The sequence below is a fragment of the Buteo buteo genome, chromosome 2 (genome assembly GCF_964188355.1).
Source record: "Buteo buteo chromosome 2, bButBut1.hap1.1, whole genome shotgun sequence".
In the NCBI taxonomy this organism is placed as follows: domain Eukaryota; kingdom Metazoa; phylum Chordata; class Aves; order Accipitriformes; family Accipitridae; genus Buteo; species Buteo buteo.
Window position 1 is genome coordinate 12,330,892 of NC_134172.1, and position 101,860 is coordinate 12,432,751.

Genomic DNA, 101,860 nt, shown 5'->3' on the forward strand with positions numbered 1-101,860 from the left:
AAACCACTAATGAAGATGATAACCTCTACTAAACAGAATATCACATCAGCTTTTTCTGTTTGCTTTTAAAAGAATTAACCAGTCACAGTTACCTAATAGAGATAGATATTGCTGCCTTCAGAATTATATTATAGGTGTTCTTGCTGCTGCTACATAGCCTTAGGTGATGGTTACAACAGCTGTGCTGAACAGTAAAGCAAACAAAGATTTTTTTTTTTTCCCAAAATTAGAAATATATAATTTCCAAAAATGGGAGCAAAAGACAAAAGGTAATGAAAAATACTGCTGAAGAAAGGTTTAATTAAAAAAATCAGGAATTCAACAGTGCCTAAATCTTTATTTTTCATAACCTACATATTTTTTTCAAATTAGACAGTTTTACATTTTATGACACAAAAGGAAACTTAAATTACTGATAGTTTACATGTAAGCTTGATTCCAGTCTTAATGGAAGAAGAACAAAAACAAAAACCCTCAGGAAGGCTCCCATATTACACTTCTATTTCGTGAATTGGCAGCTGTTAGGTCTCCTTAGAAATCTTCCGATTGTCTGCTGCTATTAGTGTAATAGGTTACAAAGCACATAAAAATCCCTAACTGTAGCTAGCAGAAGGAGATACAGAGATAGGTATGCACCATTACAGTCAGCTGTTGCTCGTGATACACTGCACCACACTCAAACAAGGGCCTTTCTATGCCAACTGCTGAAGTCTTTGAAGGATAATGCAGCAACATAAAAAAACTGCCACTGTTCACAGATTTCTAAGTGGCAAAGGACAGTGTCATGGTGGGGGACTGATCTGAAACAACATTAAGTTTTAAAAGCAATCTTTGTTTTTTTAAATTCCTGGAAGAAGAGTCTCAGATCCCATTTTGACTTGTTTTCAAAATGAAAAGTGTCACCACACAGTCCTACAAGGTAAAATGCCAATTTTAGTTACTGTACCCCTGAACCTTTAACTCAGCTACTGCTTTTGGGAGGTTTTTCATTTTAATCTCTCTATGTATCGTAGCAACAGTCTGCATGCAACTTCACAACTCTACTCCAAAAACTCCATTTTGTCACCGAGTGGAAGAAAATAAATCTCAAAGTGAAATGCAGTAAGGATAGGTCGTATATTACACAGCTATTTGGCGTGTCACTTTTTTTGTTTTTTAAAAAAAGCTATAAAAACCACATCAGAGGAAGGTTTAAACTTTTGATGCAACAGACTGTTGCTGGGTAAGCAGTAATTACAGTGTATTGACCTAGCACAAATGGCAGCAGAATACATTAGAACAGCACAACACATCCCGCTGGTCTCTATATTACCTTAGGTACCAGTTGAGTATTATGACTAGCTGTACACAGTTGCTGTAAGGAACCACTTGTGATTGTTTGCAGCTGGTAAGCCTTTCACTTGCAGCAGACAAACAAAATGAATCATACAGCCGGCCTAAACCATACACAAATCTAGCTACCATTTTCACTGCCACTGGGGAAAGGAGAAGCATATTAAAAATCCAATGACAGAACTAGTTGAGCGGTTTTGGTGATGTTGTCAGAGTCCTATCTCCTCCCACAGCATTCACGAAGTGTGCTTTTTAAACAAGAAAAATCAACAGATTCCAGCATGCCCTATTTTGACCAATTCTGCAGCATACAACAGGCTGGATTTAAAAGGTCAACTAGTTACCAATTGATGCTTGTAACAGGAAATTTATCAGGAGTCAACTTCTATAGTTACTTTACAGTTCTAGGAATCATACACTAAGGAAAGCACTGATATTCTTGAAAGCAGACAAGTAAGCTTTGTGTATATTTTTGTAGCAGTCTAAAATTTTTTCCAATTAAATTTGATTTTATTAATGACTTAAAATTACAATTTGACTGCTGAAATTCACTATTTACATTGCAGAACACTTTTGAATTGGTTAAATCACTTGTTTTTAGAGGGACTTAGGAAATCATTTGAGGGCTTTCAAATAAGACTTTCGTTCCGTTTCCCTTTTGCAGTGAAGAGGCAGAGTCAGTTCAGCACACCAGAATAAAATAAGAAAAAGAAAAAACAACAAATTAAAGTAATATTCAAACCACAACATTTAGTTTATCTACATCCAGCTCAACAGCAACATTTATAATATCAATAATTTTTATCAGATTTTTTCTTTAGGGTACCTTTTTATATGTTCTGATTATTTACAACTGTACAAGCAAAGCACACACTTCCAAGTGCACATATTTAATACAGTATTGACTATTTGCATTTACAGGTTTTTCAACAATCTGAAAAAGATCAACTGTTTAAGATCTTTAAGGTATATTACAAAAACTGCTGCTAGTTCCTGTACTACAGTATGTTTACCCAGTAAGACCAGTGACAATAGATACATACTGTAACTGAGTAATTCTGTATTCCACTCACGCTAACCCTCCACGGGGTCAGACCTCATTAACTCTAAGCTGTCTTGTACAAAAGTTAAGGCAAAGTCATTTTCAAGTTTAAATAAAATTCAAGTCTTTAAATATTGGATGGAAATAATTCTTTAAAAAAATCAGTTGTTTAAATAAACATTTTTGTGGAATAAACTGCACTGTCATAGTCAGCAGGAATGAGTTTTGTCTGAACTTCCTGCAGTTTAAACACTTAAAGAAAAACTTTAGGCATTTTAAAACAAAAATAATTTATATTCAACTTTATTAGAAACTTGCTAATTTAGTGCATCCTTGTCCTTCAGAAAGCGCATCACTTCTAAAGTAAATAAGTGTGAGAAACCTCATCCCAGAGGTAAATATCAGGGATCTCTTCCTCCACCACACAAAACAAACACCATTATCTCACGTCTTGAAAAAATTTAAATCCGTATGCCAATGCTTGTAGTTACAGGAAGATGTCAACACAAGGCTGACTAAGATATGAACTCTTTCAAAGAGCACTTGGGGCAGAGTTTAAAAAAAAGTCTACACAGAGCACAGGGGTAACCAGAACATACAGCGCTGACTCAGTTAACTCCCTTACAAGCACAGGGAAGCTAAGGTTATCACAAGAAGGCTACAGTGCTTTCTCCTGATAACATCCACTAACAGGCTTCACCACCATAGAAGCTCACAGACTTAATTCTTTCTATTCACAATGTGCTTTGTATTTGCAAATTATAACATCAGTTTTATTCTGGAGTGAGAAGATGGTTACTTGCTTGCAGTAAGTCAAAAAAGGAAATATTTTAGAAAGACTGCTATGGTGCTCCGTAGGATTCATTTTGTGTGTGCAAAACATCAAAAAAAGATTAAATTTTTAAAAACGCTAGAAACAACTACTCCTTTAACCTAAAAGTGCAAGTTCATTTGCTGACACTTAGTACAGCAGCCCAATAAAAAAAATCTTCAAGGTCACATACTAATTCGTAAAATACATCTACTTCCTTGCACTCTACACACTAGCTGCCGTTATCAGTCTTTTGGACACTTTAGATATGTACTTGCAGACCAGTTTATTAAAAATATTGCAGCAGCACATTTCTGCTTAACAGTTTAGAAAAAACTCACTATACAGAGCTTGCACTCACACAGCCACAGAGAGGCTTAATAAAAAGTTGATTTTTTTAAAGACAAATATTTTACATCTTGAAAAAAAATAATCACACTAAGCTTCACCTCCAATTAAGCACCAACCTAAATGTAAGGTTTAGAACAACTATCCAGAAATATCCAGAAAAATAGAATGTTTGTTCAAGAGGGGAAAAAGTATTTCACAGAAAAATAACTTGCAGGCATTGTTATATGCCTAGTATCACTGCAAGCTCCTAACCAGCAACTCATTCTCAGGTATCTTAGTGGGAACATGGGTTTAATTTGTGGGAAGCAGACCTCTTCTCAAATCCCTCCCAGGTGTTAGTTTCACTGAGGAGATTTCGGAGGGGTATTCTGTTCTTTATTTAAGCGTTTGCCAACGGCTGGAGGGGACGATCTGCGTCCTGACTGTCTCCTCTGGTCTTTGGGTTGTCCAGGATGTGACTTTGCAGGAGGAGGTTCTCTGTTTTTCTCTATTGTTTCTGTGGGCTTTCTTTCTTCCTTCCCACATGCTACAGTGTTTGGCTTCTGTTCTTTCTGGGGTTGCAATGTAGGAGGATCCTTAGTTGTTCTCTGGCAAATTTCTGCATAACTAGGTTTTCGCAGTTCCTGTGAAATCAAAAGCAAACAGAACAGCAGCGTTAAACAAAGCATCCTGAGGAAAAAAAATTATTTACTTTTATGAACAAAAAGGGTAAAAGTGTCCCAAAAGACTGCTGCACTAAAATATGCAGATGAGGGCTAGAGTATGAAGTTTACAGAAGCTGTAGAGACAATAAGGTTTAAGACAAGGCAAAACGCAAAAAGGTATGCTAGAAAAATTGAGTACTGTGATAGGGCAAAATACTTCCAATTCAAGAAAACTCTGAAACAGCTGAAAGACAATGAATAGCCTGGTTTAAATATCATCATATGTATTAATGCTTCTACCTCAAGGATACTATCAAGAAGAGAATTGAGATAAAGAGCTATCATTTGCCAAGTTACCTTGAACAGTTTTGCACTGTTAATTGCATAATTGTATCATACGAGTAATCAGGAGGCCAACAACACACAAATTTAAGGATGCTGGGATCATATGATTAAGCAACACTGGGTAGCAATGGAAGCAATATTCTGTTAAATGCATCAAACTGGATCATTAAGAGAAAGTGAAATAATAAGGTCACTTACTATGGCAGCTCCATTGACTTGTACCGATTTACATGCAGTACTGAGTGTGGAAGAAGAAAGCCTTTCTGTACTCTGTGTCTCTCTCTGCTGTTTATCCACAACCTTGGAGTCCCTGTAAGCATCCAGCAGGAAGCAAGGCTCATGAAAAGTGAAACTTCAGGATAGATGAATGATCTAATAACTGGTCTAAAACTTTGAGTATGACTATAAAAAGTTATAGCTATAATTTGCCTAGCAGATTATGACTAGCATTGCATTTAAAAACGCTATCAAATATTAAAAAAAGAATATTCCTGTGGAACTTGACGCTACTTGTAATTTGTGACATTCTGATAATATTTGGTTATTCAGTTATCTTACTCCTGTTACTCAAACACCTCCATTTGATTTGCAGGTTCCAAATAAAGTCTTACTGAACACTTCTTTATTGTATGGACAACAGTACTGCCCACAGTACTGTTTTACTTGGATTTACTTGCTATGCTTCAAAGCTAAATGCAATACAGGTATTCACTGAACTTTTAAATACTTGCAGAGACTAAAACACAACACTAAACTTTTGTCTGCTGAACAACTGTTATGACTGAATCACTGTTATGATATTGTTCAGAAATTAAGCTTTATTGCCTTTACAAGTACAACATACAGCAAAAAATTTCTGTCATTGATTAAGACTTTAATAGCTATTTACAGTGTTCCACCTAGCCTTCTGATGACAGAGAATGAGAATGTGATTTAGAGCAGATAGCCATGTAATTAAATGCTTACTCAGAAGACTGGGATGGCGAAGGAGACCTTTCAAACGTCCTGGGCAATGTAGAAGAAACTGGCAACAACGGCTCTCGAGGAATTCCCGATGGGATAGTGTTTGTACTTGCATCCACATTAATGTTCTGGAGGAGAAATAAAAGGCACAGAAGGTCAATCATAGTATCACATTAATATGGTTTGCCTGAAAATTAACACAATTGGAAAACAGTTTATAAGTTGATTTATAAAAGCGTTTATAAAGCAGTTTATAAAAATTAACTATAGCAAGATACAGAAGGATCCAATATATGTACTGTAACAAATAAGGTTTTTCTTTTATAATTATTTAGAAACGCTGACAAATAAAGCACACACTATGGCTCCTTCCCCAAAAGTTGGAAGCTTAGTTCCCTTTGAGACATACCTGGATGGCAAAATCACTTCTTTCAACCTGGGAACTTTGCACCTGCTGGTGACAAAGTAGGCTTTGTGCCTGTTCACATAACCATAGCTAGCCTATTAAGACAAACGTCTCCTATAACTGTCACCTTCAAAGCTCTAACTCAGCATCATCCCAATAGCTGGTGCTAAAAACCCCAACCTTAAAAAAAGTTTTTGCAAACTAGGATATGACCATCATTTAAAAGTCCCTTTCTTATGCTACAGTGTGATTTGCTACCAAGCAAAAGAGGCTTTTTCTATAGCCCTCAAAAGATTCTGCTACTGCCAATGGATACTGTGCTTCCAGATAAAGGCCAAATAGGTTCAAGATGCATGCATGAATTTAAATTGTCACAAAATAAGAATAGAGAAAGAAAGAAGGCTTTGTATCTTGAAAAATGTATTTCTGACATCTATAACCATTTTGTTTGCTTTAAGAAATGCTACGTTCTTCGTATTTTTTCTGACCTGTCTGACTCTAGAACCAGAACAGATTCTGGTGCAGAAGGGAGAGCAACAGGAGAACACAAGCACAGGAGGAACAAGATAGCCACCCCTTTCCCCCAGCCCAGCCACCATTCAAAGGTAATAAAACATGAGGCTCCTATGGTCACTGTTAGAAAGGAATACTGTACTTGATAACACTGTTTTAAATCAGGTAGCAGAGATTATTGCAGTAGACCTAAGCCTAGTTTTACTCAAAGTAAAAGTAAAACCATAAAAGGTGGATGTTTAGAAATAAAAGAACAGCTTCTATAGTTTTACTCACTATAATAGTATGTGAAAAGGTTTGCAATTGCAAGTTGCTGAGCATTCTGGCCCAAGGTCATCAAAACTTGTAGGTACATGGGTAAGCGTGAATAGTTTCAACTCAAGCAGACATGCAAGTGCTGTTCCTAGGCCAAAACACTCAGCCCCTGATCTGACAGCACTGCAGTTTCCTGGTTAGAAAATGTGGGATGATTAACACCTGCCATTCCCCAGAGCTACATCTAAAAGAGCGCCACAAAGCTAAGAGCATAAGATATGATGCTTGGATAACAACTGTTCGAAATTATACAACCTAAGTTCACTCAGCTTCTGTACACTGAACTTGCCCATCTATAAAACAAGAGTAGCACTGTGTAACTCTACTCGGTACTTCGTCACTCTACATCAGTGGACATGAAAAAATCTTGAGATCAAGGTGAAAAGCAGCCTGTATACATTGGCAAGATTCTAACATTAACTCAAACACCTTTATAATAGGACACAATTGCTCTTTGGAGGCAATTGCTGTTATCTTATTTCTTAATAACGTCAACAAGGAAAGATAGTACAATCCTTTTCCTCCACACAATGGCACAGACTAACTCATGCAAGCCGGAAAAAGTGGGAAATCAAAGGAAGCTTTTCAATGTAACAGTGCATTGCACTATCATAAAACCTCAGTGCCTGACTGATATTAAGACTGCCTCTACAGGGGAGAAGTGTAAGTTCTTATACAATAAGTAGAGCGCAAAGCAAGTACTAGATTTGTAATGGGAGAAGCAACGGGTTTTCAGCTGCAGTATTGTTGTGGTTTTAACCCCAGCCAGCAACTAAGCACCACTCAGCTGCTCACTCACTCCCCGCCCCACCCCCCCAGTGGGATGGGGGAGAAAATCGGGAAAAGAAGCAAAACCCATGGGTTGAGATAAGAACGGTTTAATAGAACAGAAAAGAAGAAACTAATAATGATAATGATAACACTAATAAAATGACAACAGTAGTAATAAAAGCATTGGAATGTACAAATGATGCGCAGTGCAATTGCTCACCACCCACCGACCTACACCCAGCTAGTCCACAAGCGGCGATTCCCCGCCCCCACTTCCCAGTTCCTAAACTAGATGGGACATCCCATGGTATGGAATACACCGTTGGCCGCTTTAGGTCAGCTGCCCTGGCTGTGTCCTGTGCCAACTTCTTGTGCTCCTCCAGCTTTCTTGCTGGCTGGGGATGAGAAGCTGAAAAATCCTTGATTTTAGTCTAAACACTACTTAGCAACAACTGAAAACATCAGTGTTATCAACATTCTTTGCTTACTGAACTCAAAACATAGCACCGTACCAGCTACTAGGAAGACAGTTAACTCTATCCCAGCTGAAAACAGGAGAAGTATCAAATAGCAAGTGCTGGAATTTTATTTAAATCTGAAATATGACAGTCAAAAACCACTTCAGAAATAACAGAGGTAAAATACTTTAAAAATAGTTAGATCTTGGCCAAGAACAGATTACAATCTGGAGTACCGTCTGACAGTAAATTAAACACTACTTTTACCATGGCACTGTCATGCATATTCCCCCTAAAAGCAACCCTGGAATGTACTTGTCCCTATTACCACTTGCAGGAGACAAAATAGATAGCTTGTCTGCACAATTACTGCTTTAGGTGCAGGCTGCCTTGCTGCTTCCTCTCTCCTTTACCAACAAATGGCCTCCCTACCTACCCCTGGTACGTGGGCACTGAAGAAAACACTTCTGCAATAGACTGGTTTTAGAGATGAGACACAAGAGAGATTTTGGTGTTTCATCAGGTTGCTTTTGCACTGCTATATCCAGGGGTTAACTTCCTTCAGCTGTGGTACAGCTACAAAAACACAGATTAGAGCTAGCAAAAAACCCCAATATAGGCTTCCATAGCCTAGACTGTTCCATAGTGCACAGGATTATATGAGTCTTGATGGAGGAAAACATACTGTCACTCACAGATGGCATGGCAGAGACAGTTCTAAGAATGAAATCTATGAACAGCTACGGAACATTAATTTTCAACTGTATCTCTACTACATCTAGAAAGCAGTGGTTGCCAAGTCATTCTGATATATTTCTATCTTTCCAAGCAATATGACAAGACAACACTGGGATCCAGCTGGTTTTGGTAACAGTTCTTGTTCCAGCTATGATGCCTAGTGTACTGAGTTTATGTAGGGAACTTCTTTATATTTCAGTGCTTAAAAGTTTGTCACTTTAAAGTCTTTTATATACAACTCAGAAGTCTGACTTTCAAACAGGAGGAAAATTTATCACATATTTTTCACCTGAGTCTATCAAAAAGCCTGAGGCAATTATGAACAGCAAAGAGTATATTTTCAAATCTCTGCTATTAACACCTACTTATACTGGTGCTCATATTCCACACCATTTCAAAGAGAATACCCAACAAATTGTAAGACATAAGTGAGGAAAGCAGTGGCACATCAATCGACAGCTGTTTTTTAAAAACATTTCTTATGACCCATGAAAAACCCTAAGTTTTTTCTATGCATAAGCCACCAAATCTGAAAACAAGAGGTATGCAATTCTTTGTTTTCCCAACAAAAATGAACACCGGCTACTCACTCTTTCTTTTGACGTTCCTATTACCACACTGGACAGTCTGTTTTCAAAAAGGTCTTCGGTCTTTAAATTGCCAGCAGCCCCAGGTAATGGAGGAAAGCTAGATAAACCCAATTCAAAGCTAGGAGATGGAGGTTTTGGGGGTGGTGGAGACTGTGTTTGGCCTCTCTGGAATAGAAATAACATGTTGAGGTTACTGCACTGAATGACAGAAAAGACAGACATGGGACTCTAAACTATATTTTGCATTTGATTTATATCTGTGAAGCCCTAGCGAGGCCTCCCCCATCCCACCTCCCAAGAAAACCACACAGTACCGAGGAATAGATGCTTTCGTTGTCCACTGTTGCCCTTAAAATATTTAACTATTATTTAAGTGGGATGGCATAAGCATTCTTAAAAATTTCATATGGATAAGCTTTAGTGATACTGGTATAGTAAGAAAAGTCTTCTTGCTGACCCTTCCTTCATGACGGACACTTACACTGACAGAGAAAGGAAAACAGACTGGTTTAGATATCACGATATAGTGAAAATGCAAAGCCCATTGATGTGCAGTTGGTAACATTCTAAATGAAAGTCAGGAGTCAACAAGAATCTTACATCATGTTCAGATATATTAAGAAATAGCGAGACAGCATGCCTTGTGTCATGTAGGCAACAGCAATTTTCATCTAATTAATATGAATTTATATGGTCACTTCGTAAAAATGCAAAGATAAATGCCAGAACTATTTCTGAAAGAGGGAGAGTTCTTCTCACTAAATCTAAGAAGAAAAACGATGTCCCAGGAGAGAAAAAAAAAAAAAAAAAAAAATCACTGGGCTAAATGCAACTATTTTGCACTACAGACAGCAGTTCAGGAGTTAAGAGTACCACAGTTAAAGATCACTTGTGAGGACTTGTAAAGCTAAATTCTATTTACACTGAAAAAATAAAATTCCTTTTGTAATATGCTGCAACTGAAGTTACCAATTAACTTCACCTACATCATGTAAAAGAAGAAGTAACTGTGCTCAGGCCTGTGCTAAGATGATCTCTGCTGCAGAATACCAAATGCAAAGCAGTCTTTGAGATGATTGCTATTTTGAAAAGGAAAATATTTACGAGTATATAGCCAAGGTGGTCTGAATCTGAGAACAATGCTTCCAGACAGAAAGGTGTTGCATTACTTACTGTTTTTTTCCCTTCCTTCTCATGAAGAGCAACAGATACAAAACTACCTTTGAGGTCTTTTCACAAACTACAGTTTATGTCAAAAGAAGTGTGTGTCGAGAGGGAAGTAGGGAAAGAATAAATAGAGAGGCAAGGACAACTGCAACTCCTGGGACTGCTGCTGACCCAGCATTACCCCCCTAACACAGTTTGAGAGCGCTACAGCAATGGAGGCTGCAGAGCCAGAAATCAGGTGACCTGTCAAAGAGTCATGGAGACAGACGACACTCATCCAGCTCAAACTGCAAGAGGAACAACCTTTATTTATTTATTTATTTTTCACAACAGTTGTTCAAATCACAGCACTTAGTTTTCTTAAAGGGGACTGAAGTCCTGCAATAGATAATGCTTTTATATTTGTTACAAACATTTTCAGTTATGCAGGGGAGTCCTAAAAACCCCAACATATTAAGAGACAAGCAGCATTAACATCTTAAATTAGTGAGATCAGGGAGGGCTTAAATGGATTTTAAGCTGCCAACTGTGTACAATTTCTCAAGTCAACTTGTTATGACAAGTTGAGTAATTTGCTTATGTCTATAGCCTCAGATACAATCAGGTCAAAAAGTTTCATGCTCTCTCTCATGCAAGCATGTATACTCTCTATTATTTTTCCTTTTAAAAAAAAGAAAATCTAAAGAAGCCATCACTCCATTCAAATACAACTGGTTGTAATGATGTCCTACATACACTATCTAATCACTACAGCATCACACAAGAAAGAGGATCCTGGATTCAATTATTTCCAGTTTAAAGCAGTCAAATTTTAATCCTTCACTTCAGAGTACGCTCCTTCCCAGTGTACACAGCTGTGGGTGCGCAGCAGCTCTCACCTCTGTTCAAACCGCATCACTGGACAGTACAGACTAAAGATTCATGGGCCAGAAGAGACTAGAAGGAACCTGGCTGCACAGGCTGCAGTTAAAGCCTGGTGCTGAGAGAAGGGAACTGTGCATCTCCAAAGAAGTCATGTCTACCAGTTTTACATTCAAAGTTAAAATAACCTGAAATTCAGCTGAGTCAGAAGAGCCTCTCTGCTCAGTAAGTGTGTTCAAGGTAATCCTTTCAGTCCAGCCACTCGCATGCCTAACCTGTACCACTTCTTTGTTCTTTTTAAAGACAGAAAAAAAAGTTGACAGGAAAACATCAATGTAAAAATTCAAGCAGCTTTGAAAGGGCAAAAGAAAGAAGTATTGAGAATCCTACATGTAATCTGATCTCACTGAGTTCTGAAAAGTTTGACAAGAACTAAACGCAACTAAAGGCAAGGAACCGCTTGTTGTTTTATACTTTCCAAACCTTGATGTTCCTTCATCCAAATCCCCTAAGGCTACTCAACAGCAGGAGCCACAAATACACAAATGCAACGATTCTAGACCTTTAAGAAAGTGTTATGGTTCATGCAGTGGGGTTACTTTGCAATTGTGACATGAATAAGGAAATAATCCAGTTCAACTTCATGAACAAGCCATGTGTGGCAAAAATGAATTGCAGAGAAGTGTCTGGTTTTATCAAATCAAACCTAAAGTCCTACCAAAAAAAATTACATTTTTTTTCTTCTACACAATGTCTAGTCCAGCCTTTTCAAGCATTAAGGCTATTTAGGTATTCACCTTGAATTTAAGTTTACCAAACCTGTTATATTTCAATAGTGTTAGTATACACTTACCAAGCGGTACTTGAGAGGCATTAAGAAACAGAATTGATGATTTAGTAACTAATATTCTAGCTACACATTATGACACATGGATCTATAAAATGTTCTTCAATGTCTACATGAACAATAATCAAGTATCAAGTGTTTTGAACTTTAGCTTAGCTGTTTAGCTCTCCCTTAACATGAACACTGGTATGCTGAAAAAGTAACACTAAGATGGAAATTTTTTGCTACTATAAAGCAGTAATTTTAACTTTTTCCTGACTTCTGCACTGATGGACAATCTTCTGTGATACCCAAATGCAGTAAACTCGTGACTTATGAGCTGCTGTCTTCAGTCAACTGTGACATACAACTGCTTGTGCGATAACTGATCTCACCTGCTACTCCACATAATATCCATACTATTGCCTTATTACCCTACTTTTATTACAGTTGAATATGATCATGAACACTCACTGTAAATTTGTCCTCCCTTTTCTTTCGGTAGCCATATGAGTTTTTCCTAAGGGAAAGAAAGCAGTTATCAGAACCTTGCCTATACATGAATGGAAGGCAGTTGGTGAAAACAGGAGAAATTAATTCAAATTGCTATTTCATCCATCTTCATTCTAGACAGGTTATTAGAAAAAAATGTTTTAGGTAAAAATTTCTAGCAAGCTCTCATTAAAATAAAGGTACAGATCTTATACAAGTCAGCATAAGAATACACTGGTTACAAATAATTCCTGTATTAAAAGCGTCCCAGTGCCAAATACATATGAGGTTTAGACAAAACCTTTCAATATCCAAAGTAAAGGCTTTAATTTTGTCTTTTTTTCTTTTTTGATACCTATGTAACTTTTGAAATATGGCTAACTATTTTCAATTCAGGTAAAGCCCCTCCAAAACATTTTCAGTGCTGCTCCCCCACCCCTACTTCAGGTAAAGCCCCTCCAAGCATCAGTTTAAAATTTGCAATGCATTCTAACTCAGTTTCAATATATTTTCTAAGTTTTCTGTTTGACTTTTAATACTCTAAATAGATTTATATTCTGATGTTCGGTGTTGAATACAAGTACTGACTATTCCTATACATTTTTGTAGTCTATAGTTTGAGCAATCTTGTTTCCTATGTCCTTAATCATACTTTCATCCACTAGTTATAACACAGTTTGGCAAATTAGATTTAGAAAAGTATTACAGTCTTTGCACAAAATCCCCACTTAATTTTGCAGTGATACAATACAAGTCTAATATAGCATCATCTGCAAAACACTTGAGTTATCTTCCAATTCAGTAAGTCACTCAAAATGTGATTTACTTGGAGACAAACACAGCCATCATTAAACAAAGCTACACAGTACTTTTTATAAAGCACTTATTAAAACTGTACTGTATTTAAAAAGTTCCAAGATAACCCTGCCAAATTCTTATATTAATATTGGTGACACCAATTTTCAGCTCCCCAAGTGAGGTTTTTTTGGTTTGGTTCTTTCTGGCTTTTTTTTTTCTTTTCTTTTCTTTTTTTTTTTTTTAAACTGCATAACAACAGTTTTCTTAGTTGCATGTAATCCTTTTCACCCCCTCCATACCAATCCATCATTTCTGTTGCTGTAAATGTCTGATTAGGGCAAAATTCTGATCTTTCAACTGAAAAAATTAACAATGAGCACTACTAGTACAGGTTCAGCTGCACAATCTACACTGCTGAACAATGGAATGGGCACAACAGCTTCATTGAAGTCATCAGATAATATGCAAAAACTTTCTTACAACAGATGAAAAAAGGATGGAGGATTAGATCTTATGGCTGTAAATCGTTCATCAGTTGCCATTAATGATTTTCATTTGGTAGGAAAGCATGCAAGTCCACTTGGCATTTGTTCTATATTTAGCACTTTCTCTGAAATACTTTCCAAGATTTCAGCTTTGAGGAGACACAGTCTCAGTGTAAAATAGTAATGAGAACAGTACTAGTACCATACCACTTTACTAAAAGAAATAGTTTAGAAGCAGCAATACCAGGTTGTTCAGAGGACAACTACAGAATACACTCACCTTCCTCTACCTAATCCAGGAGATGAGTCAACGCTGGTCTGTTCCATCCGTCCAGTTCCTACTTCCCTCTTGGTATAGCTTGTAGTAGCATTCTGCATCCGTGTCCTGTTTTGTCCCGGCTGCCGCGTCTGTGGACTCCTGACGCCATTGATTAAACGATCAGCAGAAAAGTTGAATATTGTAGGACTGTCTAGAAGCCCAGGTCCCCTTTCTGCACTGGGTATTGTATGTCGTATATGAGACTTGCTAGGATTCCTACAAATTCAAAAGTCATTTCAACATACGTACTATGAGATATCTTCTGAGGCCTAAGTCTATACACAGAATTCAGAAGCAGCAAAACATTTAGTCCTTTATTGCATATTTCATTTATAAGAATGATAAATATTCACCTTAACAGGTCATGTGATTCATCAAAATTAACCTTTTCACTGTCTATTTTCAGCTATGCCTTTACTGAAAACTACTGGAAACTGAAAATAATCCTGCTGATCACATGCCATCCTTCAGAATATTTCATCTGAATACCCTAAATCATGGAACAGACAAGTTCTCAGCTTTCAGACAGTCCATTTACATTTAGAAACAGTACATCCACTAACAATAGCAGCGCCATCTGCCCTTTGGCCTCACTTAACCTTGCACCAGGTTCAATTTCACGAGTATTTTCAAGTTAGCTGGTGTTACTAAAATAAGAAGATTAAAACCCCACATGCCAGATAATAAAATAGTATTGTTAAAAGATGGCTCAACTTGCCTGTTCCTGGGGGGATATTGTCTGAGTGTAGTCAATGGAGAAGCAGCAGGCTTGAAGGTTGGAGATGTGAACCCATTGATAAATCCAGTATTTGGAAACGGTGTTACCTAAAGGATATATTGCATGGTCATAATTATAAACAAACTGAGTACCGCTTTTTCTTAACCCCATATTTTATGTCATTCTATGCAGGGTAGTATGTATAAGACTAGCTCGAACAGCAATAGAGCATTTGTTAAGAGGACTGAAAAACATAGAGCCAAAACTCTTGGCTGTAAGTTAAGTAACTCCTTCTATTTCGCACCATACCATGCATGACTTCAGACTACAGAGATACTTCTTCCTCAAAGACCCTCTAACCTAAACAATCTGTAATTGTTTTTCTTATAATTTATATGTGAATCCCTCCCCAAAAAGAAAAAAATGTCTTCTAGTTCCTTATTCTACTTATCTTCCACGTAATACCTAAATAAAGCCTAGAGAATAAGTGGATGTTATGTAGACCTCTGATTCTTTTCACATCTTACCACCTTATTCTAGGTGTGAATTACTGTCTTGTCACCTGAAGAAGCAACATTAGCAACAGATTTTTTGGGGTGGGTGCAGATCAATGTCTTGTATTAACATGATATCTCAATCTGAAGCATGTTCATAGTAATTTCTGCAACCTCACTACCACACTTTTTTCTTTTTTTTATAAATGTATGAAGGAGTTTCATTTAGAAAATGTTATTATTACCAACAGCAAATGCTTGCTCATCTTCGCCCCTGAAAATAACTAAAATGCAGAACAGTAAGACTTCTATGTAGCACTCTTTCTACACTTAATTAAACAATGAGAACCAGCTGGGATTAAGACTGTTTCCTATACAGGTATCTTTAAGTCTGTCTAACCTTTCCTGCAAAAGTTAAAGCAAAGCACTAATCAATGAAAAATGAAATTTAACACTGAAGCTGTCATGCCAAACTACTGTTAGCCTTACCTAGCACACATGACAGCAAATGCTACTGCAGACTCCAAAAATAGGCCATTAGGAGTTTAATAAAGCTATTTTAGGAACAAAGTTTCATCAAAATACTGTTTTGAAGTGCTTTCTGATTTAATAGTTACAACTTGAATGCTGTAAAATTCAATGAAAGCTAGTAAGCAACTACTGAACCCAAATAATGAGAAGACATTGAATATACTAAAGGAAAACAAGTTTAACTCATTGTTTAAAAGGACACTATCAATATTTACCTCTTCTTTCTTTATAAGGATTGGTGATCTTTTTGAAGGGAAAATACAATTTTCATTTTCCAATAATACCAAAAGCATCAATTTGCTTTCTCCACAGAAGTCATCTGGCTCATCAAAAGTACACCTATTGTTTTTACAAGCAGGACAAACTAGATCTTTCCTCAAAGTTTTAGAATTTTGAAGACAGGCGTTGCCATATTCTAGTTTCAGAACTAACTATACCACTGCTGGGTGTATTTAACCTCAAATTAGAGATGAGACAAAGCACTGTTAGTGTTTCTACCAAAGCAAAAGAGAAGAGAAACTTCTGCTGTATTTGCACACATGTATCTACATGCAAACTGCAACTCTGTCTCTTGAAAATTATTCCTGTGTCATTATTCCTGGTGGTCCCTGTTCTCCTCACAAGAAGTTTCTATTCAAATATAGCTCTTCCTATAAAAAGTTCAAGAAACATCGTATTACATTAACATATATGAAATGCAGCTAACCAATGACAATATGCTGCAAAACGGTGGGAGGCAAAGCTCTGCTAGTTAATTTTCTGTTTTTACTAGGAAAAGTATGAGATCTCTAATGCTGGCAAACTTGCAATACCTTCCCCCAAAGCCCAGGACTAGTAAGCTTTCTGGAATACAAGAAGTTCCAGGATGATGTAAGGCAGACACACACAATGCTGGGCTTGAACCTGTGGCCAATTAATCTATGTCTTCTACATCAGTGCCATCCAACTACTTCACTATCCCACAGCAAGACTGCAATAGTCAGTCTTAGTTTATCTAGAGGAAGAAGCACACTCATTGCTGCTTAATAATGTGGCTTTCTCCTGGAATAACATCATTCACTATGCTACATTGTCTCCTCTGCATTCTTCATCCCCCTTAAAAAGCCTTCCCCTGCAAGGGCTCTGGCTACCTTCCCTGTGTGTGAAGTGTTCAACACACCAACTTTTTAATTAGCTTGCTGTTCAGCACACCGGAAGTTTGCTCAAGTTTGTTCAAGGACACTTTAATCCTCTGCCAAAAAACCTCCAAAATGCTTCTAATTTTGAGCATTGCTACCCTAGTTTCTTTTAGCCGCAAGTAAAGAGGCATTTAGAAGGGAGAAAGAGGTTCCACATAGGACAACCTTAGTCTCCCAGTCATTACAGAAAACTATATTCATATTAGTTTTTGTAGGATAACAAAGGCAGACTTAAAGGGGCCAAGGTAATTCTGATGTGACTGTCACAATGGAGAAGACGAAAAGCAGCACTGCAGGATGCAGAAGATGTCCTATTACAGTGTATTAAAGACTTACTGCTACCACCCTAAGCTCTAAGGCTTACCAATAGTCCCTTTAAGAAAACTTTTTAAAATTAAGCAATTTAAAAGTGAATTATTTTTATTAGCAAAAGTAATTTTATTTTTTATTGCCAAAAAAGATGTTACTTTTGCACAGAAAATATTTTGCTTTAAGAACATGCTGAATAGGTTAGTTCAGCATGTTAACCTAGAACTTATTTTCCTGCTGGAAGATCAAGATACTAAGTTATCCTTATTTATCTGATTCCATTAAGGTTATTCAGTACATACCAGAATTGCTTTTTCTGGTATTCACATATATATTCTGAATATCTAATTTCTAAAGAGGCTTTTAACCATTACTAAAAGTCGTCTTTACTGAAGATTTCTCTTGATAATGGTTAATTAATAACCTTTAGTAAAGAACTACCTCAAAAACTAAAAGGTTAAGAGAAACACACTGCAGTCTGAGACCAGATGCAATTTTCAAGTAATTAATCTTGTACACCACAGAAAGAATTCTGAAGAACTGTTTTTTAAGAAGAATCAGTACCTTCAACTCCCCTCTTCAGGATATATATGCTTTTTACACCTCAAGACTTCATAAGAAAATAATACCGACTTTAAAAAGAATGCAACTGTTTTATAATCAAGAGACTTACCAATGAAGGGTCAAGGTAGCTGTGTGTGGCTGACCAGGTCTGTGGGCCAATTAAGCTGTACAATGGAAACTGCTGATGGGGACTGTATACTGGAGGTAAGTAAAAGGATGTTGTGTAACGCTGCTGCGTGTAGAGGTTCATATCCAGAGGTCTATATCCATTCTTTGGCAAAAATGTGTTTATAGCTATCGCCTTTGCTTTTATCCTTGCCTGCAAAGGAGAGTAGATTATTTATTACAGCAACCTTTCCAATTAAATCAGGATGGTTCAAACTAGCAGCTCTTGAACTTTTACTGGACACTTGACAGTCACTGCTTTCTCCTTCAAGGAAGGCAGGAACAGATGAATGCTTCCCTGCTGGCCTGATGCTAGGACAGATATACCACTGACAGAAAGGAGGAAAAGGAGAAGTAAAATGGCTTGAGCTACGTTTCAAAACCCATCTCCAGGTCAAATAGCTGCTGAGATTGGACCACTTAAAATTTATATTAGAAAACAGTGAGGCCCACAAAAACCAGAACATATACACACATACCCCCAAAAAACCCATAAAGCTCTATTTACCTTAATTGGTTTTCCTTGGAAAGTTTTCACTTCTTCTCTAAGGTATCTGTAAGCCTTTAAAGAAAATAATTATAAAATTTGTCAAATATAATTTAAACAAAGGAAACTTAAGTTTTGACAGGCTAATCCTAACAATAATTCTTGAAGTGTCTGCTAGACTATAGAAAACCCTCATACGTAAACTGCATTTGGCAAGATTTAATTTATCATTGCAGAAGTGCTTCAGTAGCATTAAAACAGGATTTTAACTCCTATGATTGAAGCATTTAAATGTGTCATCCAAAAGATCAATGTTCTTAGTACAAAAAAATTAAAGATTTGTCTAGGAAGCCAGCATAGGCAAACAAGATAAAATTCTTACAAGGTTATGTTTAATAGTACTGATAACTAGACATTAGCTAAGGGGAAGATGGTTTTCAGAGGTTTGGGTATTTTGCTTTTTAAATTGCTACACATTTGTAATGCAGTTTATGACCCGTCAATCCACCCTCATCCCACCCTTATTTACTGTTATATTCTAAAATGCTTCAAAAATGTTACCTGCTGTGCATCAGCTTCTGATTCAAACGTGATGAACCAGTTGTCATTATAGGCAAACTCACAGTTGATAAACTTAGGCAAATTATCTCCTTTGAAAAGTGCTTCAACCTCCTAAGAAAAGTGGTTTTGATAACAAGGGAGAGAAAAGAGTGGAAGAAAAAAAATGGATGGACAGAAGAAAACATCAATTTAATGTGCAGAATTCTGGAACTCTAGGTAAGAAAGATAAAAAACACTTTTGGGCTTACAAAACAAAACTGAACTTCAGAACACCTGCAGCAGTGTTAGCTCTGTCCAATCACTCCACTAGGTAGATTGAATTCGAACAAGCATTGTCTAAGGCCATACTGCAAGTAGAAGTTGCCTGATCCCTTTAAATCAGGGAAGATAAGCTATTTAGGCCATACAGAGGCACTTAAATTTGGCATCAAGTACAGAAGAATGTCTATTTCTCCCCTCTCCCCAAAACAATGAAGCCACATGAAAACCTGTGCATGCTGCATGGGATAGGAGAACCCCACCCTTTGAGCAGACACCTGAAGATACACTTTAACTCAAAGTGTGTACAGATTAATATATTTGAAACAGGGTTTATGTTACCTCAAAAACAATCAGCTAATTTCTACAGAAAAAACACACGTTGGACTTCATATTTGTTTTAATCCATTTCCATATATTTATTTTTTTTTGCCACACAGCTGAGGCGAGCAGCAGCAAAAAGCAATCCAACTTGGGAGGCCTTACAGTATTTTGGAACTTTGCTGCTTAAATAAAGCCTGACCATGCTACACCAGAAAACATATCCTATTAAATCTGGCCAGGTAAGTCTAGATTTTCCAGTCTGTCAAATATAAACACATAACATATAAAACACTTCACTTCAGACCACCTTTGTTGAAAATTAAGACTCCTCAGAACTTTGTTGTTATTAAGCATTTAAGAGCAACCACCCTGTGCTAATATATCCAACCTAACAAACTGATGACAGAAAAAACAAACAAACAAACCAACCAAATCTATAATATTAAAAGCTAGGCAGTCTTTGAAACGTTATATTTCATTTAGAAAGCTAAAAGCCGCTGATATTTTTAAGGTATGTATATAGCATATCTAACTTCCTCCAATTCCTTTTAGCATTTTGTTTCATGCTCCTGTTTATTAAGGCCACTTAGTTCTTTATTATGAGTTTTTAAACTGCCATACTTTTTATTTTTGTATGAAGACCATCAAGAAGAGCAGCTCTTTCAGAATCTTTATTCCTCCTTGTAAAATTAAATAAAGGGGAAATTAAAATATCTACCCATGATCAAGCATCTGTGCGTCCTCCTCCTTTTTGAAAATTCAAGATAGTTTTCCTAGTCTTTCCATTAGTCATAGTCCCAGCTACATCAGAGTTGCATTGAGTGTATTTCACACAATCACGTTCTCCACTCTCTCACACTCATTCCACAAGCCAGCATAGATCCTTCACGACTTGTTGACACCTCTACCCTCACCATTATGGAAATATTTGCAAAGTTTCAAGTACTTCACCCTAACAAGCTTCAAGGTGCAGCAGTGGCATTTTCCATTCTAAGACTTATCTTCCCTCATCTTCACTTGCTATTTATCCAAGGAGCTGAGCACTAAGTAATATGGTTAAGCCACAGTCCAAGAAAATTATGGTATCTCTACCAAACACAGCATTGTCAGTTTTTCAGCCCTCTGCAGAGCTACAGATTTTACCACAGTCTTCCTATAAGCAACATGCTTCTATCAAATATATTTATTATCCAAACACACACAATAAACTAAGGTTTAGAAACATTGTTAGAAACTAACAATGTAGTAGGAAATGCGATATGCTTATTAAAATCTGGAAGAAATCTAACTTCCAAATCCTAAGGGAAAAGCATTCTTTACTGAACAATTAAACACTTACTTCAATGGGGGTAGATTCAGGTACTTCACGTAAAATCACAATACAGCGATTCTGATTTGGCCTAACTTTTTCTCCCTTCTCATCCACTTGGACTAAAGGCAATGCTAAGGGAGAAAAGACAAAAACGTGTATTAGATGTCAGCAATCGTAATAGCTTTGCACACTGAAAGATGTGGTGGACACAGTTTTACAATGCAAAGCTTTTCGTGCTAAACTTCAAATATTTTTGAACATTAAGAAACAAGCAGAAGATGACTGAGGATACTTTCAGACATATGAAACTGAGTAGACATGTTCCTTGAAATCTCCACACTCTTCCTACTCTTCCAGCCTAGAAAATCCCAATTCATTAGCTTTTTCTTCTAAGGCACACATTGAGTCATGTTCTTTTTTGATTCTTACCTTAGTGGTAATGTCCAGTAGGCTTTTCTGAGAATTTAATCACAGAATACCAGGTTGGAAGGGACCTCAAGGATCATCTGGTATTACCTGTCTTGGGAAAAGCACAGTCCAGGCAAGATGGCCCAGCACCTTGTGCAGCTGAATCTTAAAAGTGTCCAATGTTGAGGAATCCACCACTTTGCTGAGGAGATTATTTCAATGGCTGATTGTTCTCATTGTGAAAAGTTTTTCTCTTGTGTCCAACTGGAATGTCCCCAGGAGTAACTTGTACCCATTACCCCTCGTCTTTTCCATGTGACTCCTTTTAAAAAGGGGGTCTCCATCTTCTTTGTAGCTACCCTTTAATACTGGAACACGGTGATAAGGTCTCCCCTAAGCTGCCTTTTCTGAAGGCTGAACAAACCCAGTTCTCTCAGCCCTTCCTCATGCAGCAGGCTTCCCAGTCCTTTGATCGTCTTTGTGGCCCTTCTCTGGACCCTCTCCAGCCTGTCCACATCTCTTTTGTACAGTGAGGACCAAAACTGAACACAGTATTGCAGGTGTGGCCTGACAAATGCTGAGTAAAGTGGGATAATTACTTTATCTCTGCTGGTGATGCAACCCAGCATCCTGTTGGCTTTCTTTGCCGCAGGAGCACACTGTTCACTCGTACTGAGCTTGCTGTCCACCAGGACCCCCAAGTCCCTTTCCACTGAGCTGCTCCCCAGCCAGGTAGATCCCAACCTGTGCTGCACTCCTGGATTATATTTTCCCAGGTGTAAGACTTTACACTTGTCCTCATTGGACTTGATCAGGTTCTTGTTAGCCCACTCTTCCAGCCTATCCAGGTCTTCCTGCAGGGTGGCTCTCCCTTGCATATGCTTCCCCACTCAGTTTGGTATCATCAAGGTACACTTGATCCCATCATTCAGATCACTTATGAAGATACTGAACAGCATTGGGCCCAGTATTGATCCCTGGCGGACCCCACTTGTGACAGGTTGCCCGTTTGAAAAGGAGCTATTTACCACCACCCTCTGGGCGCAGCCTGTCAGCCAGTTCCCCACTCACCACACAGACCACTCGTCTAGACCGTAACACATCAGTTTCTCTAGGAGGAGGCTGTGGGAAACCATATCAAAAGCCTTGGAGAAATCCAGGTAGACAATGTCCACATCAATGCCCCACGCCAAATGAGCAGGTTACTTTGTTGTACAAGGCGATCAGGTTTGTCAAGCACAATTTGCCCTTGGTGAATCCATGCTGGCTTTTCCCAATCACGTGCTTCATTTGACTTGTGATAGCCCCCAGGAGGATTAGTTCCATAACCTTCCCAGGGACTGAAGTAAGACTGATGGGCCTATAATTTCCTGGATCCTCCTTTAAGCCCTTTTTGTAGATGAGGGTGACCTTAGCCTTCTTCCAGTCTTCTGGGACATCCCCCAATCTCCATGACTTCTCGAAGATTACGGAGAGCGGCCTCACAAAATCAGCCAACTCTTTTAACACCCTTGAGTGGATAACGTGAGGGCCCATTGATTTGCAGGGGTCAAGCTCCTGTAATAGTTCACATACCAACTCTTCCTTCATGGACGGTGGGTCCATTTTTGCATCAACCTGGATTTTTGTTCCCAAGGCCTGGAGCCCAAGAGTGCTGGTAGAGATAGAGGTGAAGGAAGTGTTGAGAACCTCTGCCTTTTCAGCACTGTTGGTGACTAATTCACCTCTGCTGTTTAACAGTGGCCAATATTTTCCTTCTATTTCTGCTTGTTGTTTACATACCTGAAGAACCCTTCATTGTAGTTTGATACCTTTGGCCAATTTCAATTCCAGCTGAGCTTTTGCTTTTCTAACTGCATCTCTGCATGCCTTGGCAATGCCCTTGTAGTTCTCAACAGGTATTCATCTGCTTCACCATCTCCGGTACACTTCTCTTTTGGCTTGGAGCAGACTAACAAGCCTGCAGTTAAGCCAAGGGGGTCTCTTGCTCTGCCTACGTCCCTTACTTTTAAAGGGGATGAAATGTTTTTGCGCTTCCAGGAGAGCATTCTTGAAAAACTTCCAGTGCTTGCTAACTCCTTTATCCTCCCATGGAATCCTTCCCAACTGAGCTCTGAGCAAGCTGAAGTTTGGTCTTCTAAAATCTCAAACCTTTGTCTTAGTACTAACCTTCAGCATGCTCAGTAGGATCCCAAACTCCACAATACTATGATCACTGCAGCCAAGGCTATCACAGAGATATTACAAGCCAAGGCTACCACAGAGATATTACAAAGCAGGTTTTCTTGGTTTGTGAGTAGCAAGGCCAGCAGTACCTCATTCCTGGTTGGCACATCTAACACATATATGAGGAAGCAGTCCTCTGTGCATTGCAGGAACTCGATGGATGACATGTGAGCTGCTCTACTGTTCTTCCAACAAATGTCTGGGTAGTTGAAGTCACCCATAAGAACCAGGTTCTGTTGACCTGAAGCTTGCTTAAGTGACCCAAATACTGCTTTGTTGGCCTTATTGTCTTGGTTGGGAGGTTGGTAGCAGATGCCTACTGTAAGATCCCCCTTGGAGATGACCCCTCTGATCTTGACCTAGAGGCATGTGATAGGGCTTCCACTATTGCCACAGCCGACTTCTATTTTTTCAAGGTTCTCCTTAACATAGAGTGTGATTCCTCCTCTTCTTCTTCCCTGCCTGCCTTTATGAAACAGCCAATAACCATCCATCACAACCTTCCAGTTGTGTGTTGTCCCACCAAGTCCCACAATTTAAACTTACATTATTCTCTTTTACGCAGATTACTCAATACCTCAAACATGATGTAGCTTTGATAAAACTGCAGTCCTTAATTGTGATGGTCTAAACTGGAAGCTGCGTGCTCTATTTAATGCTTTACAGAAAAAGGATGGCATTTTATTGCAATACATAACAAGAAAAAGGACGAGAGATTGAAAATCCAGATTAAGAGTCCTACAGCAACAGCCAGAATGCTTTCTAGCATTGAGGGATTTTTACTTACATCTCAGCACTTCAACAATCAGATCCATATCAGTACTGAGTTTCTTGACATGATCAAGGTTTGCTACTGTCATTATTGGCACATACTGATCGCTGTCCATCTGTGATATAAGGTACATGTCACTGGCAAGATTTTCTCTGTTGGGAGAGAAAAAAAAAATTGGGAAATGTCACAGATGTAACTTTTGCCAACAAACTTGAGACAAAAAAATTCATCACATAGTACAAGCCAGATTCCTAAACTAAATTTTGTTTTCAGCATTTTCACCAGTTCCTCAGTCCATTCACCTACTATATTTCACTTCCTAGAAAACATGAAAATGTCTTTTTTTCCCTTTCATGCAACAGTACTGGCATCTTCCTGTTCAAGCAGCCCATTACCCCCCCCCCAAACATGTAATATTGTTAGGAGTTTATTACTTCAAATGACCACTGACTGTAACTGGTTATGCAGGAGTATACAGATTAGGAATTATTCTAGGTTATTAAGACATGTGGTTTAGGATGTTTTTATTTGGACACAAGCACTGAGAATAATTAAGTACAAGTAAGCTGCTTTCAAGATCTTGCATCAGTCTGTACCGGAATGTGTATGCTTCAGAGCCCTTACCTTTTTTTTTTTTTCTTCCTTTTTTAAATTGATCCTTAACTTAAAATATAAAGGGATCTACAGATGCACATACAAAAATTCTACTTTGTATCAATGCAAATTTTAAAATTATTAGCTTAAACAAAGCCTACCAAATGGCTTAAGTTACTCAGTTTTAATTTGCAAAAAAACAGTAGCAGTCATAAAAATTCACCTGATCTGTAATTGCTTGTAACTACTCTCACTTCAAAACAATGTATTTGCTAGCTTATGTTTTAGGCCCAGAAGTTTCATGTAAGCTTTAAGAGGTACATCAATACAATACTCTGGAATTTTGTGTTACTTCCCCCAAATTCTCATCCTTTCCACTCAGTTTTAAGTGACAGCTGAGAAATATATTAACATACATCCCAAGTTAGGTACTGGATCTCGTTAGTTATCCTCCAGTTTGCTACATTTAGGTGTATACATACCTTGATAAACAGAATTCCAGTGTTTTTTTCAGTAATTCTCGTAAATCTTCCTGACCTTCTGGCTGCAACTGTTCGTTTCCACCTAATAATTAAAATACTTAAGTTTAAAATTTAGTTCTGCTATATTATGTAACAGATACTTTAATCAAGCCATCATGTCTATTACTGGCTGTATAATTAGTAACAAATTTTCCAATTCAATAAATGTTCATTGTGTATTAGTTCACCACTCACCAAAATTGCACAGGAGCACTTTAAGACAGAAAAGAAAAACCATGACTAACCTCACTTGTTAACCTCTGTTCTCCAAATATATAAAAACTTGAAGCAGTTTCAGAAGAGCAGCTACAAAGGCATCTCAAAGTAAATACTGGACTGTCTTCCAGTCTTCGGAAACTAACCAATTCCTAGCTGACTAAACCCTGACTAATGCAGCAGACTAACTAAGCAAGTGAGCGATGTAATGGAGACACTTTGCACTTCTGGTCTCACTCTAAATGCCCAAGACACTTCAGAAAAGAGTTTAAAAATATAGTTATGAAATATCAGCAGATATCCAATCAATTAACAACAGATGTGTGATCAATTAACTATCTCTTGGTTAAGAAGGAGACATTCATTTTTTTCTTATACCTAGAAGTTTCAAAATTACCACATGGAAAACACTGATTTCATGTTTATTTTAGTTTAGACCCAATACACTACAGTCAGTTGAGGGTAAACTAATTGTGTCAGTGGGAGAACTGCTTAAAGATCAGAAGTTTAGTGTGGCTTTCAGAGATTTATAAAACATTTAGTAAACATGTTACATAAATGTAAATTAGTTTTTTTAAAAAAGTGTTTCACACCAACTATTACCCTCTACACCCTTCCCTTCTTCAGTAACTTTCATCCTTTTCTTCAGCTCTCCTAAACCTTTCTTGTTCCTAAAGCAACTTTTAATTTTGTCCCACCATTTTGTCCTTCATGTGTTCTATTCTGACGCAGATAGTGCCAACACATGAGAAATATACATATCATGTACTAACCACTACTTCCCTTCCCCACCTCCTCTTTCCTCCTTGCTCAAAACCTAGCAAAGACCAAAATTCTATGCATTTTTTAAAATAATAATTAAAAAAATAACAATCAGCTTTCAGAATTGGGACCACGTGTGTAACTATTCAACAAGGAGTACAGATCCAACCTGCTGTTCAGCTGCTTTACAACACTATTCGACTCTTGTTAAAAGTTAACTATTTTGGGCACATAAAGGACAGGCTGACAAGTTCTAACACTAAGCTGAGGAACACTGTTCCCTTCTAGAGTGCTAGGCACCATTAGTATCATTTTCTATTTGCCAGTTAGCTATTATTTAATATTCCCCAATAGTACCCTTACGTAGAAGAGTCAAAGAGAACTTTCAGTTTTCAACACAAGCAAGGATGATGCCACAACTGTGTCTGATTTCAGTTGTCTTGGTTTCCGACTATTATGGATGCTATACTGGTCATTTTAAATACATGTTATAAAATCAGCTAAGCACAATGAACAAGGAGCAGACCTCATGAATCCCAAGAAACACCCAGCACATTTTCCTCTCTTTCCCATCCCTCATCTCAGTTCAAGTAGAAATCCTACATGCATCTTGCAGACCTTCTGTCCCTTTCAGTGAAATATAAGCATGGCTGAATCTCTATGCTAGTTTCCAGAAGTTTCTTAAAACATGCCTTCTGGTATAGACTACACCTACTAACAGTTGCACTGAAAACAACCATGAAAGTTCATTAAAAAAAGTATGCAAAGAAGTTAAGACTAAATTGTTGTTTATTTTAGCATTTTAAGTACAAGACTTATCTTTTGACACATTAACATTACTACTCGAGACACAAACGGTATGCGAATTTCACCTCAGTACCTGAACCAACTAGAAACATGCAGCTTAGGTAGATATCTAAATGTAAACAGCTACACTAGGGACTTGCATTCAGAATAACATTTCAGAAAACAATACTCAGTTATATCCAGAAGTTAGGATCCATTCTGTGCAGTATCTCATAAGGCTTATACTCAACAGGAGGAGACTGGTTTCCAAAGGTCTAAGCCTGAGAGCAAAAGAGACAGGATTTTCTGGCGTCTGTTTACAGAACAGATATATTGAACAACCGAAGTGGTGTCACCTTTCTTTTGGTTTGGGTTTGTTGTTTTGGTTTTGTTTTTTTTTTAATTAATGCTCACTCTTCAACTCAAAATATATTTTCTTTTTTAAAACCAAATCCAAGCAAATAGCTTTCTCTTACCTGTCTGGGTGGTTTCATGTATAGACTCATACTCGGAATGATCGAGAGCCAAAGGGTTCATATCCGTCTGGTCTGACACTGAAACAGCTGGTGATGGCTCCTGCAGCTCTGTCAGCACTGCATTCTGATGCTTTTTGTCACCATCACCATTAGCATCCAGTCCTGCAGCAGAGATGACAAACACACTGAAAAAGCATTCCTTCTAATCACAGTAATATCATAGTTAACACTAAATCTGAAGTAAAGTTGCTTACTTAGTTGCATTTTATTTTTATAACAGGAAATTAAAATTGAGAAAGTTCTGCACTTTTGCTGAAGCAACAGCTAGAAACTCTTATTCATACCTTCTTTACAAGAATCTGGAGGTTGGTCAGGTATTTCTTCCCACGTTTTGCTCACGCTACCATCAGTGGCACCACTTGCTTCCAAGTGTAACATATGATTTCCCCACACCTTTGCATTAGGATTTAACTCAGAAACCTTGGTTGACTCCTACAAAAAGAAATTTCTTTGATTATGCACTTTGTGGATGCACAGCATGCATCTGTGCATATATACATACAGTCTCAAATAACAGTATCAGATGTACAACTCTTGATTGTATTGTCAAGGTTTTTTTCACATCAATATATATAAACTGAGTTGCCATCCCATAACCATTTACAAAAACAATTGAATTGTGCAGCACAGAATTCATTTCCCTGATTAAGAATCACCAGAAAAGGCTAGACAAGCAGTGCAAACTACAACAAACATTTCATTCTTTGCCTTTGACAGCCTAACTCAACCTGTACTTGCCCTAGACTTCAGGCAGTTCTCTAATACAAATATTAACTCAATGTTGACTATATTGTTATTGTATCTGTTTCTGTGAAATAACATAAAAACCCCTAAGAAAATACAAAAGCACAGGATTTTTTTTTTCCTGGACTTATATAAACATGTTTTAAGGAAGCATTATGGAAAATTGAAAGCAATGAGATGTGCATGACACCTTCTGTCATTACTTCGAGAGAAAATACAGAGCATTAACAAAAATTTTGGTTAGTTTTCCCCTAGGCAGGACAAAAAGAATGAATAACCAGATCCAGTTAAATCATCTTTAATGAGCAGACTTTAGTCTCCTTTAACCTGGATTGGAAATGGATACATTTAACGGTCATATATAACCATTATATAAATGGTCATATTTGTGCTTCAGAGAGATTGCTCTCTGCAGTGTCAACACCTACAATACTTTTTTGATAGTAACATGAGACAGTTTTCACTTGTTTTGCTAATGTTTGAGCAAAACGCATTAAGTTATTGCATACCCAGAATATCTTTGGTATGTTTTAATATGATGATTATACTGGGAGAGAGTATTGCTCATAGTAACACATACTAAAAAAGCTTATTAAAATCTGTTTTGCGAATTTAGCTATGCTAGGAACATTACAGAGTTTAAGCACAGGCACTTCAAAATTCCATGAAGCTTCAATTATTCTGAAACACATGCACTCAGTCATTATCATAGTGCATAGAAAACACATCCAGCAGGTAAAAAGATCTAAAGAATCTCAACTTAAACACACCTACTGAACGATAGAGAAAAGACTTATAAAAAGTGGAAGTGCTCAACATAACTACTTGAATAGTAAGGATTCAAAGATGACAGCAAGTTCCATCAGTTTCCATTTTTAATACAAAAAGTTCCCCCAGGAGATAGCAAACTTGGCCTCTAGTACAACCCACTGCTGGCACTGCAACCACTGGACAAGGTCAGAGCAGCTGCTGGAACGCAGTCAGTGCAGAGAACAATACTAAGCACTGGTTCTGCTCAGCAGGGAAGAAAGAGGAGCAGCAGCCGCCGCAGGTTGGCTTTGCTTCTTTCTTACTCCAGCTAGCCAAAATCCACTCTAGCTCATTTCCCACGCTTCTCCTGCAGCCACTCCTTTCTACAGCACTTCAGAAGATCATCTCCAGATGTGAGCAAAAAGTTTCCTAATTGCTACCAAGCAAGAACTTTAAGATTTCAGGAAATCCACAAACATTTCTTCCTACATGAAGGTCAAGAGCACTACTAACAGTCTGGAGAAGGTTTCCCTTCGACATATGGAAGCGTCCATCTCAAGTTCATCTAGAATTGAGAATCTGCAATCAAGATACTTTGCCCAACATTTAAACTTTCACACAAGGTAAACAGACCAAAAAAAGAAAGAAAAAAAATTATCAATATTCAGCAACATTTTGAACTACTACATTCTGTATAGCACTCGGCTTTGCAAAGGAGAGAGAGAATGGTCAGCTTCAGGACAAAATAACACATGATATATTTAACTATCTAATGAAACCAGTTTGACTTGGCTTATTCCAATCCCTAGCTTCTGCTTTAAGCTTTAACATCAAATCACTTCTGCAGAATACTTACAAATTCATCTTTATCTTGCCATCCCCAAATACCAACATTTGCTGGTGCTAGCAGCTGATACGGGTAACTTCCCACGGCATACGAAGTACCTGTTAGATCTTCAGGTTCGTTCTGGAAGTTTTCACTAACTATGCATAGTCTATCATTCTTCACGGTATTGTTAGAAATTGTATTATTCCATAAAAAGCCCATCAGATATTCACCATTACCAGCAGTAACAGTGTCAGAAAATAGCTCATTTGTCCAATCGGCACTGCCAGTCTGAAGACTGATGAAATGTGACCATATTTCAACTTGGGGATTTTGTCTGTCCAGTTCATAGGAGTGCTCTTGGTCACTCGATATATCTTCCATCAGATCCAATACACACTGCTCACTGCCTTGCTGAAATCCTGCAGCACCAGGAAAGGCACCGTGTATTTCATAGGAAGGAGTAGCAGCGTATTTGTCTACCTGCTTTGGGTCAACAAAAACTCCAAGCTCTTTGTTTGAGAAAATCTTGTGATCTGACTGCATCTGTTCCCAACTTGTGGTCAAGTCATTCATTTCATTATTTAATATGTAACTGCTGTTTTTCAGTTCAGTAGCCTTGGCTTCCAATTGCTTTAAATTCCCTGTGGTAAAAGCTTCTAGATTCCCAGTTGACATGCTAAAACTAGTGAGGCTCTCCTCCTTTGAGCAGATGCTGACACACAGTTTTACTTCACCATCCTGAAGATTACATTCACTTACATCACACACACTTTTCTCATGAGCTTCTGATCCTACTTCAGTAAGAGGCCCAACAGAAACTTGGGTGTTCCTGACCTCTGGCTCTGGACTGGCACAGTGACATACCTCAGGCTCTTCCACTGGTTTATCATGCACATGGGAATATGAATTTTGACACAAAGAAGGTAAACAGTTATGGGCTTTATGTAAGAGATTACTGGCATCTTCCATATTTTTAGTGTCATCTATCAATTTTACAGTCTTGTACATACAATTGTCCAAAGCTACAGGTACAGTGGAGTTAGAGTGAGTATTCTGATCGTGAGTCAAGCCTTTATTGCAATTTAAGAAGTTTTCATCACGATCAATAATGTTAGTACCCAAATTCTGTTTTACATTTTCTGCCTTGTTATTAATTGTCTCGTTTAGGTGAGCTTCAAGTTTTGCTTGTTTTACAGATTCTACTACATCCCTAGCTATTTTGGCCGAGTCAGTCCCCACATTCCATTCATTTTCCACTGCATGGAAGGAACATACATCCTGTTGCTCACCTTGTCTACAGTTTATGTCCATTTTGTTCATATCCTCATGTTCCATGGACACAGATGAAACACTGGTTTTGTCATCTGACTTTGAATATTTGCATACTTTACCTTTATTCCCTGGTGACTCTTTTGAAATATGAGATTCTAGGCTGTTTTCCTTTAGGAACGTTTCATCTGCGCTTGTGTTATATAGTTCATGAGATGTCAAAGTACCATCACTTACCCACGATGGAGTTCTGCTCAAGCTACCAGCTTCCTCAAGCATGTCGCCTTTTAGCTCAATGATACTCACACAGACATCTTCCTCCATGCCACTGTGGTTTGCAACTTCAGTTGATGTCTTGTTTTCAGTGCAACCCTTAATTTGAGTTTGAAAATCAGAACTTTCTTCCAAGTTTTCATGCATTTCAGTCATATTCAAAGCTTCACAGCTATGCAAAACTGTACCTGTGCATTCCTCTTTATCTTTCAAGAACTCTTCCAAAATGCTGTGATGTTCACTAGAGTCAGGTGCAAACATCTGGCTACCATCACAAGTTCTTTGAAATGTTCTCTCTTCCACATTTGAGTTTATTTCACTTTCTGGCTTTGGGAAGCAGCCCTCTTCAGCAAGTTTTTCTACACATTGACTCATCGAAAAAGAATCATTGTCCATTTCACATAACTCTAATGGTAATTTAAAGTTACCCCTCATGTTCTCTGCCACCTGTTTAGTATTTATTTCCCTTACAACACTTGAGGGATGCCTACTTAAACCAAATGGTACAATCTCAGAATCATGACTTCCCTCAATTTTTCCTGAATTACATGCTCTACTGTTTAACAATGCACTGGAAATACAATCATTGTGTTTCATGTTTTCTGAATTAGGGCTGTATCGGTCCTCTTCAGCATCATCTGCAAATTTTACTGAATCACAAACTCTATGGGGTGATTCATTCCAACTGACAGCATTACCTGTGGTATATACCTCCTCTTGTCGATTCTCAGGGACGACTTCATCATATACTTTTGCTCTTAAGCCATCTGTTACTGTATTGTCAGTGTCAAACCTACACACCAGACACCTGTTAGCCAGTAAGTTATCATAAGATTGGATGTCTATGCTACAATATTCTTTTGTTTCCTTTTTCTGCGCTTTTGACCTATCCTCTTTTTTATACTCAAACAGTTCTTTCTGTGAATTAAACTTAACTTCCACTTGTGCCGACTGCTGCATTGGATATTCCTCCCCAGTGTCTAGAGGTCGTGCCATGCTGCACATTCCTTCATCAGTAACAGCTGAGTTATCTATGTCTGCTGCAGTCTCTTCATGCACGGTAGCTGGCAGCTCTTCATCCCCTTTCAGATCTTCAGCATCTACAACACAAATACTGTAAAATTCCCTATCTTTTGTATTTTGTCTGTTGTCTACATCAAGATAGGAAAATGGGGATATTTCTCTATATGAACTTGAAACTTTTTGTAGGCTGTCACTCTTGCTGTCTTCAACATTTACTGTTCTTTCATTCTGCCTTGAATGGTCACATGTAACTGCATAATCCTCCAGAAAGTTTCTATTTAAGGAAATTTCACCCTGTAAGCCTTTGTCTAGGATGCCTGGTGCATGTGAAGCAGAAATATGATCAAACAAGCAATGCTCTTCTGCAGCTACATTTTCATTATTAGTATTACTAGTTTCTATATTGTTCATGTGCTGACCATTACTACTAAATTTTTTAGGTGCTCTTTTTTTAGTTACCCTATCTTTCTTGTCTTCACTTTTCTGCAGATTTCCGTATGTACCAGAGACCTTCAGGAGGTGACTAAAGGAATTAAAGAAGGTAAAAGGTCTGTCATACGTTCTCCTAGAGCTCTCACGGGGAGTATTCTCCATGCTTTTGTATGATGGATATTTTGCTTTTCTATCCCAGAACCCAGATTTAGAATTTGACACTGCGCAATCATCACTACAAATGCGTTCAATGCCGATTATAGCAGCTGCCCCATTAACTGTCCTTCCCACTGTATGCAGATCCTGGCTTTCCACAGTTCCTAAAATTGAAGATAAAGTTTTACTTATCCTTGACTCTGGTGCTTCCTCTTCCACAGATTTTTGCAACAAGCTGGTTTTCTCCTCATTCGTGCTGTTACTCAATTCTTTACTGAAGCAGCAGCCCATGTTCAATAAGTAGCGTCAGAGGAGTCTTCTCATTGCAAATCACCTTCCTCTATATACTAAACTAACTTTCTACTGCTATTGAGGAGACAAGCCAACACCCAGCTGCCAAAAATAGCACACTTTAAAACCATGCAGGGGTTCATATGTCATTGCCACTCAAAGTCCAAATCCCAGTTGCTGAGCAATGTTTTAGTATTTCATCATATGCACTGCAATATTCAAGCCAAATAACTCTCCTAAAGAGATTAGTCTGTTTACAAGTATTACCAAGTCTTATGAACTTCCATTGTTTAATTTCCTGAAGAGTTTCCTTCATCCAAATCATTAAAATATTTAAATTACATCTTTCACAATGTCCTTGTGTGACAAAAAAACTGCTTGCCTTCATATTTAATACAACTCCTACTTTCTATACAAGGATAAATGCATTCTGGCTTCACACATTTAAATCTGATTTGAAGACTAAACTAGTGGAAGCTATTAGATCAAACACATTTTGGACCATTTTCTCCTTCTCCTCCCTTCCCCCAGAGCTGAACCTACACCAAGATTACTTCTTTAGGAAAAGCAGGCTAAAGATAGATAAGACCTCATGTATTCCATTGAACAGTCATTGTACGTTATCAGAAGCTAATTCTGTTCCAAGCCTTTTTTTATTTGTTATCTACATGAAAAAAAAAATACATAATCCCTCAGTGACTTACAGCACTGGAAGGGGCCTCAAGATCATCTAACCATCTCATGGCACCGTGGCAGGATTAATTATACTTAACCTCCAAAATATTTGTGCATTCTTTTACAAAACACTCAGACAGATTTAAAAGGTAGTTCAACTAAATGCTACTTCTTCCAAGAGTCTGTCCCCAGTGTAAGTTTCCTTTGTTGTATGTAAACAGTTCTTTCTGACCTTAGGACAGCTAGAACATCTTTATACACATGTATTTATACATTAGAAGACTTATACTACTGTAAGCCCCTTTACTTGCTAAAAAAGTGGTTGTTTCTTCAAAAATAAAAACCTAATAAAAAAGCTGAAAATACCCAGCAATCTTTTCTGCTCTAAACAGAGTTGTTCTTATTTGCCTTTACATAACCTTACATCACTCAGACCTACTCTCAAATCTGTTGCTATTATTTCAAATTTACACCCCATCCTCCAGAGAGCTTGCAGACTGTACCACTATGGCACCACTCTACTCCGTTACTTAAAAGATACTGAAAACACAGAAGAAAGTAAGACAAGACAGACCCTTAAACTATTTCAAATGTTCTTTCAGCTATACATTGAATTGAGTGCTATTTTTCAACTGGTTGTGCACCTTATGGCAAATTTAATCAAGATGTACTTGAACTAGAGTTTTAAGTTAGCCTTGCAATTTACCTTCACTGTATTCATATAGCAGTATATAGGGGTACTAAGGCTAATTAAAGCAGTTGCCTTTCAACTAACTAGTAAGAGATCTGTTTTAATTTCTACTGTAAACTGTACTTGCAGGGTAAAGGCTGCTTAACATACAGAGATCCATGCTCTAATATTCCACTATCATTACTTTTTTTTTTTCATGATTGTCATTGTGACCTTCTACAGCTGCTTTCATGCATGCCAAGTCACATAGCCTATGTAAGGTTTAAGAAATAAGTCAGTCTTATCTATGTTGTCTATATGGTCCCTGTCACTGCCACACTGCAAGATTTCTGCTCTGTTTCCAAAATTTGGGGGGGGGGGGGGGGGGGGGGGGGGGGGGGAGGAATCCATCTCTACCAGAGAAGCCCACAGTCACTTCTTACTTTAAATCTCCTTTGCTTACTTTACTTCTGACAGAAAATCTACTACTATCAACATAGAAATAAATTAAGCATCAGTTCCTCTTTTACTCATTCATATATATTTGGTAAACTCAGTTCACATCCATTTAAAGTAACAAACAAAAAAAGAGAAGCAAGCATTTTTTGTTTACTGTTGTCACCTGAAGATTGAGAAAAAAAACAATGCTGCACTGAACCACAGTAAGCAGAACCAGGCTGGATTAAAATCAGGTAGAAGATAAAAAAAGAAAAAAAAAAACCACCACCACCAACAAAAAAACCCCAACCTCTTGCTATCCCAAACTGTTCACAATCTTATGATAATAACTTGCAAGTACAAGGTAGTACTAAGCAAGTGCAGAAGCACTCTAGAAATTCAAATGTTTCACTTTAGTCTGCACCACAGTCACTATGAAGCACTCCTGCTGTAATAGTAGTAGAGTTCACATTTAGCAGCATAAAACAGACTAGAGGTGAATCTCTCTTCCTTATACAGCGTGAAATGCTTCTATTCTCTGCAGCTTTTGCAAGGTATTTGAATACTTATTTTCAGTCATTTCTTATCCTACTTCTCTTTATAAATACTCTGTGTAACATAAAAAATTGGAAAGCTGTAATATCGCCACCAACGCAGCTTTTTCTCCCCAGACAAGTATTCTGCTCATAGGACAAATGAAATCACAAAAAAATAATGTGCTTTAGATTCTTAAACACAGGTTACCGTATATTTAAGTGCCATATAAACTTAAATGCCATAGGCAGACTCAGATTTGTATACGTGCAAGAACCATATTGGCTAACTTTCAGGGGAAACCTCCTATTCACCACTAATCCTCTGACCATAGAAAAGATTGCTGAATTGGCTAGGGAATACATGCCCTCCTCAGCAAGTCTGCTTTGAAATTGCAAAGTAAGAAAAGAGGAATACTACCCTGCCCTCCCTCAGCTTATCCAATCCGTGAAGCCTCAAAGTGCCTCCAGATTCTTAAGGACAGGAAGTCTGATGCATCATTGCTGCCATCTGCTGCATTTTTTTTAATTCTCCCGTGGGACAAAGTTATTCAACATGCTTGGATCCAGACTTAAAACTATGCCAAGTCACTCCTCTCTTTAGCTTTCCCTGGAACCAAGTACAGGGAAAGGGGGAGGGAGTTACTTATAATAGTTTTTTTGAAGAAATGCCACGAGCAAACAATTCAACTGTTTTTAACGTCAGCATAAAGTCTCAGTAATACTTGCGAAGTTTACAACTACTCAGAAAACTCCCGTCAGTTAAACAAATAGCAAGATTTCTCCCTCTGTGATTTAACCATTACTAACTACGTGCTTTCTAGAGAGGAACTAAGTGCCTTTGAGAGACGAACCAGGGCAAAGTCCACCTTTCCAGTGCCTTAACAAGCACTTCTGCTATCAACTAATGGGGAGAAAATGGGTGAAGCAGTTTAGGCAAGCAGAAACTTCTTCCAGTTTTCCCATACCCTTCACCTTATGTGCAAAGGCACATTTTGTACCTGTTCCTTTGGTTTTATCTAGGAGTTCCAGTTATAATTTCTATTTTTAAGCACCCACAGTGCACATTCATTAAGTCACATTTCTCAATACTGTTTATTGTGGGATCACCATAAAAAAACCCCAGCAACATAAATTTAAGCTGAAAATGCCACGCTGTTGTTATGCTATATCACCTGAGGTTGGTTGTTTAACCTCTAAGACTCAGTAAGTCTTAAAAACCTTCTGGCTGAGCTAAACACCACCACTGACTCGATAAGCACCATAACAGAATTTGTGCTTTGCCACTTCAGAGCCCAGCTCAGGCAGGGGGTGGGGTGAGGTGGATTTTGTTTATTTTGGGTTTTTTTCCCTGTATACATATATGTTTTGGCTGTGGTGTATTTCTCATCTACTCAAAGCCTGAATAGGTATTCCCTCTCCATGAAACGAAACTGCTCTGAAGCAGCACTTTCATAATCTGAATATTTTTTTCAGTAAGTATTTTAGTCCTATGTCCTGGACACACCTACACAGAAGGCACGAAGTCAACATGCTTATTAACAGGGGTATATCTACTTGTCTACTTTCATTTCTACATGTACCTATTCCTTGCCAAGGAATAAGGGTTTATCCCATATATACTCTCACAGAACTAAGTTTTAAAATATAGTCTACCTTTAAAGTTACAGTAGCACAAGTTAAAACAGTCCTTACAACCTTCTGATACCTAACTTCATTTCTGCTTTTTCTATAATAAAGTCATGCAACCATAACGAGCCCTGAAAAAACAGTGATTATTCTGCATTCCCAGGCCATACCTGATATCATGCCCACCACCAGTTAAGGGAAAACTGAAGAGCAGAATCACAACAGACATTGCAACATCACTACTGCAGGTTTTTGGAAATAGCTGGTCAGATAGCTTAACTTTCCCTCCAACATATCAAGGTTAAATGGACTGTTAAAGAGTTTAAATACACATTTTACAGATTAAAGCAATTAAACATTAGCATTAGAAGTCATCTACAGGTGCAGAACTATTCAGCACTTTTCTTATGGTCTAAATCTACAATAATGTGACAGAAAGAGTGAACACTGAACAGTATGGATCCTTCATAACGCTGATACCATACATGTTCAGTTTAAGGTCTAATCCTCCCATCTCTTGTTTAAAGCTATTTATGACCTCTTGAATTATTAAATAACACAGGATCCTATATTAAGCTAGTAAATATGATTTCCTCAGTCCCTTTTTATTCTATGAGGCTTATTCTTGAACTGGTTGCAAAAGGATTTTTGAACAACATAACCTAGCAGCTCTAAGCCCAAGACATCCTTCCATATAATCTCCTATGAAAAACATTTTAGGAAGTCCAATTAAGTCCCATCTTAAGTGTTCTGACTTGGTAGCTATTTTTCTTGTGCAATCAACAACAATATGATTGAACTTTTATTTACAGTACCTATAAGCATTGACAAAAAACAGCACACCACATTGACTTGAATTCCCATTAAGAGAAGCCCATGGCAGCACCTGATAATTATTCAACTAGGAAGGGAATAGGTGATGCTTGTAACACAACCAGACAGCAAGTTTAAATGGCCCCATGGTAATATCCTCCACTGGAACATACCAACATTCACAGAACCTGTTGCTGCTTGACGGTAAGAATCCCTTCTAAATTTTATTTCAAATTTCCAGATCAAGTCTTCAATTCAGACAAACAAGGAAAGAAAATTGTTTGCTCCTTGGAAAGTGCTCTGAAAGGCCACATATTCCAATGTGGGTATGGCAGGGGAAGAGTTTAGGATCAATGAGCAAGGAAAAAGACTGTGCCTTTAGCACTGAAGGTTAGTTAGGTCCTGTCTGGCAGAGACAAGTCATATAAACTACCTCCACCATGGGATTTGGGTCTTGGCCTCTTCCCTCAGAGAGTAACCTCAAATTTCTAGCAGCAAAATATTACTGATTGAAAAGGAAACAGAGAAGTGAGTCAAAAGGGGTGAAACATTTCTTCAACACTGAGTTTCCTGAGTCCAGTCTGACAAGGGCTTTCTCAGAAGGGTAATTGTGAATCAGGATACAAAAAAAAAAATATCCAATGACAGATGTCACCTGAAGTGACAACGCCTGCCTCCAGTTAAAAAAAAGCCAGAAGTACCAGCATACTTAACTCCCACATTTATCAAAGCTAAGAATTTGCTAGTATCCTCTAAATTATCTACCTCCTATTTGTAAGTGTAAGCTACTATTAACAAGAAATTTACATGGATCCTCAAGTTGCCAGTTTCCTTCAATCGATTTGCGTGCAAAACTACTGGAATTCTGCCATTTAATACTACTAAAATCAGCCAAATTCAAGAGGAGCTGTTGTTGGAAACGAACCAGATAGACTTGAGTTCAATCTACATTAGGCATTAAATAGCATATAGTTTTATAGCTACTTCAAGGAAGAAGAAATGACTTTGCCTCCCTCACCATGAGGTTAAGCTTTTGAAAACTGTTAGTAAACAAGTGACCTCCATATCATTAACATAAGCAACCCTGGAAAGCGATTTCTGAAGGGTTCCATCACAACATCAAAACTTTTATTTTAATTCAGTCACTACTGACTATCTGTTCAACATTATAATAGTAGAATGCGTGTTAAGTTTTGTTCCTGCCAAAGAAAACACACTGATTAAATCATAATTAGGAAAATTTATTTATTGTTAATATTAAGATATAACAAAAAAAAAAACAAACAACTTTTTGCTAACTCGTTCCTGCACTCCATGAAGTTTTTCCTCAAACTATAGCCTTGTTCCCAAAACTTGCAAACGAAGTCCTGAAGCATGGGCAAAATATACTAATGCAAGCATGCCATTATGGAAGGGACCATCTTGAAAACAACACTTTTAACAGCATATATTGGCAATGATTCTCATACAACAAAATGACCTTCTGATGCTGTGCATGTAAGAGCATGATATTGATATAACTTTAAAAAGCCTAATAACCTACAGGTCTCATCTTTTTGGAATAAAATATTCAGCAAAGGAAAAGCTTTAATCTCGAAAGAATTAGTTATTTGAAATGCACCATTAGAGTACTATGGATACATTCCAAGATATCCAAATTGACATTAGTCCCCACTACTAAGGAAAAGAACAGACAGATTTTCTGAAATTGAAATAAATGGTTACTCTCTTCCTCCAAATAAGTATGAAAGAACTGAAATTAAGATTTAGATCCAAGTTTATATGTAGCTTTACAAAAACTCTAGCATGCCAAATTAAAAGAACTAGCATCAATGTGAAAACTGATCAAACCACCTTTAATACTAATGCACCTGCTGTAAGTGCACTGACAGTTCAAAGCTTTTGAAGCAAACCTGCAAGAGCCTCTTACTCAAGCTTACACAGTGGTTTCTTGGAATTAATGCCTTAAGTACAAGAAAAAAATTAAAAAAAAAAATAATCACAAAAGCTCAACTTTCAAAAGTATGGCACAAAAGTGGGTTCAATTTTTTCCTCTACTGTCAAAGAGACAAAATTCACATCTGAGAAAGGTAAAACAGAGCAGAAGAGAACCCAGAATAAAAAAAGGGGGGGAATAACAAACAAAAAACCCACCAGCTTGCTTAGCAAAGAACAGCACAAGTTTAGAGGGTCTTTCGAAATGCTCCTTAGTGCTTGCTGCAAGGTTAAGTGGAAGCAGCAAGCATCTGCTGCTGCTGCAAGGTTAACTTGAAGCAGCAAGCATCTGCTGCTTAGTATAGCACAGGCTAAGCAGTTAGCAAAATGTACCCTGAAACCAAACCCTTCAAGATGTCCCAAGAAGAAACATTCCTCCCAATATAGTGAACAATCAAAGATGAAAATATGGTATGAGTAGAGCTCACACACAGATCAAGCATTCAATCTTCCTGAAGACATATGCAACATTTACTGCAACATATATACACACAGTACTATCTGCTGTATGATCTGCCAAAAGCATCCCATAAAGCAACTTACTGGATCCTGCACAGTAGCACAGAAGCAACACGTGCCATTTGGCAGAACTGACTGAGCAAAATTCCTGTTACAGGATGCAACTTCCTATTTGTATGGGTTTGTATTTTTTTCAATTACAGATACATGCCAAGTGCATTTCCTGCATTTTCTTCACAAGTTAATGTGTGAGCTAGAACCTAACTCAAGATTGGTAATGCAATTCCTGCATAGCCTAAAAAGTCCTGTACCTTAAATGAGCACAAACTGTTGTAACTTGCAGTTTATTTAAATCCCATGTAGGGCTGAAGAAAAGTTAAGTTGAGGCTCCTACTTGGTATGGAGAATTAGCCACCTTCAACAGCTCTGCTCTAGCATTTTATGTTGCAATGCTATCAGCCAACTGTCTTCTAAAATGTTCTGAGAAAGTTTTTTACTATGTCTTAATCAAAATTGTGTTTCATGCAACACTTACACCAGGCGAGTATGTAATTATAATACTTACTAGATGAGAACCGTCTTTAACTTCTTGTACTTGCTGCACCTGCGGTTCAGCCACAACTTTAGTGTCCTGATCAGAAGTCATGAGCTGTCTGCTTTTTGGCTGCTCAGAGAGAACTTTACTGGTCACCTTTGTAAGCTGCGGAAACAGGAAGACAAAAGATTCTGTAAGTGGTTGCTGAAATTCCTGAGAGCCCACAGCCATTCCAGACGTGCCATGTCGATTCAGGCCAAGGTGCAAAGAACTTCCACACAACACAGTCAAGATTACCTATTCAGAGAAAACGTTATGGCAGAAGGTGAGGATAAAGTGATCTTGCAGATACACTCAGCTCTCAGTCGCTGGCTGCCTCAGGAGTGCAGATGAACACTTGCCACAGCACTGGGCAGGGAAATTCCACCGGGAAACTTTCACTCGATTCTCACCTTAATAACTCAGATTAGTTTTCAAACCATGACTTCTTCATACCACCTGGTAGACTTACTTAACTCATTAAGAAGCATTTAGTCACAAACCAACCTTTGTCTTCTACAACTACTGACAGTCACTTAATCTTTGCAAATTTTAAGCAGCATGTTACAACAGTTCTGCTAGATTAGTAACGCTCAACAAGTTGTTCTGCTCCATCATCCTAAAATGTTATTTGATTAGACAAGTAGAAAACTGAGTAGAGTTGAAAGTCTGACACCAACTTCGCTTTGAAATTTGATGCTATTATTTAACACCGTTATTAAAAAAAAAAAAAAGGTCTTTAAAAAAACCAAGAAGAGCTCATTTAAAGCATAAAGTCTCAGAAAATAAATATTGGGATGTAAAGGCAAGGTAATTTTTTAATTTTCTTTTCTAAAAGGACTATGAGCAAGTTGTAATATGCGTTTTGAGTTACTTATTCATGCGGAAATCCCAGTACTGCATCTGTAACAATGTGTGAGAGACATTTATTGTCTTCAAGTTGGTGACACCACACTTCAGGGTAAGATTCTCTACCATCTCCTTAAAAAAAAAAAAAAAAAAAAAAAGTAAAGATTTGCAGCACATGGAAGGTAACGCTATGATTCCTTTCTTTAGCAGCATAAGCTCCTTTCAGGGCATCTTGACTCCAAAAGACTGGAGTTACAAAGTATATCTTTCAGTTTGGCATTATGACCTTCCATGGAATCTCCTCTATGCTATGGACAAAAGCCTTTCTTACAACTGATTGAATACATTCTGAAGTTTTCAAATAAAATTATGACATTCACCTATGAACTGATTCAAGCATCTGTATTATGGGATTATGCAGAAGGTAAGATATTTTGCACACACAGCTGAAGAAACATACTGACATCCCCAACAGGACAAAATATTCAGCTTAGATGAACAGTTGCTTATCACTTCATGCTACTGATGTAAAGTCAGGATGAAAAACATGTTTTTGAAAGAAACACATGCACTGTGTCACTGTTATATTCCTGGAAGTTTTTTTTCCTAACACCCTGTCTCTCACCTTGGAATAGAAACTATTACAGTAAAGGAGAAATGACACAGACAAAAAAAACCACACAAAAAATGACATTAAAAAAATTATACTGCCCCTTACATACAGTGTTACACACACATGAACACACACGGAGTCTGCAAGGCAGAAAGTGTGGAATTCATTCAGGATGTTTGTATTTTATCAAATAACCAAAAATCATCCTCAGGATGAAAGCAATTTTTCAAAAGCTAGTATTAAATAGGTAGACTCTGTGCTGCTCAAACCCACGCATTGGAAGCTGTATGCACATTAACACTGTGGAAGGTGTCTAAGCTTCTTGGAGAATGCTTCTTAATATTCTTTAAAGAAAGTGGTTTTAGCCTTTTAAAATTTTGGATTAATGTTTTTCTAAAAAGACTTCTTATACATTTTGTGTTTGCTGTATATAATCTCCACTGCTGTTCACACTAACCTTGAGCATGCACATTAGTATAGATTCCCAAGCTAAAGTCTACTTTACAGAAAGACAAATGTGTTTCAGTCAGCGATGATGTTACCTACTCAGCATTTTGATCCCCAAATCAATGCCAAGGTACTTCTTTGCATCCCTCTATGTCGCCTGCTTATCTCACACATTCCCATTCCCTCCTAAGATCAGCTTGTCCCCAGTCATGCTCCAATCTCTTCCATCCTCTGGTATGTAGCGTTAGCACCGGTACTTTGTAAATCTATGGATTGTGGAAGGAAAACTGCTAAGAACATGTGAATCTATCAAACAAGAGTAAAATTCCACTACACATGTCCTTTAAAGCATTTGCTGACTGGCCATCAAGCACAAAATATTCAGCTAAATCATTAATTTCAGCTAAGGTTAGACAAGTTGTTAGCCAACTTGATAGATAAGACGACTGCAATGTGCACATTGCAACTTCAAATTTCTTGGGCAAGCCACCAGCAATCAGAGCAGCATATCATTCTACAGCTTTTCAGAAGTCCTTTAGATGAGATTACACAAGATGCTTATCACATGCTAGGTCTAGATTGAAGCTCTGGGTAACTTTGTTTGGATTACTCAGACTAATAATCATATTCTCATCAGTTACACAGATTTGTTGTGATACACCCTACACTAAATCCACTCACCTTGCGAGCAAATTATTTTTAATAACTAAAATGCCAAACCCGTATCATTAAGGATCAAAATGGCTCTCAAAACAAGTGAGATACTATTATACTCTGTTTAAAGAGGATATTCAACCTGCCTTCTAAGTCCTGTGCTTTTAACAGCAATCACCTATTGCCGTTCTGCAAATGGGTAAGCCATACAGAAAGACCCCAAATGCAGGAGTTTCCTTTGCAATTTTCGTCACTTACTATGTCACACTGCTACAAGTCCCCAGGACATCAAGTGCTCTGCTGCAAAATCCCATCTGTTGTGATATACTTCAAAAGGACTTAGGTGCAGGGCTGTTCTGGAAAGTTAGTGCCATCAACTTTTCCACTGCAGAGTTGCCACTTACTGGTCTCGTAAAGCATAAAACTTATATGACTGCAGGCTTCCATGACCATCATATCACAGAAGACAGTGTTTGTGGAAAAGACAGTGTTACTTCAGGGAGAGAAACAATAAAACAAAACAAAACAAAAAAACCATCACAAAATGTTAAAGGCTCTTCACAGGATGTGTTTTAGCATGTTTTTCATTAGCATTGATACATATCTTCATACAGAAGCTTATTTACAGAACCACAGTCAATATCTAGTAGTACTAGAAACTACAGATCAGGATTGATAGTTTCGAAGACAGTTTATCCTCTTTTGATGCTAGTTTAATAGTCAAATTAGTGAACAAGTTAAATGTGGCATTTTAATGCAGCAATAAAAATTATCATCCCCCTGAAGAGTTAACTTGCCTACCACTTTAAAAGATAAACTGAATTGCTGATTGGTAAACCATATCTTTGCATAAATACAGGCTGCTGCAATAAGTAGGAGACATTCAAGAGAAAAACCCAAGTCAGCAGACCGATTTGGGATACAGATAGCAATACCTATGGCAGAACATTGAGCTGTCAGAAGTAGACTGCGCTTTTTTTTCATTCAAGTTATTATAACAAAAAAACCCCAAACAAAACAAACCCACAGGAAAAACCTTCAAAGGCACAGTCTCTTAAATAAGCTTTTAAATAATACTTCTAGTCTATAGCAAGCAGATTCACAGAACAATCTGTGTCTTCCACAAATTATGTCTACTCACATAGTCTACAGAATGGCCTGCATTTATTAATTGATTTAGAAGTACACTATTATAATTTTGTAATACTATATATAATTTCAATTCTGTAAATGCATACAGTAAATCTTTATTTTGCCTTCTGGCTTGCCATTTGGTCATCACAGAGTAATTAGTCAAGTTCAACAACTTCTGATATATTATGCGAAGAGCAAAGTTACCCTTGAGACATACAAATACTTATTTCCAGAACTACCTAATACAAGAAAAACTGCATGGATTTTACTGAAGCTCATCATAAGCAGTTTGAACTTGGTTTGTAAGTAGGCAAGACACTTATCCCCCCAGAAGTTTTGAAACACAGGTAAGAACACGTTTCTTTAGAAACCGCACAACATTCAACCATGAAGTCTGCTAAATTAGTAATTGGGGAAGTAAAGGGGGAAGAGCGCCTTACTACAGTTGTTTTCCCATTAGAACAAGGGCAATGGACTCTTTACTTGTACAGATCTGTCCCTGTGGGCACCTGGTCAGCAGTGGTTAATCTGAGGAGTTACAGGAATATTCTCAGAAAGGACTGAGACCACCTGGCTGAGCGACACAGGTAGCACTATTTCAGCCCATTGGCTTCCTTCTGCAACATTGACAACCACCTTCACCAATAAAAAGTTGTGGGTCTTGTTTTGTTTTAAAGTTGACAATACGGTTCTTTATTGGCAAATATTTTCGAATGTATCTTGTTATAAGAATTCCATCGTTTCAGAAGATACCAGATACAAACCAGCAATGGTCCACAGGATGATTATGCAGCTAAGTACACACAACCACATGACCACTCTTGTTCAGGTGCCAAGCCAAGCAGAGCAGGGACCGCTCTCATCCAAAAGCCACATGTGTGTTATTGTGGTGCCAACATCAGGCTAACCTTTACACTGCAGTTCAGTTCAGGTTTAGGTATCTTATAGTACTGGCAGAGTTAATGTTCAACCGTCTGAAGATATTTATATACACACTGCATCCACATACACCACAACCTTGCAAACAGCTCGGAAGAGACATCTCCTTGATTGTTATATAGCCAACAAAACCACTACTGCCCCCACCAACCGCCCCAAAACCTCCCTGAGTGTAGCCCCCAATCCTCCTGCTTTCATTAGTAGTCGTCTCTAATTTTTCTAATTCATATTCAAAGCGTGCTTTTACGCAGTCTGTTTTGCTGTCTAGAGTTACAAGAGTATGAGCAGCAGCATGCGTTCTCTCAATCAAACCAGTCAGATAGATCTGTTATTTAAAAACATGCAAACCCCAAACAATGCTCTAGGGCTGAGATCTTGCCTGCCAACTTTCAGCCCAGAGTAATCAGCCCTTAAAAAGAGATTTACAAATGCAAGTGCTGACAACTAACTTTCACACTGCGAACACCACCACCATAAAACAAAAAAGCTCACTAGAATAAAAGATCTTTTCATTGCTCTTCCAGCAAGCACAAACAAAAATAGATTTGAGTTTGGCTTTGTGCAGAACTCTTCCTAGCAAACATTTTAGGAACTTTAAACACAGATTAAGATAAACTTTTCACAAGGCTAATACAGAAATACACTTCCAGTTACATGAGAAAGCCTAAAATGTTTTCAAAACAGAGGTGCACTGCTTAACTTAAGCCTCATAACAAACTTCCAGTTGCAGGCCAGAAACCCTCTTTCTACTGTCAGAGATAACATACTTTCTCACCATCTTTCACGACCTTATGTATTCACGAGGATCACAACACCACAGCAGAAGTAATCAGAGCTACCACTGACCTCAGCTTTGAAAAGAATTTTAGCACCTGCTGAACACATCACATAGTTGATACAAGAAATAACAGATGCCTCTTCCAAAAGTATGCTATTAATTTAACACATGAGCTCCCGTTTAAACAACATTTACTTTTCTTTATTAGTTTCACAAGTGTTTTGAATACCCAAGGGGTATGTAATATGTCAAGAGTTAATCATGCTCTCAGCCCAGGTAAAGCTGCTAACTCAGATACAGGATAGTTAAACTTATAGAGCATCATCAAGAAAAACTGACAAATCCTAATCCTGAAAGGCTGCAAGTTTCCCTCCGTCTTAGCATTATGAGTGGTGATACAAACTACAGCTTCCAATTTTAATCAGATGGCTGTTTTAGAAGACTTTCAAATAAAGATTTCAGCTGTTAATGTAAGCGCTGAACCATCATCCTGCTGCATGGGGCACGTGTTACCATTCTGTAGACGAATAACCCTACAAAGCTGTATCCTTCTGCTACAGAAAGCCTGTGACAGAATTCAGGGGTTTCCATCTCTCCTTTCAAAGCAGGAAATCAGTTTCTTCACAGAGCAGATGCAACAAGCAATCTATCATTCAAAGGATGGCATTATTTACAAGAAAATATACTGTGAAGCGATACATTACCACAGTGGACAAAGTAGCTGGGAACAAAAAATCTAACCACCCCAAAAAGCACATCTGCTGGTGGCGATCTCAGCAATCACCATTGTGCCTACGTCAGTTGTAAACTCTGTATTACGCAACAGAATTAAAAAGCTGACATGACATAAATATTTAGTCATAGCCATGTGTCTACAGAAGTTAAATACTGAATACACTACTATTTCAAAAATCATCATAAGGCTCTGAATTTGTTTAACTGCTAATTAGCTAAGCAGTTGGGGGAAAAATTGAAAATTTCACCTCTGGATGTTAGTGTGACCCAGACATTTATCGAAGTCTGGCAGATGAAAATTTCAAAATGTACATGCATCCAGTGTACGTGCCAGGATGGTGGCTTGAAAATTAGATTTCAAAAAACCCGAGAGAAGTACTGTCTGATTTGTTTCAGTTTTCCTTCCTGCCAAGAAAATTACTCATGCCCTGGCACCCCGCAGGCAGCACCCAGAACAACACAACTTTTTGGTTCTTGAAGAGGAGGAACATGGACATAAGCACCGGGGGTGAACCTGCAACAGGACACTTGGCAGGTGCAAGGCATTTTAAAACCCACATGGCAACTGGGTGTTTGCAAGAAATGCACTGTGTCAGAAGACCACCTAAACCTTAATGCTATACTTTTTTAACATTCTGCAATAGAAAACTCCAGCTCAAATAGTTTAGAGCTGCTGCTGCATCTACTTCACAAGTTTTTTTAAAAAACCTTCTGTTTTATAAAGTTGATAGCCTCCAAAACTGTTCTGCAATTCTATTAATTATCTCTTCAAATGTAGTCTCTCCTCTAAGAATGGCTGAGATTTCAAGAGAAACAGCAAACCTTGCTATTTAGAGGGAACACTGCATTTGCTTAGTTAAAGATTTATGAAACGTTTCCGTGCTAGGCTTCACAAGTGATTTGCAACTCCATCATTTACTGATCTAACTCACACACAAACCCGTGCTATGGAACCACACACCAGAACTGATTACTCCTCAAATCTAGAAATTCAGATTGTTAGAGTAATTAGTTGTCCAAGAGATATCAAGCACTAAGTTACTAAACAAAGGTCATAAAATACCAAAGAAACCTGATAGGGGTAAATAAGGACTCTATATAGAGCTGTATAAAAAACTGTCAGTCAAGAGCAAGAAAAGTGGGAAGGAGGTAAAGTTACAGCCTTATTCACTCACCTAATCTCAAACAACAGGAAGAAAGATCTTGATAGTACACAGAGGATAACAGGATGATCCCCAACAACAAATAATCCTGATTATCTTTATGTCTAGCCTTTTATGCATTGTATTTTAAATATATATGCTTAAAATAAAAGGAAATCTTTTCACTATATTGAAAGGTCTCACACAGAATTTCCAGTTCTCTTGCACACCATGATAGTTTTACACACATGTGCCATCTGATGTGCACTCAAACATCACTGAAGAAACAGACTAATAAGCCTGTGGATCATATCCTCCTCAGTAATGTAATGCACTAGATGTTTAATAGTATAGAATCTAAAAAAAAATCTTACCATTTAGAATACTAGGAGTGCCTACCAAGACAGGAATAACCCACTGTGAAAAAATTTTTCTGCCTGGTAAGAGTATCATGTGCCTTGAAGACAAGTGTGATTGTGTCATGAGCAGTTTTCAGTTTGCTTATAGCTTGTTCTCCGTTTTCAAGTCTGAAGCAGCACTCTCCTGACTGCAGGCTGAAGCATATAACATTAAGAAACCCAACTCATTAATTAACAGGGGTTGCTTCATGTAGCACATCCATCACAAAGCCACAAGCTTGTTTTCCTCACTGTAAGTGGACTAACAGCACACACCCTGCAGGTTATCCATAAAGATGCATATTTAATTTCTATTATAACTATCATGTCAGATAAGATATTCTTTTTCAGATGATGATTTCAAAAAGTACCAAACTGTTAATTAAAATAAACCCTTCACTCTCCCGTTTGTGCATTATCTGAGCAACCCCTCAAATGGCAGAGTTAAAGTTGTTAGCAGCTCTGCCAAACCATGACAACTCTGAAATGAAAGGTGGGGTGCTACTTTAATATAAAGCATCTATGATCATAATTCTCCACAAGCCCATCCTCTCTTGAAAAGTTGTTTTTTATTTAGTTGAATGTAGAATCACAAATTCTACATTCATGACCAAGGCCTAAAAAAAGCAGAAAACATTTAGCACTGGCGGAAGAAGGTCTTTTATCTTTCTCCGGAAAGAGGAATTTGCCACTCAAGCACATTAGGCAAGTACCTCAAAGTATGATGATTTTCCACTAAAATACTCCATCACTCACCCACTATTAGGTGCATGAGCATTTGACTTCCTCCCTACCTCCCAGCCCTGGTCTCTCTTTTACTTTTCCAGGACAGAAAACATCACCAGCAAGAACAGAATTTGAATAATTTGAACAATGCCCCTTTCCTACAAACAGTTAAACAGAGAACTACACAGTAGTTGCTTGCATACACACTTTACTTCTGGGACCACGAGAAGAGTAGTAGAAGAGAGAGAGGACCCAAGTTGAAGAACTGATGCTATTAATCCTTCTTTCCTGTTCTCCAGGAAACCAGCAGCAGCAGAGTACTGCAAACCACGTACGGCAGTTCTGAGTGAAACTTAAAAGGTCAAGTCCACATCACTCTGCTGCTATTACTCTTGCCTACAAAACATCACAGGTAGTTCCTACTACAAGACAAAGAAAGAAAAAAAAGAAAGAAAAAAAAAGGAAAGAAAAGAAGACAGTAACATACCTGCAGGACTTTCACAAGAGAAATCCCAGCAGAATGTCTGTACTGAATTAAAGAGAGAAAGAACAGGTCAATGCAAACCACTGCTCTTTTGCATTGGAAAAAAAAATTGGAAAACCAATTAAGCCTGAACACAGGGCAACAATGCTTCAAAGTACCTGCAGAAGGACAAGCTTGGGGTTCCAGACCCTAAACTCTACACAGCATTTCACATCTACCTCTGCTTCCAAGCTGTGTAATTGAGAATACATTTGTTAAATGAGCCTAACCGTAGGGAGAGACTAACTTTTCATATAATTTTCTAAAACCAGCCAGCCTAAATAATGGCCAAGTACAGAAAAAATCCAAGTTTACACCTAGCATGGGTTAACAGAAACTGCAGAACGCAATGGAAGCTCCCTCCTTCTGCAAGATTTTTTAAAATTAATAGTTTAAAAACTGATGAGGTTTTCATCAGAGCACAGGCATCATATACTATACTAATCCACTGCTCATATTAATTTCTTGTAACACTCCCATCCACCTGCATTTACCTGTTACGCTTGACTAAGCTGCAAGGCAACAGGCTGTTCTTCCACAGTGTCCAGTGCAGTGGGATTCTGATCCGCAAATAAGTCACAGCTGAGGTAACACAAATAAAAGTGTTGGTATTTTTACTAATATACATAATTTTAACTGCTAAAATTGTTTACCTACTACACAAATATTAACTCTAGACGCTTTGTTGTGCTCTTTGATGGGCTAATTGCATTTTTTTTCTGAAAGTCAAAGCTTCTCAATAACTTCACATATCCTTATGCCTACAAATTAGCTGGGAGACTATTCCAGGCTTTTAATGTAATACCAATATTTAATGTCAAATACTGTTCACTGATGTGGAAATTAATTTTTTCACTTAATGCAAAAATTAGGAAAGCATCGCAAAAATCTGTTTCTGAAGTTTAGCACCATCAAATGAAAAACTTCATCTAATTCATCAACTGTCATCATCCATGTTGCTTGTCTGCACTGAGGTCACATGAGTTAACAATTGCACAATACGTCTGTACACACAGAAAGCAGAAGACCAAGACACAACTGACTAGAAGCAGTAGACTGAATTGGAAAGAAAATTAAAGCTTGCCCTGGAGTGGATAGGGCAGGAGCTGATACCTATTAGTACTAATGACTATGGATTTCACAAAATATTGTTCATTTCTGTACTATTTTTAAAAAGGCATTTTCAGAACACTAGACAGTAACTTAAAACTCTTAAACTCTGATTTATTTAAAGGGAAACTTTCCAAAAACTTCCACATATCTTCAGCCTATATTACTCCTTCCCATAGCCAACCAAGACACCACATGAAGAGATTAACATAGCTATCAGAAAAAGCCACATGAAAGACTTCTCAGGTATTTTTTCCCCCCCTAAACTATAGTTCCTCATTTTGACACACATCTTATTTCCAGCAGGTGAGTTTACTTTGGCACTCTGGATACTAAGCCTGTCTCATTCTATCATATCTACTCTGAACTCATGCACACATGAGGAATTATTATGCAGTGATAATATCTTGCATAATAATGTATTTTCCTTGTTTCCCTTCCCTCCCCACATAGCTGGCTTGCTCTCACTTAACCAAGGGGTTTTGGGGGGTTCACTTTTCTTTTAAGTATCTACTGAAGTGAAGTCAGAGATTAATCTTCCTATTCCACTTGCTGAAGGAAGCAACAATTAAGTATGCCAAGAGCTCACACAGAGCAGTGAAGTTTACAGAAACTGCTGCACCTTCACCCACGAGAGGCAGATTCCTGACTTGAAGTGAAAACTAAAGAAGATACTGAACTTTGCTGGTTAACAGCCTCACCAGCATCTCAGCATGCCAGTCTTGCAGTAAGTGGACCTATCATTTTATAAATTGTTTATTTCACAAAGTTCTACAGCATTTTACTAGCTGCTTCGAATTTTTAAAGCTAAGGTGCAGGAACTGATTATCTATTTGGCCTTTCCTAATTCTTCAGAGAAACACTAAGTCTTCAAAAGATACAACACATGACAAAGTACCAGCAGCTTTAGCACTTGCTTAGAGGGAACAAGTTAAATGTTGTGCATGAAGAGTGCCAGTTTAGCAATGCTGGGAACAACGAACTTCCTTGTTTCAATTACTGAATGTTTCTCCTCCGATTTACCAGTACGATATTTAAGTTTTCCGCATACTTCACTACACTGCTAGCCAGAAGGTGGCCAGTGCACACTCACAATGCTGCCTGTGACTCTAGGCAGTGCAGTTCACGAAGGTAAAGGAAATAACTAACCCAGCTCTGCTGGGCAGGATTTTATGGGCAGCACCTTCTTCAGAAAAATTCAGAAGGTGGCAGAGGAGGATGCAGTATTTTATGATGAAAGACAAGACTAAAAACATCACTTGAAGCTATAAGGTTAACATTTAGGGCAGTTCCAAGGGTGAGGTCAGAAGTCTGACATTCTTTAACAGGTCTTAATAGGCTTATCTTAGAATATTGCTATTATTTGGATTCCTTGTTTCAAGTCTGCAATCAGTGCTGTGCTTAAGCAAGAGGAGGTCAAAAACTGTATTAGGAACTTCTAGGACACTTAATATTTTTAATGCTTTGAATTATTCTTTAAGACACACACATAGTTTCAAAGCAGATTTCTAAGTTCTTTATCATCACATTCTCAGATCACACAAACACCTGTTTATATTAAGAGAAGCAGAGATCTTACACCAAGGATCTCCAATTCAAATTCAAATGCACACAGAACTAGGATTCTGGACAAGATTTGATGCAGACTGATGGGACAGCTATTACAGTGCTCGTAGAATACATCTTCAGTCAGAACAGCTCTGAGAAAACTGAGATAGAAAAGGGTCTATGCCTACATAAAGTCCAGGTGAGAGGCATATACAGAACCAAATAAGATGTTGATAATTAAAGTGATAAATGAAAAGGTACAATGACAAGTTTTCTTCCAACACGAATGTATACAATAATCCTTGACTATGCAAAGACTATTTTAGTAAACAGTCCTTCTGCAAAACAAACAGCCTAGGATGAACCCCCCTCAGGCTTTGGGGTTTGGTTTTGGTTTTGGGTTTTTTTTTAATAACTTGAAAGGCATTCTTTTACCTAAAATATGTTAGTTTAAGTTTTGAAACATGTTCAGGAGCAAATCTAAAGTGAAATTAAACTATTACAGAAGAAGCGTCATTTAACTTTAAGGTTTCATAATAAGAAAAAGGAAGCTAGTGTTTTTGCCAATGATTATTTCATTAACCTCTTTGCCAAAAATAGATTTTAACCCAAATAATCCAGTCATTTTAGTATTACTTCCTCTTTTGAAAAAAGCCACCATCCTCCATTACAAGCTTTGCTGAAATCAGAAGCAACTCTTGCTTACTTTAAAACACTGTATGAAAGCCTATCACCTACCGGGTGCACACTTGTTCACAGTTAGAGCACCCCACCTTTTTAGAGTATCACTGTAATCAAAACTACTGGTAATTCAGGTTTTGACTCACTGTTAAAAGGATGGACTGTTCTAGTATTGGAGCTTGGATTTAAGGACAATAATTCTTCCTTGCAAGTCAAAATAACTGGGCACAGACCCTTCTAAAAATTCCATTGATTCCTTGAATCCAAGCAGTTAAAGTACGCAACATTAATTAAGAAACAGAAAATTATAATCATAACAAAATAGATTATAAGCCAAGCTGCAACATGTTCATAAAATAAGGATCCCCCTCCCTTATCATACAAATCTCTTAGACATCTATTATGAAGAATTGGACAACAAGCTTTAAACATGAACAGGGACACAAACCCAAGATCTTGGAGACAGGCCAATGCAGGCAACGATATTTTGCCCAATTTGTTTGCCTTGTTGCTTTGAACAGCAACATGTTGACCACTTTCTGCCCCTGTCTGTTGGGCAGCAACAACACTGAATGGGAATGAAACTCCCAAGATAAGATTGCAAATTCTGCACATATAGGTAGTTCAGCCCTTAAAGTAACCATGCCCCAATGCATTCTTCACTTTTGCTCTATTTTTCTAATTCCTAGAGCAAGAATCAGAAACAAGTAGGATCCATCAAAACATTTGAGCATAAACCTTCAGCGCCACAGTATGAAAAAGCAAGCTACTTTGGACATTGGCCTGTTGATTCATCAGTTCCTTGTTTGAACAGTCAGAGTCAGACTCTGTTGTGGGGCAACCTACAACAGCATCACAACCTGTAAAAATATGCTTATGGATACCAACACTGACCAAAAACAAAACCATAAAGCTGCCAAGAGACATCACCATAAAGCTTCTTAAGCATTCATTAAGTTTTTGACAAGTGAGACTTATCAAATAGTTAAATATTCTTTCCTCAACATAATTACTATTTAACTTATATTTTCTTTCTCAAGATCCCCTGTCAGATCACTGCCATCCTGTGATTATAAAATACTTGAAAATAGACTGCAGAACATTAGGTCTGCTGAGAAATATGGAGAAACACTTGAACAGAATAACAGAAATCTACTATTTTGTGAAGTAAGCTTGTAACTCCATTACCAAGACAGATGGAAGTCTACCTTATGAACACCATCAAAGTAGTACTAATATTGATCATTGTTACTTATTTCCAGAAGCTAGCAGGGAAGGGCCAGTATGAAGGTGAGGGAGAATTAATCTAAGCAAAGGGAAAACACCGTTCTGATACTTGTGCAAGAAAACACAGGAAAACTAAAAGCAAAATTAAGCGATACAATATTTAGACACGCAAAAAGCCCAGCTCAAGCTTTAGATAAAATAACTGCATGTTCTACAGCTACACTCAAAACTCAGTATATTCCTGAACAAGTCCCATGCGAACTACTGAAAGCATCTGACGGTGTAATTTCCAAAGTCTGTATGTATCGCCGGTGTTCGCTATTTTCAACAGTGAAAGTGATACAAGCATTTTAGGAAGGAGTCACTAACAGATAAAGCAATTGTGGGTCTAATTCATCATAAGCTACCATGCCAGATAGATGTCTATAGATATCTATAGGCACCTACGTTTCTATCATATATGTGCAACAGTCCAGAACTAAAAGCTGTGTATAGCTACTACTACCTCAAATACATGCACACTGAACTCGAGATATCCTTGAACTCTAGATGGTTACAAAGGCAATCCAGAATAAACCTTTACTGTAGGATATACTCTCGGGGACACCAGCTCCTTACACGCCAACAGCCTTATGCGAATAACAACAGAGCTGCTGGAAGTGCAGAGGCGGCAATCCATTCAGCTTATGAACGAATGATTCCTTTTGTATTACATCATTCAACTACCCATTAAGGAGCTGGACTGACAGGATCCAGAATATGCATAGCCCAGCCCTCCACGGTAAATGAGCGTTAGAAAGATTAAGGCTCAAAGAAATTGGTGATTCATCAGGGCGTCAAAACAGCGTTTCCCCAATTCCCTGCAATGTTCTAGGCCAAGTAGCTAGCCACATATTAGTAACCCCTGCCAGACTTCCAATTTTGGAGTTAATTGCTGTTCCTGAAACACATACCCAGACACAAAATACCTGCAGCAGCACACATCACAGAACGAACACTGTCATGGCCATCCTAATCACGCAATTATGCTGTATTACAGTCACACCTAATTTAAGTACTCCAAAGTACCTCTGTTGTCTGCAGGTATTAACTCTGTAGCACCTGCTTCCTAATAGAGGGGGACACACCCCCCCCCTTTAGAAAGGGTACCTGACAGCAACACACACACAACACACAGACGCGTGAGACCAATGGAAAAAAATGTCCTTGGCCCCATCACATCACCAAAACTTGAGAAATATCAGCTATGAACCGATTAATAGAATTTGTTTCTCTCTTGCACTACTTTGTGGAACTCGGCTAGATTAATTTAAATGAATGGATGGTACAGAAATCAACTTCTAGTCTCCTGTTTCTAAGTTCCTCAATCTTACTGGTTTTAGATAAATTTTTTATCATGAGCCAGTCAAAGCTGGCACATCCTTAAAGAGAAAGAAACTGACTGTTGAATAGCAATGGGTCTTCTTCAATTACCTAGTATTTACAGCACCAAATTATTACTATTGACCAGGTGAAATATCACCGAGTTTTCTATTCAGAGAAAGTGCTTCAGAGGTATTCTGCTTTTGTGTTTGACTGTGATGACACGCTAGCTTGCCTTGAGTTTAGCACAGAGGGGTTAATACATAGGGAAAGAAAACAGAACTTCCCCAAAGCATTAGCTTACAACTGTATTTACAACATTTTCAACTGGTACTTTTGATAAAGCATAATACCAGTTTGGGGTGGAAGAGTGTGTGTGCATGCGTGTTTTCTCTTTTTTGGGGGTATCACATAGAACTAGCATTGTTTCAAAGTTTAAGTTTTACATCACTTTCCCCTAATTTAATGACTGGCTTATGTAGTGAAATCCACCTGTCTAGATCTTGTTTTATGTGGACTAAAATAATAGTATTAGTTTCAGCACGCATATGCCTTGCTTTGGGAACAACATTGCTCAAATACTTTTCCAGGGTCCTTAGTACAAGAGTAGCTTTTACTCTCATCTTCTACACAGTTCTTGACATACTATTGCCTCTTACAAAACTGCATGGGGAGGGGTTAATTTTCTTCCTTACAACGTCCTGTTTTGTAACATCCTTCCTTTCCTACTAGTACCTGTGTGCCTATTCTGATGCAAATACAAGAGACTTGCAATGCTCACCTTAGTTTAACATCACTGATTACATACAGGAATAAATGCAGCCAAAGATTATCTTCTACAGTTATTTCTATGTTACACAAACTTGTTGTCTAAAAACGTCATTTTGCTACTAAATGCTTAAAGGAACAGAACACTATGTAAACCACATTTTTGACTCCTTACATCATATAACAGTTCCTCACATGTGCATGTACACACACACACACACACACCACCACACTCCCAAAGCTTGATATTCTCCAAACTTGAAACTGCATTTCCTTGCTTTCTTTATCTGGTCTCTTTTGCCTCTTTCTCTGTGCCAGCGATAGCCTTCTTGACACTGCATTTGTTAGCTAGCTCTGCAGTCACCTTTGCACCTTCCTTCACAGAGCATCTCCAAGACAAGAATGATCTTCTTCAAGAGGATCGATAAGGCCGCTGCCCTTGACAAAACCTGCTCCTTCCAACATAGGCACAAGAAAAGATAAGTCAAGTGCTCTACATGCTTATTTGTGTACCTTACCTGTTAATTTACGAGAACATGAATGTCTGATGAATATATACAGGCATCATGGAATTAAACATTAATAGTGCTGAAGGGCCAAAAAGCCACCTAGATTAAAAAAATTAAACTGATGAAACACATCTACACCTAATTACTTTGTTCTTTATAACTCCTTTCTTGCTACCTTTCAGCTGTCACTTCAGGTTTGTCACGCACCATGGCCAGAAACATGCCTCTTCCGTGTCTAGCATGTGCATTTTGTGAGGTAATGTAATAAATATTTAACAAAGAGTTTATATTACCATGCCAATTAAGCTCACAACTGATTTAAAGCCAGAGCCACTGCCAGATATGAGACTTAATAAGAGACGCCGCAACAGATCTCCACAGAACATGTAGATTAGACAAACCTGACTGTATTTATTTTGCATTTCAGTAAAATAAACCAAGTAGTTAATTTCACTCTAATCAAGTAAAACATCAGAGCCAGAAATTGCCTACATGGTTACCACATGTCTCAAAGAGAAACATATAAAACCCCAACATCCGAAAGCCCCCACAACTGCCTCCAGTTCCAAGTCTTCCATCTTGCTCTAGCTGAAACAGATTTAAGGTCCAGACATATCTAAACAATATATATATATGTACATATCAGTTATCCATATCTTTATGTATATATTTATTTGCATTAGAGCAAGCTATAGAAAAGCAACCAAGGCAGAACACACTTGTGCCAACACCTTTATTCCCTTAAGGGGTTTGTGTGTAAACACTTGAAAACCCAGAAAGAATTACAAGGGAAACATTTCAACCTAACCCAGAACATTGTGTGTACTTAAGGACCTGATTACCATGATATACCATGAAGATATACAATCACTTATTCAGGAACATCCAAGAGGTCAAATGTTTTCTATTAATTCATCTATGCAAAGCTTTTATTTCAATTTTGCTAAGGATTTCCCCCCCCCCCAAATCTAACACCAATTAAACATAAGAGTAATTTTGGCTTCCATATAAACAATATACACATATAAATGGCAACACACCTAGAATAAAATTTCCTATAGATATTATATATAAAATACATCCTGTTTTCTGCACGTACCTTATCAGGCCTCACCCTAGTTTTCTCCTCTCTTTCACTTCCAGCAAAAAATAATAGTAATAAAAAAAATCAGAAAATATCAATGTTCCTCTAATAGCTAGAGTGATTAAGCTGATTAGCTTCATATCTCAAGAATTAACTTGAAGAAATGCTTACATGTCAGCAGGAAACAAGTGAAGGTTCAACTGATAAAAACAGTTACCAGATCAGAATCAAAACCCTAGAGTTGTAAAATCCCAGCAAGTTTAAAAAAAGAACACAACACGCTTTGACCTTTGAAAATTTATCCAATCCATAAAAAACAGGTAAGTTTGACGCAAAACTTAAACCACATGAAAGCTGAAGGCCTTTCAATAGCGATCCTGAGGCAGCACTTAAGAAAGGTTCCTACTCCAATTTTACTAAGGATTCAGAGGGAGGCCAACAAAACTAGGCCAGAGACAAGACACAGGATCGGAAGCCAGAATTCCCATGGTTTTACCCCAACCGTGACTCAAGTTTAAACAGTGGTTTTGAAACCATCTCTCCCTCTCTGTGGCCACAGGCAAGTCTTAACCACTTTGCCTCAATTCCCTTACCTGCAGAATAAAAATAATTATACTTATCTGCCACACAGGAATCTTGTACAACATTGTTTGGCAAGCGCACATCTGTTTAGACTGTGGACAAAGCTACGTAGTAATTTTGAGCATCTGCACAAACTGAAACCGAGAGTGAAAACAGCTTCGCTGAAGCAGCTAGCGAAGGCCGCACGACAACAAGATCCTAGGGGCAAAAACGCCGTCTGTGCGGCGTCTGCTTTTGCCAAGTCTTGCTTCGTAACCTGCAAGCACAGCCGGCCCGCCAGCTCCCGCACGACCAATTCACCTATTCAGGACACGGCTCTCACGAAAAGCCAGCACTGCCCTGCGTCTGCCCGGAGCCACGGGCCAGGGGCTGCTACCGCCGCTTACTCCCGCCGTGCTCTTCCAGTGAGGGTCACGGCTTCCCAGCCGCCACGGGCGGGCAGCCGGGAAGCGCTGCGAAGCCGGTGCCTCAGGCGTGCCCCCACACCGCTCGCCCCCTCCCCGCTGCCTCCAAAGGCGCTCGCCCCCGCTGCCCGCGGAGATCTCCTGCAACGCTGAACCGGCGCGGGGTTGAGGCGGGGGGAGGCAAAGCTCGCTCGGCCGCTGCCCGGCCACCGTTCGGGGCCCGGGCCGGGGCCGGGGCAGCCGGCGCTGCTCGGCGAGGCCGCAGTGCGGGAGCGGCCCCGGCGGCCCAGCCCGACGACCCGCCCTACCCCCCGCCACCATCGAGGCCCCCGACCGGGATCCCTCCTCCGCCTCCCTCCGGCCTCTCCCCCGGGAACCGCCTCGGGTGGGAAGATGGCGGCTCCGGCCGCCTCCCCGGTGCGAGGGGGGTGGCGGAACGGGGGAGGGGGGTGCCTCTCCCCCTCCAGCTGCGCCATTGCCCCCTCGCACCGGGAGCCCGGGGCGGGGGGAGCGGCCCGAGCGGGCGCCGCCGCCGCCGGCGGGGCGCGGGCCCCGGGAGGCCCCTCGCACTCACCTGTCACCAGCAGCAGCCGCCGCCGCCCTCGGGCCGGGCCTCGGCGGGGAGAAGGCGGGCGGGCGCGGGGTCGGGGGGCGAGGGGGGGTTGTTTCCGTTGGCGCCGGGGCCTCTCGTTCCTGCCGGGCTTTCCGCTAGCGCCGGGGCCTCTCGCTGCGCCGCCGCCGCCGCCGCCGGGGCCTCGCCGCCGCCGGATGCCAGGAGGAGGAGAGCGGAGAGCGGGGCGGGGGCCGGGAGGAGGAGCGGGCGGCGGCAGCACAGCGGGGAGGGGGGAGGGGGGTGCGGAGGGAGGAGGAGGAGGAGGAAGGAGGAGGAGGAAGGAGGAAGGAGGAAGGAGGAGGAGAGGCGGCGGCGGCGGCGGCTCCGGGGCCCGAAACGTCTCCGAGCCGAGACTCAACCACCCGCTCGCATGAGAGACCCGCTTCCGGCTCCCGGCGGAAGTCCCTCCTCCGCCGGCGGAAGGGATTGGCCGGCGACGCCGCGCGGAGCGGCGCGCCCGGCCGGCACCAGTGCCCAGGGATTGGCGGAGGGGGCCCCGCGCGCGGCGTGACGCGCGCGGCGGCACGTGACGCCCCTGACGTCACCCGCTCTGAATGAGCGCGCGGGGGCGGGACGGCGCCGCCCGCCCACCCGAGGTGTTTTGTCTGCTCGCACTCGCCGTAGCCCCGCCGCCGCCGGGGCGGGCGCCTCGGCCGCGGCCTTCCCCGGCACGGCCCCGATCGCGGCGGTGCCGCCGCTTCCTCCTGCTCCTCTTCCTCCCGGCCCAGTGGGCGCCTTGTGGCTGGTGGGGGGGACGACGACACACCGTCCGGCCTCCCCCAGGAGCCCCCGAGAGCCCCGCAGGGCAGCCCGCGCTCGGGCGGCGTTTCCCTTTCGAGGCGGGAAGGGAGGACACTGGTCCCAACAGCCCGTCCTTCGGGCAGCGGCCCGGTCAGGCAGGGCGCCTCACCGCCCTCACCGAGGGCTGTAAGTCTAGGAACGCCTTGCGGGCTTCGCGGTGGGACGGGGCACGTCGTCGCCTTCGGAAACGCTGTCAGGGCAGCAGCGGGAGGGCCCAGGTGCCTGCCCAGAGCTGCAGTCCCTACCGCGGAATATTCTCGGTCTTACTACAGCAGCTTCTGTGGAGTCAGGCTCAGTAGCTGTGGCTTCAAAAGGAAGCGATAAACATAAATAGGAGGATTTTAGAAGAGAAGAATATTTCGTGGAAGAGCCTCCTGTTCTGTGTGGGTTATGAAAGCCAGGAGACCATTGTTTCGGTAGGACTCTTCTGATTTCTCGGCCTCAGTTTACCAAGTTGGGGAATAAAGTATATCCTCAGTCATATAAAACTGGTGAATTCCAAGAGATTCAAGAGCTCTTCTGTTTGACCAAAGGACAGACAAGTCTTGTCAAACGGCTCTAGTTATTTCATACAGATCATAATTTGTTTTTAACTGTGGTTAATTAGGCAAATGGAAAACATGTGGTTTCTTCTCAGGACTTGGAAAAAGAAAACCACTAGAAAGAATAATCTTCCAGGACTGCTCCCAGTCCTCAGCTTGCCTTTTACCTCAAATGTGGCAAAACTACATCACCTCACAACCAGCTGGCAATAATTATCTGTACCATGCATTGCTGCCTATCTTTGCATCTCGGAAATGAATCCAGAGAGGGCCTTCTGGATCCTGTTTTTAATCCTTACTGATCAGAGTCATATTACTGCCTTCAGGGTACCTGCTAGAAATTCCCATAGAGACAATGCTGCAATTAACTTAGGAGACCTATTCTAAGGACGCTCAAGTACCCTTTGGAACTGTTTTCCAGGTTGCTGTATTGTTCCAAATCCCTAGCTAGTAGAGGCAATAAAGCACATCATAGTGCCTGAAATTAGGTCAGGTCTTATCAGACATGAAGCTTTACTGTTCATCCGAGGGGAGTGTGTCTCAGTGTTCATTCTTGGGCAAACAAGTGCTTCTGTGAGCACAGGTGGTGTTTTCCTTAGTAAGTTCTTTCAGTTCTACAGAATTGTTATGAGGAAGAAACCCTGTGCGAAGGAACATGGCTAGGCTAGAGCCTGATAGGAAAAGGAATAAAACTTAACTTAGCTTTGAGTGTAGGTATTTAGGAGAACAGAAGATACCTCAAGCAGTGCAGGAAGTATGACTGATCCATTAGGTGGTCACCATGCAGCTGCTGTATAAAGAATTGATTACTTAAAAGTCTAAAACAGTGAAACAATTGCTATTCCTAATCCTTTTTTTATCAGGGAGCTCAATATAATTTTTTTCTTTAATGCCAAGCTGTTTTTCAGCAGACTGCAGTTCTTGTCAAGAAAAGGAAATAAAGAAAGGTCTAATTTTAAGCTCTCAAGTATCATGAGCCCCATTATATCCTTGTTCTACAGGGGCCTCAAAATTCCTGATACTTACCCCTTTAGACATACAGTCTTCATGTCTCCCCCAAGCCGCACCCCCATGCAACACTTCAGCAGAAAACCAAACACATCAGACCAATAAGAAGACTGCACTGTATCATTTGTTCTGCTAACTCAGAGTTTATGATTGCAGAGCTCATCTCACTTTCTGTAACTGAAGGAGTGTGAGGGAGAGAGAAAATGACTGATTCCCTTCAAACACCAGCACATGGAGACAGCCTCATTGTAGGTAGAAGTTTTCTTTAATGGATAGTTTGTTCTGTTTGCTTTGGGTTTTTTTTCCCAAAGCAGCTTAACTGTGTTATTAAAGGAGAAAAATACTCTGAGACTAAATTTTTTAAAAGCCCAATGTTACAAAAGTGTTATATATTGATAGACATGTCAATATAGATGTGTTTGGTTTGATTTTTATTTCCTTATTTTTAAGTTTTATTGTGGTTGAGTAACAGTCAAACTAGTGCACTTTGTCCATAAAGTAATATGAGTTTTCTACTTGCCTGGGCCACTTCTAATTCCCTTCTCAGTGTGGGGGATGTAGAACTTAATCACTAAATGCTTCCATTTTTTAATGGCACACTGCTGAGATCAAAGAGATTTGATGTTTTTCCTTGGTACGCTGGTAGCTGAGGAATGTGTGCACGGATATGAATAAAATATTACAAATTGACAATGGATGCTGTGTGGTAATAGAAACTACTCCTGTTTCTTCTACAGCTCAAACTCAGCAGTCTGGAGAGAGAATGCATCTCTGAAGGAACAATGTGTGTGAACAATAGGATTGTTAGTCCACAAAAGTAAAGAAAGATTAGACTAACTAGTTGGTTCTTTATGGATCTGTGGTCAAAGAGATGAGGAAGGGACTATGTAAGTCAGTTCTCAATATATTACTGATACATTGTTAAAATTATATTTTATAAGTTTTTTAAATCAGGATTCCTAGTTCAGCAAAAAAGAATGCGGTATTCAGTATACTTAAGAAGAGAACTCCTTATAGAGGAACTGAAAAAAATACAGTATTCCTGGAAGCTAAACCTAGAATTGAGCAGTCAGAAACTCAAACCCTTAAAAATCACTAAATGTACTGGAATGCTTGGGCTTTACAGTCTTTACAATATCCTCTTAAGTATATAGAAAGGGTAATATTTCCTTCCTCACAAGAGTGTAGAGGATATTAATTCATTAAAGTTTGTGAAGCACTCGGGTGATGTGATAAAAACTTTCACTGAAACAGGACTAGATTTCTGCTTTGTAAGGAAGTTCCTGGTTTGGGCTACCCCCCCCCCCCCTTTTGCTCCTTTAAAACACACTCTAGTAGTTACATTCTCAAAATATTTTATCCTGCAGATCTGTGGGTTACGGCTTCATGAATCACCAGTATTTAAGAACTGCTGACCTGGAACACTTGCCAAAACCCACAAACCACTCAGTACTTTGCAGCTTGTGAGATCTTATGAGCCAAGTAATATTTTACAATTCCTGATGCTGTTACCCAGCTTTGGAGGAAGAGAGAGATCTTTTCAAATGTAAGATACTAAATGATTGCATGCAATGGGCTATTCCTGTCATAAACCTGCAACTTAAATAGAATCCAGTAATCATTCTGCATTGCATTGATTTGATGAGTGGCATTTTAAGTATAAATTATTTCTCCATCAGTGTCTTTCATAAGTCACAGGTAAATAGTTGACTGGCTGTGTAAAAGACAGTCCCTATTCCAAGTAGACTACCTGTAGCATTCGCTACATATCAAGGTGCTACGCTTAGATCACTGGTCGGCCCGGACCAGGGAAAGAGACAGATAACACACGCAGTGTGAGCGCCAACTTCCCCCTTTTATTGCGCAGTTAATTCCTTTTATACTAACAAGGGGAGGTGGGGTTACAGATACATCACAAGGCTGCGACTAACACTCTAACTTTCCGTGACATCGCGAGATCTTCCGAACGCTGACCCCTACAACTACCATCTCAACAGTGAAAGCAGACAAAGATTAAGAGAAACTAAATACTGCTTCCAAAGGGAGGGGAAGGTAAGAGAGATTAAGCGACCTGCCAAAAGATTATACAAGATCTCTACATTTGAGTCTCTGCTCAGTGTGTGGAGCAGATAGTGTGATTTTTGTAGTAGAGCTGTAAGGGTTGGACTTCAGTATTTCTAAGAGGTCATACTTACAACAGGGTGACAGTGTCGTCTTGTTCATTAGCAGACAGGCAAGGCTGTACTGACAGAAGTAGTGAAGAGGTACATTGTCCTTCGCTCTTCAGAGTCAGGATTTCTTGTGTAACCTGCATGGTCCAAGTGATGTTGCTTCAACTGTGCAGCTTCAGGGTTCTCCTTCCACTCCTTCCCCATCAAATACCTACAACAGCAGGATGCTGAGGGTGTAAATTTACCCTAACACCACAGAAGAAAACTGCTGCAGACAGCTGTTTCATATGTGTATTGGGTACAAGACAGGTTTTCTATAGTCAGGTGGCTAAAAGTTTCGGGTTTATGATAAAGAGCACTTGTTGGAGACTGTGGTAAATATACAAGAAATTCAGACACAGTTTACTGTTTCAAATGCCATAAACCAGTGACTATTATTAGTTTAAAAAATACTTCGAAATACTGTGGGCTACTTGTAGGGTCTGAGAGATGCTTTAATGTCAGCATGCTGGATAGTTCTGTTCATCAGGAGTTCCTAAGGGCATAGTGGGTTGCAGTAATCTCTTTGACACTACTGCTTTTTAGGGTCATTGTGACTCAGGATAGAAAGGAGTGTATCCAAAACACCCTTTCAGTGCTAGTGATTCCCAGCTGCTATTATAGTCCTTTGAGACCACTAGCAGCTGGTGTAGTTGGGAAGGGTCTGCCCAGACCAGGCCAAGAACAGTGGAATTGCAAAATTGGCTCCAGGCAACTGTGCTACGCTCTACTTCAGATGCACCAAAATTGCTCAGTCCGAACAAGGAGACCATGTATCCTTTTTCAAAGTACTGGATGTACAGTGCCTGACACTTCATTTCAGCATCCCCTAAGGTGATTGTTCGTGGCCTTGATGGCTTTTTCACAGCTTCAAGAACTGATCCAAGCTACTGCTTGTAACTAAACCTATCCAACAAAAGGGATTCTTTTGAGAGTTTTACACCTTATGGCTGGATTGTGAGGTTCCATCTTTCTTAGTGGTACAAAAAGTACTTTTGCTAGAAGAGGTGATTAGGGAAGATAGCAGCAAAAGTGGCAGGAAAACCCCAGCTGTGGTATTCATCAGTCAGGACTGGAGGCCTTTTTGGTTTGTTTCTTTTCACATATCCTTTTGAATTATAGGCTTACTGCTCCTGAAGCTGCAGAGCTCAAGGTGATTATTAGATAAGTAAAAAAAATGTATCATTCTTCACATGCTGAAATGTCTAAAAGCTAATTCTGTTGTAGGTCACTTGTACTCTGCTATATAAATAAAAACAGATAGTGGCAGCTTATGCATCACAAATATGAATCACATGAAAGCAGGGTCTGTAGTCAATGGGAATCGATAACATCCAGTCCTGAAAATCTACAGATAATTCTTAAATACTTTAAATTAATTAATTAATTTAATTTTACCGTGAATTCTACCTGCACTTGCACATATATTTCAATAGAGATTTTTTTTGTTTGGTCCAGAGATGCCCACTAACCTCTGTCTGCTCTCTGATAAACCAACTCCAAGTTCCCTGTAATTCTAAGGAAAGAGGGAAAAAAAGGGATAGAGCAGAGCTGGTTGTCTCTGAGCTCCTTTGTAAGAGGATCCCTACCCTTGTCACCTGGGGTAGAGGGGGAGAGTGGCTTTATGTCTTGCACTTGGCTAGCTCTGCTTGTAAATACTTCTGAATTGCCATACATCACAGTTACTTAGGGTTTATCAATGTTAAAGAAGACTCTGCTGCCCTGTCTTCAGATATTTTATGCCCATAATTTACAGATACAGTATAATATATACACACTCTAATCGGGTTCTTTGATGTGTCTCTTGTGCTCTGCAAAAACAGGCAGGCCCTCAGAGAAAGAAACGATTCCCCAAGAAAAGACCATTAGCTGTTGATATTCTGTGAAGTCATGTCTGGTTGTTCTTTACACCTCTTCCCCCTCAGTCGGAGGAGACGGTTAGTCTCTGGAGGCCTGTAAAAAATCACTTCATCCTGCTGAATCCTAGAAATTGTTGAGATGATCTATTCAACATAGCCTTATGACTCCTTTTCCCTGTTGCAGAGCTCTTTTCCCTGACATGGGGATTCATTTCTGGTTTTCAGCCAGCAGAAAGGTTCCGGTAGGAGGGAGGGTTTCCACACCTGTTATTTTCCAATGCTCCGAAAGATACGCAGTTAAATCTTATTTGAGAAGTCACAATGCTTTCTTCTCAGTTTAAGCTTCAGGTAATGGTCTTGGCATCTCAAACATGTTCCTAACCAGAGGGCCTTGATCCTCAGGATATTTTTCAGAGGAAGTGTTTTCCTATATAAATTGCTGTTGCTTTCATAAAAATTTCTGACCTTTTTCCTCATCTACAACAGAGCCTTCTGCTAAGGCTGCTGGCTGCTTCGAGACTCTCAAAGAGAGCTCCTGCTAAAGCAACTATCTCTAAGGAGGCAGGGGGTTAGAGCTTATTCCTCCTGTCTTCCTAGTGCTTCCTTGACTCAGCTGTGATGCCGGCATCAACGCCAACTCTCTCCTCTTCCAAATTATGATGGTAACACTTAATGGCAGCTGGTTTACTTGAAAACTTGCTATCTTTTTTCCAGTCTAGAAGTTTCCCCCTTCCTAGGATCTTGTGTGGTTTTTTCCCAACCCTATTGATGGGTCCTTTGTTTAATCCATGCCTTACTTCTCCCTGCTAAGTCTCTGTCATGCTTTATCAGAGTACCTGACTCCAAGCAGCCAGAAAGTAGTGTTTGCTGTTTGATTAGTATTTGTAGCTCCTGCCTGGTTAATTGACTCACCCAGGCTCAGAAATGCAGGGTTTTTTTAAAATCATCCACAGGCTGAGCAGGGCCAAGCACTTGGTGGAAACGCTGGAGCTGAAGCTATGCTCATGCCCAGGCTGCCCTAGCAGTCGTTGCTGCCCATGAAACGAGGATGTCGGATCTGCATATAAGAGAATGAGTTTCTCTATCTCTACAGGTTTCAGCCCAGTGCATGAAGATAAACCAAAATTGAACTACAATAAATCAGAAAAGATACATTGAATGAAAGTACATCTGTCTGGGTGTACCACACTGACTGAGAGCTGTGGCCACCCCCGAGTCGATCACGTGTGCCAGACTTTGCGAGTGGAATGGCCTGGAAAAGGAGTGGAGGAAACCCCCACGAATTGTGACTGCTAGAGATGTCTCATTGTAACCTACTGACACATGTGTTTGTTAGACATCTGAACTGAGTATATTTAGATCAGTGTGGAAGTCACTGTGCACCTCAAGGTACACATAAAGACAGTATCTTTTATGCAGAGTTTTTGTGCAATCTCAATTTTAACTTCCCCTCCAGTCTAAGAGAGGAAATAGAAATCTGGTTTAAAAGCAAAAGCAAAACTGGTATATACTATAGGAAGCATGAACAGCAAGCTCCAGCTGGCTGTTTACTGAGCTAAATGCAACATGGAAAATTCAATGTGTCAGGGAAATAACATAGCTTTTCTTTTGTCGTGGCACACAGCCATGATTGCTGTTACTGACATGGTCAGTGTTTTACTGGCATGGTCAGCTAACACTGACTTTGGACACAAACTTAATATCATTCATCCTTTTGGTATTACTATAGATGGGTAAAATCACCGTGAGAACTACCCAGTAGTGAAAAATACACGTTTATACTGTATTTTTCTCTCCTCAATACAGCTAGGTCAGTTCTGAGCTAGGTCTGTGGGGGTGGAAGCATATCTGGTAGCTTCTGTGAAATGTGCAGGTGGTTCAGTGTTTACTGGACAAATACGTGCATCAGAAAATATTCTGCCTTTCTGCCAGGATACCTGGCAAAGGCCAATGCCTGGTAGCGAAAAGATGAGCCAGGTGAGACAAATGCTATATGACCTATGCATCTAAGAGATGTTTTCTTCATAACCAGCTTTCTGGCACAGAAGCAGAGTGTTTCCCACCAGGCTTCTGTGCCTCTTGTGTGTCTGGAGAGAGGAGAGCTCTGCGAGTACACCTGTGAAATTTGAATAGGACATGAACTGTGCAAATGCATGTAGTGTACATCAAAACCCCAATTTTCAATACACAGTGATTTTTAAAAAGCTTAATCCCTTTTGCACTTCTAGCACCTCTTCTCCTGTATGTTGCACAGTAGTAGCATGTTTTGGTGTCTGCTCTAATATGGATGTTTGTAGTCATATGTTTCTAATTTTCATCAACTTGGGTAATAAGTGGGGGGTATCCTGCGGAGATAACACAAATTATCTTTTTAAATTAATGGTAAAAGTGATTTTGTGTCTGAGGAAGTGTGTCCTTGGATCTTATGCAGTTAGTTGGCTGGCAGATAAGAGGTGAGCTGGAAGTCACTGGGGCGGAGTGTGTGGGATAATGGTGGGTGATGTCCCAAGGTGGCACAGCAGGACTGATGGTCCCAGGAAATCCAGAGGAGGTCTTGCTGAGGGGCCAGTAGGAAACCTACATGTTGATACACGGTCCAGCCTGGAGGCTGGATCACAGGCAGGCAAATATACCAAGAGGAACTGAGGCAAAATGGATTCATGTGACCTGCCTCACATTCATAGACCACCAGGGAAAGAAACACCTTGTATATCCCTGCTGGTAATCCAGCCCTGAGCTTGTGAGAGACAGACCTGAACCAATGGTATGTAAGTAGATGGAAATTATAAACATGAAAAAGAGTCTTAAATAGGATTAAATAGAAACTTAAAATTATTTGAAGTGCAATCTTTCTACTGAGAAATATAAATTGCATTGAAACCAGGCAGGGGAAAAAGAGAAATGAAGCATGCAGGTTTGTGTTTGTTTTTTTTTAAACTGGAAAGCATTACTTTTAAAAAATAAACAGAGTAGGATAAAAATTATTTTGCTTCTCCTGACTTTGTGACGAGTACAGTTAACTCTTTTGCTCATCAACTTTCTCTTTTCTTTTAAACTCCTGGCATCTTGTTTTATAATTAAATTGTAAGCTCTTCAGGGCAGAAGCTATATTCAGATATGGAGCAGTAAACACCCTGCAGCAATAAATACTTACCCTGATTGGCACCACTGAGCAATAGAAACACTATGTAAATAATGACAAAGCCTGAGAGGTGCTGAGTCCTGGATAAACATTGTTCCTTTCCAGCGGCTTACGTTATAGCTAAATTAATTCTAACAGTATACAAAACCATGTCAGTGCATCAGCTAAAGGCAGGCTGGATACTGCTTGGAGGTACAGAAAGTCACGAAGAGCTGGATGAGGCCCATGGTGTCCTCTGGGGAGAAGCTGATTTGGAACTTGGAGCCAAACATCCCACCCTTTGGGAAGGAGAAAAATTGACAGACACTCCTCTTCTTATGTGATATTCAGGGTGGCATTTATCTCGTGGATTAAATGTCTATGTGTGAGATAGATCCAAACTCCCATCATAGGCAGTTGAAACCTGGAGAACTATCCAGCTGACTGCTTGAGTTGCCCACATATATTCATCTAGTGGCATTTGAGATGCCCCGTAATAGGCCCCGACTTCTAACTGCCACTTTGGAAGGAGAAAAGTCATGTTTAATATTTGGCAATTCTGTGTAAATGTCTTGGATACCACAGGCGAAGCTGGCACTAGACATCTAAGCTTACCCAACCGGTTTGTGGGCTGAGAGGTCTACTTGAGGGGGAGGTGGGCAGATCTCTGGACTCCACTGACAGTAACAAAAGCTTGGACATCCAATTCACATGTGGATACCTACCAGGTGTCTTAATCTGCAAGGTGAATCTTGGTGTCCTTTAAGATGTGCCCCAAAACAAGATTTATCTTAGTGTCCTTTAAGATAATCTATAAAAAATTGATTGATGCTAACATTGTGAAAGTGCTTTAATCGCCTTTTAAAAATCAGAGTCTCAAAATGAGCCAAAGTTGCATGTGAGAATGGAGGCTTCAGATCTGCTCTGAGTAAGCGTGCCCCCTCCGAACAGATGACTAAAGCCAGCGCACACTGTGTAGAGACACCTGAGCTGGCTCTGTCCCAGAAGCAGCCTGGTGATGCTAGTGTAATACCAGGCAGGCTAACCATTCATGCTGAGAGCCAGGGCAGAGTTAGCTCACGTGGAGAACCACTGGCCTTGCGTTCTGTGCCGACATTTGCAGAAGGCTGTACAGGCAACACATCTCAGATGTTACTGAAAATGCATTATACATCTCCAGATTTTTTTTTGCTTTCCTTCTCCTTAATTTTTTTTTTTCTCAGAAAGTGTTTCTTTTTGATTATGTTGATGTATTGCAGCGAGAACTATCTTTAGTTTATATGTCTATACAACACAAACGCAAGGAGCATCTAGTCTCTGACAAGGACACCGTGGCAAAACAAATTAAAAGTACAGATAGAAGGCCAAAGTGCAGAGAGAGGTTATGCACCAAAGACGACACAGGCCCTCTAAGACAAGGCTGAGGTCTTCTGAGTTTTGATTCGATACTTCAGCTATAAAAATACCCATATTCATTTTCATGCATTATATTATATACCGAAAATTGATATTTGGGTAGTGCCCAAAGGTTGCTGTTTTTTCTAGATGAAGGCAAATGTAGAAAAGAAACAGTCCGTGATCACAAGGGACTAAAGCATGAGGTGTAATGAGACAAAGGAAATGCGAAGGGTATTTAACATCACAGGTATGTTGCCTAAGTGTAGGAGCAGGACAGATGGACTGAATGTCTGCGTATTCCCAGATATTCTCAAAGTGAGCAGGAACTGACTACCACTAAGAGTTTTTATTTGAAAGTCAGTACCAGTATGTTTTTTCACCTCATATAAACAAAGAAAAAGAAGGGTTTGTTCTGCTTCACTGGAGCAAAAAAAATAACACAATAGACTTCCATTCAGGCACACAAATAGCAACTGTCCTGTGACTTCTCTAGTTAAATGGGTATCCATGGTGAGATCTGCATAGCTTTCGTTAGATGGCTGTGGAACGGTGCTGTGGTTCACACTGCAGACAGGAAGGAGAAGATGGCTGAAAAATTCCCCTTACAGTGAATGAATGAATGAATGAATGAATGAATAAATAAATGCAGTAAGATACCAAGTCGCTGTTGCATCACACTGCAAAAAATGATGCCTGTGTTCTTCACCACTGCTTTACTATCCCACCGCTCTGCTTTTCCAGACCCATTCAAATTAAATGCTAGTCTGTTCTTGTAGGCACAACCCTGATCAACAGATGGTCCATAAATAGGTGTAAAAACTGCAGCATTACAAGGGGCTTCCTTCCCAGGCTGCATTTCTTGTTTGCTTTCTTCTTTCTTTGTTGGTCGTTGGGATTAGTAATCTGCACTATGATACACGTGCCTGGGTCAGACCCCTCCAGGGTCTTGCCTGGCTCAGAGCACACAAGGATGACCTCAAGCGCAGATGTCTGCAGTGCAAGTGGCCTCTAGCGACAAAAGGAGAAGAGAGCTGGGGGCAAGGTGGTTGGACTTCTTGAACTGTCTGGTTTTGGGTGACAATGACAGACCTGCCTAAAATTCAGGATAGTACCAATATGTCATCAAGGCTGCTTATATCATGGATCTGTGAAATAAAAATCAGCTAAAGAAGTCTGAGCTAATGAACGATGACTTCCTGGTGTTGGAATAATGACTCCAATTGTTCGCAACAAAGATCAGCTCTTCTGCAAAATACGGGCTTTAAAAAACTGTGCATGGGACCCCAAAGTGGGCCAAGACTGGGTTAAGGAGTGAAATGTGAAAATATTGCCTTTGGGTTGTTATTTATATTCTGCATTAAAATATGGAGGGTTCACACTTTTGAGATCTTATCTGTACATGTATCAGCTAGAAACATTTCCAAATGTCATATTCCGGTACTAAGTTGAATGTAAATATCCTTTTATAGATCATAACATTCACCATAAAATTATTAGCAATGCCAGTGCTGGATACAAGTTGGAATATACTGATACACCAGTGATAATGCATCAAACTTTAATTTCATCAAAACTAGTAGAAAAGCTGCTCCTGACTTTAAATGAGACCCAGATCTGACCTACATTTTTTTAAAATGTTATGCCTAAGTGCTAAGAATTGAAAATATTAATAAAAAAGGAGTCTTTCATTGCTGGCATCAAGGCAAAGCCCCAGAAGCTTTTGTGTATACCTTTTACCGTTCATTTTTGTATTTTGCTTCCACATAAAGATGGAAAGTGGACTGATCAGTAAGTATTCTGTTTATTCAAACGAAGTCAGGAGTTAGGTGCTAAACGCAGCTGCTACTGATACAGCAGCTATTGAAATGTGAAAGCGCGGTTAAAAAGATCTAATTTTAAGTGTTTCCCTGTGGAATCCAGCCAGCTTTTGAAATCAGATTTTCACTGTCTTCACTAAGCCATCCAAATGTTACAAAATCTGGAAATACAGCTAAGGAATCCTACCACCTCCCCAGCACAGAACGATCATCTCGCATAGTTTCTTCACTTGGCTGTCAGGGCATGCCACGGTAGATGCTTGTGGCGTGCCGTGGTCCTCACTTTTCTTAGGGAGCAGCAGAAGAGATTCCCATGCTTGTGCCTCTAGGTCTGTGATCTGGAGATGGGCTCAGTGCAGTCTCCATGGACAGGCTGCCCCTGTATTTGTGGTGCAGCTGTGGGAAAGGGCAGAACTCGGCAGTGCTGGCAAGAAGGACCAGACGGGAGGAACGAAATCAGATATCTGGGATTCTGCGAGGAAAGGGAGAGGCGGGCAAGATTTATCAGGGGGTGGAGGCGAAACAAACCAGGCGGAGGTAGATGCCTGTGCAGTCCTGAGGGAGGGTGTGGGCATCCGCATGCATGAAGGCACAACCAAGCGTGAAGAAAGTGCAGGATGGGTTTGCGCTGGGGAGGCACAATCAATGGCCTGGGTGGTTTCGATCTGTGCTTGGGAAGCAGATGCATGTGGAGCTAGAAGCAAACTGTTGTGGTTTCCAAATGTTCATATTTAGCATTCTAGCAAGTTGGAGCAGATGGCAGGTCTGACTACCCTGGGCCCCATTTCTGGGCAGCGGCTGGAAACCCTTTCAGGCCTCTTTGAAGAGTGGTGTGGATATGCCCGCTTAAGGAATGGCATCCTGGGATTTCCTGCTCCCTTCCCCTGTCTCTGTCTAAGTTTTATATCATACTCAGCACTCTGGAACGCATACCCAGAGCTGGTGCCACAGGCTGGGCACACCCCACTGGGTCGCAGTGGGCGAGCTCCCGTGCCCCAAGTTGTTCCACAGGGGTAGTGTGGGTCTGGCTCCACGCCAGCAGAGTTACTTTGCTTCTTAGGTGGAGACGTGTGAGAGCAGACATATCTGGACTGTTTGAATGCCTTCCAGAAGCTAAATCTTCTGTAAGCACTGCTGAAGTGAATTCAGCACGCTCAAAAGTAGCGCACAGCTGATTTCCCATCACCATTCACCCCTAGGAGCAGAGCAGAAAAAGTTTCAGGACAGCCTTGGTCACCAGCTGGGAGGATCTCCCAGCCAAGGGTCACCACCAAAAGCACCCACCTTCTCAGTGTGGCTGAGGGGCTGAGAAAAGCACCAGCGGTTTTATGCCACGTGACTATTCCCCTAGAGAAGCCAAAATAAGTGCTCTTTTCCCTTTGCAGTTTAAGAGGACCTGCACAAAAGTGGTGGAACGGGGGGCAAGCTTGACCTTGTGCATGTAGCTTACACAGAAACCTACAGTCTTTTAAAGGGATTTCTAAACTTTGCTCATTAGCTTGTACCAAATCTCAGTGTGCACCAAAGCAGCTATCCTCATGCAAGTATTGTCTCCCCATATGAGGCTTCTTAGGTTCTCCAGCTATTGCTAGACAATCCATATGATGGACTTAGCATGTCTTTCACAGTCTGTTATATATACACCTATGCCTTTGGAGACAGCTGAAGCAGAAATTGTCAGTCATACTAGCTGTGTGGCAAGTAAGCCATGCACTTGGCTTTTGTACAGGTGTTCATCACGGACAAAGAGAGAAAGGAGGGAAAAGGCAAGAAGAGCCTGTCAGAAGAATTGAAGGAGAGGCTGGAACCAGTCCTCCTCAATTCCCCTCTTTACCAAGTTCTACGTTGGGTAACCTGCACTAGTAAGTGAGGGCACTCAGTCACTGTGAGGCCTCCACACAGTATAAGGCTTTGGCAGTTTTCTGAATGTTCACCAGTAAAACTGATACTGAAAGAAGGAGATGAAAAGCAACTCAGGAGGAGAAGGCTGTCATCATTACTAGAGGAGACGCAGCAAATCAAGTAACAGGAAAAGAAAATGACGAGAAGTGGAAAGGACCTATTGAAAACTGATAAATAGAAAATTAATTTCAGCCTGAAACTACCACTTTACCAAGATGAAATCAGAGAAGTTCTCTCAGCAAAGAATCAAAATGCTCAGAAATCCAGGTTTCAACAGTGAAGTTCAACGTGAGCTGCAAATGCCTCAGGGAAGTGGCAGGCAGATCAGCAAATAACGAATTACAGAAGTGAAGTCAGGATGTAATAAAAGCCTTAGTACCCCTTTGAGATAACATTTGCTTTTACCTGGAGAGGTTCCTGAGAGGGTTGTGGGAGCTTGAAAGAAAGCACTAGCTCCAAAATTGCAAACCTCAGAAGCAGGAAGAAAATAATTGCCTCCCACAGAAACACGTAGGTAAGAAGATGCCTCCGCTGGGAGAGGTCAGGTCAGTAACAACCATGTCTTTAGTCATCACTGAAGTCCTGAAATCAGAAAGGCAGTCATGCAAGACAAAAAAGAATTGCTTTAAGGGCTGACATATTCTTTTCTCTCTGTGTGTTAAAGATGGAACCAAGCCAGGACAGCTCTGACTTGATCTCCAGACCCAAAATTCACAAAAGATTGGATTTGGGATTTCTGGGCTGGGCAAATTCTTCTGGACCTTTCAGAGTTTGGGGATGTTCAGTTCTGCATTTTTTTGGCTCAGGTTTTGCTCCAGTTCACCTAGACAGGTGTGTAAAATCCTCTGCAGAACTGAACCAGGAGCAGACTTGGGGCACTTTTATTTCGTGCAGTCATGCACTAGGTCTGCTCATGCTCTGAAGAGCTGGGACATTGTTGCATTGTCACTGTGCTTGCGCTCATTCTGCTTTTCAGTTGAACTCAGTAGCACCACGTGGTCGCTGCTGCTGTTGCAGCTCTATGTTCATGCATCTTCAATTATAGATACTAACAGCGGTAAATGCTAGTAAGTCTTCGGGGCTGGGGGCGTAGATGGAAAGCTCTCTTTCCTCACCAAACCCTCCACTCATCAGCTGCTCTCATCTTGCTGGGACACACACTCTATTCCATGGAGACCTCATCATGGGAAGCCATAGTACAGGATGTCATGGGGGACAGGGGCAACTGCTCGCCTTCTGGCCCTCTCCACTTCCTTGTGTGGGGACTCGAGTCCATCGGTCATCCGGACCCAGGACTATTTTGGGCTCCTCTGATTCCTCTGTGTATTAAAGAAAGGGAGGAATGCTGCTGGTAAGGAAGTAGGAAGGGTTGGAGGGACAGTTTGCGTGTTCCCACAGAGGAGGGCAAGAGGGAGGAACCATGCCATCAAGGTGGCTCAGAGCGGGGCCACACTCGGCACTGCCGAGTAGGACATACGACTGGTATTACAGGTAGTACTACTAGCGCTACAGGTAGTATTAGTGCCTAATAGCTGTGGTGGCGCTTGGTACCGTGTCCTTTCACATCCTGCGGGATGTCACCTGTCACTTCTGCCAAGCTTCTGACGTGCGGCCGGGTCGTGGTCCTGCCGCACGGCGCGTGGGCGAGCCCGCGCGCGGCTGCCTGCTCCGGGCGCAGCGGCAGCTCTGTCGCTCGCGGCTCGCCGACGTTATGGCAGCACACCAAAACATGCTTTTATGAATCATACCGGGGTATGACTCTCCTGAAGAGGTGGAATGCTGGAAGCTCTTGAGTTGTGCTGGTTGCGAGAGGATCCCGAGGAGTCCTCGCGGAGATTTCCGCAAGTGGGTGGGCAAAAGCTGCCATGGCCAATATACACCTGGAAGTATATATAAGCAGTGCTGGAGGAGGGAAGGGGTGGGAGGGAGAGTAGGAGAGGCAGTTGCTAGAAGGGTCAAGATACGTGGATAGGAAGCACCAAAACTGAAGAGGATTTGTCTGGAATATCCTCCTCAATTTCTTCACTTTGGAGAAGGGCAATAAGCCTCTCTTCTAGGTGAATTTTAACTTTATTGGGTAAAGATTTCCTGTCTTTTTGATAAATTCAGCTAAAAAAGTCAATGAACAGCTGCAGCGCAAGTCCTGCGTGTTCATAGATCCTTTATGGTTTGTTCTTACCATGGGTGGTTTCAGACACATAGGAAGGAGCTCTTTTCTACGTTCTCTCTTACCAGAAGGCTTTATCCAGGTGTATGTAGGCTGTTCGTGTTCTTAGACAATAAGCCACAGTGTCCAGAGATTTCAGTCAAAGGTCAAGGTCCTGTTGTGCAAGACAGGATATTTTTCCCAGACTTTAGTTCCTGCCCCAGAGAACTTCCAGAGACAAAAGAAGAGCATGGCCCAGCTGATGGCAGGGAAGTAGAAGACACTGGTGAGACACTTACATTAGTGCAATGAGGATCAATCAGATGACACCAGCTGCCTAACCATTGTCAGGCAGTTTTATGGGCATTACAGCAACAGCATGATTGTAAAGAGAAATGATAGGGGTATTAAGTAGTGACTACTTTCAGCACAAGCTTTTTCCACTCATAAATGCAGGTTTATAGGAGATGGTATGAAATGAAATGTAGACTAACACGGATTAACTGGGATATACCCAAACTGTGTGCTGCCTGTTTATTGAGTGCTGCAATCTCCCATCTAATGCCCACCTAATGCCTTAATAAGGCCCTGACTCCTGTGCACAGATTCAGGATGCTCATCCCCATTTATACCTTTTTACATGCAATACAAGACTGAACCAAAATTAAACATGGTCTTCTTCAGTCTAGAAAATACAGGCACTGGATCAATTATATTGTGAGAAGAGAGTCTTAGCCAATAGAATTACCTGCCATTCACAAACAAACTTTTTTTTTTCTTTTTTTTTTTTTTAATCCAAATGTTTATTGAGATGTTCTAGGAAGGTCCATCCAAATTTCTCACAGTGGTTTCTAGAACATCTCAACTACCCACCTCTGCTTTATGTTCACTGCCACTAAGTAGAGGTAGATTTTGGGGGTAGTTTTTCACCTTGCAGTCTGTATGTTTTCATTCATAATTTTTCATGGGTGAATTCCTTTTCCAACAAGGAATGAACATTCATGCACAAATTGCAGTGGGTTGAAATATGCATTGAGCCAACTTGGAACTTGTGGTTTAACAATCCCCTAAGACATTGACCTGGTTGAGTCATTTGCCTTTTGTATGTTGTATAAAACCTAAAAGAGACCAGGGGAGGGATATGAATTCATTATTCATGCGTGATTCAGCGTTCATTATTCTTTCTCCTTTACTAAAGACCCCACATGTGTCCTAAGTCACTCTAGTCAATGGAATTTTAATCAATACAGGCAGGAGACCACAAAGCATGAGTTGGCTGACCAACGTTGGTGTCTCGTTTGGGGACAGATGAATCCCGCCCTACCTAGTAAGCTGGTGGACATATGTGTTCATTGATACATCTGCATATGAGTTGAACTGAAACTGTGCATTAGATGTTGAGTGCTGTCAGCAGGTCAGAGAAACAATGTGCTTATGGAAGTTTTATCTCTGCTGCTGCTGAGCTCACTGTAGCAAGGCTATGAAGAAGCAAACTCATAGGCCATAAAAAGCTGAAAATCATGTTGTATATAACTGAAAGGTCATTTCCCTGTGTTTAGGATGAAAGGCACAGACCTGCTAGAGCTAAGCCTCAGAAGGTAAAATAACTTGTGAATTTTTCATATGCCTGTTTCCAGGATTAGTGCATCATTTAATTTATCTGTAATATGAAAAGGTTGAAGTGAAGCAGCATAAAGGTATGCAAAAAAAGCCACACACTGTATCCATATATATTAACAGTATCTATTAATAGATTATGTTACATGTTAATGTGCTTTATGTTAATATTATTTAGCTAAATTACAAGCAATAAATACTGTTCTCTAAGGCACAGAAAATGCATGCAAAGCTAAAGTTTATGTTTTAATAGATTTATTGTGTTGTTAATAGGCTGAAAGTCAGATAATCAATACATCTGACGTAGTTTAAGCTACCAAGGCAAATGAAAGCTGTTCTGTGGTGAGGTGATTGCAGATCCACGGCCGTAATCATTTTTATCTGTGAATGAGAAAAAAGGAAGGTGGGAAAAACTTCTCAGCATTACTTCCTTGGAATCACAGGAATACTTGCCCAAAATCATGATGCCTTTTCTAATATTATAATACTCACTCTCAGTGCTTTTATATGCCTAATTCCTTTTTTCCCCATACATGCAATCTAATACCAGGTCTGACTGAAATGGGAAAAACCTATTTAGCCCAGTGGCTAAACAGTTAAAAATGTCATTCAACAAATTGCCAGGTCACTGTCACAAATAAGTTGCTAGGTGACTGCAGATGTTATCAGCCACTAAAATAAATGCATTTTCCAGATGTAGTCATCAAATAATTTTCAATTGAGTGATTCTGTGTTACCGTAAAGTTGAATGCCTATTTAAGGGCCTAAATACTTAAAAATATATACGCTAATTTGAATTATATTGAAAACTGTTATCTGTTGTGAAAATAGAGGAAAGGGATCCAAATTCAGGGTAATTTCACCAAGCATTTCTAGATATTCAGCTCCCTAGGAACTGCAATTTTACACTATCCTCCTGGGTTTTGTAAGTTCTGTGCATACCTAATGTTCACATTCTGCATCTAATTATTCTACAGCTGGTCCCTGTTGATTGGCATTTCTATCAGCTAGTGATATGACTCATTAACCCTTTTGGAAAGCAGTCTTTCAAAAGTTAATAACTGTAGAGTTGAAAATTCAGGCTGCGTGATACCCAGTCATAAAAGCACATGAACTTCCAGGCAGTTTCAGATGTCATTCTGGGAGCTGATTTTATCAGTCATAAGGAGTCTGGTTCACCTTGCAGGTCAAGACTCCCCAAAGTGGGCTAGTTTTCCAGGCTCCCATTCCTGGCAGTGGCAATGTCATCTGTGTCACTGGTGGGTCCGGGAGAGCTGCTCAGCTCAGCAGATGTAAGTCTCTACATCAAGGTGAGCTGAAGAGCCCCCAGACTCCTGGAGAGTACTAGCTGCATTGGCAATGAGTATAGCACGAATTTAGATACTCAGCTCAGGTGTAAAGACCTGTGTTAAAGGGTTTTAATCTGCAAGCTGACTCCACACTCCAAATAATGGGTGCAATAATGGGATACAGTTATTTTTTAGAGTGGAAGTCAGATTAGATGATCTACGGATTCATTCTGGCCTCAGTATCTGTGAATGTACGTTGAGTAGATCTGAGGTTGGGTTCAAAGAACGTGCCACTGCTTGCATTTTCCCTAGAGCTTTGAACCATAACATCTGCATGTGCTCCCTGGTTCAATGTTTGTCTAGAACGATGAAGAGATTACTTAGAGTAGTTTGGCAGAGACTTGCAAAATCACACTTCTCAGCTCTGACCAGCCTGGATCAGAGGTATCTAGATGTGCATGTATTTAAGTGTAAACTGTCCATAAAGAGTAATGTGCTAGTATTAAACCCAAAAGTATCTCCTCTGGCTCAGGAAGTTCCCGGGCCACCAGCAATGGCAGACTGAGTGTTTATTCTGAGAAAATACCAGTATTTATTATTTTTCTATATTCTGCAAATTTTTTCCCTAGGTATCCACTTTTGGCCCCATATCAGAGATGAAATACTGAACCAGATGGATCTTGGCCTGATCTGTGTGGCCATTTTTATGTTCTTAGGCCTCTGCAGCACCGACTGTAATCCTTTATGACAGTATGGGTAACATGGGGATTTCCAGCAGTGTATGGGGTTCATGTCATTGGTCTCCAGGGGGTACTAGTAGGTATGGGAAGAAAATGTCATGGAATAAATCCTTAATCTTTCTGGCAAAGCTGAAGGGAGGACAGCAGTTTGTGAGGTTTATGGTTGCTGCAGGTGCAGTGTTTAAACATAGCTTAGGTAGCTGTACTTGCTATGCCTAAGCTATATCTGTTTTTACCAGATCAGAAAAGGTTTAGACAACATACGATGTCCACGTGCTCTGTTCTAAAACAGTTACGTAGCATTTCACATTCTGTCTGCTAGAGGCTGTGCTGTTATGCCATTGCTCCAGGGAGAAGTGGCGTTGTAGGAGAATCGTTGCTCTTCCTCTCTTAGCTTCACTAGCACCAGATAATAGAACAAGAGACAGCGGCCATGAACTGGGGCTTGGGATGTGCAGACTGGACCAGATGACCTCTCGAGGTGCCTTCCAATCAACATTTCTAGAGTCCATAGAAGACCTACACTCATCTGAATCAGTAACTCAAGGCAGCTATTCCAGAGCATCTCAAATGGCTACACATATTTATGTCATGGCAACTGAATCATGCCCCCTGTCAACACAATTAGTGGAGAGTGACGCAGCTGACCAGCTACTAGGTGAAGTAGCTCTTTGACAATTCACCAACCAAGTAGGTGGATATAATTGGTCCATTTTGGGATAGCCTAGTGTATCTGACCTGCCCTTTGGTTGTCACTTCAGAAGGACATGTATCTATCATAGGTTCTGTGTCATATCTGTGTGAGTATCTCAGGTGTCCAGTGGTGTCTCCAACGGCATGACACACTTGTGTTTGGGCAACTGAATCAAGCCTTGGATGTCTCCTGGGGTGAGCAGCAGGGATTTTGCTTTTTCATCTGCAGCAGGGCAGGCTTCAGGATATCCTCTGTGGCTTGTTCGCCTTAAATAATTGTTGTCTATGAGGCTGTGGTTAGTACTTTTAGCTTGCAGGATCCCAGCACCAGGTCAAAAAAATACACAAGCGCTCCACTACACAAATGTTGATCCGGGATAAAGCCCTGCTGTCAGATTACATTTGTTCAAAAAATGCAGTTGCCTAACCAGGGCCACAGGTCAGAGTCATGTTCACGGTAGCTCATTTACACATTGCTTGGGTTTGCCTCGTTCTTTTTACTGTCATCCGAACTGGACCTGGGTGGAGGTACTGGGCCTACTGTTTTTTGGGGGAAAAGCCACTCTATAGCGGTTCCTGTGGTGGCAGTACATGTAGTGACACAGCCTGTATCCCAGTTCCATAGTGATGTTTTAGCACAGACACCAAAGGGACCTGAAATGCTGAAAAGTATCTGTAGGAAGGCCAAGCACAGCAGTATGTGCTGGAGGGACAGTAAAGTGGTCCGTCTGTCCTAGGATGGGTTGGTGGCATCACGAGCTGGGATGTCTGCCTTGTTCCAGAGTGTAGCAGATGGATACTCCATGGCTGGACATTGGGATCCCTGGAGGCTACCACTGCTGGTGAGAAAGAGGGAATACTCAGTGCTACTGACTAAACTGCTGTCCCAGATAAAGCCACTGTGGAGAAAGAGGGCATTCCCACCAGCCAGCACCTCTTCCAGTAGCTGAAGGGTTCAGGCCACCACCAGGCCATGTGAGGAATACTGCCTTTCTGACCTTTTCCTGGTTTCATTTTTGTATTTGTTTCTCCTCTGCAATCCTAAGACTTTACGGGGCGTGCAGCCAGGTCTTAGGCACTTTGCTACCAGGTTATTTTAGTACGGCACTCATACATCACCAGCCCCAGCTGAGGAACCTGCTTCCAGGCCTGCTCCACCTTGCTGGCTTTGTTGAATGTAACACCCCGTGAAATCCTACCCTTTAAAAAATGGGAAGTGGTTGACAGAAGAAGCGGTATTTGGAACCCCAGCCATGTCAGTTGAATTGGCGTACTTAAGGGGAGCATGAGGTGGGGACAGGACAGAGCGGAAAACAGGAACGGGACGGCGGTGTCAGGCTGGCAGCAGGGAAGCTCTGACCACGAGCCCACCACGAGCCTCGTCTCCCCACGTGATGCTCCCTCCCTTCGTCCACCTGCAGTGCCTCCGTTCATGGAGGGGATGAAGACCATGGGTCAGACGTAAGGCATGCTACCATCCAAGGCAAATGCTTTTACCGTAGCTCTGCCTAATTAGTCCTTTACGTTACTTCCAGGTAAAAGCGTGGCCACCTGTAGATTTCAGCTGAAATTACTTACGTCACTTGCTACTCAAGTGCAATTGCTGTAGCTTCCTCGTTGTGTGTAGTTCATGGTGCTTCCCAGAAGCCTGAGTACCCTTGCTTTTCTCAGTACAGATGTTGGGATACCTTTAATAAAATATACTCCTGCTGAGATTTCTTTTAATGCAATGTCAGAAGTTTCCAGAAAGATGTTTCAACTGTAGAAATTTAAGTCAAAATTACCTAAATTTAAAATTTTCTCTCTTGAATCTGAACAATAGATTGCCCGCATCTTGGACCAAAACTTCCAGAAGGACCCTCCCACAACATGAAATGGAAGGATAGAGACGTGCACCTCATACCCTGGAAATGGAGGGAATATTATAGGTACAGCAGATGGTTCCATGGGCCAATCCATTTCCCCAGCTAACGAACTACCTGACACTTGGCTGCTGTTAGCAGAACCCAGTGGCCACTGTGCAGCTGCCCTCTGCTTGTTTTGTGCCGCCTGAGTGGACAAGGACATATTACCTGTCTGGTGGGAACAATGGTAGCCCTGCTAGGAATATTCTCCTTTCATTTTCTGGTTTTTGGAGTTTAAGTTTAGACAGACTCTGTACTGTGACAGAGTGCCAAGCACTGATGGGAATCTTCCATCTCTATTAAGAATTTTGGACACATACTAACAACAAAGGATTAATACAGCTTTGCTTGAAAGTTAAATGATGTTATTTAGGAAAAAGCAATCTTATTTCTTTAAAGTACAACTTCATTATATGAAAACGTCATGAACTAACATTTATTTAGAAAATGCATATTTGTATTTTAAGATTACTTTTTAGCATTTCCAGACCGAATAATATTTTTTAGAATACGTTTATTCCAGAATGAGCTATTGTAGTTCTGGGTGATAGGATCAATCAAGAAACTACAATCTATATGCTTCAACAACAACAATAACATTATTATTGTTGTTGTTGTTATTATTAACTACTTTTGTTAATTCTGAATAAACCTGAAAATGTGGGAAAAGCTCAGTTTTTACATTTTGTCTTTTTTTGTGTGTGACAAACATGAGTTGCTGGTGCATCATTTGTTCCTGCCTTACAAGCTATTTCAGTATACTGAGATTTACAGGGATCTGTTTAGTTTATACCTCCTTTGAGAGATTACTTGATTACAGTATATAAGCATTATCAGAGGAACAAAACACTGGAAACTAAGAGCTGTTCAGTCTAGCAGAGACAAGAATAACATGGAATAAAAGCTAAGAGTTAAAGTCTTATTAGCAGTGAATACTATTTTAACAACACGTGCAAATAAGATTAGAACAGATTACCTAATGAAAATGGTGCCTTCTCCATTAATTTTTGTCTTCAGAACAGGCACTTGAATGTCAAGGTGATGGTGACCTTTTCTGTAATAATGGTCTTGTATCTGGACCACTGAGGGAGATCTGGGGGGGACCTGCCCTGGGGGCAAAGACCTGAACATCAAATTTTCCTCTTCTCCTAACACAGTTCCCTAATCACCATCAGGCAATTATCTCTCTCCATTGGAAAACAAGTAATAATTTAGATTAACTTAGATGGCTAATGATTTTTCAGAGATGTAGTGTCTACAAGAACTTCCCTAAATTAAGCAGACTGGATCCCACTGTAATATAAATAAGCTTTTGGTGATCAAGGCTTCAGTATTTCTCCTTTTAATTCAATGGATGAGGGTGCAGCTCCCATATGCTTAGCTCAGTCTTCTAAAGGGGCTGCACAAAACAGTAACACTGGACTAACAGCCTAATATGTTTAAAGTAAACTTTTCTAATGGTGGGTTGTAGTAACTGTCACAAAATCTTAAAAAGTGGAATTTTCCTACAGCCCACTAGAGAGGTTTTAAGTAATTAAAATAATGTGTGTGTGATTATTTATTTAAAGGACATGTTAACTGTAGTTTAATGGGCCAGGAAACTTTTCTGTTTCAAAATAAAATGTGATTAACAATTGGCTATGCTTTCTAAAGCTGTTGCATCAGCATCCACTGTTCAGACTGTTGATCTCATACTCTAGTATTTTGAAAAGCAAATTAAATTAACTTTCTAGTGTTAATATACATTGCACATATGCACAGGCACCCAGATTCTCTCATTTTGGATGAGACGATTAATGTATTAATAGAAACATTTCAGAGAAATCTATTTACTGGTTTATCTTCAGCACAAACAACCAAATAATATGGAGGCAATATTTTGTTTTTTCATGTGAAGCACTGCAGTATGGTTTCACATATCCCAAGATTGGTGCTGGGAGGAGTAAGTCAGCTTTTTCGGGATGCAATTACAATTGCATCCCTCATGGTGTGTAGTTCATGGTGCTTCCTGGAAGCCTGTGTACTCTTGCTTTTCTCAGTACGGAGCTCAGGATATCTTTAATAAAGTGCATTCCTACTGAGATCCCGTTTCATGCAATGGCACAAGTTTCCAAAAAGATGTTTAAACTGCAGAAATCTGGAGGAGTAGCAACACTTAAGAACCAAGCCTGCCTACTGTACCACTGAAAAAGTCTGCTTCACTTTCTGTATAGCTTGTGCTGTCACCAAGGGCTGTTTTGTACAACAGGAATCATTAAAAACAGAGTAATTCTTATTCCTAAAGCCTGTATTACTGGCCTTATTTTTAATGACTTTTGACATAACTCCGTAAACTTTCATCACTCCCACTGTGCTGGTAGCGTGCTCTCCAGCGTTCCCATTGCATCTGTCCATCAGGTGAATTTAATTTTCCCATAGGCTTTACTTATCAGCATTTTGTTGCCTTCAAGCCTGATTCAGCCTGAGTGGCACAAGGCTGGTTTTGCGAGCATGCATGGTCCACGTGAACTGCTGAAAGCAAAAGAACTAGCCATGGTTTGAAGTTTGGGGCCTGCTCATAAGTTGGTATGAAGTAAGGATCAGTGGTGAGAATTAGGTGAAGTTAATGGGAAGGTTACCTCTTGGCTTTGAGATGCTCGGAGGACTAGAAAGGGTGGCACTGGAGGCATTTTACTGGCATACCGATGTTCTGTCAGAGAGAAAGTACACTTTGAACATGGGATGAAGTAACTGGGTTTTGTTTTGTGCTTTTTTTTTCACTTCATTTGACCTGCGTACACATATCTAAGCCTCAAATTCCAAACCAAGCTTTAATCACTTCTCCTCCAGAGCCCTTGGAGGTGGAAAACAAAGTTGTGGTAAATCATATCGTTAGACTTTAATAGCCAGTGAACAGTAAGTAACATTTTTTCCTCCCAAGGGAGTTATTTAATGTTTAATGAAAATACCAATTTGCATAATTCACTTGCAGTATAAAGGTCACCATCAGTCTGTCACTAGGATAACAGGGTAATTACTTAAGATAACTATCTTCCAGCCATAAAAGAATGTTAATTTGTTGAAAAGGACAATTCAAAATGATTGTATTTTAATTATTATATCATCTTTATTCTATTTTTAAGAATGTCAGAACTTCTGCAGCACAGCTCTCAAAGCTGTGTATCACTTTTTCAAAGGCAGTGGCTATTGAGACCAACCAGACCAGGCCTCTGTACTAGCTCCTAAAAACCTTCAGTATGCTCCACTCTTTTCCATTTGTCTTGTTCACCTTCAGTATTTGACAGTTAACATCTGCAAACCTAGATAAATGGCAACAACCACCATAAATATGAGAAGTCTGAGGGAGTCAGAGTGGCAGACCACTGTAGAAGAAGGTATCATCTCAGGCAAAGACGTGGTGGTCCCGCACTGTGTCCTCTCTGAACGTGGGGAACGTTCTCACTCTGTGCTGGGGTCAGGAAGACCCAGCTCCAGGCAGACCACTCTGTCATACTCCATCACCGAACCCTGTTGGGTCACAAATAAAATATTATCCAAATAAGAGCCCATTTCTTTTTATGTTGCGGTCTAAGAGGAATTTGAGAGTGGCTCTCTTAGTAAAGCACGACTAGGCCAGTAGCTGGAAACCTGCTGAGCCTTTGCGCAGCCAAGGACTTAGACATCAATACATTCACATAGGAGGAAACAGCTTATGGAAACATCTGCTGGAACAGCATGTGAACCCCAGCTATTGACTCCCCTACGGCTGCACACAATAGGCTGCTTAGGGCCAAGGGCCACCACCACACCCAGATGGTTTGCAAGGAGGATCCAGAACTGGCATCCAGCTGCCAGCTGTGCTGGAGGACTCTGCATTCCCAAAGGGATATGTGTCAGAACTGGCCTGCAACAAAGACTTCCTAAATTGTGAGTACGTGCATTGCAGCCACGCTCATACAGGAGTATTTGTGGCATTGGAGCAAACGGCGTCGCTTTATACTTCAGGGTACGTCCTCCTGCTCCTCTGGGGAGACTCCTACCAGGGCTGTACGCAGTGCTGGTGAAGATGATGCCGTGTAACAAACTCCTTTTCCCCCTCGCTGTAAAGCCAGGATGATTTCTCTCTTACACTGTTGGATGCACCATACGGGTATCTTTAATACTGGGAAGTGACCCTGTGAGTTACTGTTTGCAGAGGGACAGACCTACTTTTTCAACTCAGCACAATAGGCCAAAACCACACTATGTTTCATTTAATGATTGCTCCTGCACCAAGCTTTCAAATAATAAGCACTAACCTATTTTAAACCTGAGTAAGCTAAACATTTCATTTAGTATTCACTTAACTCCACTTTAGCTCATTAAAACCTCTGCTGCATTGGAGAAGGCAAAGGGGGCAATATGATTAAGACAACACAATTAGGCCAGGGCAGACGGGGTTTCTCTATGCTGAGAGTTGAGGATATCCTGTTCTTTCCTTTAAAGAGATGCGGTGTGCAGCACTGGTCCCCCTGTGGCCAGGCTGGGATGGAGGTGAGCTCCTGCCTCTTGGGTACTCTGCAAGGTGATGCTTTGGGGATAAACCTTGTGCTGTGCAGAATGACCCAGCCACTTGCCTGCGTGTTCCCAGAGCAGTATTTCTTGGGGATACGATACTGATAACTCCTCAGCTCCCCTCTGATGTGATTCAGAAAGCATCTTACTGCATTTACACAAATAATCATATGTATACGTGTGTTAGTTGCGACTGTGAAATAGAAGAGATGCAGCAACTATATTAATAAAATCCTGGCAGCTATGGAAAGATGGGGGATGCCAGCTGAGTCTGTTGCGGTGTCTCTGCACAGCAGCAATAAGGTCCTGCGGGTGTTAGGGCTGGTGGCCTGGCCTGGCCTCAGCCTGGCCCCCCCCAGGGACGTGTCCGATGCCCAGGGCTGGGGCTGCCCCCGCTGCCCCCCCACCTGCCCTGCTTCCTCGCAGGGAGCTGAGGCACCACACTGGCTTTTCATGGCCAAGGAGGTAAATGAGCAATTTCTGCAAAATTCGTCTTCTGTTTGCGTTTAGTCACAGAACCTCTTTTTCCACCTTCTCCCAAATTGAGACCCAGGACAACAGTGTAACAGTCAATGCTGGATTTAGGCAGATTTGTGGTCCGAGATTCCTCTGCTGTGCGAGCCCTCCGCCATCCATGGCGAGCCAGGGTATGACCGCTCCAGGTGTAATTTCCACCTCCTTCCTGGCTGCCTGCTCAGGAGCCAGCTCAGCTGGGATCTGTGGCTGGTCACTTCAGCTTTGAATTTAGGTCCTGTGTGATTTCCAAATGCAGAACTCTCATCAAAGAGAACTGGAGCACAATAAAAATAGGCTTTAGAGGACTGGCCTGCCTAGTGCGTCAAGAGGGCAATCCAACAGCACAGGGAAAAGGAAGTCCTTATAGGACGGTATTCCTGACACACAAAGGTATATAAATACACAGCAGTGGCTTTTTTGGTATCCTTGCTGACAGTGGCCAATAGCAGATGGAAGAGCTTCCCAACAGCGGCATTCCGGTACAATATTCCAGCCTTAAGCCATCTGAAGTTTAGGTGTCCTTAAACCACAAGTGGCATCTTTGTCTTCAAAACAATTAATGTAACTCAGCATCTAAAAATAATCCTGTGGAGTCATACATTCTCTTGTTCTTCAGCATTTTAATCATTCCAGCTACTCCACAGTGTCATAAAACCCATTTTGAGAAAGAAAAATATCCAGAAAGTTCCCTAGAGTGAAATATTTAAAAATAAACGTGACCTCTCATTCCTAAAGCACATACCTAAATCATGTTGTTTCAGAAAGCACTGAAGGCTCTGGATGAGGATGGGGAAGTTCTGGCTGCTCCTCTGTGCCCGGAGGCCACGCGTGGCCGGAGCCGCAGGCAACCCACCAGCCTGTGTCCAATTCAGCATGTGCTGAACTCTCACTCGCGGTTGTTTTTCTGCACGAGCTGGAAACGTGAAAACAACTAAACTGGTAAAAATCTGATTCTTCTCCAAAAATGAGATCTTTAGTGGAAGTCCCATGTATGCTAACAGAGGAGCAAGCATCAGCACAGGGCTCAGAGTAAACACCAGAAGTGCTGTTGGGGGAGCGGAGCCGTCCCTGCTGTAACAGTGTGCCCTCGGCCAAGAAAACTTACTCTCTAGCTGGCAACGAGTAACATGAAGTGGGGAAATTGTCTTCATTAGTGTTACACATTTTTCCTCATCAGCCAAAATTTTAAAGGAGGCACAGAGGTATGGCTGCACCTCAAATATTGGGTTAACCGAATCTGCAAATACATAAAACCCTGCTGTTCATATTCTGCTGCTCAGGTGGTTTCTGGTAGCTCCCAAGACAGCAAGAATCATCTCTAGAATGCTCAAATTATTTAAAATAACAGTATCCTGTTCTCATACACTACAATTTTATATTCATTTTCGTTGGGAGTGTATGAAGCAAATGAGGTTAAGCCAAGACCTGGATTCAGGCATGCATTTTTCCTTTGAGTACAAAAAGGAAAAGGTTGAGACACCTTCATTGAGGTGGCCTTGATTCATCATCCAACGCTAGCACCTGAACTTGCTACGCGTCATCATTACTGTGTGTGACGAATAGTTCTGAACGCCCAGACCACAGTCGGTACCCAAGAACTGATGCACCCTCGTTTAGGAAGCTGGGAAGCGTTGCCCTCGGAGAATAGCAGGTGTCTAACATGAAACCCTGGGCAAGTGCTTAAAACAAAACCAGTCTGCAAAGTGCTCCAAGGGAAAAGGAGGCAGAAGCCAGACAGCATCTCCCCCCGCTCCACCCCCTTCAAACTAATTGTGCGACCTGAATTAAGCCTTAATTAGCCGGGAAACAAATTACACTGGCTCCTCCTGGTGGCTGATCACACCAAGCTCAACATGCACGGATGTGGTTATTAGCGATAAGCACTCATCTTCATTTGGGTGAGCAGCCATGCGTTTTATGTATACTGCCACGGACCCTAGAGCCTTCAACCAAAACCAGCCAGCCTCCTGTTGTGTCTGTCACAAATACTAATGGCCACCACATTTAACTGTTGCATTGTTAACATTTTGCTAATCGTTGGCTGCTGATACCAGTGGCCTTCAGCACCGCAGGAGGTTGGGGGGCTGCAGTGGTACGGCTTGCTAAGGGGCTACATCCTGTGTGCGCTGCTCAGGTTCAGCTCCAGAAGGAAAACGGGGATAACACAGCTGAAAAGCTTACTGATGGAGGGGGTAACACAAAGTCAAATAATAAAGGAAAGCAGCTGGATTATCATTTGAGCCAGTTTGTGTCCCCTCAGCGAGCCCACCTAGGATTCATTTTTTTTAACGGCACAACTCCCCTCCAGTTCGGAGGAGCCAGCGTCCCCCCTCTGGGGAGGCTTACCTCAGGAGGGCGAGTATGGGCATGTCAGAGGACACTGCGAATTTTCATGGTAAAATTTGAATAAATATTCTGCACGAAAGCAGGCCCAGTGACTGATCGTGCTGGCAGGCTAGCCCAGAGACCTGACTGCATTTGAAGGACTGTGGTTATAATTACTGTCACCATTGCTTGCATCAAGAATTACAACCACATGAATTTGGAGCCTCATCACTTTTAGTCAGTGCTTTAAAGCTGGCTCTCTCTTATGCACGCCCAGTGGTTTTCTTGACCTATTTTTGGACAGTGAGAAATTAGTTATTTTTGTATCTAGAATTCCCAATCAACCATGATAATACAATAAACGGGGGACTGGGAGGAACAGAAGAGAGATACCTGGCTCTACACTCTTACCCAGACTATATAACGCAATGGGGAGCAGCTTTGGATGTAGTGCTGACTGGTGTTATGGAAAGCCATCTTATTGAAAATGCTGATCGGTGCTACAAAATACAGAAAGGGATGAAGATTACCTCAGGGTATGTTTTGTCAGATGGTCTGTGAAGAAGAAGAAATTCACACAAGCCAGAACCTGTTACAGGTGCAAGATATTCCAGACCTCTACCACTTCCCTCTCCATCCCTCTCTTGCCTGACAGCTGAAATGTTTAGTAACTGAACTGTATCAAAGGCATATCTGGTTGTTATGGTGAAATCATATAACAGCTCACGGGAGCATTTGTGTTTGTTCCGGCAGTAGGATAAGTTACTGGGTTTATGGTCAAACGAATGGATCTGTGCTCCCCATTACATCTGCATGTTCTGTTACTGTAGCTCCAACATAGGTGCTGTGGGAAGCAGCCCTTATATACAGCTCACATATAACATTTGTACTTCAGACCCAACCCTTTTCTGTCAAGCCTCAATGAGCATCTATCCATAGGTACCCTTGACCCTCAGCGCTATGTCCTCTCTCTGGGCAGACAGAGCTGAGGAGCACAGCATCGCCAGAAGGAAGAGAAGCAGGAAGCCAGAGGACACCAGAGTTTTCAACAAGCACACAAAAGAAAAAACAAAACACCATCCCCTTTTCCTTCAAGAATGAGAAAAAAGCCCAGAACAAGCAAAGACAGAAAAATGGATAGATGTGGTCACAGATCTGGGCCAGGGACACAGGAGAACATATCTGCTAATCTTCTAAGGATCAGAAAGTTTTTCTCAGTTTGGGGATCAGATGAATGATGAAACATACACTGCAAAATACGTAAAAAGGAAGAAGGTTTCACGTAATTCAGATATCTATTTTAATGGGGGAAATGTAATTTAAACATACAAGTATGAACAGTAGTAGAAGTAATATGTATTTAGCCAGCGGGAAACCCTCAGAAGTTGGGTGCATCTGTAAAACTTACCTTCTCCACGGCTCGAGGGGCTGGTACAGGAGCGAACACCTCTTCAGGTGCCGTAGCTCTATGAGGAACATGAGCATGGGCACCTGGGTCGGACTAAAGCTCTGTCTAGCCTTGTACTCTGCCTTTTTTACTATCTTACAGCAAATCTCCAGAAAACCTTGTGAGAAGAAGACAATGTGTAGTTTTACCTCCCTGAATTGAAGATACTCTGGCCCAGCCTCCAGCAATCTGTGGCTCAGGGACTTCGTGAGCCAGAGGTAGTATCTTTACATTTAGCAGTTGCTCATGGACACCTGGCTGAGTCTGTTCTCATGGAGCATGAATCCATGCTATTCACTAGCGTGCAGCTGTGCCAACTCACTAAGAGATGCCCCACTGGTGTTGCTGTCCTAGTTAAGTGGCATGTGTTATATCTTCACTTTATCTAGGCTATAAAGTCAATATAAAATTTTTATAAAATGCAGCACTGAAAAATTGAGAAGATTATTTCTACGAGTGTGAAGACTTTGAAGGTGACAGTACTATATTTCTTTAGGACTGACTTCGTGTTTTTTCTTGCAGTGCCCATTACAAGGAGATCATACAGTATGTTGGGAATAGTTCTGTGCTGCAGAAGATCTCTTTTCTTCCAAAACGTACCTGTGTGTGGTTCCCTTTTTCTCCATATTTAAAGCAAATGGCCCATTTTCATATAATTGTTATGTGGAGTCAGAGGCAAATATTGATAGATAGTGACAGAATTTAATTTATTTCTTTGTTAAAGATTGATTTTTCTTGGGCTTCAACAGCACTGGCTGCCTTCCCAGAAACATCTCTGAATTTATCATTGCTGGGTGCCAAACTGAGACAGAAGGAACAAGTTTTAAATATAAAACTCCTCAAACTGTGGGAACATTTCAGCATGGGGAGGTTCCAGCCATAACCCCGAGTGCCACAGAGTGAGGACAGCTGAGAGGAATCGAGGCAGTGAATTAACAGTGTCAGTGGAGGGAGATCAGCTTTGGAGAAGGGTGTCCCTGTCTGCCAAGGGGTAATTACTCCTCACTCCTAGCTTTTGGTTCATGCTGAAGATCGTTTCCTTCTCTGTCACGGTTGTGCCTAGGCAATGAGTGAAAGAAATGAGAGCGTAAACTAAGACAGACTTGCCCATCTGCAATATTTTGCAGGCTCCAACAGTCAGAGCCACCGTGAGAATCCAGCTGCTCAAATCATTGACGGGCAGAAGTCTCACTTCATATTGCCTGGCAGAGGAAAGCTCATGGCCTTGCTTTCTCAGTCTTCCCTGCTGACCAACCTCGTGAGTTTTAACAGCTCCCTCCTGATCATCATTTCTCCAGTGGAGCAGGGTGAAGCCCACTACTGAGGCACATGCAAGGCGACATTCCTCGGAGGCACACAGAGATGCAGTTGCTGATGTGACGTGCGCTGTAATTATCAGCATGAGTCACTGGAGCTGTACACACTTGTACCACAGCTGAGCTTAGCCACCATGCTAATCTAGTAAAGTATAGCTTCAGTATCTACTCTTAGTATCATCCCACAAGACAAATTAGAAGCCAAGGCAAAGTAAGTTGAAATTCGTACTAAACTGGAAACATTAAATACTCTATTGCCTTCATTAGATGGGACTTACAGTGAAGATATTTAGGCATAGTGCCAGGATCCATGGTGTATAACAGTTTGTCCGCAGTGGGTGAGGAACAGGCTGCCGACAGTGATAACTCGTAAGCATGCATTGCACCACTTAGCCTGTGAAGTTAGCATGGCAACTTTGAGTAAAACGGTAACAGCTATTCCTTGTTAGTTTGATCTGGCTGGGCAAGCTCTCAGCACATCCTTCCTGCCGGGGTCACAGCGGGAGGATGCAGAGCAAACAGAAGTAGGGAGGAGAGGTTGTAGGGCAGTGTCAGGGGAAACACCCTCTTTCATCAAAAAAAGATCAACAAGGCAGTTAACAAAAAGTCTGGGTACCCAGCAAGATCAAACCAACCTCCACCACTCAGTCTGTGCAGAGATCTTACCCTTCTCGCAGCAATGCCAGCCAAGCATCTCACTCCCTCTAATGTTAAAACAGTCTTTAATTTAAAAGAAAAGGACCTCTGATTGTGCTAATCTCTGGTTTCCACCACCTCAGGGAAACATGGAGTGCCCTTCTCACTTGCCATGTGGGAAAGTAAAAGCCCACAACCCAATAGTGAGCTCTCATCCTGGTGAACCCAGTTTCCTCAGAGAGACAGGAGAGGTCTTACTGCTGGCAGGAGAACCTGGTTGTCTCTCTTCTTGGTGAGAAGCACCTCCCAGCTGATGCATTCTGGGTTAAAGAGAAAAAACTCTGTTTTTACCAAGGACGTCACCTCTCTGAAGGTCTTCTTTATATTCTGTTCCCCTCTGAGCTCCGCAGTAGTGGCTGGCACTGTGAAGCACAGCAGCCTTTGCCGATAAGCCCCACACCCTGCATATCCTCCTTTCTTTGAATGTTTTCTATCAGGAGAGGAACCAATCCGTATTTCCTGCAAAAATTGCTTCCAGCTGCCAGGCTGGATCGGCTTTTCACTGATAGGAGAAGTGGCACTGTAGCGCAGTGTTTCTACTAACAGCAGCATCGAACGAAGCAGCATGTAATGTAGAAAAAGGACAAAGGGGTCCGTGGAGGCAGTTTGCTAGCAGTGCCATTTTGAGGCACAGCCTACCCTGCCTAGCCCCCGGTTCTGGTGGGGCAGCGGTGCCGGGGTGCAGTGCCCACCTCACGCCGAGCCAGCTGCAGCCCACCCGCGGCAGGGCACCTCCGCCTGCCCCCGCCTGGCCCCCACCGCCCCCGGCTCCTGCCCTCCTTCCGAGCAAAGGTGCAACGGAAGGTAATTATTTTTGGCTGAGAAAATTATTGTCGGTTAATTTGCACCCCTCTGGTATCACGCACAGCTCAGGTCTGGGATGTCGGTGCGCTGCAAAGATTTGCTTTTACACTGATTGACGGGCCAGCGGTGCGGTAGTGTTGGGACATCAGTGCAAAACACCTTGGGAAGGTTTAGCATCACAGATTGTACCTTTCCCGGGCATTGCCAGCTTTTCTGGACCTGAAGAAGCTGGATTTTCCATATTCCAGCCCTTCAGCTGCACTTCCAGACAAGCCCGCAAGCCCTGCAAATCCCAAATAAATACTGTCCCTTGCAACACTATATCTGAAAATCAGCTCTCTCAACTTTCAAAGGAGCAAGACTTAGGGCTTCTCAGCTTCAGAAAATTCAAAAGGAACGAAGCCGGATTAAACATTTCTGCCCATCTCAGGCCAGTGTGTCCAGTGTGTTCCCAGCACTCCTGATTATTCTTGCAAAATCAGACCTGGGGGGCTATCCCTCCAGCCTTGCCTCCCTTTCCGTTTGCCCTCACCATCAGATGGTTCTTCCGAGTAAGGACGGGAGTGACACAATGATGCTTTTTTTTCTTCTCCTAGCATTAGGGTCTTCTATGAAGTTTTGAATTTTGACAGCACTCTATTTTAAAGGAAGCAAATTCCTCCATTAATCTCTGCCCTGCCAATGGGAGCTGCAGACCCTACTAGTCCCTCTGGGGAGGCTGGATGAAGCTGGGGAGCACTGGTACCTTCCTACTCTGGAGAGATGAATTCCAGGCAGCCTGTCGTACCACCAGCTGAACGTCAGTACCACCGAGCCACTGCCATCACGTTAAGTTGTAAAAGACAGGAGGTGATCTTTATTGCTTTGTCTGGCAGTTTTCTTTTAAAAACAAAGAAAAAGAACTATAAGGAGCCACTCTAGACGTGCTGTTTTTACTAAGTTTAATGCTGTGCCTGGAGGTCCTGTATGCGTTATGGCCCAATCCTGCCCTTTGTTCTCCGAGTCCTTCATACCTGGTGGTATTGGTCTCTGCACTTGGTCTCTGAGCATGTGAGGAAGCATGGTCAGGGGGATACAAAAGACATTCCTCATGCTGAAAGGAATAGCCCATGTTTCTGGTTTCAGCTAACAGTGTGCTGGGTGGATTTCAGCACACACAGATGGGAGAGAAGTCCATACTGCCAGGTCGTGGATCATACATGTGCTTAGGATGTGATGCTACTGTGATGCTCTTTTTAGCACGCTAATACCATACTGAAAAAGGTCTTCTGTGGAGCTCAGTCTGAGTATAGAGGGGCTTCTCTTTCCCATCTAGCTAATTTCTAAAGCATGGTGTAAGATTTCACCTGCTTAGGTAAAAAATACATTTCCTGTATAAAAAAATCCGATGACTTGCCTATGCACTAGAGTGCATCTTTAGGCAAGTTTAAAATTGTATAACACATCTTAATGCTTCAGAAATCATATGAAATAGAGTATATACAAGAAAATTGGAGTAAAGAAATGGTAGTACACTGTAATACCATAGCACCTTTTAAAAAATTGAACCTGGGCATAATCCTAGTATCTCAAAACTTAGCCCTCAGGAATTACCATTAAGAGGGATAATAATTCACTAGCTGTGTCAGAGCATAACAAGTTCACAAGCAAAAATTCATTAAGGAAAACTCTTTCATGATAAACTACAGTGAAAATGACTGCAGGGATTCACACTTGTGCCCTTGAGATGTGTCAGTTCTCTGGAAATTTAATACCAAATTTAGTGTTCTCAGACATCTTCCTCAGAAATAGCAGAGATAAATCACAGCTATGCTATGCCCAGCCAGCAAACTCCATTTCTTTCCTAAATCAAGTCCTGGTCTCCACAAAGAAAAGGGGAGCACCTGGAGCTAGCTGGGCATCTGTTCTCTGAAGGAGACAGACCCATGGCCAGAAACCCCCGTGAGCCGTCTATTAGTCCCTTGGCTGATGCAGTACTCATAGGAGTGTATTGGCAAAAATGAATGGCAAGGTTTCTACTATAAGGTATGTAGGAGGTCAGACAAAGCAGAGGAAAGTAACAGGGGGATGTCCAGGAAGGTGTTCGTACAGTGAGATCTGTAGGACTGTGGAGGAACATTGGGCATGCATGGGAGACCTTTTCTATGCACCACTTACAGCTGCAGCCGACAAAGCTCTAATACATGTGCAATGAGAATTTCCCCTGTGTGCCCAAGGGCGATGGAGTCGCTGTTCCGTATACCTCTTCCATCTCTAATGTCAGACTTTACAATAGATCTTTAATTCTTTTTTTGCCACAGAATTGGCATCTACAGATAGGAACTAGCTGTATTACTGAAAGTATTTTTTGTTCAAGGAGACTCCTAGAAAAGTTGTATTGATGTCTCAGTGCCAATATACAATACATGTCGATATATTTGTGAATGTGTGCATGCATATAGAAGGTCAGGTAAAATCCTTCCTCTGCTGAAATGAGCTGAAAACAGCTGAAATCAGTAAATTTGTTTATTTATTATTACCGGAGCACTCAGGAGCCACTAATCATGTATGTGGATATACAGAGCTTCTTCTAGAAGAGGACCTAGCCCTTGAACTTAGTAGAACCAGGATTTCACCTTAACTTGTAGTGCTCTATGAGTTTCTCTTGATTTATGTTTTACCTAAATCTTGAGAAAATAGCTTTTAACCATGCTGGTTTTGTCAGGGCCAAGGGGTAGGACAACTTAAGGCAATGTCCTCCTAAAATCTATTTCCTAGTGTGCAAAAAGCAAAGTGAGTGGTGGTGGTTAACCTCTAGGATTTGTGAGATTGCCATGAGGACACTAGGATGATATTTCTGAAGATTCCTCTAGTTATCAGCATAGGTTGTTTTGTCACTATTTCGTTTCTGTTGAAGATAATCTTCTGGCACAGGCTGTATGTTCACGGAGAACTCCACTCAAATTGTCATGGTCCATACAGATGATCTTATCCTATTTGCACACACCTATAACCCAGAAACTTGTTTTTCAGTGTAAAATGTAGTAAATAAATCATAAGACCTAAAGTGTTAAGTAACAACTTTTACTTATGGCACTTTGGCTGCTTTTCTTTCTCTGTCCTTGCACCAAGTTGGATTTTCATCCAGTGGGTTCCTGACAGAAGAGCCAGACTCATATTCGGTGCAGAGGCAGTCCTGTGGGTTGCTGGTTTTTAGTGCTGAGGCTAAAGTGCCCAGCCCAGCTTCCTAAACCTGGGCTCACAAAAACATTTGGACTGAATACAGCTCTTTGTTTAAATGAGATGTAATTGTTAGATACTAGTCCTCCACCTCCAGATGGTAGATGGGAGCAGTTGAAGGCTGGGGGGGAAGAGGGCAGGCGGGGTTACTCTTGCTCAATTCTCTGTTTTTCAGTAGAGACAGAGTCAATCCCTACCTTTTCACTGTTGTAGCATGTCAAAAGACACTGAGCACCACTGATCTAAAACGCTTGAACTGGATTTTACCTAGAAACAAACAGTAGGAAAATAAATATTTCTTTCTTTTCCAATATAGAAATGACCAGACACACCGCCGTCATCCGATGCACGTTAACCCAGCCTTTCACTGTGCGGAGCAAGGGACTTGCTTTAGGGGGTGGAGGACCATGCCTCATTCACGGTGTGTGCCCAGGCAGTTGCAGCTCACTCTTGAACCACTCCTGAGCTCTGTGACACAAGCTGGCAGCAAAGATGGGGTAGGTCCTCCCTTGCGCTGCAGGAGGTCCTTGGAGCAGAGAGCATCACGAGAGCATCATTTCCATTTGCTCCCCAATTCCATTAGACTAATCAAGTGTCATAAAAAAGCACCTTAGCTTAACTGGTAGTCATACCCATCCAACGTCCATCTCACTTAGAGGTAATTGAGCGGGGGATGTATTCAACCTGTACAGAATTTAAAATAAAAAGCCAGTAGACTCCAGTGCTGTTGACTGGAAAATATTGTACTCATCACTCCAGCTGTTTCTGATTGCTAGTTACAAATATGTGTTATGAAATATCCATTTATTTAGGCATTGCGGGTCACTTGACAGGGAAGATGAATGATGTCATCAGATTTCCTTTTATTTTTCCTGGATGAGCAATGTGGTGTTGCTGACATTAATATGCAAGCATTGTGCAAGATCCCTTCACATGGATCTGTTGATCTGCGCTTGAAAATGGATAGCATCAGCACGGCCGTAACTGTTCGGAGGAATTCCTTTTAATTGGGCTTTTGTCGTATGGATAGTGAAAGGTGAGACTGAAATTTGAGAATTTGCTTTAACTTGTAGCCATATCCAGAATTTAAATTCAGATCTACCATATGCAAAAAAAAAAAGAAAAACTCCAATATATTGTAATGCCTGCTCCATTATGTGGTAGTTAATAATTAAAAACTTGCTGCAATTGCTTTTACAAAATCATAATGTGGAGATGAAGGATTACTGCTAGTTGTAATTTGACATATAATAATCTTTGCTGTATTTCAGTTTTTTGCTAGTGAAGCTTAATTTTTTTTTCAATTTTAATGAGACAAAGAAAGAATTAACATCAGATGTTTCCTCTGCATTTGTGCAATTCTAAAGTGCCTTTATTTAAAAGAAAATAAAATTGCATACAGTTTGCTAGAGCATCTTTTCAAAGCCCGTCTTACATGGTATTGTTACACAACAGACTCCATCATCCCTCATAGACAGGACTGTGCGACTGGCTGCCTTGGGGACTGCTGCTGCCAATGTGACATATTGGATCCCTTCAGACCTTGGAAACACAGTCTGATCCATCACAAACTCGAGGGGGTTTTATGCCTTGCAATTTTATCCTTAGGTAGCTTTATTTTATTTATGTCTCCAGATGTACAAAGACCACTGGTAGGCATGTAACCCTTGAAACAACCACCAGCATCAGGTAGCTCATTTCTAAGCTATGATTACTTGCACCGTGCAGCACCTGAGGGCCCAACCAAGCTGAGCTCAGTACTAACAGACATGGAAACACCTCCTGCCCAGCAGCTTTACTGCAGGGGAGGGAAGAGTGCAGACACATAAATGTACTTGTCCAGGGTTAACAAGAGCACCTGGTTTTCCCAAGTGCATTTTCTGTGCTGGCTCTCACAAAGAAGAGCCCCTGTCCTGCCCACTTCCCAGCTTGGGTGGGAAAAGGAAGAAACACTGAAGCAGACAGAATTACATGTATAGGCTCTGGTGACGCTGAGGAGGTGGGTAAAGACAGTGAACCCTCGTGTCCAAACCCCTTGGACAGCATGGTCCATCAGCAGTGCTTTCCTTGCACAGTACTCCTGCTCACGTGTAGAAGGACGTTTTCCAGGTAACAAATCCAAAGCCATTAGGGCTTTGGGGGTTAAAACCAGTGTCCTGGCTTCCACCTGTGCACTTACACAGAGCCTGGGCCAACAGGAGGAATCCCTTGGCTGTGCCCATATTGTTAGAGGGCTCATGACATGCATCCTGCAGTGCCAAGGATGTATGCTGGATGATGTGTGGACCTGGCTGTGGTCATAGTGTTGAGCTCCTGGGGCCTGCTTGTGACACATGTTGGGTACATCTGTACTAGTACGTTGAACAGTGCCAGGGAAAGTACCCAGGGACTGCACCTACATCGCTTATGATGGATGGCCCAAAGCATGGTTTTAGACATGCAAAGCAGTTGTCTCTCAACCAATTCCCGGGTGTAGTTCAGAAGCAGGTAAGGGATAAGACACTTTCCAAAGAGGTGACCTCCATGTGACTGCCCATGTTCTGGGGATTAAGGAGCTTTTAATCACAAGGATATGGGCCAGTCCATGCCTGAGAAGGGTGCTGGGCATGTTCAGTGTAATAGTACAGCTATAGTCTCTGTGGCAGGAGTACCCTGCAGTGAAAAAGCTGTCTATGCGCATTGCACTTTGGAAACACAAGGATGTTTGCCCTGTGCCCTTGACATCTGCCTTGTCATGATCATGATCATGGCCAACATGATCAACATAAAAATCAAGGCTTGAGGGAACTCCTCAGCCTCTCCTCTCCACCTGCTGCACATCACACCAGCTCTTACTGCTGCTTATCACTGCGGTAAAGATCAGCTTAGTTAACATGATCGCTATCACACAGGATGGCACATAACAATCCATGGTGGGTGATGAGGTGCTTTGGATAACTGACCTCTCCATCATCCTGAACATTAAGGAAAGTCAGATCCGTCCCTTCCAGGATGCTGCCAAATATCTGCCAAGTCTATGGCTGGAGCGAGAAGTACCACCTTCCAGCCACCATCTTCCTGGAAGGTTAACACTTCCTATAAAGGACATTATGTCCTATATCCCCAAGGGTGAAAATCATCCTATGGATTATGGCAAGTCTATCCTCATTTGGTGGTAGCTGTGAGGTACAAGAGCAGGGTGGATGATACAACCATTCAATTCAGATTACTACAAAGAAAAGTTGTTAAAAATGAGCAAGACCAACAAGCAGCAGGCTGTTAAATCATTACCACTGCTTTGCAAGCAAACAAGGCAGGAGACCACCCCTGTGAACAGACAGCAGTTCCCCTTCTGTGTGTGATGGCAAGTTCAGGACAAGGTGAAGTACTTTTGGAACGTACTCTCAGGACACCAGATGCAGCCAATTCTCATTCTCTGGCTGCCAGGAGCTGCAGACTGCTTGTCAGGATACTCTCATGAAGCACAGCTCACTCCCTCTTTATCCTACAGTAACAAGGATGTCCTCATCAAGAGTATGCTGAAGCTAGGTTTCTGCCCCGTGGGCTGGACATGTGCTCTTAGCTGATCTCTTGAAGTCTGCTTTGAAGAATGATGGGGAGGAGGGAGACAGGGCCTGCCTAGTCCTCTC

At 40.9% G+C, this 101,860-nt stretch overlaps 1 protein-coding gene across 8 annotated transcripts; it reads right to left on the bottom strand.

Annotated features, from left to right (window-relative positions):
- Positions 1 to 317: 317 nt before the first annotated feature.
- On the bottom strand, positions 318 to 60,617 carry LARP4B (La ribonucleoprotein 4B). 8 transcript variants are annotated; one of them, XM_075045749.1, is made up of 19 exons: positions 44,324 to 44,546; positions 43,511 to 43,677; positions 41,761 to 42,483; positions 41,494 to 41,628; positions 28,234 to 28,381; positions 27,890 to 28,051; positions 25,611 to 25,692; positions 24,550 to 24,686; positions 21,156 to 21,259; positions 19,235 to 19,345; positions 18,695 to 18,748; positions 18,131 to 18,340; positions 14,946 to 15,052; positions 14,189 to 14,443; positions 12,608 to 12,653; positions 9,280 to 9,444; positions 5,492 to 5,616; positions 4,724 to 4,835; positions 318 to 4,159 (listed from the first exon to the last, which is right to left on the bottom strand). In XM_075045749.1, the coding sequence occupies exons 4-19, from the start codon at positions 41,572 to 41,574 to the stop codon at positions 3,878 to 3,880; spliced, it is 2,181 nt and encodes a 726-aa protein (XP_074901850.1). In that variant the 5' UTR covers positions 41,575 to 41,628; positions 41,761 to 42,483; positions 43,511 to 43,677; positions 44,324 to 44,546; the 3' UTR covers positions 318 to 3,877. The 8 variants fall into 8 exon arrangements, with proteins under 8 accessions (XP_074901850.1, XP_074901842.1, XP_074901859.1 ...); XM_075045741.1 differs by lacking the exons at positions 41,761 to 42,483; positions 43,511 to 43,677; positions 44,324 to 44,546 and adding an exon at positions 60,290 to 60,617; XM_075045758.1 differs by lacking the exons at positions 43,511 to 43,677; positions 44,324 to 44,546 and having other exon boundaries at positions 41,761 to 42,710.
- Between the last annotated feature and the right edge of the window lie 41,243 nt (positions 60,618 to 101,860).

Coding starts and splice junctions, on each gene's coding strand:
- LARP4B (XM_075045695.1), bottom strand. CDS start 33,716: ATGGGCTGCTGCTTCAGTAAAGAATTGAGTAACAGCACGAATGAGGAG. Junction 25,693..27,889: donor ACATGAAACCACCCAGACAG/GTAAGAGAAAGC, acceptor TTTAATTATTAG/GTGGAAACGAACAGTTGCAG. Junction 21,260..24,549: donor GATTGTTGAAGTGCTGAGAT/GTAAGTAAAAAT, acceptor TTTCTCCCTTAG/CATTGCCTTTAGTCCAAGTG.